Below are 122,136 nucleotides of genomic sequence, written 5' to 3'. Positions count from 1 at the left end.
AAATGCCCCCCATGTGAGGGGCTGCAGGTGGATTGAAGTGCCACTTCGTTCGTGCGGTAGTGAATTCCTCTGCACATTCACTTCCTATTGCTTGCAGCCTTCCGACGAATTCTTTACTGGCAGCCTTAAGGTTGGTACCGTTGTCGGAAAAATATTCCGCTGCGGGACCCCGCCGACAGATGAAGCGCCGAATCGCCATCGTACATGATTGTGCGGTAAGATTATAGGCCACTTCGAGGTGGACAGCCCGAACTACCAGGCAAGTAAATAATACTATCCACCTTTTTTCTGCACGTCGGCCTACTGAAACTTCAACTGGCCCAAGGTAGTCGATCCCGACAAAGGTAAAGGGTCGCTTGTAGGGCGTTAGGCGTTGTACTGGAATGGAGGCCATCCTGGGAATTCTTGGCGAGTTCTTGTTCACCTTGCACCAAGTACAGCTTCGCTCGATTTTGGCCACCACTGTGTTCAAATTGATGATGAGAAAGCGCTGTTTGATCTCATTTTTAACAGTTTCCCTGAAAGCGTGACCGTACGTTTCGTGATAGTGGCGTACTAGAAGTTCGGTCACTGGTCCATCGCGTGGAAGAATGACAGGAAACCGCATGTCGAATGGCAGGTTTTCAGCCTTATCACAGCGTCCTTCCATTCTTAATACCTTTTCGCTGTCTAAGAGTGGTGTGAACTTGTAAAGTGAGCTGCCTTTTTCCAGGTTTATCCACTTGGATGGTTCAAGGTCTTGATTTTTAAGAAGCGTTTTTATTTCATCACCAAAAGCGTCGTACTGCGCTGATCTGAACAGTAAAGTTTCAGCTCGTTGATATTCGCTGTTTCAATGGTGTTCGAGCCGCTCGCATCTCGACTACTATATTTGATCTTTGGTTCACCGTCGGTTTGAGTGTTTCGATGGGTTCTCCTCGCAATTTTCGCCGACAATTTGAAACAAAACGTAGCACGCTTGCTAACGTTCTGACGAGAACATTCCACTTGGAAAACTTGGCAGCATCGATCAACTTATCCGGCAATATTACGTCGTGGAATAAGTGCACAGCTCGTAATTCAATCCTTGTATTCATCGGAGGCAGTTGCTGACGTGGCCACATTTCTGGAATTTGATACAGGAAGCTCGGTCCACTAAACCACTCCGGATCCAGATCCCATTCACCCTTCCATTTCGTAAGACAACCCGCTATGTTCAGCTTCGAAGGTATCCATCTCCACTCCGACAACTTCGTCAGACTTAAGATTTCTCCAATCCTAAAGCTAACGAATTGTTTATAACGCTTCTGATTCGAAGCTATCCAGGACATAACTGTTCGGGAATCAGTCCAGAAAAAGGTTTGATGTAGTTGAAGCGACAAATTTTGCTTGATTTGGTGCGACATCCTTGCACCTAATACAGCCGCTTGTAGTTCCAGGCGGGGGATCGTAAGTTGTTTCAGAGGAGCTACTTTCGATCGTGCCATTGCCAAAGAGCACTTAACTACTCCATCGACAACAATCCGTAGATATCCAGCACACCCGAAGGCATTTTCTCCAGCATCGGTAAATATGTGCAGTTGGATGTGGCCGAAGTCCTTTGACTGCACCATACCAAAGTAACTGCGAGGGATTTCCAAGTCGGCGATTTTAGGTAAAACGCTTACCCATGATCTCCACTTTTTATACGAATCGTCGTCAATGACTTGATCCCAGTCACATCCGGACCTCCAAAGATCTTGGATTAGCATTTTTCCCTGGGTGGTAAATGGCGCTAGTAGACCTAACGGGTCGAATAGGGACATAACCGAACTAAGAACGATCCTTTTTGTAGTCTTGCCAGAGTGATCCAACGAAATTTCCGCTCCAGATGGGACAGCGAATGACAGAGTGTCCAAGCGTGGATTCCAGATAATGCCCAATACTCTTTCGTTCTCGGTTGCTTTATCTTGATGAAAATGTACCAATCCGCTTGATTTTTCTTCGCCCAGTCCGCAAAGTACTAACGACGAATTTGAAGACCAGTTTCTGACTTCAAACCCCGCTTTGGCGTTGATGAATTTCACCTCCTTAGCTCGGCGTAGGGCCTCTTCTTCGGAGTCAAGACTATCAAAATAGTCGTCCACATACGTCCGATCCACGATTGCCAATGCTGCTTCAGGGTACTGTTCCGAGTGTTCAAGAGCGTTTCGGTTTTTAATATATTGTGCCGAACATGGGGAGCATGTAGCCCCAAAAGTAGCTACGTCCATGATATAAATACCAGGTGGTTCTGATGAATTGAACCGAAATAAGAAGCGCTGTGCTTGCTTATCTGAGTCCCTGATGCGCAACTGGTGGTACATTTCGCGTATATCGCCACCAATTGCTACCGGTCGTTCGCGAAACTTGCTGATAACCGATGGTAGAGACGTGAGCAGGTCTGGGCCTTTCAACAGTTTAGAATTTAGAGAAACACCTCCGACAGTCGCTGCTGCATCCCATACCAGGCGCACTTTATTTGGCTTTTTTGGATTAAGAACCACACTTAGCGGAAGATACCAGATGTTAGAGCTGCACACACCATTCAATTCCTCTTTAGTTGCAAGATGTGCGCACCCCTTTTAAACGTATGCATTGATCTGTTGATGAACTTCAGTTTGGAGTCGAGGTTCCTTGGCGAGTCGTCGTTCAAGTGCCGTCATCCGTTTCAACGCCATCGGGTAGCTGTCTGGGAAAGTTACGTTGTCGTGTTTCCATATCAACCCCGTTTCAAACCGGTCTCCAATGCGTTTAGTCGTTTTTTCTAAAATAGTTCTGGCTCGCACGATTTCTTCGGTTTCTGGTATTGCCTCGGTTTGCTCATACGGGTCCTCTAGGGTGTACTGCGCCCTAAGCAGATCGTGCAGGTGCTGATTAGTTATTGGCTCTATCGAGTGGTAGTGCACGTACGCTTTCGGTGAAGTCCGCTGTTGATTTGGGCCGTAAATGCACCACCCCAGTATAGAACGAACTGCTATAGGTTCGCCGATATCTCCCAACTTGGATTCCAGAGGGGCGAAGAGATGTAGATTATCTAAGCCGATTAATATGCGAGGAACTTCCACACCGTAATCGGTGATTGGTATTCCCTCTAGATGACGATATCGGCTGACCATCTCCTCGAAGTTTACTTCCTGTTTTGGCAGCACTAATTCATTTACAGTACGTGCCTCCTTCAGCTCGTACCGTTTCGAAGATTCGCGTCCTGAGATTTGAAGATCGATTCTCCGTGACCCTTCTTCATACCGCTTCATATTTGCTGTCCAAATGACTTCCAACGGCTCTGGAATACCGTCCGCATTCAGCTTATCAGCAATCGAGTCTTCGACCAGTGTTGTTGACGCGCCTTCGTCGAGGAAAGCTGATGTTTTTACAGCACGACCTCTGCAGTACAGCGTAATAGGTACGATGCGAAAAATCACCGACCGAAACGACTGGAAATGTGTATTGCTTTGAGCTACAGAAAGTTGGATGCTTTCTACCGCGCGATGCAGTAGAGAATGGTGGAGTTTGTTACAACTTGGCACATTACAACGGCCTTTGAATGTGCATTGTGCTTTACCATGGTCATTTAGACACAACTGGCAAAGTTTGAATTTGTCGACGATTTTCAAGCGTTCAACGATGCTTAGTTTGGAAAAGTCATCACAATATCGCACCTTATGGTCGTTTCGCTTACAGACGACGCACGGCTTTCTCGGTTTCGGTTGCATTTCCGAATACGGTCCACCAGACCGGCTCGAATTAGTATTGTGCGTATTGACGAACTCCTTCTTCTTCGGCTTATTCTTCCACGGTTGTCCAGTCACTCCTTGTTCCGCTCCTGTAAAGTCGGCTACCTCCGACACCTCCGACACTATCTCGTTGATGAAGTCGGTAAAGTTCCTCAACGGTGTTCCTGGCTTACCGCGTTTGAACCGGACCCAGTCTAATTTATATTCTGGTGGTAATTTGTTAACAAGCTCCTGCACGAGCATTGGATTACTCAGATGATCGTGCAAACCGGCTGCCTCGAGATGGTCACACAGTTGTTTAACTGTGATTCCGAAGTATAGAAACGTCTCAAGTCGATCCAATCGTGGAGCTTGCGCCTGTCGCACTTTCGTTACCAGAGTTTTCAGTAACTTTTCTGGGTTACCGAAGAGTTTTCGCAGATCCTCTATCACTTCTGGAACTGAATCTGGTATCAGGAGGCGACTCTGCACTGCTTCCTTCGCAAGTCCCTGTAGACTGTCTTGTAGTCTTTTCAAATTGTCCGTGTTCGTAAAGCCGCACGCTGCCGTGGTATACTCGTAACAGCTTATGAAAAGCGGCCAAACCTCAGGTTCCCCACGAAATACAGGTAGATGCTTGGATACAGCTTGTCTAGCCGCCAACTGTTCCGGCGTAGGTCCTCGATTTACAAAGCTGCCTTGAACATTACCTCCTGGTCTTCTGCGGCTCATAATGTTTCTGATGACGTCTTCTTCTTCTGCGGTCAGGTCCGATCGTTGCAGTAGTTCACGCCATTCCCGTGATGCATTATCTGCTGCCAATTGATTTGGCAGTGGATGTTCAATGAAGTTGGGAGCTTGCTTCAACCACGGCTCGTTTAGCATCGTGGGTCCTGGAAATTGTTCCGGCTGCGAACGCTCGACGAAACTTGCAGCTTGTTTCGACCCCGGCTCATTTGGCATCGTGATGCCTTGAAATTGGTTCGGCAGCGAACGTTCGACGAAGCTGCCAGCATGTTTCAACCCCGGCTCGTTCTGCATCGTGGGTCCTGGGAATTCCAGGTGTTGGCTTTGCTTCCTGGTACCAGCTAACTGGCTCACTTGTGAGCTTTGGAAACCTGTTTCATGTGGTCCGCCTTTCTTTGGATATGCTCCTCGGGGATCTTCTTTGGTTGTTTGCAACCAACTTTTCGCTTTTTCCGCTCCATTCGCTCCGTCTTCATCATCATCTGAGTCGTCGGGTTCCTCGTAACGCTGAGAGAGGTCCAACTTGATTTGTTGAAACCGGTTGCGAAGATCCTGGCGGCGTTGAAGAAATTCTTGCTCATCTCGTAGCTGTTGTTCCAGGATTTCTTGTTCCTGTGCCAGCTCTTTCTCCATCATTTGCCTCTTCTGCAAGCGCTTTCGCTCCAGAATTTCCCGCTCCATCTGCAAACGCTTTTCATGCAGAACCTTTTCCTCGTCGAGATGTTTTGTTTTCGCACTTCTTTCTTGCTGCAACTGCGCCAGTGACTCCTCAAAACTAGCTACAATAGCATCTACTTTTCCGGAATCGGATCCGGTATCGCTCTTATTGCTACCTTTCTTACCAGTCTTCTTGGAGGTAACCTTCTTGGTGTTCTTCGGCACCTGCAGAGTGTTCGTACACTTCGGGCACACCCACTGTGACTCCTTCACGGCTTCGGTGACGCCCGCACAACTATAGTGAGTCCAGAGGTCGCAGTTGTCACATTGGACCATGTCATCTACGCTATCGTGATCCTCGCAAAGCGTACAGTTGCGATCGCCGCTTCCCGATGTTTCGTTCTCCTCCGGCATTTCGAGGTTATCCGAGAGTTGTTCTTCAAGAATGTTCGGATAGAACTACAAACAGTCCTCAGAGCAGTCTCGTTGTTGACAGCTTGAAGCTATAATTAGATTTATTTTAGTCATTTTTACCAAATTAAGAATTCATTTAAACTTACAACAAGTTTTTCTTCTTTCTCAGGCAGCCAAAAGGTTAATTCTTTGTACAGGAGGGAACGGTCGTCTGATTGACCTTAAGATTGAATGATTGGCTAGATCAGTTTATACGTTAATAATATATGCATTGTTAACTTACTCTGCTTTTCAGGATCTTGTTTTTTAGATAACTAAATCGTATAACTTTTAACAGTGTGGATACCCGAATAAATATGAACCGTATCAGTACTGTTTCTCATACCTTGCTAAACCATTTCCAACAGTAGCTGAACCATTTTGTATAGTATGCTGAATAACAATATATCCACCCTTCGGCAAACGGTTTTAACAATTCGGCAAACAGTAAATAGGAAAATAACAATGTGGGAAATAGGCGGTTAAGTTATGTAACCATTTAGAATCATCGATTTTCTCGAACAAAATTTGTGATCAATAGTTTGCCGAAAGGTAGACATATTATCCATTTTTCGCTAAATTTATTATACGACAAACAGTTGCGAAACAGTTGAACCATAAACTTTTGAAAAAATAAATAACGTATGTGTAATTGTTTGGTTACGGTTGTTTAGTGTATTTTAACCCAATACTGTATTGTCATGTGAGATTTTATTATATGAAATTGAATAAATAAGAAAATAAAATGAAACAAGGAAATATGTATTCACAATACAAACACATTTTTCCTTGTTTCATTGTGTCTTATAAGGGATACAATTAAAAAAAAAAACTTTGTTTAATTTGATTATTTCCATTCTCTTCCTACAGCTGGTTTTTATTTGGATTCTTCGGAAATTGTTTTAAGGCTAATCATTATTTTTTGTATTTTGCTTCTCACTTTAACGATCAACGCTCCGTCATCGTAATCATTGTCATCATCGAAACTTGAAAAGCAGATTTTCTGTTCAAAACTAAAAATTATTCGATGAAATTGTGTTCACTGTGTTTCGGTAGGGGAACAGAATACAGTAAACACATTTTCCTGTAAATTTTCTTGATTTTGAAAGAAAAAACTGCTTTTGAAAATTCCGAAATCAATGACGGATCCTGCCCCCTTAAGCATTTAAAATAAATCATTTATCATTTGTATCATTTATTTCCTCATTACGAGTTATTACATTATAATATTCATACTATACCTCTTTTCCTTCTAATGATACACCGGTAAACCGTTCGCTATCTTTCGGTCGACTAGTGGTTCATTCACTTCGGAGGCTTCGAAGTAATCCACTTTCTTTTAACCGGGATTCCAACGGAGATCATCTGCCGCACTTTACCGCTAGAAAACATCTACTACTGGATGCCACCCGACCAGCATGTGGAATTTGTTGGTAATGAAACATCCAGTTGTTGGTCATTACGGGAAAATCCTGGTGGCGCTTCCGGACCAACATTGAGAAGGAGCAAAGTTTGAAAGCAAGCCGTAACTTACGACACAGGAGTAATTTTAGGAATCATCTGCCGGAGGGCTTACACGGAGAAAACATAGTACTCAAAAATAAGTTTTTTTATACTCAAAAATGAGTAAAGGCAGTCGAACTGACGAAATGGGTGATTTTCATTCTGTCAAATACGTCAATTTAACCCAAACTTTGAGTTGTTTAACGGAAACTCAAATTTGAGTAAAAAAATACTTGTTCAATTTATTATCCCCAAACAATTTTAATATTTGAACTGATGTAATTTCTTTTTTTAACATAATAATAAACTATTTTGTTTGAACTACTGCAGGTATTCATCGAGTTAATAATTGCCCCAAAATAGCAGTCCAATCCTCGGTCCAATCGATTAATCACACAAGTTAGCAAAACTATCAACAACAAACACATTTAAAACACTTGTTTTAATTATGAATCGTGGTTTACGGCCAACCAGCCGAGTGGAAGTTTAACAACTACCGAAAAGCTAAACATTACATATAATTTGCAATTGGATTAGATGGACAAATTGATGTGAAGATTTGCGAAAAAGTTACACGTCTTCTCAGTGAGAATCGAACTCACGACTCCCCGATCTCTAGTTGGGGCGCGTTAACCACTACGCCATGAGAGGACTCATGAACGCAGAAGTTAACCTGAATTCGATTTCAGCTCAATAATCACGTGGTCCTCTTTCGCAAAGTGCACCTCTTTCGGAAGAATTAGACGCGCCCCAACTAGAGATCGGGGAGTCGTGAGTTCGATTCTCACTGAGAAGACGTGTAACTTTTTCGCAAATCTTCACATCAATTTGTCCATCTAATCCAATTGCAAATTATATGTAATGTTTAGCTTTTCGGTAGTTGTTAAACTTCCACTCGGCTGGTTGGCCGTAAACCACGATTCATAATTAAAACAAGTATTTATCGAGCAACGGACTCATGTTCCGTAACCGGTCGTTTGAGAACGTCGCGACCCATTGGAAGCCCACACAATAGAAACCTCAGCCAGCGCAGTTGCTGGCTAGTGTAGTGTGCTATTCCTATATCTAAAAAACAATGCGCTCTCGGGCTAGGCATTGGATATATATAGAAAGCGTTGTGTTTGGATGGGCATCTAATTCTTCCGAAAGAGGTGCACTTTGCGAAAGAGGACCACGTGATTATTGAGCTGAAATCGAATTCAGGTTAACTTCTGCGTTCATGAGTCCTCTCATGGCGTAGTGGTTAACGCGCCCCAACTAGAGATCGGGGAGTCGTGAGTTCGATTCTCACTGAGAAGACGTGTAACTTTTTCGCAAATCTTCACATTTAAAACGCAAAGTTGAATATAAATAACTCAACGTATGGCATTTGCGCTGTGTACTAGCCGTTGAGTAGTTTAAACTCAATTTTTTTTTTTTTTTTTTTTTTTTTTTTTTTTTTAAAAAGACAATTTACACCGTCTTCAGCCATAGGCTGCACAGACTGAACGATCACTAACATTAGGCAACGGACAACACGGAACACCCAGTAGCCCAGTGATGAATTTTCCGTTTGACGAAAAGTTTCCATCGAATGGAGCGGGAATCGAACCCACACCTCGTGGCACAATACGCCTGAACGACTGACGCCGCTAACCGCACGGCCACGAAGCCCACAATTTTGGATGAAAAAACGCATCAGCCATTTTGAAATGTCAACGCTGATCATTTCAAAACATTCACCGTCAGAGTAAGTCGGGTTAGTGGAAACACCGTATTTTTCTTTAAAATTAAATCCGGAAATGTTTAAAATTATGTTTGACATACATTATTAAGTGCTACATCAATGTTCCTGAATGTTTCATATAAAGCTCCGGCAGCTGAACAGCAAATATTCTGGATTTACTAGAGGTAAAAGTCCACCAAAGAGCTAAGTGTGCTGAAAAATAATGTAAATTTTCTCTTTCTTTTTCAGATGTCAAAGATTGTCAGAATGAAGAAGTGGCTTTTCCCGAATCCTCACGCCTCATTTCAACTTCTGTTTGCCGTTCCTGTACCCACCATGCAGATTTCCGGAACCAATAATAAGCTGCTTCCAAAAGAGTTACCGCGACGCCGTTCCAACTGTTGTTGCTGCTGTGCTAGCCACCCATCCGGTTCGTTTGTTGGCGTTCCCGGAAAAAGATTGCCAGAACCGTCGCGCTGATTGATGTGAATGTGATTTAACAGTGATGAAATGAGTAAAATGAAATGTAATATTAATGTCGTAAAATAAATGTTGAATGTTGGCCGTCTCCACTAATTATAAAAATATAACTTGAACGTTTTTGACTATTAAATATTTTGTTTGTTTGCATTTCGTCTTGATTAAAAACTACCTATTTTTGAGTTTTTTCACTCGAGTTGACGTTGGGTAAATACTACCCACTAGTGTATTTTAATGCAGTTACTCAAATTTGAGTACTAGGCTATTTACTCAAATTTGGGGTAACGCACAAACGTGCCGAGTTGGGTCAAATGAACCCAAATTTGAGTACTTCGTTTTCTCCGTGTAGAGGTGCTGCTGGCATGTTTCCGTTATGCAGTAGGTTAATCCATCTGTCTCCGTAAACCTTTTCTAAAATAAACTTAAACTTTTTTCACTTCCACTCTAATCCTGAATCAACTTCACTTTGGTAACGAAAACAAAACAAAACAAAAAATAAACTGACGAAAATATTACACGCTCCAAAAATTGCTCACAGATACCGAAGCATGTAACTATTCGCCAAATTGTTGAGCATTGGTAAAATAAAGTAAAATGCAGATGTGTTAGTGTGATGCACAAATTTAAACAAAACTCATTTGCCAAAAGGTGGCGAAATATTTTCACCATATCTTTTAAAATGTCATCTTCATATTATTTAACGATATCTCAACAGTATATTATTCTGTTACTGTTCGGTATGGATTATTTGAACAGTTTTGAATAGTAATGTGTTTTGAGATCCATATTGTATTATATCAAAACAACTGTTTGTGGTACATTGACCATTTCAGTTAGAAGAAGTGTACTGTGCTCAATATAAGACGAACTGTTTTTTGCTATGCGGGTAGGTATCAAATATAAAACTATTAGCACTCTCTAAGAATATCAAATATATATGAAAATAAACGAATTATACTTTAGAATTCAATAGTTCAATCGCATCACTTATGAAAAACGTGATTCTTCAATAATCCAGGCTTTTTAATTGTTCCTTCTCATCATCTCTTATCATATTAGTATTGGTAATTCTGCTGACGACTCAACTGACAGACGTTTCTCTCATCGTTGGTCGCAATTCGTCATACCTTCAACAGGGGGTTCAGTATACTCGGCGGTACAGGCTTGTCCCGATATTCCGAACACTACAGTTTGTAAGCTTTTTCTCACCAGAAACTCAAAGTACAATAGGACGTTGAGCACATCAGTAACATTACACAATAAAATATTAGTATCTAATGCAGTTAATCGATCGCCGTTTCCAGACATATCCTTAGCCTGTCCAAAATACATAATTTACCCTACCAACAACTTTAAGTTAAAATTTAGTATACAAATTCATAACATGTTTTTGGAAAACTACATAGGAAGTAAGAATAATTCTTTGTCTTTCGAATGCGGCTTAGAGAGTTTCAATTGGACGTGTTATCCCAGAGATATGGACTGAACTCTTGTGTATGTTTTTTAAGGGGTGAACCCAAACTTATGCACGGGAGTGTATAATGTGATTATAGGGAGCCGGATCCTATTCTTGGCACTTTTGATTCACTTCGGCAGTGGGGTTTTTTGAGAGCTACTCTGCCGGAAATCGCAAGTCAGTCCCATCTGCAAAAAGTAGGCATTGAAATAATGGCCTTTGAAGTTTCCAAATTTGATTTCCATACAAATATTTAAAATATTCCAGAGGATTGGAGCATGTTCATATCTTAATGAAACTTTCACAATTTGCTTTTCACTACGATATTTTTCCGAGAAAAATATAAAGATGATCAATACACGGTTCCTTTTTTTGGTACACGATGCGGAAATCTGTAGTGGGACTGACATGCGGTTACTTTTCATTATGGGACAATTTGACTTGCTGTTTTTTCCTTATTATTCCGAACAAATCATAGTATCTTATTAGTGCAACTGAAAGAGCATTGGAAGATATGGTAAAAACTGAACTCAACTCAATTTTGACGAAAATGCAGATGGGACTGACTTGCGATTCACGGCAGTAACTGATCTCATAGTTTTTTTTGAGTGACCCTCCGCTCTCCCCCATACCAAAAAGCTCATGACGAGCCCCCTTGTAATGGACAATCAATTCTCAGCCACAACCAACACAAAATAAGGAAAAAAATATTTATAAGAGGCTGAGAATAATCAAAAATGACAACAACAGGGAGTTTGAAACAAAAATAACTAAGCTGGGTGCTTCTAGTGATTCTAGTGATTGTAAATCCTTTTAAAGAAGCACATATGAAAAAGAAAATTTTACACTACAAACAAAGTTTTATGTTAAATACGAATTACACCCGATTCTGTTTTTGCACGGGGGATGCGTACCGTGCAAAAAAAGTTTTCAGTTCAAAATTTCAAAAACCGTGTAAAAAAAGTAACACCATTTCTCGACGTTTCATGCAAAAATAAAGTTTTGGCGGAAAAAAATGTATGGAAACTTTTTTTGCACGGCCGTGTAAAAAAAATCCGTGCAAAAACAGAATCGGGTGTATTATTATTATACAGTTAAACCTGGGAGGGAGGCACCGATACTACACACGAAATATAGAACAATGTTTGTTTGAACTGCAAGATAACTCCAGCTTGCCAACAACAATCAAGGCAGGCTTGGTGAAAATCGCTAGTTTTCTTTTGTTGTGTACTTTCGATTTTTCCTGTCAAACATAGAAAAAGGGCCACAGTTTTCTATACGCTAAATATTCATTTTTATTGGAAAAAGTAAAACGATGCGTTTTGCAATGCTTTATATTCAATCCGATTGAAAGGTGCTCACGTGACATTACTTGCATTGTGTGCATGAATTGATTTTCATTCGATTTTTGTCACTTTTGATGAAATGCGAAAATGTGTTTTAATCAGTTACGCGCATTTTCCATGTTAGTCCAATGTTTGAGATCTGGGCTCACAGCGACAGTTCGTGACAGCGAAATCCCGGCTCACTATGACGTACAGAAATTTTGTATTGGTTTCTCCCTCCCAGAGTTAAACTAATTGTTTGGAGACATAGTTTCAATTCAAATAAGTAAATGTGAAATTCTTTAAGGTTAGTTGTGAAGGACAAGCTGTTAGTAATTTGTCGGAAATTTCTAGGTAAGACGTTATATTTCGAAACACCAAGGAAGGAAAAACGTTTTTGACCAAAATTGGAATGCGCTCTAGATCGAGAAAGAGTATAGAATTGTCTAGTATTATGAATACGAGGGGCAATTTTGAGGGTTATGTTATGATGTAATATCGGATTGTGGAGAACATTATGAACCATTTGCAGCGTTTGCTGTTCGCAGATTCCTAAAATTGGTAAAGCGCGATGGGGTAGCTCAGTATATAAACGGACAGTTGAAAACAGGATTGGTAAATTGAAGATAACTCTGAGGCAGCGGTTTGAAGTTTTTTGAGCTTAGATTTGCATGCTCTACCCCATGAAAGAGTAAGATAATTCAGATGAGAATGAATATGGGCATAATAAAACAGGATAGGATACTACTCGTTTAAGGACTCCACACATTGCTGAAATTTTATTGCAGACCGTTTTAATATGTTGATCCCAAGATAATGTGCAATCAAGGGTAAGACCCAAATATTTAAAGGAATCAACTTTTTCGATAGTATCAGTAGCAATAATGAGGCTAGGTGTATTCGGTTGAGCTTTTCTTGGTGATCTGAAAATCATATAATTTGTTTTTTTTTTTTCAGGTTCAAAGGAGATTGCAGGCAAAATAACTTTGAAGTAAACGCAGATCTTTACACATATTTGTTGTTATTAGTTCGGGATTTATATTAGGGTAAAATAATGCCGTATCGTCAGCAAATAGCCTCGGAGTACCTTTCAGATTAATTTTACAAATATCATTTATGTAAATTAGAAAAAGAAGAGGCCCAATGTTGCTCCCTTGTGGAACTCCGGTAGATATTTCTTTTAGAGAACTGTTCACCCCATCAACTGATACCAACTGTTTTCTATTGTTCAAGTAGCTACGAATAATATTATTAGCGACCCCTCTTATTCCATACAGATCTAGCTATAGTATTGTGCATCCAGATCAACTTTAGACCGAAGTTCATTAGAGAAATGAAATATCACCGACAAAAGTTCGCCGAAGTTCGGCGTCGGCATTCTACCGAAGTACTACGCCGACAAAGGCAATCCTTATGCGTCGGCGAAGCACCAAATTAGAATGCCGACGCCGAACTTCGCCGAAGTTTTGACTGCCGAACTTCTAATTGTCACTCGAATTGTCAATAATATGTTGTGGTCCAAAGTATCAAATGCCTTTTTCAAGTCAAAAAACAGAGCACCGATAGTTGGCCACAATATGCGTCGCATTGAAATGCTTCTTATTGCAAAATTTCAGACAATTCGGCCGAGAAAAAAACCCGATGCCAAAGTGAATCATGTAAGTCCCCAAGTAGCTCTGCATCCTAATTAGCTATGTACGTATAAATTGGATGTCTGAGGCCCCTCAGCTTGGTCTTACTGCTGAAAAACGGCACGTTTACTACTATGACTATCTGAGCCTCCCAATCATTCGACGAGTCACAATTCATGTATTTTACCTAAATTTGAAAAAACGTTTTATCCCTTACGAATAAGAACTTTTGATCGCAATCGTAATTTCAGGAAGCAGCTCGAGTAGAGCCCCAGAAAATCCTCCAGGATTTCCTACAAGAAACCTTCACAGACTTCTAAAATGTCCGCTCACTACTGTTCAAGAAGGGTGACTGATTACGGGGGTATTCTTCCGGAGGGTGACTTGAAAAAGAACAACTTGTGTTCAGATTAACTTCACGATCAGAACTGATCTTTCGATCTCTTTATTGACATCAGAACAGCTAGCAAGTAGCTGGCAGTGTTGCGCGTAATGCTTTCTTTTCTTAACATGATTGCTGAATATGCATACGCACGTATAAATGTTTTCAGTCAAATGTTATTTCAATATACAATAGTCCTTTCCCCTTTGGAAAGTTTGAAGGAAATACAATTCTAGTGATATAATCTTGGATTTAATAATATTCGAATTCACTGTCTAATCTCGATCTCTTAATTCTACTTGAACGTCTCGGTAGGCCAGTAAGCTCTGCCGGTTCGATAAGTTTTCTTTTCCTGGCTCTTCTTGTTGTACTAACTTCTGTTGCATCGTCACTCAGATCAGGTAACTGCCTGACAGTAATCTCGTCGTTCTCGATGGGCATCTCGGATTCTGGGGCATCAGTCGGAAGTTGCCGACCAGTCTGTACCACACGCATCGACGTCCTGTTCTGGTCAGATGCTCCACGTCCATTCTTAACGACTCGAATCTGCGTTGGATGGGCGGTTGTTGTTGCCCCGCTTCCAACCATGATCTGTAAAAGATTTTTCGAAAGTCTTTTTAGGAATGATGCTTTTATCCATTTTTCATGCATGTGTGGAACGTTGTGCTTGTACCACAGCACGTCCCCAGGTATTAGTGCGTCCAACGGATCTAATTGTATATTAGTATGATTTGAAACAGTTACAGACTCAACATCGGGGGTTATTGGTACCAGCATCTGCCTATAGTGTTTCTTTGGGTTAACCAAATCGATCAACATCTTTGGTGTATAAGCAAAAACCTTTTCAGAAGGGAAACTGCCTTCCATCGTCAAATTGTTATTTCTATAGTTAAATAAAAAAAGATTTATCTGGTCTTCCAAACTCAATTTTAGCATTTCTGGTTCTAGTAGGAATTTCTTAAGCACGTCCTTCACCGTTCTTACGAGTCTTTCCGCCTGGCCATTACTAGCAGGATTGTAAGGAGGACTGTTCAATACATTTATACCTTGCTTTTGAAGGAAACTTTTAAACGAAAACGAGTTAAAAGGAGGACCATTGTCCGACACTACAACGTCTGGCAATCCAAAACGAGCAAAATATTCAATAAGTTTCGTTAAAACTTCTGAACATTTAGTACCTTTGTTCATCACTTCTACCTCCACCCATTTGGAGAAACTATCTACCAATAATAAGAAGGTACGATGCTCAAAATAAAAAAAAATCTATATGAATCCTACTAAAAGGTCTTGAAGTGGGTGTCCATTTTGTAGTAATATTTTGTTTCGGGACGCTTGCCATACTTGAACAGACATCACAAGCAGCAGCAAATTCTTCAATATGTGCGTTTATTCCAAACCAGTATACCGATCTCCTAGCCAATCTTTTCATTTTGACGACGCCTGCATGGTTACTGTGTAAAAGTTTCAAAATCCTGTTTTGTAGCACCTGTGGTATGACAACCCTATCTTGAAACAACAAGCACTCATTGATAATCTCTAAATCATGCTGACTTGCAAAAATAATTGCAAAACGTTTAGGTACCCTTTTTGGCCAACCCTGGCACATGAAATTCATAATTTCTTGTAGAAACGAATCTTGTTTTGTCTCTTTCGCAATAAGCAGAAAATCAATGGGCAAGGTATCTCCAAAATTAATACTTTTTACAAACTCTTGGTCATATTCAATTGGCACCGCCTCTTCTAATGGAAACCGCGAACAAAAATCCGCATTCCCCATTTTTGTAGACGGTCTGTACTGTATTTCAAAATCATATATGGATAATTCTAATATATATCGTCGAATTCTTGTTACAAATATTGAGTGTTTGCCCTCTTTACCAAAAATATTTATGAAATTTTTTTATAGTGCATACGAGCGCAAGGGCCTCTAAATGTAAAATAAGGTATTTTTTCTGTGCTGCATTCAACGAAAAGGATGTGAACGATATCGGTTTCTCAATTTCATCAACAACATGAGCAATCACCCCGCCTAAACCATAGCCAGAAGCATCTGTGACTACAATGATTGGTTTTTCTGGATCATAAAACTCCAAAAATTCAGTTTCTAGCAATAAGTTTTTAGAATTTTTAAAAGCTTCATCACAATTACTATCCCACTCCCATTTAACGTTGTTCTTCAACAAATTATACAGATAATATAATTTAGAAGATAAATTGGGGATAAATTTGTTATAGTAATTGATAAGGCCCAAATATGATTTGAGTTCAGTGACATTTGTAGGAATCTTAGCTTCCCTTATTGTTGCAATTTTGCTAGAACATGGTGTTAGGCCCTTTCCACTGATTATATGACCAAGATATTCCAATTCAGTCACAAAGAATTTGCATTTGTCCCAATTTATTTTGATATTTACTTTAGACAACCTATCCAAAACGATAAAAAGTTTTTCCTTACAGTTCTCAACATCTTTTCCTGCAATCAAAACATCGTCCAAATAGACGCAAACGTTTTCAATACCATGTAACACCTGATCCATAATTTGCTGGAAAATAGATGCACTAGAGGAAGCCCCCTGTGGCAATCTATTATAGGTAAACAGTCCTTTAATTGTGTTAATTACCATAAACTTTCTTGATCGTTTCGATAATGAGAGCTGGGTATAAGCGCCCTCTAAATCCAATGCACAAAAAACAGTACATCCAGCCAATTTAGCGAAAAGATCTTGAGGAACAGGTAATGGGTAAGTGTTTGGAATAATGAACTTATTAATAGAAACCTTGCAGTCAATTACAAGCCTTATATCATTATTTTTCTTCGTGACTACAATTATAGGCGAAGCCCACTCACTGGTTTGAATAGGGGTTATAACTTTTTCCGCTTCCAACTTGTCCAAATATCTTAAAACTTTCTCCCTTAAACGGTAGGGAACGTCATACGCTTTTTTAAAAATTGGAACGTCACTTTTCAAAACCAAATCTGCCTCATAATGTTTTATGGGTGTAGAAAAATTCTTAACAAAAGCGTCAGAAAATTTTCTTTTAACTTCGTCAATGAGTGCGTCTGATTGATTTTCTAAAATATTGTTAACTTGAACAGAATTTCCAAAAAAATGTCTCCAGTTGGGAAAGAATTCATCCAACCACGGTCTACCAAGCAATGGGATGAACTGGTAATCGCAATCCAGCACCAACATATTTAATTTTATCTTTCTACCATTGCACTCAACATTAACTTCGACTTTACCTGACACTTTCAATTTAGACCCATTTATCACAATTAGCTGTTTGGAGCTGTTAGATAGAGCAAGGTTGAATTTTGAAGCAAACATATGTTTTCCCATTACAGATACAGAAGAACCACTGTCTATCTCCATCTGTATGGGAATTTTCTCAATGAGAACATTTAACAAACAGGGATCACTAATCTTATTGATAGAACCAACATGCATACATTGTAATTCACCTGAATCATCGTCGTCCGAATCCCAATTCCCGGTTCTCAGCATGGTCAGTCGCTCCGTCAAACTATCTGTTTCGTTGGCAACTGCCTGAGCGTTGATGTGGTTGACACCTTCGTTCCGATCATTTTTCAATTTGTAACACTTCCTTCGCACGTGTCCATAGCGCTGACAGAAATCGCAATAACGTTGATCTAATGGCCATTGTCCTTCGTCCTTCCGAAATCGGTTATAAGATGGACCAGCGGATGAATCACGATATCTGGAATGCTGCGACTTGAAGTGTACACGTGAACTATGCGGACGATCTTCTGCCGGTCGAACACCTAGCCGGCTTTTTACAGGGCCACGGAAACCCTGGGATACTTCCCTCATCCTTTGGATAACTGCTCCTCTACCACCAGTCAGTGGGTTCCTAGTATTCAACGAAGCCACCAAGCCAACATCCTCATTGTTTGTCAAAGCCTTTGTATGAGCCGCCGCCATTTCCCAAGTCGCGATAATCTTTTCGGCTTGATCCAGGGTCAATTTTGTGCTATCTTCCGTGAAAAGGCGATGTTTGAGTGACCCATCAGCCAAACCAACGAGAATACGGTCAAGTATAAGGCGGTTCTTTTGGTCACCGAATTCACAGTGTTCCGCAAGAAGCTTTAAAGAAAAAATAAAGTCGCTCGCTGACTCGCCAGCTTGCTGAACTTTGGTACTAAAATTGTATCTCTGAAGCAAGACAGAATCCGTCTTGTCCAGGACTTCTTTGAGCTTCTGGGTAAGTACCTCATAGGTCACTTCCTCTAACAGCGCTTCCGTAGGATAAATTTTCTCGGCAACGCTGAATAAATAGTCGCCTCCCAAGAGGAACATCTGGTCCTTCCTTTGACCATCGTCGACCTTATTAACTCGGAAGTGAAAAGCAAGTCGCCGTATCCACGTAGCGAAAGACTGTCCCTTACGGTAGGGCTCAATGTTGGGAGCCACCACATAAGATGACATATTAGCGAATATCTACACGAAACACAGATAATAAATTTATGAATGGATGCACAACAATAATTGGCAATTGTTCGTTGAATAGTGCAATTTTAATCTAATATCTTTTTATCCCTTTTTTCGAGCAAAAAAAAAAACTCAAAATGGAAGAGGCACAATTTATGCAACTCCGTTTCAACCACAAGGTTAAAATGTCAAATGTTTCAAAACTCACCTGAACAGATTATCCCCAAACCAAGATGCTAAGAAGGTACCAGAAATCCACCGGATGAAACGTAGTAGATCCTTAACGGCAAGGGCAAGGTCCGCCGCAAGATGTTACGATGTATAACCTCTCAAAAATAAAGGAAAAAGACACTCTTAATAACTGATATTTAACTCTTCAATATGTTTAAAAGAATTCATAGTAAGCAGAAACGTAGTCCTACTCCAAAATCTCAGTTCTAATAAACTATTCTTTTGTTCACAATGAAACGACGCCACGCCACCAACGAACGCAAATGGCGTTCCAATTAACAAAGGCGCTTTATTTCCTTTTGTTACCACCGAAAAACCACGCCAGCTGTTCACCTTCAAACAATAGCTGCGGTTTCACCACTTTTTCCACTATTACCTTCTACCTTAAACCGGATTGTCACCAGCTAATTTTCGCTGCCTACTCCAGCTCGTTCTACGGAAAGGGAAAATCCGTTCTTCGAAATGGTCGTGCCAGATTCCGCCGCTTCCAAATTCTCTCGTCGCCACTAAAATGTCCGCTCACTACTGTTCAAGAAGGGTGACTGATTACGGGGGTATTCTTCCGGAGGGTGACTTGAAAAAGAACATCTTGTGTTCAGATTAACTTCACGATCAGAACTGATCTTTCGATCTCTTTATTGACATCAGAACAGCTAGCAAGTAGCTGGCAGTGTTGCGCGTAATGCTTTCTTTTCTTAACATGATTGCTGAATATGCATATGCACGTATAAATGTTTTCAGTCAAATGTTATTTCAATATACAATAACTTCGTAATGCCTGAAAAAAGCCTTGGAGACAGCTCTGCAAGAATCCCTGTAGAGATTTATCTGGTGGAATCATTGAAGAAGACTCTGGAAGAATTTCTGTAGGAATCTCTATATTGCTTTAGAAGAGGAGAAATCACTTGAAGAATCCCTGGAATAATTCCTGAAGGTATTCCACTGCCCATGTTTGCAAGGTTGACGTGACCACCAGTACTATGATTGCTGGACAAATGTATTTTTGTGTTCTCTGCTGCATTTTTGCATCTGTTAACAATGTCGGTTAAATGATCTGTACATTTTCTAAAGATTGAAATTCATAGATTAAAAGTCATAAAAATAAAATAGTAATAAGAAAATCAAAAACATGAAATATGTCTTCCTGTGTTGTATGTTGGAATATAACATAAAGAATGTCATCAATACAGAAATAAAAGGCGTATACATCACTTGGTATTGTTTTATTATGCATGTTATCTTTTGCCCGGGTAAATTTTTATGGTTGGAATAAATATACATATGGACTAATAAATTAAATAGATGTTGCAACCCCCTCTCATTTTCTAGATGAACGAAATATTAGAAAAGAGCTAATACGTTAATAACTCGCGCAAAAGCATTTAGAAGCTTCGACCAAATAGTACGTAACCGATCCGATTTTTTCAGAAGAAATCGCCACATGCACCCGACCAATATCAGTTTGAAAAACTGATGTAGAATATACAATCTACAAAAAGTATGAGAAATGTTTTATTATCGGATTATTGATTATGAGAACACAGTATACTTACTTGTACATATTATTTCTACATTTTTCTAGAGACTGAGGATTTTGTTTGAACAAGAATTCGCGAAAGCCTAGTACGTATCTTTCGATGTACTCGTGCCAATCAATAGTACCGACATCAAATTGGAATGTATTTCTATCATCGGAGCTGAGATGAGTCAGCAAATGTTTAACGTTATCATTGCGGAAGCGCCACTGAGCATTGGTAAAATATTGCAGACATGTCGCGGCTTTGCCCAACTTCATTTGAACGATCTTCATTCTAGAATTAGGAAAAGGCATTAATGGATAAGGTTACCGTGGCAGAAAAAGCTTTCAACTCTTACATTGGTTTTCGTCCAGTTGCGATGGAAACTAAATCTAGGAAAATTGCAGGAATGAAGTGTACTAGAAATCCATGGATAAGATTCAAAGCCTTGTTGGTTCGCAGGTTCCCCGTTGGAAACCACAAAACACCCTCTAAAAGAGAAATACAGGGATTAATAAGTTTAAAGTATAACGTGCAAAAGTGCACTTGAAGAATAATACTCACCGACAGGGTGTTTTCTCATATTATCTATGCACATTCGAACAAAAGATCCCCATGTTATAGGATTATCAATGCCACTTGTGCAGTTATAGACTGTGATATTGTTTGCACCTTTACGAGACGCTGTATACCAAGCCGTAACAATCATGAGATTTATAACCAAATCAACCGGTATAAGATCCGCCACGCAGGATTCCTCACACAAGATGGTTCTGAACAGTCCTTTACTGACTGCAGACACAATTCCGGTTGGACCGTTGAAATTATCTACCCAACCGCTGACAGGTTCCTTGAAGCTGGACAAGACTAGAATGGGCAATTGGGAGATAATTATAGGTTTAGTTGCTAGCGAAAAAACTACAGAGAAGCGAAGGATGACAATACAATGGGATGGTTTATGGAAATACGGATGCTGAATGTAGCCCTCGCGACCCATAAATGCGGCTCGTGGAGTATTTTAGAAATTACACACATAGGTAAGCTGCTCATCATATGTATTTGATTGAAGATTCAATTATGTAGAAGCAGTTGACTACCTCGATAAATGTTATAATCTAACCTTAAGTATTTTAATGTTAACCTTCCAGTCGTCGCGCAGTTGGCCAACGTCAGAACCACCTTAAACTCTGTTGGGACCCCGCATCTTGCAGGATCACGTAACGAAACTTCAAGAACTCTCGAAGTCTAGGATTCATCAGTTTCGCTAGGAATCAATATGCCCCTTCTAAGAACATTGGAGTTCTCGCAGGGCATTCTCAGAATAAAGCTAACAATTTGCAGATTCTGCTCAAAATCATCAAGGCTCCTAATGTATCTTAATATGAATTCTCATATAATCTCTGTTCAGAATTTAAAAAAATCTATTGAAATGATTCTTAAAGTCGACAAAATTCCATTGGAAATCGTCATACCCATGGTTGATTTATCCATTTTGGAATTCCAAGGATATTGCAAGAAACTTTCAATATTCCTCAAATAATCCTCTGGATCACGTCAAGAATCACTAGGCAGAATTTCCTTGGGAAATTGCTTATAACTTAACAAATAAATGACTTGTAAGAGTTTGACCTTCATATTCAGCCTCAGAAATCATGATTTTAGTAAGCTATGATATTTTCAATATTTTCTGAAAGTTGTTTTCATGGGTGATCATTAGGGAACCTCAGGATTCCACTGAAATTTTGAAAGATTTTATAAAGAATGCCAGGAATCTGCTAAAGTTTGAAAGTCATGCCAATAGGGTTTTTAGGAGTGTTTGAACATACAGTCAACTCTCCCTTACTCGATACAGTCGAGTCTCCACATCTCGAAATCGAAGGAACCATCGAGATAGGGAGAAATCGAGAGAGGGAAAAAATCCTGATGGTAATTCTTGGGAAATTCTTATCAAGAGAAATTCTTTACACAGTTTCACCTAGGATACCTTCAAATGTTTCTTTTGATAAGAATTTTCCAAGAATTACTATTAGGATTTGTTTAGAGTTTCTTCTTGAATTACTTTGAGATTTATTACGCTATTTTTTCAGGAATTTCTCTAGAAAACTTAAAAAATGGCTGGTAGAATTTTTTAAAATTATTTCCCGAATGTCTTCAGTATTTATTGCAAAATGCTTCAAATGATGAGTTACCCTGAGAGTACTTTTATTATTAGTATTAGTCATTACAGTCGACTCTCCATAACTCGATAGTCAAGGGACCATCGACTTATAGAATTATCGAGTTACAGAATATACCGACGCAAAAATCCAAAAATCGAAGCAACAAATTTATGTATGTACAACAAATATGTCAAATGCAAGCTTTCAATCCATATTATGTGTGTAAAATATCAAAACTGAGCTAAAACCATTTTTTCGCTTTGAAAATCCCGTTGGTCAATATAGGCCAACGGAACCAGTTTCGGCCAGAGATTTAACTTCGGTTCCTAAATTGGCCAATCGCATTGATTTCTCATGAGAGTGGCCAAATGAGGAGTGCCCTGGCCAAATAAGGTGTATGGGAGTTTAAATTATAAGAAAAATGAATTGTTTTTCTTAAGTTTTGAGTCAATTTGGACGAGTAAATGAATGTAGCACTATCATGTGAATGTGATCTACTGAACACAAAAGGTTTCATGCTGATTGGCTATGTAAAATTGTGTATATTCCCCTGTGGCTACAACTGCCATATGGCCAAAACCGGTGCTTCTACCCTATACGGTATCAAGGAAGCGTTCGCTCTTAACCCTCTAATACCCAACCCCGCCTTTAGACGGGGTACACTTTAGAATTTTGTGTATTTTTTCGTAGCTCTGAAATCAAAATGATTCTATTTTTAGCTTAAACCTTGACTCATAACACGCATATAAGAAAAGTTTTTTATTACTTTTGAAACTTTTTTGTATTTTTGAAAATTGTTTGAAAAATTGTATTCTTATATAATCTACAAATGCCTGGGTTTAAGTTAACGTGTAATATAAAAAATCGTTACTTTTATATTTTTCTACGATCAACCTATCGCAGAAGAAAAGTTTGGTGGTATTAAAATAATTTCAAACCAGTTTTTCCGTTAATTACACGGAAAATAAAAATAATTCCTGAAAAAAATTAAAAATTTTATATTTTTAAAAGTTCCGTTAAAACTTGAATTTTCATTAAGGTACAGTGGGGGAAGTGTATCAGTGGGGTAAGTGGATCATTTGTCTATATTAATCATAATTACTTGAATATGTTGAATGTTTTTGCACCATTGCTTCGTTTTAGGTTATATTCTTAGGTCCACACTGATACTATTGCAAAACTGGTACTACGCGTATAACACGTACACAATAAAACTTTTCAGCTGCAAAAATAAATTAATTTGAAAATTGTTTTTCATCAGTAAAAATCATTGCATCTCTGTCTACAATCGAATATAGTAGTTTTTTCAACACGTGGTGAGCATTTCAGTTCTAATTGAATGAATCACAATAAAAAATATGTGATTTTTATAAATAAATACAGATATAATGGACATGGTACACTTACCCCTACTTTTTAATGGGATGGGGTAAGTGGATCAATTATTATTATCATTTATTGGCAGACTGCTTACGAGAATTTGAATTAGTTTTAATATCCGCATATGTTGTTTTCCTTCCACTTTTTTCATTTCTAGCTTAAATTTGTCAAATTAACCATAGAAAGTTTGAATGAATCCACCTTAAAGTTTTTTTTTTATCTTTCTGGTATAAAAATATATAAAAGAATGAATATTGTAAAATTCAAACGAAACTTTTCGTGGTTTATCTAAGCTGAGTTGCAAAAGAGCAAAATATACAAATTTTCCAATTCAAAGCATATTATCGTACCTTATGTGACCATAAAAATTGTTCTAGACAGATGATACAAATATAATCAGAAATAGAATAAAATAATTTCGGTTTGTATAAAATGTAAATGTAACAAATATTTTCAAACAACGAATATTTAATGGAAAACATCGTTAGGAATAATCCTACAATACTTCTATAAAACTTTTATGTATAAATGGATGAATTTTCTCCAAATTATTCTAGTTATAATGCTCTTTTCTGTTCGAATTAGTGTGAACGCATGTATAAACATATTTCATAAAATTTTGATAAAATAAAGTTATTTTTTAATTTTTATAGTATCAAAATGCAACAAAACTAGCACTAAAAATATGAACGAGAGTAATATAATTCTTACTATACATAATTACACCACATTTGTTATCAGAATAGATTTTTTTATTGGTGATCCACTTACCCCACCATGGTGGGGCAAGTGGATCATTTGGCGCAAATTTTCAAGTTTCTTATACTCAATACATAAGAATCCGAAAAATCGAAATATGTGACGATTTGAAGTATATTAGTCCCTCATTTGTTATCCATATAAAAAAGTTTGAATTACATTATTCACGTTAGCTGTACATAACAATGAAGTTGGCTATTGATTTTTCTGTATCCACTTACCCCACGGTACCTTATTTCTAAAAATCAGTAACTAGAAGAGGCTTCAAGAAAAAATGGATGTTCGAAAATAAAAATTATAAAAATCAAAAACCAAAATTCATAGATTTGCGAATAAAAATAAATCATTGCCCAAAACGTGTTTAGAACGATTTTAGATAACTAAAAATGATATTTAGATCGAAAATAAAAAATTGGGTATTAGAGGGTTAAGCAATCTTGCTTGAGATGCAATGAGCTGCATTATTTTTGTTGATGATATGTACTGCCCATACTCGCATAACAGTCCCATTTATATAGGGAATCCTATAGAAAATGGGACTGTTATGCGAGTATGGGCAGTGTATGCTATCTGAAAAGTGGTTGAATGTATAACACTTACCAATAGAAGGCCTAACAATCGACACAGGTAAGCCCTTTGCTTCTTTCAGGAGCATATGTTCCGCCATGGCTTTCGTAAATGTATAGCTGTTTGGTCTGTTACCAATCAGTGATGGAGTTAACTGGAAAGTATGAAACAATTCCGTTAAAAAATAATGTCGAGGTTATTTTAATGAATTACACTTTACACATACCTTTTCCAAAATATCCTCGGGGAACCATCGCACCAATTGGATAATATCGTCTGGGTTGTACGGTGGCGGGTAAATAATTTCGGTTACCTCTTTTTTATCGCAATTACAGTACGCTGTAGAAACATGCACTAGAGCCTGAAATGCAGTAATTAGTAGTCGATGATAATCACTAAATGAAAAGCCTTGTACTCACGTCCAAACAGAGCATTCTGTGACACAGTTCCACCAACTGTTTTGTGCCTAGCATATTGATCGTGACGGATTGCTTGATTTTTTCATCAAATTTCACGGTAGCTGCAGAATGGAACACTATGGACACCTCTTGGCATATCGTGATCTGGGCAAAAATGTATGAGATTAGTTAAAATATTCTTTTTGCGGGCATGGATGGTTGATTACCTGATCAATTTCCGATATTCCAAGCTCGTTTAACGTAATATCGCCATTTATTGGAATGACCTTTTTCAGATTGCCCGGATTTTCGTTCCGTATTCTGTCGAATAGCTATAGTTAAAAAGAAAAAAAAACATGAGTAGAACATTAACACTATATACTCTATGGCTATAGGGTGCAGAGTAGGGCAGTTCAAAATTTAAAAAAAGTTTGGAATTCCAATCTCCCATGTCTTCCTTACTATCCTTACCGTAAAAATAGTGTTCTGTGAATTTTTCAGCTTTCTAGGTAGTGATTCAAAGGTGGCCCAAAGACGATATAGGTTTATATGGAAATTATTATGGAGAAATTTTGAAAAATGTCCCAAATACGTTAGAACTGTAATGTAAGTACAAACTTATCATCTCATAGCGAAAACTCATTCTTCAAACCTTAATGAAGGACTTTGAGCTAATTTTGTTTGGGATTTTTGAAGATGTTTGCAGGACTATAATCTCATAAGAAGCTAAATAATAGCAAAGTAACTCTCGGCCTTCCTTAGCCGAGTGGTTAGAGTCCGCTGCTACTAAGCAAAGCCATGCTGAAGATCCCGATCGGTCCAGGATCTTTTCGTAATGGAAATTACCTTGACTTCCCTGGGCATAAAGTATCATCGTACCTGTCATATGATATACGAATGCGAAAATGGCAACTTTGCCAAAAAAAGCTCTCGGTTAATAACTGTGGAAGTGCTCATAAGAACACTAAGCTGAGAAGCAGGCTCTGTCCCAGTGAGGACGTAATGCCAAGAAGAATAAGAAGCAGAAACTCTCGGCCGACACGAGCGTCGAAATTTTCATAAGTTTGTTTAATAATCTTACCTAATGCATTATGATCATGTTTGGGCAATTTCACATTGCCTAGTATAGGCGATATTTTTCTTAAGCATTAGGAATGTTAAGCAAAATAAACGAATCGCTTTAAAGAATGCAGAAATTTCAAGGAAATTGTAAATCGGTTAGGGTGTCCATTCAAAATCAGCTTTCCTATTCCCGGATTTTTCCCGGATGCATAAAACTTCAATGATAATGATACTATGATTCTTTGACTTGAAATTTTCCAGATGTTTAACTTTTTAACCATCGAAAATTTTAATGTTGATTTATTACATGATAGATTGTCAAATTTTGGAAGTTGTTAGCAAATAGAGTGAAGGATTCGACAGGTGTTTGAATCCAATCACTAAAGGGGTTTATTCAGCAGCCGCATAGTGCTTGGTCAGGGTGTCTACTCATTTACAGAAATGAAATTCCCTGAGATTTCCAGGTTTTAAAAATAATTCCAAGATGAGCAAATCTCTCAAAATGTACAAAAATAGTCAATTTTAGATGGCTAAAAACTTTTTTTAAATGAAAGGTATCCTTGAAAATAAATTTATTTAATAACTAGTGGTCCCGGCAAACTTCGTTTTGCCATCAAGTAGGCCGTTGAAAAACGCATTGAAAAGTACAAATACATACAAAATTAAAGTCCCGTCCAATCTCGTTTTTCCGAATTTCCAGATAAAAATCCTTGACTTTTCATACATAGAAACACGTCGGAACACTTCAGGAACATACCTATGAAAGAATTTCCAAAATCCGATAGCCCGTTCTGAAGCCATTTCGTGACATACAAACACCATTCCATTTTTATTTATATAGATAGAAGATATAGATAAACTTTAAAGTATTTTCGCTTCATTAAAAAACAATAGGGGCCCAGATAGCCGTAGCGGTAAACGCGCAGCTATTCAGCAGAACCATTCTGAGGGTCGTGGGTTCGAATCCCGCTGGTCGACGATCTTTTCTCGGGCATTAGAGTAGGCAATAAGGGCAATAATGGCATAAGAGTATCTTCGTACCTGCCACACGATATACACATGCAACAATGGTCAATCGGCAAAGAAAGCTCTTAGTTAATAACTGTGGAAGTGCTCATTAGAACACTAATCTGAGAAGCAGGCTTTGTCCCAGTTGGGACGTAACGCCAGAAAGAAGAAGAAAAACTATTATCTGTATATAAAGTAAACATAGCAAAAAAAAGATGATTTTTTTTTAACTGCTGCGAAAATTAAGAATGTTTATCGAATGATCTGGAAGTGCCTTAAATCATCAAAGTCAGATTTGAAAAAATAGACTATTCGATCTTAAGGAGAAATATCCTTTCCCTCAAAATGGGATTCAGGATTTCTGAAGAGCGTTTCGGATTTTTTTTCTTTGGGGAAATCGGGGTTGGTAGTACGACCGTATTAGAAATAAAAGCTTTATAGACCTGAGGCCCTTTTTGGAATTTCTTATGACATTACGACAAGTATAATAGCTCGATTTACTATAGATTTCTTTCACATATTACTCCGCAGATCTCTTGAGGAGTTTGTTTTTAGATTTGTCATGAACTTTCTAAGTAATTCTTCCATGATTTTATTTTTTTTTTGAATCATTTCTAAAAGAGGTCTCAAAATATTTTTTTTATCTGTAACATTTCTTTAAGAAGTCTTCAAATATTTTTTCATCCAGCGAAACATCTAGAAAATGGTTTTAGATGTTTTGGAGAAAAAAAATGCGGTGAATTTCGAAAGAAATTCCTAGAGTAACCTCAGATGAAGCTTATGTGAGTTCTAAGTACTCCTTGAAGAATCCCTACGGAGATCTCTGAAAGAGCTCCTAAATTTTTGATAAAATTCTTCCTAAAATATTTAAAACATAAATTAGAATCTTCAAATAATGTCCTACAAGACGATTTGAAGAAATTACTTGGATCAATTTGGATTGAATCCCTGAATTTTGACTAGAGTTTTGAATAATCCATGGATATTTTATTTGAAAACTCATTAGAGAAGTGTTTGGACTACAGCAACAATATTTTGATGATATGCTGGAGATCTTCCAAGATAAGTTTCTGGAGCAACTTAATGAGGAATCTTATGTCAAATTTATCGAGGAATTCTTTGAGAAGTTAATAATAGATATCATCTAATAATGCCTGATGGACTTTTGGAGCAATTCCTGAGAGTAATAGTGGATGAATATTTGAAAAAATCCTTAAGACGATATAGGTTTATATGGAAATTATTATGGAGAAATTTTGAAAAATGTCCCAAATACGTTAGAACTGTAATGTAAGTACAAACTTATCATCTCATAGCGAAAACTCATTCTTCAAACCTTAATGAAGGACTTTGAGCTAATTTTGTTTGGGATTTTTGAAGATGTTTGCAGGACTATAATCTCATAAGAAGCTAAATAATAGCAAAGTAACTCTCGGCCTTCCTTAGCCGAGTGGTTAGAGTCCGCTGCTACTAAGCAAAGCCATGCTGAAGATCCCGATCGGTCCAGGATCTTTTCGTAATGGAAATTACCTTGACTTCCCTGGGCATAAAGTATCATCGTACCTGTCATATGATATACGAATGCGAAAATGGCAACTTTGCCAAAAAAAGCTCTCGGTTAATAACTGTGGAAGTGCTCATAAGAACACTAAGCTGAGAAGCAGGCTCTGTCCCAGTGAGGACGTAATGCCAAGAAGAATAAGAAGCAGAAACTCTCGGCCGACACGAGCGTCGAAATTTTCATAAGTTTGTTTAATAATCTTACCTAATGCATTATGATCATGTTTGGGCAATTTCACATTGCCTAGTATAGGCGATATTTTTCTTAAGCATTAGGAATGTTAAGCAAAATAAACGAATCGCTTTAAAGAATGCAGAAATTTCAAGGAAATTGTAAATCGGTTAGGGTGTCCATTCAAAATCAGCTTTCCTATTCCCGGATTTTTCCCGGATGCATAAAACTTCAATGATAATGATACTATGATTCTTTGACTTGAAATTTTCCAGATGTTTAACTTTTTAACCATCGAAAATTTTAATGTTGATTTATTACATGATAGATTGTCAAATTTTGGAAGTTGTTAGCAAATAGAGTGAAGGATTCGACAGGTGTTTGAATCCAATCACTAAAGGGGTTTATTCAGCAGCCGCATAGTGCTTGGTCAGGGTGTCTACTCATTTACAGAAATGAAATTCCCTGAGATTTCCAGGTTTTAAAAATAATTCCAAGATGAGCAAATCTCTCAAAATGTACAAAAATAGTCAATTTTAGATGGCTAAAAACTTTTTTTAAATGAAAGGTATCCTTGAAAATAAATTTATTTAATAACTAGTGGTCCCGGCAAACTTCGTTTTGCCATCAAGTAGGCCGTTGAAAAACGCATTGAAAAGTACAAATACATACAAAATTAAAGTCCCGTCCAATCTCGTTTTTCCGAATTTCCAGATAAAAATCCTTGACTTTTCATACATAGAAACACGTCGGAACACTTCAGGAACATACCTATGAAAGAATTTCCAAAATCCGATAGCCCGTTCTGAAGCCATTTCGTGACATACAAACACCATTCCATTTTTATTTATATAGATAGAAGATATAGATAAACTTTAAAGTATTTTCGCTTCATTAAAAAACAATAGGGGCCCAGATAGCCGTAGCGGTAAACGCGCAGCTATTCAGCAGAACCATTCTGAGGGTCGTGGGTTCGAATCCCGCTGGTCGACGATCTTTTCTCGGGCATTAGAGTAGGCAATAAGGGCAATAATGGCATAAGAGTATCTTCGTACCTGCCACACGATATACACATGCAACAATGGTCAATCGGCAAAGAAAGCTCTTAGTTAATAACTGTGGAAGTGCTCATTAGAACACTAATCTGAGAAGCAGGCTTTGTCCCAGTTGGGACGTAACGCCAGAAAGAAGAAGAAAAACTATTATCTGTATATAAAGTAAACATAGCAAAAAAAAGATGATTTTTTTTTAACTGCTGCGAAAATTAAGAATGTTTATCGAATGATCTGGAAGTGCCTTAAATCATCAAAGTCAGATTTGAAAAAATAGACTATTCGATCTTAAGGAGAAATATCCTTTCCCTCAAAATGGGATTCAGGATTTCTGAAGAGCGTTTCGGATTTTTTTTCTTTGGGGAAATCGGGGTTGGTAGTACGACCGTATTAGAAATAAAAGCTTTATAGACCTGAGGCCCTTTTTGGAATTTCTTATGACATTACGACAAGTATAATAGCTCGATTTACTATAGATTTCTTTCACATATTACTCCGCAGATCTCTTGAGGAGTTTGTTTTTAGATTTGTCATGAACTTTCTAAGTAATTCTTCCATGATTTTATTTTTTTTTTGAATCATTTCTAAAAGAGGTCTCAAAATATTTTTTTTATCTGTAACATTTCTTTAAGAAGTCTTCAAATATTTTTTCATCCAGCGAAACATCTAGAAAATGGTTTTAGATGTTTTGGAGAAAAAAAATGCGGTGAATTTCGAAAGAAATTCCTAGAGTAACCTCAGATGAAGCTTATGTGAGTTCTAAGTACTCCTTGAAGAATCCCTACGGAGATCTCTGAAAGAGCTCCTAAATTTTTGATAAAATTCTTCCTAAAATATTTAAAACATAAATTAGAATCTTCAAATAATGTCCTACAAGACGATTTGAAGAAATTACTTGGATCAATTTGGATTGAATCCCTGAATTTTGACTAGAGTTTTGAATAATCCATGGATATTTTATTTGAAAACTCATTAGAGAAGTGTTTGGACTACAGCAACAATATTTTGATGATATGCTGGAGATCTTCCAAGATAAGTTTCTGGAGCAACTTAATGAGGAATCTTATGTCAAATTTATCGAGGAATTCTTTGAGAAGTTAATAATAGATATCATCTAATAATGCCTGATGGACTTTTGGAGCAATTCCTGAGAGTAATAGTGGATGAATATTTGAAAAAATCCTTATGAAAATGCCTGAAATAAATGAAAAAATCGGCTAAGGAATTATTTTAGGATTTTGTAGGAAAATGTCGAAACATTTTTTCCCAAAAACTCTGGAATAAACTTTGAGGCAGCGTTGGAATGCTCTAGGATTATTGGACCAAATTCTGAAGAAATGCCTCTAAGCATCCATTGAAATCGCTGATAGTATCTGGGGAGACATTTCTGAAAGTATTCAAGAAGAAATCACTGGAGAAATTACTTGAATGACTGAAGCATTCCTCGCGAGATCTAAGAAATATCATTAAGAACTTGTGGAAGAGTCGCCTAAGAACTTGTGGAATAGTATGTTTAAAGCCTAAAAAGCAGATTAAAAAAGGGACTTTAGAGCCTTTACAAATTTGGAAATCTTAAGTGTCCTTGTCTAAACATGTTTTATGCTGATTAATTAAAAATCGTTGTCAACTAGCGTTTCGATAGCGGCGCAGCCGAAAATGTTTTTAATTGAGGAGATTTTTTGTCACAAAAACGACATATTATACCATCTGTTTCAAAATAATTTCCCTGAGTGGAGCCGAAATTCCCTGAGAATTCCAGGTTTTTCCAGGTAGAATAAAATTCCCTGATAATTCCAGTTTTTTTTTTTTCAGGTAGTAGACACCCTGTTGGTTCTGTCTTAAATTATTGAGTAGTACAGAATTATTCAAAACATTCGCAACTTAATCGTTTTATCCATAAAGCATGTTCGAATTCGGAGAACTTGATCTAAGTTATGTATGAATTAATATAGATGTTTATTTTGAAATATTGCAGGTGCCAAATGTTAACGGTTCGAATTTTAAAAGAGGAAAGGATTACTGGGAAATCAACAAAGATCTCTTGAACGTTTTGTATAAAATGTCAAAACTGAAAGTTTGCTTCAATTACCTTTAGAACAGGATTTTTACCTTGAATTATTATTTATTCCAAATTATTTGTCGAAAAAAACTTATATTTTTCGAAACAGTTGAAAAAAAATGGCAGCTGTTCTATAAATACATTAGAAACACTGCGTCAATATAACCCTACTAGTCCCTAGAAGAAATCTTGATCTAGTGAAACTTTCCTTGAATTCAGAGCGAATGAGGGATGAGCTTTGTTGACAGAAACGATATATCGTTAAAAAATTATTTAATTATTTTTCTGTGAAACCTGCTAGAAAAATGACATACATCCAAAACAGCATCTTCCCAGAAATCCATCGAAAATTTTTCAAAAATCTTTTTAAGAATTAAACGAAAATCTGCACAAGAATACCTAAATGATCTCGCCATGGATTCATTAACGATATCAAAACAAATTAATAAAAAATGGCCGGAAGAAATGTGCACAAATCTGTACAAAATCTTTTCAAGGATTTTCATAGATTAAGAGGACTAATCAAGCTAGTATTCCTAACAAATCTTCACCAAATATCACAATGAATCCTCCGAACAGGAACACTTGATAAATCTGCCTAGGATTCTTTCCACCAACCACTAGAAATCTACTTAGAATGTCAAGAAAACCCGACCAAGGGTCTTTCATACAATTAACTGAATTATTTATTAGCAATCCTCTAATAATAAGTTTTTTAGAGATTTTTTCAAACATATTTAAAGTAACTCGTCAATTATTGCCTAGATTTCCGTTAGGATTTCTGCGAAAAAAAAAATTCTATGCATCTTGAAAGAAAGCTATCAAGCATCGCCAAAAATTTAATTGGGAGTCCCTAAGTACTCTTTCAGAAATGCTTCAAGCATTTCAATCATGTTTCATAAGATTTTTTTCGAATTTGCTGCATATCTTTCCAGAAATATACACAGCATACATTAATGAATGTTTGCCCTTTACTGGCATATACCAGATTTGCTAGTATGTCCGAAACATAGTTTTTGGGAACTTGAAATCAGAAGACACAGTGTGTTTGTTTGACAAATTGAGACATGAATTTGCGAAAAAATACGCGTTCTAGTGGGACTCGAACTCACGACTCCGTGTACGCTAGACCGGCGCTTTAACCAACTAAGCTACAGAACACCTTATGATTCTGCGGAATAGAAAGCCAAACTGAATCCGAGTACTAACTATGAACACATCTCTTTTCGCAAATCCATGTCTCTTTCGGGCTTAGATGCCAAACCCCCACCACGCTCACGTTTGTATCTCCCGATCGCAAGTGAGAGCGAATTGTTTATGGATGCTGAGTTCTTACGCTCTACAGCCGCATACCTATAAGCCGAACACTTGCCAGCACGAAATTCAGTATGCGTTGAGCTCTCAGTGCGGTCGCACGCTCTACGACCAACTGCGCCAGGACGCAACTCGGGATACATTAATGAATGTTTGCCCACTAGAACGCGTATTTTTTCGCAAATTCATGTCTCAATTTGTCAAACAAACACACTGTGTCTTCTGATTTCAAGTTCCCAACTATGTTTCGGACATACTAGCAAATCTGGTATATGCCAGTAAAGGGCAAACATTCTTTAATTTATCCCGAGTTGCGTCCTCCTGGCGCAGTTGGTCGTAGAGCGTGCGACCGCACTGAGAGCTCAACGCATACTGAATTTCGTGCTGGCAAGTGTTCGGCTTATAGGTATGCGGCTGTAGAGCGTAAGAACTCAGCATCCATAAACAATTCGCTCTCACTTGCGATCGGGAGATACAAACGTGAGCGTGGTGGGGGTTTGGCATCTAAGTCCGAAAGAGACATGGATTTGCGAAAAGAGATGTGTTCATAGTTAGTACTCGGATTCAGTTTGGCTTTCTATTCCGCAGAATCATAAGGTGTTCTGTAGCTTAGTTGGTTAAAGCGCCGGTCTAGCGTACACGGAGTCGTGAGTTCGAGTCTCACTAGAACGCGTATTTTTTCGCAAATTCATGTCTCAATTTGTCAAACAAACACACTGTGTCTTCTGATTTCAAGTTCCCAAAAACTATACACAGCATCTTATAAGAAATCTGTTGTAAGAAAAAAATACTGAAGATCTTTGCATGAAACCAATGATTTTGAAGGACTAAAGAAATAAAAAAAACTAGAAAATATTAACTATCCCTTTAACATCTTACCAACAGTTAGAATGCGTTGTTCGAATTATAAGGCAGGCATCCACACAAACGTTTTGTGTTTCGTCCATAGTAATTAAAATTGAAAGTATTTTCCCGGTGTGTTCTACAATTTCCCGGGGTTTTCCCGTATTTTCCCGGTCATTTGGAATTCCCGGGTTTTTCCCGCTTTTCCCGGATTTCCCGGATGGATGGACACCCTGGGTTTTATATCCAGAGGCTATGAATTCTGTTGATAATAGTCTTTTGAATAATTCCAACCATACTTTATGTGGGTAATCAGTGTTACCCAAAATCAGCAAAATTTGAAATCAATCATATTTTTTGAAACATGCTTCCAACTACCAGAAAACAAAATATAATATATAGTCATGAGTTTTTGATGCCAGTATTTGTAACATTTGTTTAGAAAAATATAAGATCAAAGTAGACCCGGAGTCCAGTAAATGCTAACATTATAATCTGCTATTTCACACACACACACACACCAGTAGAGCCCATGTTCGATACATATGAGACCTGTCCCGCTCTCCCTGCGAGTGCTATACGTACCATTAGACTGGTACAAATTTTGATTTTTTTGGTTGTTGATTTTTGAATTATGTGAATACAAATTTGGCTAAGCCTACACCATTTAAAGTTTGCATGGACATTATTTAGGTTTAAAGTTCAACCTTATGTGTTCAGCCCTTTAGCTTATTATTATAATATTCCACGAAGTTAGCAGTTACCACTTTGTTGAAGAACACATCGTGATTGGACGTCTGGATAATAATTTATTGTTGAGGTCAACGTCTATAGCAGTTTGATATGATTTTTCAATATCTCTCAAAGCAACATTTTGATTTGATTTGATCCAGTCAAAATTTGATCGTCAGCAAATTGGCATGATGGCCGAATAGAAAGGTAGACTTTTTCCATACAAACTTCGAAATGCGTGGCATATAATTGAAATCGTTTAAGCATAGGGAAGCTAAACTTCAAAATTTGCATCAGTCTTGAGTATTATGATACGAAAAAAACTAAGTGTATTAAAAAGAGATCTAGTAAAACTTACCGGACTGTTCAAAATTTCCGTCAATCTGGCGGATATGTCTTGTCCTCGTTTCGGACGAATCAGAATAAAAATATTCTTTATTCCTGGACAAGAACGTAGCAGCTTTTCAATGAGAACCTGAATATGAAAATGGAATTAGTATTTTGAACGGTTCATATTTCGCAAAAAAAAAAAGAAACTTACCTTGCCCATGAAACCAGTGCCTCCGGTTATGAAGATGCTCCTACCATGGTAAAACTCGGCAACGGATATATATTTTTTGTCCTTCGCTGAATTTTCGTTGGCTCTGCCTTCCGCGCTCATTTTGGAAGCCATGATTTATTACACTATTTTCGCCAATTTCATCAAATGCAGATTGGATATTTGATGACTGAGTTACGAGGAATTGCTTCCTGTCTGGAGAAAACGAAAAACAAAATAATTTGCTAGGTTAGCAGCACTTCTTACTCCACGGGTTTGCAAAGTTAATATAACGCAGGCGACCAAATGCGAATTGAAACTAACCAACTCCTGATGAATGAAAAGAGCGACAAGGTAGAAACCTCTGAATAGGGATAATTGCTCCAAATGTGTCTGGATATAATAATGTTATTGGGTAGCTGAGGTAGTTTATACGTTAAATGAGCGAAGTTTTGAGCTTCCCATCATATGGTTGGCAATTCGCATGACACGTAAGTTTTACCTGGAAGTTCATCTGAACGATGAAGATACAAAAATCCAATAAGAATCACATACTGTCGATATTCGCATATCAGTCTCAATTGACTTTGGCACCCTTGGTTTCTATTCTTCTTCTTCTTTCTGGCATTACGTCCCAACTGGGACAAAGCCTGCTTCTCAGCTTAGTGTTCTTATAAGCACTTCCACAGTTATTAACTGAGAGCTTTCTTTGCCGATTGACCATTTTTTGCATGCGTATATCGTGTGGCAGGTACGAAGATACTCTATGCCCTGGGAATCGAGAAAATTTCCTTTACGAAAAGGTCCTCGATCAGCGGGATTCGAACCCACGACCCTCAGCATGGTCATGCTGAATAGCGGCGCGTTTACCGCTACGGCTATCTGGGCCCCTTGGTTTCTATTGTTAGCAACAAAATTGTAGTTTCTGAAAGGAAAACATGTTACAAGCTAGATGCGTTCGAACTAAAGTTGTTAAAAACAGTCTATTTTTTTAAATATCAGAAAAGTTTTTGGTAGAAAATCAATAGTAATTAATATTCAATTCAAATATTAACAAATGGTTATACTGCCCATACTCGCATAACAGTCCCATTTATATAGGGAATCCTATAGAAAATGGGACTGTTATGCGAGTATGGGCAGTATACTATTGTGCCAATTCACTAAGTAATAGATCAAAAGCCACAATAATGGTAAAGTGTCGCAAATAAAATAAATGATAATAAACTAAGTAATAGACTTCAACCAATTCTAAATATACAGAAATTAATTAAATCTTTTTTGATTTGTGTTTCAAACGCCACATGAGCACCATAAGAATTTCGTTTTAGTTCAACGTTGCAGACGATGCTAAAACATATTTGTGCATCTAGTAAGAGACTTTCATTTGTAAGTTTCAATTCACCAAACTGTTTAAGGTGAAACAATTTGTAATCTAAATTTGATATTGTACCAAATCTTCAATGGCACGAATGCCCTATGTCCCTATCAGGGTGGTTCGAAAAATCGGTTTTGTTCAACACTGCTCGTTCGATTCAAATTCTTAGTGTCCTCCGAACATTTGAGCACATTTGAATGAAAACTGAGACAGCACAAGCCGTTCAAAGTTTATAAGAGAATTACTATGCGAAACCCAAGAAATTCATTCAATCGGTCATAATGTTTGCATATGAGCCCTTGGGAGTTAGCATTAAGTTTGAACTGTTAGATACATTTGTCAGCTACAACTTTGCCGAAGACCGTGTTCAAATTAGGCGTCTCAATAATTGTTGGTTTGACTTATATCCAATCGGAAAATTCTTCAACAATGCTCATTAACTTTCTGAATTTACAACATTGCTGCATTTGGCGCGAAAAACAGCACATACAAATCATGGTTACTAGGTGTTGCAGTATCCACACTGTGACGATTATTGGGACCCCTACGGTACGGCGTCGCCGCACGGTGTATTGTCATCTTTTGGCAGCCCACGTCAATCGAGAAGAAAAGTGAAAAGTCATTGTAAACATATTGAACTAGTTGGAGATTAGTAGAATTTGTAATTATTTACTATATTAGTTGCTGTTGGCATATAAAACAAACAGTTTAGCATTATTTTTGCTTTACGGACCTGTAAGTTTGCCAGTACATGAATTACAATGTTATTATTACTATTATTACTATTATTATGTACTCACATGCTACAAACTTTGATTACAGGTTTAGTTAATTTGTAGAATTAGCCAGTACCTATTGCTAGCGAGTGAATTTGAGAATTACACGGTTAACTAAGTAATATGTAGGTATTCATGTGAATTTATAGCTGGGCGATAATAATATGAATTTTACCATCGCTAGCTCCCTAACCTCATTCGAATTTGTGGGATTCTTAGGTGTAGAATCAAATGAGTTGCGAAAACTAATTTGTAAGTATTTTGTTATACGTCAGTTACCATTTCTTCACAATAAAACTATATTTCAGTTGAGTCTCTCTCACACCACGAAAGGACTGCGAAAAGTTTCTTTACAAACTCAAAAATTCATGTGAATTTATAGCTGGGCGATAATAATATGAATTTTACCATCGCTAGCTCCCTAACCTCATTCGAATTTGTGGGATTCTTAGGTGTAGAATCAAATGAGTTGCGAAAACTAATTTGTAAGTATTTTGTTATACGTCAGTTACCATTTCTTCACAATAAAACTATATTTCAGTTGAGTCTCTCTCACACCACGAAAGGACTGCGAAAAGTTTCTTTACAAACTCAAAAATTACGATGAGCACCTCGAATCCCACAAGACAAGATGCCCTATCCACATCGTTGGCTGCGTGCATTGGTTGCAAGATATTGGATTCCAATCAGAAGACCGTTGCCTGCAGCAAGTGCTATGCATTATGGCATTGTAGCTGTGCTGGTATTCCTGACGGTTTCGACGGACCATGGCGATGCAATCATTGTTCTACGTTCTGTGGTTCCGTAGCGGGTTCAATATCGTCGACGAAGTCTACATCCAGTGCTCGACTGAGACTCAAACAGCTTCAAGAGCTTAAAGCTTTGGAAGATAAGATTCAGCTCGAGAGAGCTGAGAGAGAGCGCAGATTCCTATTGGAAAAGCACAGTTTAGAAGCCGAAGCTGAAGCCGAACAGACGGGATGCGGCAGTATCAGGAGCAGCGTCAGTCGTCTCCGAAATCGTCAACGTGATGTGAATACATGGGTTGAAGCCACGAACATTGTGAAACAAAGTCTGCAACAAACGGAGGGTTTTGAGCAACCACCGGTGGGTGTCCACACATCTACACCAGTGAGCGGTGCTGGAGCAGTTCCCAAAACTCATCCTGTGGATACGAGAGTGGATGATAAACAGCAGCAGCAGGTCGACCAAGGTCAGCAAAATCAGCTCAACGTGTTAAATACGCCCCTCGGATTGCCGAAGCACATGCTCCCCCCGAAGAAACCTTCGGGCATACTGGAGCCAACGCTTCCCGCCATCCCATCGGCGAACGCTCAGCTTGATGCGTATGCTAGTCAGAACGTCGGTCATTATACCTCTCAGCCATCAACACATGCTATTCCGGGGTCAGTTTTTCCATCGGGAATTGACACTCAATGTAAAGTGACGTTTCCATCAGCGACTGCCACTGATTTCCAATCATCTCAACCAACCCTGCCTGGATTACTAACGCAGCAACCACAGAGCAACGTTATTCGGTCTTCTATACAACTGCCTCATCCAACTACAACTGTTCAGTCGCAGTATCGATACGTCCCACCTTCATCGATTCCAGGGGCTATACCTGCGACAACAACCTCGATGTTCCCGAGTTTACGTCCGTGGAATCAATCAGAGTATGTACCATGGAATCAGCAGGCTAGTATGCAGTATATGCCTAATTTGGTACCCGAACATTCGTCCCAGTCAACTGGTGGACTCATCAGCGCACAGCAGTTAGCAGCAAGACAGGTTGTATCGAAAGAACTCCCAAAGTTCTCTGGAGATCCACTTGAGTGGCCAATGTTCTTGAGTGCCTTCGAGTCCACGACAGCAATTTGCGGAATTCAACCCGACGAAAATCTGGCTCGGCTCCAAAGAAGCCTGGTAGGGAAAGCTAGAGAAATGGTACAAAGTATACTCACCCTACCATCAGCGATTCCAGAAATTATAGCTACGCTGCGCGATGAATGCGGCCGCCCAGAACAATTGGTACACTGTTTGTTATCTAAGGTCAGGAATGCGCCTCCACCCAATGTTAATAAACTGGAAACAATAGTCACGTTCGGTCGAGAAGTTCGTAATCTCGTGACGTACATCGAAGCTGCAAATCTGCAAATGCATTTAGCGAACCCTATGCTGCTTTCAGAGCTCGTCGCCAAGCTGCCACCGAGTATGCGCCTGGATTGGGGCTTGCACTCCCAGCGCACGCAGGACGCTTCAATAAGGGCTTTCAGTGATTATGTGTCGTCTCTGAAGACAGCAGCATGTCACGTTAGTCTGCCATCAGAATCAATTCATGCGGATGATCCCCGAAGGACAAAGAAAGAGAAGAGTGGTTTTGTTAACGCTCACGCATTGGAGCAAGAACCAAATAATTCTGTCAGCAGATGGAAGGAGAAGTTAGAGGCTAAGCCATGTCTTGGGTGCCATCAAACTGATCACAAAGTACGATTTTGCAACAAATTCAAAAGTCTCTCCATTGCCGAACGGTGGACCTTTGTTGAGAAAAATGGAATGTGTCAGCGATGCCTGGTTGCGCATGGCAAATGGCCGTGCCGTACAAAGCAGCCTTGTGGGATTGACGATTGCAAGGATTTGCATCACAAGATGCTGCATCCCGGCAAAAATACGCAAGCCATCATCACCACTCCTCCCTCGCCTGCCTTGGTCACCATACATAGTCAAAAACAATCTTCCACACTTTTCAAAGTTCTACCTGTAAGGCTCTTTGGAAAGAACAAATCGTTGAATGTATTTGCGTTCCTCGACGACGGCTCAAATAAAACACTACTGGAGAATTGCATTGCCAACGAGTTAGGACTCGACGGCGAGAAACAGTCTCTCGTGCTTCAATGGACCTCAAACGTTACTCGGAGAGAAGCAGCGTCGAAAAGAGTAGAACTGGACATCGCTGGGATTGGGAATGCTCATAGATACCACCTCACGGATGTGTGCACCGTGGAAGAACTTGGACTACCACGGCAGAGTTTAGACTACCCGGAACTTTCCAAACACTTCCCTTATCTTCAAGGTCTGCCGGTCAGTAGCTATCAAGAAGCGAAGCCACAAATACTCATCGGACTAGCGGATGCCAGGTTGAAATTGGCTTTAAAATCAAGAGAGCGTCGAGATGGAGAGCCTATCGCCTCAAAGACTCGGTTAGGATGGACGGTATTCGGTGGGCGACGGTCAGTTCCAGAAAGTGTGCAAGTTATGGTTCACGAAATCACCGAACCAGATGAAATCATTCATGATGTTATCAAAGAATATTTCGACAGTGAGAATTTTGGAATAATCGGAGCACGTCCTCCAGAGTCTCCTGAGGATCAGCGTGCACGCAAAATCCTTCAGAGCACCACAAAACGAACGGCCACTGGAAGGTACGAGACTGGTTTATTATGGAAAACCGACAATGTTGAATTTCCAAACAGTTTCTCAATGGCTGAGCGACGAATGAAGTGCCTGGAACGTCGTTTAGAAAAGGATCCGGATTTGAAGAAAATTGTAAACGATCAACTGCTGGAATACTTAGAGCGCGGGTATGCCCATATAGCTACGGATGACGAAATTCAAAGCGCAGACCCGCGACGCGTTTGGTATTTGCCGTTGGGAATCGTTCGCAACCCACGCAAACCAGGCAAGGTACGAGTTGTTTGGGATGCGGCGGCAAAAGTAAAAGATGTCTCGCTAAACTCCATGCTCCTGAAGGGACCAGACCTACTGGTTTCCCTTCCTTCAGTAATCTGCAGATTTCGCCAGAGAAAATTCGCCGTTGCAGGAGACGTTAAGCAGATGTTTCATCAGCTTCAGATAAGGAAGGAAGATCGGCATTCGCAAAGGTTCCTTTATCGAGCAGATCCAGCAGATCCTCCAGCTATTTATATAATGGATGTTGCTACATTTGGGGCTGCGTGCTCCCCCTGCTCAGCGCAGTACGCGAAGAATTTAAATGCAACGGAATACCAAAATACATTTCCGGAAGCCGCCACAGCGATCATCGAAAATACGTATGTGGATGACTTCCTTGACAGCCGCGATACTGCAGATGAAGCCGCCCAATTGGTAATCGATGTTCGAGAAGTCTTCAGCAAAGCGTGCTTCGAAATCCGAAACTGGCAGTCCAACTCTGAAGAAGTTTTAAGTCGCGTTGGGGAAGGAAACCCTGAAACCGTCAAAAGATTTTCCGTGGACAAAACCATGGATTCCGAACGCGTATTGGGAATAAGCTGGATTCCCGAGTCAGATGTATTCGTTTTCAACTTGCAAGTGCGTGATGATCTCAAGCATTTGTTACACGGTGAAATAATACCGACCAAGCGGGAGGTGCTCAGGGTGGTAATGAGTGTCTTCGACCCACTCGGATTCATTGCCACCTACACAATCCATGGCAAGATCCTCATCCAAGACATTTGGCGGTCTGGCATTGGATGGGATGAACGAATCTCGCCGAGGGACTTCGCCAACTGGCAGCGATGGATCAAACTATCTTCAGAGCTGAGCAAGGTGAGCATTTCGAGGTGTTACTTTCCCAATTATGCTCCGGAGAGTCTCGAATCAACAGAGTTAGTTGTGTTCACCGATGCCAGTGAGATGGCTTACTGTTGCGTCGCTTATTTTCGCATAATGGATCGAGGAGTTCTGAGATGTGCGTTGGTGTCTGCGAAATCAAAAGTAACCCCTTTGAAGCCGCAGTCAATTCCACGGAATGAACTAAATGCTGCTGTGATGGGAGTACGGTTGGCGAATGTTATAAATGAGAGTCACACTTTACCAATTACAAAACGAACATTTCTGACCGATTCCAAATGTGTAATATCTTGGTTGAGATCTGATCCGCGAAAATATCGGCAATATGTATCATTCCGCGTCGCAGAAATTCTTGATACTAGTCGACCTTCAGAATGGAAATGGATACCAACTCAAGTGAACGTGGCAGATAAAGGCACAAAATGGGGCAAATGCGGACCGTCACTCGACCCTAGTAGCGAATGGTTCACCGCTCCTGAATTTTTATTCCAACCATCGAGTAGTTGGCCAACAAAATACCCGGATTCAGACGAAAATGATGAGGAACTGAGGGCAGTTTTCGCTTATCATGGCACAACTGACGATTGCATTGTTAAGTTCGAAAACTTTTCAACATTTCAAGGCTTACTTAAAAGAATTGCTATGGTATATCATTTCATTCATGGATGCCGCCATCGTGTACGTGAACGTACATCATCGTCCACCGCGCCGTTAACACAAGAGGATTACATGGCTGCGGAGAACGGTCTTTGGCGAATTATCCAGTCGGAAAAATTTGCCGATGAAAAAGTTACCCTTCAAGCGAATCCTGGACGTCCATCAAACAACCAGTACAAACTAGGAAAAAACAGTTGGATGTTCAAATTTTCACCATTTCTCGACGACAATGGGATCGTTAGGATGGATAGTCGAATCGATCCCGAGGCCGCTTATTTTGCGTATGACTTTCGTAATCCTATTATTGTTCCAAGAGAACACTACGTCACCAACCTGTTGATCAGTCACTTTCATCAACGTTACGGGCATGCCAACACAGAGACTGTGCTTAATGAACTGCGACTGAAGTATTACATCCCCAAGATGCGATCAACGGTGAAGAAGGTAGTCAACCGATGTCAATGGTGCCGTGTGTATCGTGCTAAGCCAGCACCCCCAAGAATGGCACCGTTACCTCAGCCAAGGGTAAGTCCCTACATACGTCCTTTTACCTTTGTGGGCCTTGATTATTTTGGACCGATGATCGTAATGCGTGGTCGAACTAACATCAAACGTTGGGTTGCACTTTTTACGTGCTTAACTGTGAGGGCGTTGCATCTAGAAGTGGTGCATACTTTGTCGGCGGAGTCGTGCAAAATGGCTATTCGGCGCTTTTTGGCACGACGCGGTGCACCACAAAAGATTTATAGCGACAACGGCACCAACTTTCGCGGAGCTGCCAAAGAACTTTCAGATGAGATAAACGCTATCAACCGAGAGATTTCAGGAACGTTCACGAATGCTGACACTGAATGGCACTTTAACCCTCCGGCGGCCCCACATATGGGCGGAGTGTGGGAGAGGAAAGTTCGTTCTGTGAAGGAGGGATTGAAAGTGCTTTCGCATAAAAGGCATTTGGACGATGAAGGCTTCATAACACTGCTGGCAGAGATAGAAATGATTGTTAATTCGCATCCTTTAACGTTCGTGCCTCTGGAGTCACCAGGACAACCCGTTCTGACTCCAAATCATTTCTTAATGATGAGTTCCAGTGGAGTTAATGCCGAACCTAGAATCCCGATACAAGAGTCCACTGCTTTGAGAACGAATTGGAAGCTAATGCTGCATTTAACAGACCAGTTCTGGAAACGGTGGATCAAAGCTTATCTACCCACGATCGCCAGGAGAACGAAGTGGTTTGCAGGGGTGCGTCCATTAAAAGAAGGAGATCTTGTAATCATTGTGGACGAGTCCGTGCGAAATGGGTGGCAACGTGGTCGTATTTTGCGGGCTCATTTAGCCCCGGATGGACAGGTACGAAAAGTAGATGTTCAAACGGAATCTGGAGTTGTAAGGCGTCCGGCTATAAAGGTAGCTCTTCTTGAGATATTGGAGGAAGGTAAGACCACCTAACCTGGTGGCATTACGGGCCGGGGTGTGACGATTATTGGGACCCCTACGGTACGGCGTCGCCGCACGGTGTATTGTCATCTTTTGGCAGCCCACGTCAATCGAGAAGAAAAGTGAAAAGTCATTGTAAACATATTGAACTAGTTGGAGATTAGTAGAATTTGTAATTATTTACTATATTAGTTGCTGTTGGCATATAAAACAAACAGTTTAGCATTATTTTTGCTTTACGGACCTGTAAGTTTGCCAGTACATGAATTACAATGTTATTATTACTATTATTACTATTATTATGTACTCACATGCTACAAACTTTGATTACAGGTTTAGTTAATTTGTAGAATTAGCCAGTACCTATTGCTAGCGAGTGAATTTGAGAATTACACGGTTAACTAAGTAATATGTAGGTATTCATGTGAATTTATAGCTGGGCGATAATAATATGAATTTTACCATCGCTAGCTCCCTAACCTCATTCGAATTTGTGGGATTCTTAGGTGTAGAATCAAATGAGTTGCGAAAACTAATTTGTAAGTATTTTGTTATACGTCAGTTACCATTTCTTCACAATAAAACTATATTTCAGTTGAGTCTCTCTCACACCACGAAAGGACTGCGAAAAGTTTCTTTACACACACTATGACCGATTGAATGAATTGCTTGCTTTTCCCATATAAACTTTGAAGTTTTATCCTAATAGGCTCAAATTTTGGGAGAACACTCAGAATTTGATCTATAATCGAATAAGCGGTGTGGAGCAAAAACGGTTTTTTGAACAAACCTAATGCCTAATGCCTATATTAGCCGTATAATAGTCCTATAAGCTCGAAAAGGTGAAATACCCGCCTAGTAATTAAATGGGTCACTACCAGAAAGTTAATAATAAGAACATCAGATTTGTTGGTTTGCTATTTCTTTAATTCACCAGAGACATAGATAACTTTCTGCTGGCCGTATTTCTTTGTCAATTTGTGACCGATTAAAATTTCTAATAATATGTAAATTCACTTAGCGGTGAAAGTCACATTCTTGTGTTTTCATTATCATGCGTTACGATAGTTCTTTCATTATCATAATAAGGGTGAACAATCGATAACGTTGAAAACTTGACCGATTAGTTACCATCAGTTAGTATCCAACAGAACAAATTTACATGCGTAATCAGATAAGGCCAATATTTCAGGTATGGCTTCGATTCATCTTCACATTGTTATGTTATGCACATTCATGTTGCAATTTATGTTAATTGTGGCGCCATGGGCGAAAGTCACTATAATAAAGACAATAATATGATAATAATAATAATTCAGACACTCGAAACTGGACAACTGTTCTCACGTTTTACAATTCGTCATAATGTCCAAAAAATGAACGTTGTCATATTTGTCCACTTTCTATCAGATTTACGAGGAAAGTTGCATTTAGAGCTTTTAAAGTGGTTTTAAAACAAATCATTAGTTGACAACTTTTTTCTACAAAATTGTATCACTCATGCACTGCATTTCATTACAGGTTCATAAATGTTACATAAAGTTATAATTAATTGTAGAGAAATATAATTGCAATAAATAAATAAATTGGGAATAATTTCACAAGTAGAATTTATGTTTAAATACTGCAGAAATCATGAAAAATATCAAACGTCTGAATTTACACAACAGTCAGGTCTTTTTATGCGTTTTTACGCGGTCCAGCTTAAAGAAATCTAAAAGTCTTAGTTCATGATTTGTTGAGAACCACACCATTTTTTTACGCGATTGAACAGATTCTTGAATTTACGCAGTATGTATCCCCCGCATAAAGAAGAACCGAGAGCAATTTTAGATGTTACTTCAAGAAAATTTCAAAATGTTGTAAACGAAGTGAAATGTTCAAAAGCAGAACCTTCGAGAAATGTCTGAGGTATCAAAATTTCCCTACCAAACAAAGACACTTCCTTTAATTTTGAGATATCAAACACATAAAAAAAACTGCAATAAAAACCTGAATGCTTCCAATAAGCAGAGCAAGAGTTTCGAAAATCTATTCCTCTGTTTTCCTCCTCTGTTTGGTAGTTCCTGATCTCCATTGTCTCCATTGATTTCGATGAACTTGAGACAAGCCGAATCAGATGAATATTAACTAAGCTAATCAATTGTTAATAGAATATGATGCCATACTCATAAGATTAATTTAAAGTGAACTAACTGTTTCAATAGTAAAACTATTGGCAAACAACAGCTTACTATTGAACAATAACTAAAAAAATCGATTTCGAAAAATTAAGATAATTTGTGACGTAGTAAGTAGTCCATCATTTGTTTTGGCAGCCATTCTGGAATTAAAGCTCGCAATTTCAAAGTAATAAAACTCAGTTCTCATAGTTGATATTGCTTCGATAAAGTATCAATGTATGCGCTTGCATGCATAAATTATGCTGATACTTTTTCAGTTATTTCTGTGTGAAACCAACTTATTTTTATTATTTCGCAAGCATGGGATAAATTAGCAACAATCATCAACAATGCTAACAAATTTCAATGACGGCCTACTACGTCTTAAAGCACTTTTTATAAAAACTTTTTTTCGTCGTCAATTGAATGACATGGTTAACCCCTCTAGTAGCAGCATCATTTTCTCACTACAAAAAATATTTTAATCGCAACAACTTTTTTTGTTTTTTGATATTTTTGCATCACTTGAACACTTTAAGGTGAAACATCTCGGAATCTAAAGATGGCCGTCACAATGGCCGACTTGTGACCCTACTCGCGTTTTCAAAGACACAAAACTGGAGAAATAGAAGGCAATCGTTCCTGATTTTCTTATTTTAAGGTTTCTGCTTGTGCACAAAGCCAAAATAAAAAGTTCACTCTTGTTGGATGCTTCCTTTGCGAGATTAGTGCCTTTGAAGTTTCAGTGCAATCTTAGAAGTTGATTCCAAACTGTTTCACCTTAAGTGTGGGAGCTAAGTGGTGGATACAACTACACAGTACGAGGAAAGGAACGGAGCTGGGATATAACACTTGACTTTCTGTTTATGAAGCAAAAGTTGTAGCCATTAAACGAGTAAGATCGACAGGACAGAAGGTCGAAAGATAAAATGTCGATAAGCAAGCAAGAAGGGACTAGAGTGTCCATTTTCCGGCCGTTTTGCTTGTCCCGGGATTCGAGATAAAAAATGTTGCTTGGCCCGGGAAATCCTCAGATTTTCAATAAAACCAGTATTTTTTGTTTTTATCGAAGTATAATATAAACAGTACAATATTTCTACAATAAAATAGGATGATAAAGTAATTTTTAAAGACAAAAAGTAAGTTGTAGATAAAAAGATAAAAAGTAAGTTAAAGATAAATAGTAAGTTGTAGTTCATATATAACTTCATCAGGTAATAAAAAAAAACAAAGGCTTACTTTGACTAATTATGGGTTTGCTGTTTTTTTTCAAATTCTTTATTGTTTATATAAAGTATCGTGAATATCTAAGTTATAATATAAAAAAAACTAGGGGTGTTCAACGAATTTTGCATTCATTTCGGGAATCTCGGAATTCCCTGGAAGGCAGAACATATATCCCGGGTAACGGGAAATCCCGAAATTTATCAAATCCCGGGATTTTTTGTCCTGGGAGGGACACTCTAGAATGGTCGAAAACCTCATTTCAAATAAGAAAAAAAACCCACCGAGCAAATCATTTTTGTGGTGCTTTTTTTATTTCGACCTTTCGTCTTTCAACCTTTTATCATTTCGACATTTTGTCTTTCGACCTTTTGTCCTTAAGCCTCATAAGACCACCAATCCCGTCTTAAACACTTTTATTCCATATTCTAAGGACAAAAAAGTTTTTTTATACGTATGCCATAATATCAATCAAATGTAGCACATTTCGGCTTATTAATATAATTAGGGGTAGGCGGGGCATAGTGAGCATGTATGATTTGTAATTAAGTAAGTAGTATTAATGTAGTTTTCATCCTACGCTTCCTGTATGAAAATGATAATCAACTGTTGAGTACTACGAATGAAATGGTAAAAAAAGGTTGACATTGTGAAATCTCACATTTGTCGAAACATGTCTTATCCCTAAACAAAGATTGTAGGCGGGGCAAAGATAATGTCGCAGTGGGGCATAATGAACAAGTATTCTACCTTATGATTATAGTACCTTTTATTTGTTCATACTTACAGGATATCTGTATTAAAAATACTGGATGCCGTAAGAACAGAAGGGAGACTTCCCGGACTGCGGACTGATAAACATACTATTTTAATCTTTATTTGCAATTTAAATATAAAAAAATATGTCCAACGAAAACTTTTTCAACTTTTTTTGCGAAGTATAATATTACAACAGAATGGGAACAGATGTTGTTCCGGAATTATAATAACATTTGTCACTTTCTGCGCATGAAATAAAACTGGTCATGTATAAGCAATTGTTCTCAAATTCTTTATAACAAATTGTTTTAATTGAAACAAATTTAAAACTGATTTTTGTTTAATCATGTTATAATTTCCTCCACCAGATCAAAGTACTTCGTACTATTTGTAAACTAAGATATAACGTACAGAATTCGTGATGTAACAATTCTGAAATTATCTCGTGAAAGCCACATTTCTAACATTTTTAGCAAACGTTCGAGACCACATGTAAAACAAAAAAAGTTGTTATGTGAAATAACTATCTTAGATATCACCCTAATGTTAATACATACATGCCCACGGATAAATGCCAAAAAATATTACCGAACAATTAAAAAACTATAACAATTTAAAACAAAACCGTACCAACACCAGAGCACAAAGCTGGTTTAGTTAGCAATATGAAAACACTTATCTTGAAGAGAATTGAAGATCCTTTCACGCGTATCACTTTTTCATTCACTCTTGGGAATAAATTGAGCGCCGACAGAACAGGAACAACTAACTCTTTCAGATAATTTGGCGGGAAACTATTATAGTAATGCAAAAAAATAACAATTTATGACCCGCCTCTAGCATGGTACTATATTTTTGAGTTTTGCTTCAAGATTCTGTTTTTTTCAACCGTATGCATACAAGTTCTAAAAAGCACTAACGCTAAAGTGTGATTTAAAAGTCCATCTCTGATTCGCAACCTGTGCATTTGTATGTCTATGTCACGACTAAAGTATCACACTAGTCGAACTAGTTTCGTCTGCGTATGGACTGAAATATTAGCCGCACTTGAATTGGCCATGCGTTGCTTGAGCTGACAGGCCAAACTAAGAATGTACGCCGTGCAACATTGACAGGAAGCTGTTAATTACCATAATTTAGATTTTGCGACAGTCAGACACTCAGTCCGGTTGGTTGGTCTTGCAGTAGGAGCAAAGCATAAACTTGGCAATGCGATTTGTCAACCCGAACACTTTTACTATCATACACGTTGATAGTTGTTTGGTATGCGATTACGCCACAGCCAATTTATGTTTAAACAGCGGCATTACTGTGGGCAACGGTTACCAAATGGGGAATTGCGACTCACCCTGAAGATTATCTTCGGTCGGCAGGCTGTACGTCGTGGGGATTTTTCATTGAACATTTTATTTCAAGTTGCAAAAGCACGAGACGAATTGGCTTTTTACACCAGTTTGTTGTACATATTGGAGTATCATATTTTATTTGATGAAAAATTTGAAGATTGACGGATCCTTAACGAATCTACAGAAGATTCAAAATATTAATCAGTAGGTTTTTTTTACAATTTATCATCACAGTAGGCTTCCATCACGGAGATGGGTTATGAAATGGCCTACTTTCTCACACTGCGTCATGTAATGTCCTATGAGTTCCTTACGCAACATTTTTGTGTTGCGTATTCTGCACATAAAAGCATAACTGTCCCATAACGTAGGCATTGTGGAAATAGCACTCAAAGTTTTAACTTTGTCTTCTCATCCAAATGTACACAATTTTCTAGTACCTTTCCGCAGGCCATAAACATTTAGCACCACCGCAATCATTTTGTTTCTATTGATCAGTAAAATACATAAACTTGACCATAACTCACGTTTTGCAGTTACTGTGGGCATTGCAAGTTCATATTGAGACTGTTATGACTTTATTTTTAAATATGAGACTTTACCAACTTCATATTTTCCACAACATCTTCAAACAAAGTATGTAAATTTGTATATGCATAGTAAAGTATGTATTGAAACATGAGTGTTGCGACGAAAATAGGTGTTGGTTCGAAAATCCGTGTGGGACAGTTATACTTTTATGGGCAGTATTGACTCATTACGTAATGTTAGCGTTAGCGCAATTCAAATAAGTTGAGTAATGATTTACTAGGAAAAGCTTTTCATAAATGGCGACTAGGCGTTTAAACGTTTAGCGAGTGCCCCACACTTCGGGTTCGATTCCTGCGCTTGACGAAGGAAGCTTTTCATCAAACGGAAAATTCTGCCCTGGTTGTGACTTTAACGTATCAGTCGATAAATATCTACACTGAGCCAATTAATCTGATTATCCTTGTCTGAAAAATCATATACTTGCTTCGGAATTCAGATTTGATAGGTTTTATTAATGTCCAATGACGGTTATATGAAGATCCAATTGAGTTTAAATAATAACAATATGGAAGCAATTTAAATTCTACATAAAACTCATTGGACGCCATTATCCATTCAGTCATTACAAAATCATATACATGGTATCTGATTGTGTAATGTGAAAAACATCGGTTCTCATTTAGCTACACGATGGCACGGCAACTGCACAATTTGCTGTTTTTTTCTGTTTCTAGACGATTAGTTGGAAAATTTTCAAAGATCTTATCAAAGGTAAGCTGTAGAAATCAGCTCTTTTTGATTATACTGCTATTTTTTTAATATATTTCAGAATATGGTACCTCTCTTCGTGAGCCTTTGTCTTGGTCGTTGAAGTGTTCTGCTTCAAATTCCATGCAACTATGAACCTTCGATGTTCTGCTTGACGTTATCGAAGTAAGTTATTTTATTTGTTAATTAGTTTTGGGCATAAAATTCAGGGAGGGAGATATTCCATCATTTCAGAAATTGTTCACCAAACATGCTGCAACAAAATTCCCTCTGAATTGTTGAAACAGACGTAGAACTATGAGATGATAATCTTCAATATGTGCGAACACCCGAATAATGTAATGTTTGATAAACGGCGAAGTATTAGGTCTCTCCCAAATCAAGGAAATCTATTTTATGAATTTCGCTCACTTTGTATTGAAGAAATGTTAAATAAACAATTTTAAATTTATTTGAACAATTTTATTATTTTTGAAATTTTATTTTGGATAATCAAATATAGAAAATGCAAATTGAAAACCCATTAATTGTTATTAAAGAAACAATTACAATTTAGTTTCACACGAAAGTTATATGATTTTGTATATGACACCAACCTACATTGGATTTTTATATCCATAGTCTTTTTGTTTGAATGTTATATGATTTTCGTAATAAACTCTATCTGTATGAATTCCAAATAAGAGTTATATGAAAATCATTATGGAAAAAATCTATATGTTTATTGTAATGATTCGAACATGACAAATTTTTGGAGTGTAATCCTTGCGTCATTAAGGTGTCCCAGAAAAAAAATCTGTGTTCCTAGAATGGAAGATGTGCTAATTTATAGCATTCTTTAGAGCATATGAACTTTCTAAAAATCTTTTAAAAAAGTTTCGTAGGTAAAAACAATGTCAGTTTATTAGATTTAGACAATAATACCACACGAATGACAAATAGCTTATAGAAAAATAATAAAAAAACAATATTGTAAAAATATCTACTAGGATTTGGAAAATTCGGCACAAAAGGTCAAAATACGGTATTTTTCATAAATCGATATGGCGGAACCTTTAAGGCACTGTTTCCCAAACTTTTTTGACTTTCGCCCCCTTGAGGCCAATATATTTTTGGAATCGCCCCCCTGATATGTTTTTGAAAATTCAGTTCAATATATTACCATAAGTAATCGAAGATTGGTTAAGTTATCAAGTTTACTGATGTAAAAATGTTAAGGCGAAGTAGTTCGTAATCAAAATTTGTACACGTCGTTAATGATTGTTGCTAATTCACCTCACGATTACAAACTTACTTTTATTACTTTGAAATATTGAGCTGCAAAGTCAACATGGCTGCTAAAACGAATGACGGGGTACTTAGCCTTAAACATATGTGGTTTTGAAGCATATTATGCACTTAAATTAATCATATTGTATTAAAATATTAATTTTTTTAAATGATGTTATTTATGAAAATGTGAAAACAAATTTTAGAACGCTAAAACTAAGAAAGCACAGGTAAATAAAAAAAAAAGTCCACGGCCTTGTTAACTGCAATGTAAACAAGTGTTTTCTTAAATCCTGGAGGTTTTGATCCGAAAACTCTTCAAATTTATTTTAAAGTTGCATGATTCGTTAATCATCTTCGGTAAATATTAGTTTCAACGTTGATACCTGATTTTTGCTTACAAACTTTTCTGCACTTTTTCAAATAGTTTGTGCTATAAGTAGGTAATAAGTTTTGTCGAAAACTTAGCAAAGCATTTTTTTTTGGTCGCAGTACGCAATTGAAAAGAAATGTCAATCCAAATGGAACTCACCGTAGAAAATATCTTGACCATATCTTCCGCAGAAATTTTTTACTTGTCTTGCATACCTAGCGTCAATTATTTCCGTCGAATATGACATAGATCAAATGGTCTAACCAAAATACAACAATCTGGAAGCTTTTATGAAACAGAAGCGTTGCTTAATAGTTATTTATGTAACAAGTCCAACTAGAAGTCCAACTAGAAAATGTTGCTTCGTCGTATTTATCCAACTCGGCAAGCCTCGTTGGATAAATGTACAACTCGTGCTGAAAAAATCATCATTTTGCAACGCGTTGCATACAACATTTTTTGCAATTACGAAAAATGCCGTTCTAGTTGGATTATTTCTAGAAATAGAAGGCAACCCTCATGGACAAACATCCACGTGTAGTATCGACTCATAGTTTTCAATCACGTAAGCTATGATACTGTTCGCACAGGAGTGTCACAAATTTTCACTCTCCCATCGGTATCACATTTGAGCTACACTCGGAACAGGTAAGACGCCGAATTCACATGCAATTTTCAGCCATATTTAACCCACAGTTGGCAGATGAGGCCCGCACGAGCCGCCGTAGGGAGATATGGATTTTTTGTGAGCTTGACTTGCCAACTTTACTACATCTTCTACGTCCGCTAGACGATCCGAATCTTATTTAGAATAGCTCTCCTGAGTCTGATTTGGTTCGCCCAATAGATGTGGAATAAGAAACTAGCTGAATGAGTTTTTAATAATTCAGAGCAATTAGAGAAGAGACGTGTGATAAGATTTATTCAATAGTTGACGACACCAAAACAGTGCTGAAAAGTGCTACTTTTCAGCACCATTAACGGTACTGAAAAGTAGAACTTTTCAGCACTGTTTCATCTGGTAGGAAAAGTAGGCCATTATATTGTTCATTTCTCAGATGAAAAGTAGGCTCATATAGTACGGAATTGCAAAAATATGTTTAAAAGACTCCGTTACGTTCATGAACAAATTGAAATTAATAATTTCATGCAACGTATTCGATATCTTTTGGTAAAACGATAATCATTTAAAACCAGTTATTGACTAGAGAAAATGTTGCTTCAAATTTGATAGTCCGATGTACCTTTAGTATACAGTCCCCTATAGTCGTACTAGCGTACAGGGCGTTTTGCTGAGAATCATCGCAAAATATTTTTGACATGAAGGTCAGGAGCTATTTATCTAAGAACCATTGATTCACAGCTCGATGTTGCTCAAAAAATGATTGAAATAAATAGTTTTGATTAAAATTTAAGCTCCCTTGCACCTACAGTAGACCTATTGTTCCTATAGTAGCACTACTGAGAGAAACTATTTTTTTTATTAACCTTTCAGTCGTCGCGCGGTTTGTCACCGTCAAATCCACCACGCTAATGCTGTGTACGACAAGCGAGGTTTTTCCACCAGTGTTGTATCAGATCAGGTATCAGAATTTGGGCTCAGGCGGCACGTTCCCCTACAAATGGGAGATTTGTGCCTCGCACGTCATAGCCATTCATCACTTACCCGATGGGAAAAGGACTAGGAAAACAAGGAGAAAGAAAAGGAAACTTGTAAGGGATGATAAGATTCATACAAACACCCTGGAAGGATGCTTGTAAGAATTGATGAGCATCAAATTTCACTTCTGCACCCCCGGAGGGATACTGAAAATGATTTCTAAACAAATTCTCACACTCTATGATGACGTTACATAATCTACCACAGCAGAAGATGCTTTGCCCTTTAGAGTACGAGAACCTGTATTATTTCAGAGAACACGACAAGAAACTATATGAAAACCCGTAGTTTATCAAAAAGTTTCGTCCTTAAAGGAGGATTGAATAACAATTACAAATACTGAAAAAGAACGGAGCTGTCCTTTTCAGTATATGTGTCTTTTTAATCCTTCTGAAGTTTCCAAAACAGCTTAATTATGAGAAACCATACGATTAGACACCGTTTTGATTTAAATCTTCAACAGCATTCCGGGAAATGCAGCAAATACTGCACTGGTGAAGATTATAAATTTATTAATGAATTTGTAATCAAATGACACCTATTCATTTATTATTAGCAAACTTCATTTGAGCCAGTCTTGGGTTTCCTGGTTTCCAGTTGAAACCAGATTTTCCAAGTCTGAGCTTAAAATCGAAGAATGATAAGATTAATGAAATAGGTGCCGTATGATATTGCAGGACGTTTAAATCCTTCATCAGTTCATCATTCATCGCATTCATAAAATATGCCTTTTAAGCCTTATTTGCAAACGCAATGAAGTTCTTGAACTGCTAGTTTTCCCAAAGAGAGATTATACCGGTCAAAGCAGCTTTGCGGTATTTATCTCTCTGGGTTTTCGCATAGTTTTTGCCTTTGGCGGCTAAACTAAGATCACCACTATTCATGGCCAGGGGCTTCACACATTGTAGTTCTTTTCCAACATGCAGTATTTCTCCTTTAGCACGTCCAGTAAAAGCTTTAGAAGAACTCACTGAATGCTGCACGGAACTACTAAAGGATTTAGCTAAAAGCTCAGCTATTATACCAAAACTAATATAATCGCAAAGTCAAAATAATCAAACGTCCAGAGTCAGAAAAAAATGCCTACTTCTGATCGTCTAATTATAATTGTTGTTGAACCAACAAACAAACTGTTGGCGAAAAATTGAACGCCAAAAGCTATAGAAAAGAGTCTATACAAAATCATAAACGAATTGCACTACAGGGATAAAGTCAAGGCGCACATTTTGCCATACACCTTTAAATACCCCACGTAGTACAAGAAGCTCAAAAATTATAATGCACTCTTATACTCTCATGTAGAGAAAAAATTAGTTTGTAATACATGCAATAAATCATAACGCTGTATTCCAACCAAACGACGAACATTTACTGTCATACGTTACCCATGAACATATACAGCTTTATGTTATTTTAGTGGAAATACCAAATAGTGAACAATTTGTAATTCAGGGATATTTTACCGACGCACATAATGTCATGCACCCGAAAGATACCCCATTCAAACAAGTGATCATACAAATAATTCCACTCTTCCACTCTCAAAAAGAGGCTAATCAATCAACAATACTTTCGTTCGCACGGTTATATTGATATACCATTAGGGCGATTCAAATTTTAAAAATGTTTGAAAATCCAATCTCCCATATGCTCCTTACCACCCTTACTATAAAAATAGTGTTCTGTGAAATTTTCAGCTTTCTAGGTGGTGATTTAAAGGTGGCCCAAAGACAATGTAGGTTTATATGGAAATTACTATGGAGAAATTTTGAGAAATGTTCCAAACTCGCTAGTATTGTAATGTAAGTAGAAACTTATCATCTCATATCGAAAACTCATTGTTCAAACCTTAATGAAAGATGTTGCTGAAGAAACAAATCCCTTTTGAGCTAATTTTGTTTGGGATTTTTGTACATGTTTGCAGGGCTGTAATCCCAAATTAAGCTAAATAATAGCAAATAAACTCAAGTATAGCTTTTCTGCTATCTGTCGGATGGAATTTCTCTCTTCAGTAAATCTCTTTATTATGGTTTGAAGAATGAGTTTTTACTACGGGATAATAAGTTTTTATCTACATTACAGTACTAGCGTATTTGGAACATTTCTCAAAATTTCTTCATAGTAATTTCCATATAAACCTACATTGTCTTTGGGCCACCTTTAAATCACCAGCTAGAAAGCTGAAAATTTCACAGAACACTCTTATTATAATAAGGATGGTAAGGGACATATGGGAGATTGGATTCTCAAACATTTTTAAATTGTGAACCGCCCTAATATACCATATACCCCCACAGATGCACGCTACCCTGTAGGTAGGTAGTGTCAATAGGAGATACATTAGTCCAGTTGTTAATTACACCTATCGTTTGTCTGGTGAGTTGCACGCTTACTGTCAATGATGATGTCACGCTACACGATGGGCCGTATGAATAAAATGTAGTAAAGTTGAGTTTACTACATTCTCGGTAGTAAACGCTATATGTGGAACACGAGTGGAACATTTTTGTGTCATTTTCCTTTCTACACCTTTCGAACATACTACAAACAACGCATTGCTATGAATAAAGGTAGCATTTACTACAAAGCTACTGGTAGTTAGCTTAAGACGTTGCTTCACATGCTTTGAGATTGCGGAATTGAATGGAGTAATTTACTTTTGAGTAAAAATCATGGGAAAACGATATGAGTTTTGATATTTCGGAAGGTATTTTGAGTTTTGCTTAGGAATTTTGAGGTTACGAAAACATTCAACCCGCCAATTCTGAAATTCCGGTAAGATTACCGGCAGTAGCAATTTGTAATATCCGTGTGAATTCTGGCATTACGATAATTATGTTATTTTCTAGGAATTTTAGGAATTTTACGTGTAAATTCTGACACCTCAGATTTCCTTTTGAATTCCGGAATTCCTGTAGGAACTTTGAGATTCCGATAGGGATGTCGGATTTTTTATGATAATTCTGAAAATTTAAATACAATTCTAGGAATATTGCGGAAATATTAGGAATCTGGTAAAAACTCTAGAATTGGGGTGGGAATGGGATTCCGAATATTAATCTCTTGGAATTCTGTGGGTATCTTTGAGACGGTATTTCTGTAAGAATCTATGAGATTGCGGTGGGATTCCTGCGAATTATTGTGTGAATATTTCTCGAAAACTTATTCATACAGACTCAAGTCAAAAAAGTATACAAACTTACTTTATTGATCCTACGTGTTAAGCAAGCGGAATTCTACACGTACCGCTCTATACCAACTCAACTTTTCACTTTTAGAACGTTTAATTTCCGGATTTACAAAACGACGAAAGTAAGATTTTCAACTTTCGCAACCTAACCACTACTTTCGCCACCCCGCTGTATGGAGAGACAAAGTGACTTAACCACGAATCAAAACAAAACACTACTTGAGCCGATTTTACACTAGTAGAAAAACGTCGAAAGTAACTGAATGAAAAGGCTTATCATTTTCTTATAATTATTTTTGTGGGAAATAATAGAAACTACCTAGTTTTTTAACGTGAACTGAGTGTATGCAAAATTTGAGCGAAGTACACGGCAAAAAAATGTTAAAAAGGTGATTCATTTTAAAACAGTTTTAGAAGATAGATTGTGATTTTTCCTTATTAATGTTCTCAAAACCGTATAAAAGTTACTTACGTCGATTTGAATAAGTAATCGAGATTTGTAATTCCGAAAATCAATCTTTGTAATTATTTTAAACACCTTTAAGATTCCGTTGATCTCCAGTTCCGTTGGAATTTCAAAGTAAAGCTTCAATATAAACGTTTTGAATGTCGGTAAATATTTTATAGATTTCAATGGAATTTTTTGTGGAATCGTTAAGAATTTTAATAATTTCAAAGCGAACCCTGGTGTTTTAGGGGAGATCCTCATTGAATTCTAACGACTACCAATGGAATCACTACAATTCTCATAAAAATCTATACATTCTAAGTTCTAGACATTCCAAGGATACTATCAGAAACCCCACCAAAATAACGAGAATATCACAGAAACACTTAGAACATCGGAATTCAACATGCTGTTAAGAAAACACACGGGGAGCATCAAAATTCTACCGCTATTTCACCAGAATCTCAGTACTGGTGCTAGAAAATATGTGGTTCCAAATTTGATAACTGTAATCTCAAGATCTCTTCATAAATGTTAAGCTAGTATTTAAAAAATCATCGGCGTTGGCGAAGCATAGCATAGCATAGCATAGACTGACTGTACATGTCAATGGTTGCTACTCCGTGATTGCTCGGAACTGGTAAGAATTGCACTGGGATCCAAATGAATAAGGGATGGGAGTTTCCGCTTACTCTCGAAGTGCAATTTTAGCAGATCTAATATTATTGATCAATAACGGCGCCGGCCAAGTCCTTACAGTCAGTTGGGATGGGGAAGGAATGTTAGGGTGTAATGATTGTTGCTTCTAGAGACCGAGAATACCTCTGCATCTCCACAATCACCACGGGAAGGGTGTTTATTAGTGGGGGAGGAAAAGATCTGGGAGTCACCTTTGGTCGGTGATGCGATCCATGGACAAGGGGAAAATATACGACTTACATTTAAAACTAGTTTTGTATTTTTGTCTCGAGAAGTTTTTAGTAGTAGATTCAAAAAAAACGTCAACATCTATAATATCGAACAATTCAAAAGAAGTTTTTATTAATAGCGAAAACTGAGAATTACATTATATATTTTAAATCATATGAAACAGCAATAATGCCGACACTTTTAGTGACGAACCATACATAGTTTGTTTGAACATTACATATGAGTATTACTGTGCATTTTTGTCTCGAGATGGTAGAATTTTTAAAAAATACGTCAACATTCACAATGTCGAACATTTCAAAAGATATTTTTAATAATGTAAAAAAGAGAAAAATATATGTATATTGAAATTGTGTAAAACAAGCATAATGCCGACACTTATAGTGCCGAACCAAACAAAGTTTGTTTTAATATTACACAAAAGTTACACTTTCAAGAAAAAATGTGTTATCATAAGCATGAAACGAACTCACCAGTTGGTAATCCATCCTCGACTGAACACAAATATCTCTTCGCAACACAGTGCGAACAGAAAAACTTCTTGGCGTCCCGAAAACAAACCGTTTTCACGAAGCACTATCCAGCAAGACGCGCGAAAACAGGGAAAAAAGAAGTTCTCCGACGACGAAAACACGCGCGAAACCGAGAACAAAACCTATCCGTCGACGCAACAACGATCCATCCTGCTTGGGCTTCACGGAGCACTACTCAGCAAGACGATTGAAAACAGGGGAAACAATTTTCTCCGACGACGAAAACACGCGCAAAACCGAGAACAAAACCTATCCGACGACGCAACAACGATCCATCCTGCTTGGGCTTCACGAAGCACTACCCAGCAAGACGCTTGAAAACAGGGGAAAAAATTTTCTCCATCGACGAAAACACGCGCGAAACCGAGAACAAAACCTATCCGACGACGCAACAACGATCCATCCTGCTTGGGCTTCACGAAGCACTACCCAGCAAGACGCTTGAAAACAGGGGAAAAATTTTTCTCAGACGACGATGAAAACACGCGCGAAACCGAGAACAAAACCTATCCGACGACGCAACAACGATCCATCCTGCTTGGGCTTCACGAAGCACTACCCAGCAAGACGCTTGAAAACAGGGGAAAAAATTTTCTCCATCGACGAAAACACGCGCGAAACCGAGAACAAAACCTATCCGACGACGCAACAACGATCCATCCTGCTTGGGCTTCACGGAGCACTACTCAGCAAGACGATTGAAAACAGGGGAAACAATTTTCTCCGACGACGAAAACACGCGCAAAACCGAGAACAAAACCTATCCGACGACGCAACAACGATCCATCCTGCTTGGGCTTCACGGAGCACTACTCAGCAAGACGATTGAAAACAGGGGAAACAATTTTCTCCGACGACGAAAACACGCGCAAAACCGAGAACAAAACCTATCCGACGACGCAACAACGATCCATCCTGCTTGGGCTTCACGAAGCACTACCCAGCAAGACGCTTGAAAACAGGGGAAAAATTTTTCTCAGACGACGATGAAAACACGCGCGAAACCGAGAACAAAACCTATCCGACGACGCAACAACGATCCATCCTGCTTGGGCTTCACGAAGCACTACCCAGCAAGACGCTTGAAAACAGGGGAAAAAATTTTCTCCATCGACGAAAACACGCGCGAAACCGAGAACAAAACCTATCCGACGACGCAACAACGATCCATCCTGCTTGGGCTTCACGAAGCACTACCTTAAAAAATCATCGGCGTTGGCGAAGGCCGAAAACCACCCAGAAAATTCTTTGATGTACCATCATCATAAAATCATAGACATAGAGAGAATACCAGACTAATCGCAAAATTACACTACAAATCTTTTCAAATAACAGCACCTTCATGATTTGTGCAAATTGTAGCGTAATCGATTAGATTCAATGCATTTTCTTCATATGCATGATTGTATTAACCCGTATAGGCCTGAGTGAAAGCAAAAATTCTAAAACCCTAACCGCTCAGCGAATTCTTAATGGATTCAAATGTTTTTTTGTCAGTGTACTGGCACACATATCTAGTTTCTAGAAAGGGACAGAGGAACGCGGAAATATTCTTGTGGCCGGAGTTATTCCGGTGGATCACTGGGTCAGGTCGGGTGAGAAGGGTACTGTGCGTTTGTGCCCCTCAAGGTAGGCAAATTTCAAGTCACATATAATTTCCGGAATCGGCTATAATGTGGCCACTACATGACGGAATTTTAAGAAAATTGCATCAGTGTAAATTTTTTGGGAAACGATTAAATTGGATAACTATGAGTTCTCCATTTGACTAATTCTATAAATGATCATTTTCGAGTCCCGGGACGCCTCAAACTTATGATAAAGTGGCCAATTTGTATCTGAACATCTGTGCCAAGCTTATGGGAACGCATTTTAGTGCAAAATTATGTTTGATTTCTACTTTTCGAGATTTGAAACGGTTAAGTAGCCAACAAATCTACAGCCGGTTCTTCTGGGCATTACGGCCGAATGGCCACATCCGGTATATTTTAAACGGTGCAAAACTCTTCATTTATAATGTTGAATATCAGATCTTAATGGTTTATGCAAATTAAAATGATTGTCATTGCAAATAAATAAAGGTAACTTGGCATGTCTCAAAAAAATAGCCCTTTTTACCCGACTTGACCCAGTAACCCACCGCAATTACTCTGGCCACAGCAATATTTCCGAGCTTCTCTGGCCACTTCTAGAAACTAGATATGTGGGCCAGTACACTGACAAAAAATCATTTGAATCCGTTAAGAATTCGCTGAGCGGTGACGGTTTAAGTATTTTTGCTTTCACTCAGGCCTATACGGGTTAATTTTAAGCGTCACTCTGAATAGATTATTCTTTACGTGCAGAATCACTCTGCACTCTGAATGGAAATTTCTTAACGTGCAGCTTCAGTCACTGCTCATGTTCGAAAGTAGTAAGTACTACATGTTCGAAAAGTTTTTTATTCATACCAAAAGTGTAGTAAACTTTGTGGATTTTGTTTTTGAGTAGATGCTACATGTAGTAAAGTTCAAAGTTTTTTATTCATATCACCCGATAAGTGTTCATCTGCAACAACCAGACAGCTCACCAATCCACCGCGAGGTGGATCGTGCTGAGTTGTTGAGTTGAAGGAGAGCGAAAGAAGGAAGGCACAAAAGTCTGTTTGACAGCTCTGCAGAAAGCGCGTGCGCACGGACAGAGCGCGTGCGCACGGAAAGAGCGCGTGCGCACGGAAAGAGCGCCAGTTTGGCTCGATTTGCAATGATCGGTTATTATTATTATTTTTTCGCTATTGGATATTCTATGGTTTGGTTGATCGATGTTAAAGTTTGTTTTAAAAGCAGCTCCACTTATTTTGAAACATATTGCCGTGTACAATAGTAGACAACACAACTAATTTAATTAAAATAATTTGAAATTATAATTAGTACATATACAAAAGGGGAAGAACGTTTAGGCTGGTTGTGCATTACGATAAAATCTCTTAACATAAGCAATGCTTGTTGTTGGTTCTTGTGGAAGGATCAACATGTTCGGCTTAACGAATCTTATTTTAAATATCGAATAACACCACATGCAATTGAACAAAAAGGATGTGATTACAATAGACTTTTGATATTTTCAATTCTGAACCACCGCAAAAAAAAATATTGGGAATCAAAATTCTCCTGAGAGGGATGATGTGGGGGAGGCTCATTCTAATTAATATTGTCGTTCAATTATGGGGATAAATTAAAATTGTTATTGTTCTATACATACTTATTTATTATAATTACCTGTAAATTTTGATACAGCACAATTCAAGTATTTAAATATCAAATAGCAAACATAGATATGGTCGGTGTTCAGACAGACTGAACCAAGTGTTTTTTTCAATCGAGTAAGAAAAATGTACCCCAAACATGTGAAACATCAAAATATTATAGATATTTACTGTAATAATGGAACTTATCTATTTGATGATACATTTGTATCAAAATAACATGGAAGATTTAAAATTGATGGAGTTCTTTACGTATCCTTAGAGCTCCAAAATTCATCTAGTCTGGTCTGTCTAAACACCGACCATATGATTCTCAAAAACTCATGAGAATGGTATTTTACTCTTTGAACTGTTATTTAATTTGGATGTGTTTAAAAGATTTATAAATTTAATTGATTATTGATGTTACGAGCTATGTCTGTAGTTAAACTTAATGCTACACAAGAAATATATTTGAATCAAAGTATTTTTATATAAAAATCATATGAAAAAAAAATGATCCAGAAAGTACTCTAGAATTCTTTGGGAGCGTCTCCCGGGATTCTTCCTTAAATCATTCATGAATCCTTCAAATCCTCTCTGGGATTGTTCTGCTGAAAATCTTGAGATTATTTCTGAATTTTCTTTCAGATATCGCTTTGGGATTCATCCAAAAAAAAAAACGTTACCATTCCGGTATTACTTCTGAGATTCTTTCGGATATCCCATTGCGATTATTCTGGACATCTTTTTGGATTTTTTTGCAGAACTCTGTATGTGATTTTGCGTGTATATCCTCAAGGATTACTTTTGAAATCCAGGAAATTTATTTTTTTTGAAATTCTTGAAAATTGTTTTCGAAATACTATGGAAGATTTTAACATAAATCCTGATGCAATCCATTTGGATATTTAAAGAGGATTTTATCAAAAAATGTACGACTCTACTAGAAATTCTTCGAGAATTCCTCCGAAAATAACTCTAGATTTTTATCCGGAAATACTTCTGGTATTCTTATGAGAATGCCTCTGGTATTCTTCCAAAAATGACTTGAGATGCTTTCGGAAATCTTTCTGAAATTCTTCAAGAAATTCCACTGAGATTTTTACGCCAATATCTTTGAAATACTCCTGGGACTCTTACAAAAATCCTGTTGGAGTTTTTTTTTCGGATATCTTTCTATTCTAAATTTTTCAATAAATTTTGCTGGGATTGTGCTGTAAAACCTGCTAAGATTCATCCAAAAATACGACTGTCATTCTTCCAGATATCATTCAAGAATTCCACTGGAAGTTTTCGTGAGATTCAACCGTAAATCGTTCTGGTATTTTTCAGAAATTCCATTGAGATTCTTAAAAATATTCTTCTGAAAAATTTGCTGAGAATTGTTTTGGGATTATAGAAGGATTTCCAGAAGAATTCCAAGGCGATTCACAGAAACATCACTTCTGTATGAAGGATTATCGTTAATATCTGAAATAATCCCATGAGAATTCTAAATCCAAATTACAGTGATATTCAAAAGAATCCCAGAAGTTATTTCGCCAGAATCCCTGAAAGATTTAAAGGATATTCACAGACATCCAGAAGATTTCATGAATATTTTCCAGAATAATTCCGATGTCCAGATGAACTGCAGAAAGATTCATGGAATAATTTCAAACGGGATTTTCGGAATCATTTGAAAGTAACTTTTAGAAGTTCCTCAGAAAAAGAAATCAGTAATCAAAGTAATCGAAAAAATCTCATTATTTCAAGCAATGCTCGTTGGTTCATGTCGAAGGATCAACATGTTCGGCTTAACGAATCTTATTTTAAATATTGAATGACACCACATACAATTAAACTAGTATGTGATTACAATTCTGAATCACCGCAAAAAAAAATATTTAGAATCACAATCCTTCTGAGAGGGATGTGGTGGATGCACATTCTAATTAAAATTGTCGTTCAATTATGGCGATAAATTAAAATTGTTATTGTTCCATAAATACTTGTTTATTATAATTACTTGTAAATATTGATACAGCATATAAAAAGACATTGGTCCAGAAATTACTCCAGAATTCTATGGAATTTCCCTCCTGGGATTCTTCCTTAAATCACTTATGAATCCTTCAAAACCTCTCTGGGATTGTTCTGGAAATCTAAAGATTATTTCTGATTTTTCTCTAAGTTCTTCTGGAAATCACAGAATACTTACAGATATCGCTTTTGAACTCATCTAAAAAACATCGTTAGCATTCCGGTACTATATCTGAGATTCTTTCCGATATCCTTTGTGATTCTTCTGGAAATCTTATTGGAATATTTGCATAAATCTGTATGTGAGTTTGCGTTTATCTCCTTAAGGATTACTTTTGAAATCCTGGAAATCAAATTCGAATCGAAATTCTCGAAGATTCTTTCGGAAATTCAATGGAAGATTCTAACAAAAATCCTGATGCAATTCTTCTGGATATTTTTAGAGGATTTTGCCAAAAAATGTACTACGACTGTACTACAAATTCGTCGAGAATTCCTCCGAAAATAACTCTGGCCTTTTTCCGGAAATACTTCTGGGATTATTATGAGAATACCTCTGGTATTCTTCCGGAAATCACCTGAGATGCTTTCGGAATCCCTTTAGAATACTTTCGAGGATGCTTCCGAAAATCTTTCTGAAATTATTCTAGAAATGCCACTGAGATTTTTACGTCCATATTCTTGAAATTTGTCTGGGACTCTTCCAAAAATCCTGTAGGAAATCTTCCAGATATCTTTCTAAAATTCTTTCGGGAAGCCTTCTGGGATACTTTCGAAAATCTTTCTGAGGATCCTTCAAATCCTTCTGTTAAGGATTCTTGCAGTAATTCTTCCCGAATTACCTCTAGACTCTGGGAGTTTCCTGAATTTTTCAAGAAAACTGTTATTATTTCGACTATCTCTCTAGGATTCTTTCGGAAATTCTTCTACAATACCCCCAGATTTCTTTCTGTTATCCTGCTGGAGGACTTCAAAACATCTTTCAAAGATTCTTCCAGAAATTTTACTGGAATTTTTCAAGAAATTCTGCTGGGATTCTTCCGTAAAACCTGCCGAAATTCATCCGGAAATACGACTGGAATTCTGCTTGAATGATAAGCATTCAAGAATTCCACCGGAAGTTTTTGTGGGATTCAACCGTAAATTGTCCTGGTATTTTGTTTAAATACATTGAGATTCTTAGGTAAAAATATACAGGATTCTTAAAAATATCCTTCTGAAAATTCTTCTGGAAATTGCTTTGGAATTAAAGGAGGATTTCCGGAATAAAAGAAATCAGTAATCAAAGAATCTCATAGGTATTTTTTAAAGTCCCAGTGACTGTCCGGTAGTTTTCTTGGAGGATTTCCATTTGAAGTCAAGAGGGATTTTCAGAAAATTCTGCCAAGGATTTAAGAAAATTTTCAAGGAAAATCAATGATAAATCACGAAAAAAAAATCAAAAACACTTCCTTATGAATTTCCAGAAGAATCACAGAGTTTTTTTTTCTCAAAAAATCTTAGAAAAAAATTCTAAAGAATCACGAAGGAATTTTCGGAATAATTCTGGATATACAAAATTATCTCAGGCAGAAACAATAAAATCAATAGCAATAAATCTGTAAGATTATAAGAAGGATTTCTGTAAGAATATAAGGAGGATTTACAAACAATTACAGAGGAATTTTTGGATGATTTCCATAAATAAAGATTTAAAAAAATCCCCGTCATCTGGAAGATTCTTAGCAGGATTTTCGGAAGTATTCCACAGGGATTTCTGGGAGAATTCCATTGGGATTTACAAAAGAATTCCAGAGGAATTTCCGAAAGAATCCCAAGAATTTGCACGGAAGAAAGTGAAGTGAAATAATAGATTTTTTTGATTATAGTCTCAGGCGTCTTTCCGAGAGTATTCTAGAATAAAAGGTATAATCTAAGACATTTTTCGGAAATAATCTCAAAGGGATTTTGAAGAACTTTCAAAGAGTTTCACGGAAGAAATACTGAAGAATTACGAGGAAAATATCAGAATTTAAATAATAATTTCGATTGGATTTCCAGAAGAAATCCCGAGAAATTTTGTGAGAATCCCCGAACCCAGATTTTTAAAATAGATTCTATTACACTGGAAAGCAATCATTAAATCATTTTCGGCAGAATTCCAGAATTTTACGGCAGAATTCCAGAATTTTACAGCAGAATCCTGAAAGGATTTCCATAATAACCCAAGATGGGTTTCTGGGATAGTCCAATAGGAAGTCCCAAGGAGGTTATTGGAAAAATCAGAGCGATCAAAGAAATAACTACATATAATAATTTCAGAAGGGTTTCTGAAAGATTCTCAGTGAATTTTCAAGATGTCCTCTAGCAACACAACTAATATATACTAATATTTACAACTCAATACTTAATTATAAATTGCGTTAAGGTGATTATAGAACAAAGCCACACCTCAAATTTTCAAAAGCACAAGACTTGAGAACCAAACAGCTCTCACCGTTGAAAATTTATCCCATTAGTCACCACCAGCAAGCAAGCAGATTGATTGGTTTTCAACGCAAACTGTTGTCAGATTCTCCAGTCTTGTGCCCTTGTTTGGCTTCGTTTTATAATCACCTTAAGCTGAGTGTACGCCATCCAGTTTGGGGCGGATTGACGGTATCGAAGTGGATTAAAAACAATTATAGGAGAACGTGTGGAAAATACATATGAACTGCGCAGAATACATCAGACCGATTTAGCATTGCTGCGCACTTCTAAAAGCATTTTATTTTTATTAAAATGTTTTTTTTTGTTTTTTACAAGGGGGAAATCTGCAAACAGATCCCCTGAGAAGATAACTCAGGGAATGCGGGGATGACGCACCAACGACGACCCGCTAAAACCAGCCTATGCACTGTGCATGAGCAATTCATTTAGAATTACTCAAGTGGTGAACAGTGCATCGACATGACCCTTGGACTCAGACCCTCATCTCCCCGGAACCACCTTACGGTATTTCTTCGGGAAGGGACCAGTGCATATAGCACAACACGTTTAGCAGAAGTAGCCTAGGCAAACTGCTTCTCCTAGCCGACTTAAACAATGTTACAAAAATGTTTGATAATAGTAGAACGACAATGATCATCAGTTGATTTTCCGCTACTGTTTTTTTTAAATCACAATTGTTATTTCTTTCCGTGCATGCGCTCGGGAAATGAATCTGGCCATGGTGCAACAACCGCGCTACATTCGATGAATCCTATGCGACAAAAATTGTCGGCGCTATCCGTCAAATTCGCTCACCAAAGCTATTTTGGTGACTTTAACATCACAGCTATTGTTGAGCGCATAGTTTTGTACTTCAGTTGTCCCATCACAGCCAGCTGCGTACAGAACTATATTGCGCTATCGGGCTGTAGTTTTTACACACGGCTATAACAGAGCCCGAAAGAAATGAGTTACACTAGCACATTGAAGATAACTCAGGTCAAGCTAACTACCCTTATAAGTGAGAACACTATATGGAAGATGAGATGTTCTCATATACAAGTAAGGTGCCGCACTTTCTACGTGTGAGGTAGAAATTAACTATTGCACTAAATGACGAAGTTGCGCTTCACAAACTAGAAATATTGCTTTCACTATATTTCTATTTAGACGGGTCAGAGACACTTCAATTTTCTTCACCCGTTAACACGGTGGTAATACATTTTTTAGAACTCATTGCCTGAAGGGCAATTGAAGGATGACACCAAAATAATATTAATTAAACTGGTACCTCATACAGCAAGCGTCCACTACCCAACGGCATCACACCATGAATTAGGGGTCACCTGTTAGGTGGACTTTTACCACCGGAACAGGTAATCCGTAGTGTTAATTCTTAGCCAGTTGAAACAACCGCTACCGACACTACGCGGCTATCTAGGCTGCTCGGGAAAAGGAGGTTAATATTGATGATTAACTCCTGACGTACCCAAGCAGCCGGCATTTGAGCTACACTCGGAACAGGTAAGACGCCGAATTCACATGCAATTTTCAGCCATATTTAACCCACAGTTGGCAGATGAGGCCCGCACGAGCCGCCGTAGGGAGATATGGATTTTTTGTGAGCTTGACTTGCCAACTTTACTACATCTTCTACGTCCGCTAGACGATCCGAATCTTATTTAGAATAGCTCTCCTGAGTCTGATTTGGTTCGCCCAATAGATGTGGAATAAGAAACTAGCTGAATGAGTTTTTAATAATTCAGAGCAATTAGAGAAGAGACGTGTGATAAGATTTATTCAATAGTTGACGACACCAAAACAGTGCTGAAAAGTGCTACTTTTCAGCACCATTAACGGTACTGAAAAGTAGAACTTTTCAGCACTGTTTCATCTGGTAGGAAAAGTAGGCCATTATATTGTTCATTTCTCAGATGAAAAGTAGGCTCATATAGTACGGAATTGCAAAAATATGTTTAAAAGACTATAAGTCCGTTACGTTCATGAACAAATTGAAATTAATAATTTCATGCAACGTATTCGATATCTTTTGGTAAAACGATAATCATTTAAAACCAGTTATTGACTAGAGAAAATGTTGCTTCAAATTTGATAGTCCGATGTACCTTTAGTATACAGTCCCCTATAGTCGTACTAGCGTACAGGGCGTTTTGCTGAGAATCATCGCAAAATATTTTTGACATGAAGGTCAGGAGCTATTTATCTAAGAACCATTGATTCACAGCTCGATGTTGCTCAAAAAATGATTGAAATAAATAGTTTTGATTAAAATTTAAGCTCCCTTGCACCTACAGTAGACCTATTGTTCCTATAGTAGCACTACTGAGAGAAACTATTTTTTTTATTAACCTTTCAGTCGTCGCGCGGTTTGTCACCGTCAAATCCACCACGCTAATGCTGTGTACGACAAGCGAGGTTTTTCCACCAGTGTTGTACAAAATACAACAGCGCGACGACTGAAGTGTTAAACAAAAAAAAAAGATGAATGGAGACCTTTTTTACACCGGTCGAAAGCTTTTGACCCCTTCTTTCAACGAAAAATATAAAAGTTTTGTAAAAATACGATTTTAATTGGGGTTTTGCCAACGCCGTGAAGCTGTAGCACTAGCTACAGAAGAAGAAAAGTAATAATGCTACTATAGGCACATATGATCCTATAGTGGCACAAGCGATATTCAATACAAAAATATTAGTTTTCATAGTCTCCATATTTATTTCACAAAACCAAGATAGAAGCTTTCAGATGACGTAAAAATAGTGCTACTGGCTTTTTTTTCGATTTTATGCGAATATTTGTTCATACAGCAACCCTGCTAATAAAAAGTTAGAAAACTGGTAGGCCTTGGAAACATCTGCACAATATATCAAATTATGCTGATTTTCATAAAAAAAAATACCATTTTTCATAAATCTATCTGGCAAAAGAACCTCTAGACCAGGCCTGCCCAACCTTTTTGGCTCTTTTTCGACATAAATGGTTAGTGCGTTCGCAAGAATAGACCGATTTGAACAAAATTAGTCTCAAATGAATGCTTGGTAGTATATTTGTCTAATCCATGCTGCAAATTTTTAATTTATATCAACCTCTTTGCTACCGATGTAATTAAGTTCAAAAAATGGATTGATTTTTACCTTTGCTTACATCGCTAGCGAAGAGTTTCATATAAACTTAAAATTTTCAGCATGGATTAGACAGATATACTGTCAAGCTTGCATTTGAGACTAATTTTGTTCATATCAGTCTATTCTTGCGAAAGCACCAACCATTTATGTCGAAAAAGAGCCAAAAAGGTTGGGCAGGCCTGCTCTAGACGTTTATTAACAGAGTTGAATGGTTCTATAAAACTGACATAAATAAGCATAACTTTCGCCCTAGGGTTTAGTACCATGACTTTTCGGACAATGCTTTTTATGGGACACCATATTGTGTCATTCAAATACATAAAAAAAATCTCTGTAAAAAAACCCTTGCACCAATGATTAATAAGACCAAACAAAGTACCATTTTTTTTTTGCACATACAGAAGGGTAACTCTCCTATGGGATTATTGGATTCGTTCGCGTTTCCTACCTGGGATTTGCAGTGTTTGAAGTGCTAAAGATAACGAGAGACATATGTCTTGGCAATTATCACATAGTACCAAATTACCGGAAGAATAAGTAGATAGAAAGCTGATAAGAATGTGTTCGATAAGTTATCGAATTGTTGAAGTACTGTCCAAGCTGATGATACAGTCACAGTAGCCCTGACGTAATTTCGCAATATGCTTTTTTATCAAAACATCTTTTTTCGTAATCTATAACCGAAAAGCACGTTTTGAACAACTGTTCACCATTGATTGCATGTATTTTGGTTTTTGTTTTAGTTCGAGTAGGTTCATCTTTATTATTTTTAACTCATTCCTAGAATAATAAGATGTTATACCAATTTTACTTTCGATGTAAAAAAAAACAAAAAAAAAGTGTAAATTCAACTCCATCAGCTAAGGTTGATGAAAGTATATACGCTTTTTTGTTTTACTCATCAAATGAGACCGGAGACCGTACTTAAACTTAATAAAAAAAAACAATTCATGACTAGTAGCAACTGAAACGTTCAAAAATAAGAAATTTTAAAGATCACATGCCTGAAAAAGGAAACCAAACAGGAGTCAAGAACTACTGTAAGATTTTCTATAAGGATTTCTCATAGAGTTAATCCATATTTTCTAAGAATTTCTTAAGGAATTTCTTTTATCATTACGCCAGACATTACTCTATGTGTTTTTCATGACTTTCTCCAGAAATTGAATCTGAAATTAGTTCAGACATTTGCTCAAAATGTCTGTAATTTCTCATCGTAATAGGCTGTTTTTTCATCATACTAATACGTCATGAAACGGCGTACTTTCCTGCACTGAAGTATGCTATGTCGTAATAATCATTACGCAACGTTTTTTTCATTACGCAACCACCTATTGTTTAATAAGCAACCGCCAATTTCCAGAAATAATGGCATAATAATGGTGATTGTATCCTGATATTTTTTTTCTTTTGCGTTTATTAGAGAGGTTTTAAACCAGAAGGGTTCATTCGCCTCTTAAAATATCCTGATATGATTTCTAATACCCTTCTACGAAATTGCAAGGAAATTTTGTAAGCAACTTGTTGCAGAATTTGATTTTTACAGAACTCGTCGTAATTAACCAACTCGACAAGCCTCGTTGGAGAAATGTACGACACGTGCTGTAAAAATCATCATTCTGCAACCTGTTGCGTAAACTACTATTCTTGAACATTTCTTGCAAGAAGTTCCCGCGCATCTAGGTAGGCGATTACTTTTCTTTTCAGGTGCATAGTCCCCATTATTTAGGAAATCCTGGGGACTTTCGGAATAATCGCTGTGAAATCACTAAAGCTGTCAGCGTTGGACTTCTAAAGGGTTTCCTGGAGGAAATTGAAGAGGGATTCCTTCAAGCATCTCTTGAGAATACACTTGATAATTTTCTGGACATATCCCCGGGAAAATTGGTGGAAGAATTTCAAGAGGTATGTATGAAGAGATAGTGCTATTGAAGACAAGCGGGAGAACTCTGGGCCATAACGGTAAACGCGCAGCTATTCAGCAAGACTAAGCTGAGGGTCGTGGGTTCGTATCTCACCGATCGAGGACCTATTAATAAAGGAAATTTTCTCGACTTCCCAGGGCATAGAGTATCTTTGTACCTGCCCCATACGATAAACACATGCAAAAATTATCAATTGAGACGTAATGCCAGACATAAGAAAAAGAAGAAGGGGGTCCTTAATTGTATTCCTTAATGTAAATAGTGGCGAGGTGAAGCCAAAAATACTTTATTGAACTGTTAACCTTCAGGCTGTCGCGCTCTTGTACTTTGAACAACAGTTGTGATTTATATGCTATAATTTTGCAACAAAGATATCTATTGACACTAAACCAATATGTATGCCTCAAGAATCGTCAAACACAATACTCGACAGTTTTTGCTTACAGTATGACCCTTTATAATGCGGTAAAATAAAAAATGTACATAGAAGTCGCATAATAATGAACGCACTATATACGGTTCAAGCAGACCGCCATTTGAAAACGGTATATCTCAAAATCCAGATAACTTCGAAACTTGGGGTCTTCAGTTCAGCTGTTCTGGAGGTAGAGCGCTATCTGATGGTACCTAATTTAATTCGGAATTCGACCGCTAGGTGGCACTAGTTAGCATGAAACTTTTACTTCTGTTGTGCAGATATCTCAGGAGCTTGTTTATTGAGAATGTTGGTGTCTTCGGCAAAGTTGTTCAATACCTCAAGGGCTATCATTTTAAACCATGAAAATCGAGATTTCGACACCAGGCTGCGCTAGTGAGCATGAAGCTTTCGTAAAACAAATCTTTCATGCTCGCTGGCGTCACTTGGTGGCAACATTTTGAATTGAATAGCTCGAACAATGATAGCCTTTGAGCTACTGAACAACTTTGCCAAAGACGTCATCTTTCTAAGTGGTCAGGATACTGAGATATCCGCAAAACAAAATTTTCATGCCCACTAGACGTCATCTTTCTAAGTGGCCAGGCTTCTGAGATATCTGCAAAACGAAACTTTCATGCTCACTAGCGCCGCCTGGTGGTACAATTTTGAATCAACTAGCTCGTACAATGATAGCCTTTGAGCTACTGAACAACTCTGCTGAAGACGCCATCTTTCTAAGTGGTCAGGCATCAGAGATATTTACAAAGCAAAACTTTCATGCACACTAGCGCCATCTCATGTCAGCCTTTGATCTCCTTAACAATTTTGCCGAAGATGATATTTCTATATTTAAACTAGATCACGATATATTTCATGTTGAACATCGAAAACCAAGGGTGCTGTAAAAAGTACAACGCGCGACTACTCGAGTTACAAACATTCGCGCGACAACTGAAAGGTTAAACCTGGGTCATTTTGAGCAAAACAGGAATCAGTTGCCACTTTACATCAATGTGTGTGCATTGTACTTTGTTGCCAGAGTAGTGAACGCGCCCTTGCTTTACATATTACCTCTGATATTTTTGAAGGAATCTCTGGAGTAATCACAGTAAGAAATCCTTAAGCTCTCTTTCGTGGAATTTATGATGGAAATCACGGAATTTGGAATATCTGAAGGAATTTCTAAAAGCTCTTGGATTTACACTACTAGGATTCTAAATAAGGATTCTTCCACGAATTCTTTTTGAAATTCTGTCTTGATAATTCAAGGGATCTTTTTCAGCGATTTACATAGAATTCTTTTGGAGTTTCTCCAAGATTTCACACAGCAATTTCGCTTATGATGTTTCGCGTAACTTCATCGATTCATCCAGAGATTAGTTAAGGAAAACATCCCCGGATTCCATATAAAATCGACAAGATATTTCTATTTGGATTTTGTTTATTTTTCTTGCAGGGATCATTTCGTTAATGTATCTAGAATTGTTTTCTAGAGCATTCGGTCATGATTTATGTCAAGAATATCTTTCATAAATAGTAGGAGAATAAGTATTTTCTCTTTATCCAGCCAGTAACTTTGAGCTTATTATATGAGTGAAGTGAAGTGAGAAAACTCGGACTCGTGTGGCGTAGTGACAATACTCGTCACGAATAATGTGAGTCCCCGTTTGACTAACACGGCGAGTCACTTTAGTACACTGCTTCGCGTTGAAAAATGGGTTTACCAACGTGCGAAATTTGATTTTTGACCAACTCGATTCTCAATAGTGCGCATGATGCACACGGCGGAGGGCATAGATGCGCACTATAGCTAAGCGACTCGCGACGCGGCGAAGTTGGTCAAAAATCGTACTTTGCACGTTGGTTCACCCATTTTTAGTCGCGAAGCAATATATTGTCACCTCGATATACGTGACCTGGATCTATCATCTTAATCTACTCGTAGAATAAACCCCAAGAAAAGGTTAGTTTATTTTCTCTAGCAAGCTAATTTTTCTAAATAGGACACAATTTTATTACGCTTCAATATCTTATTATTGATATTATGCATAATTGAAAAAGATTTAAATATGTAGCACACTGACACTTCGATTCACATAATGACAGAGCTAAAATAGTAAAATTTGCAAAGGGGTGATTCAAAATTGGTTTTACTAATAACTTCATTTGTGTTTTACATATAGTTTTAAGGAGCACCAACAACTTTGGAATTTTGGATTCTGGTTTATTTTTTACGTAACCTCAGAAAACGTAAAAAACTACGTACAACCCGGGTAAACCAATTTGAACATGCAGCTCTTTTTTTAGTGGGGGAAGATCCCCCAGTACCGGACACTTAAGCCACTAAATACATAATTCGAAAAATATTGATTTGATGGGCTCGTGTTACCCATTTATGATAAATATTATCATTTTTATAGTGTAAAAAAATAAATTTGAAAATTTAAATATGAATTTTGACATTGAGTTTTGATGATGTATTTTAGTACTAAATTGATCGATCTTGAAAGGTGGCACCCAATACCGGACACGATCTCGAATTCTGTAAATTTGAACATCATTGAATGTGTACACTATAGAAATCGTTTATAATTACCAATTCAATGCAATTGCAACATTTACAAAAATAATTTGAGTTTTTCTTAGTTTGCAAGATGCCTATCAAAAACCTCTTTCATATATGATGAAAAATAGCACATTTTACGATGTTGTTATGAATGTTCATTCTTCTTAATTTTATTGCATGTTTGATACCATGGTCGACGGAACCCATGAAAAATGAAAGTGTTTTGAGACACTGATGCAATAATTGCAAAGATATCATATAACAAATCAAGCTGTCCGAAACTGAGGGACAGGAGGTGCTTAACCAAAATTGTAATTTGTCCATATTTACTTCAATTATGGTACAAAATACATTCATACTATCAAATTAGGATTGTGTTCGATCATGCTTGCGGGATCCAAAGTATTTTTTTCATATTCAAAATAATTACTAAATAGGCTCAAAATTAAGAAGATACGTCAATTTTTTAAAGATTTTCAAACTTTTCTCCTTTTTTTCAAAAGGGATGCATATTTCAAGGATGTGTTATTCTACGCAAACATTAGTCTACACAATAGCTTTCTTTTCTACTAATACACCATCTTGATTGGACCATGATTTCTCAATGTTTCGACTTTGTCCGGTATTGGGTGCTGTCCGGCACTGGGGGATCTCCCCCTATGCATCTAGTTCATCTCAAGGACTTTCTAGTCAGTTAGATTATCATCACAAAATTATCGCAGCAAAATGCAATAACAATAACAATTTTGGTGAGATAAAAAGCTAAAATTCGAAATTTTACCTCACTTGCACAAATCTATTGAAGTACAAAATACAGAGAGCTTCTGATAAATCGATCTTATTTATTTGGCGTCTCGAGGATTAATAACTGTCATACATCGAAATGATCCTTAAAAGCCTACTATGACCTCCCTAATGATTATATTGCCTACTTCAATCTCAATGATGACGTATTTGATTATAGCTCCATCCGTAAGGTCTACCATTCTTGCTTTGGCCACGATGTCATACACAAAGTTTTCATAAGTTTCATCTGCATGCTTGAACCGTCTGTTGAGAGCACTATGGATATCCACTTCGTCGATTCTTGATGGAAATGCTTTTGCTATTCTTTGCTTGAAATCATTCCAACCGCACACGACTTCATCAACGCCTTCAAACCAAATCTTAGGTACCGTACCCAACCGCATTGTTGCGTAGTGAAGAGCCATCCGTTCTTCCCAGTTATAAACGTTCTCCAAATTGTCGATTTTTCTTAACCATTTTTCCACAGCAATCTTCCCAGGAACGAATTCAGGAATCAGGCTACGAACGTCCTCAGGGTGTAAGAACATTTGAAAGGTGTTTTGAATCCCCGTCCCCTCGATCTGCTGCAATCCAGTATTGTTCCTAGCTTCATTCTGTTCCATGTCGCTTCTAACACCAACCGTTACATCTCCGCGTTCTCCAACAACCATTGAACTGGTTTCGGGTCGCGTTCCGTCTCCTGCTCCACTAACGTTCATGTTTCTGGCTTGGTTTCTATATTCTGTGTTTTCATTCGATTCGCCCTCGTTATTTGAAAAATTGTCAGCACCAGCTCTTCGTCTTGGGATGTCGCGTAGAATCATGATCCCACTTCTGAATTGAAGTACAAAATACAGAGAGCTTCTGATAAATCGATCTTATTTATTTGGCGTCTCGAGGATTAATAACTGTCATACATCGAAATGATCCTTAAAAGCCTACTATGACCTCCCTAATGATTATATTGCCTACTTCAATCTCCTACACTATGACAAAAAATCGAAAGACTTCGTTGAAAGCACAGAAGATTGGAAAGACAAAATATGGAGAGATAAAGGGTTGAAACGACAAAAGATCTAAGAGAAACAAAGAAAGGCGAAACGAAAAGTCAAAACATTTTGAATAGGAAAATTGCCCTCCACGCGAACCAATTTTGACTTTATGGTCTTTGAACATTTCGCCCAATGGTCAGGCACACTGTACCCGTGATGTGACAAACAAAACATAAAAATCAAACCTTGAAAAATCCTTGACCGAGCTCTTCTTCGAAGTCGAACAACGCAACCATCGTCGCTATTTGTTCACGCATAACCATTGCGTCGAGACAGACGTAATGGGATGCAGCATGCCACAAAATACAAGCTGAATTTCCTAACTCAGGTCAACAACTAATACTATAAAAAACGGTGGTGAACACGCCTACGGCACAAACCACTTTTTGCGAAATAAAATCGATCAATAAGACTCCGAAAGCGCTAATCTTTTGGATACATAAATGAACCGTTAATTGAATGATCACCTGTTGTCGGCAGATATTCGATTAGCGTTGTATCTGGTTCGTTACCCCCATGCTCTTGAAAATATGATGTCATATGACGTATATCTTCATCATAACCGTTCTATGCCAAAAAATGCTTGAAACGTCATTCACATAGACAACCGTTCGTTGTTTTAACCGTTTCCTTGGAAACAAAACGCGTCGATACCCGAGCAGAAGGAAAGTGCTACTGAATACCAAACTAAGGTATTCCATACCAGATAATTTCTAATACTTATAACCTGAATGAGGTATGAATGAGCCCTGCATAAGAAATAAAATACCTCATATAATATCTCATGCATATTCTACTAACACCAAACTGATAACTAGATCAGGTATTGAAATACCATAATAATACATGATGGATTTTCATATAAAAGTAAAATTTTTCAATAGTAGTTCAATACCTCTAGCAGTCCTCAATAGCTATCGAATACCAAAATGAAGTATTTTAAATTGTTTAAAAAAAATTACAATACCATTATAATACCAAAATGTGGTATTGACTACTGGACAATACCTAATTTTGGTATGATACCAAAATATGGTATGGGTAGATTATTGCAAGTTATTTATTCCTCCTCGGGTGACGCAGCATTTCCTAAATACTAATTTCAGTGTTCAATACTTTTGAACTTAATATTCAATTATTGAATATTCAGTTCAAAATTATTAAGTTATAAAAAAAAACTTGAAAGTATTAAGTTATAAAGTAGTTCAATTCAAATTTTCAAGCAATGAACAAACCTTATTTTTTGCAAAGGATTATGCAAGTATGTACACCTGATAAAAATTGAAAATAGTCGGCAAGTGAGTTGGTATGTTTTGTTATTGTACGGTCGTCCCTTAATTATGGGTAGCACACAGATATAGATCAGAGCTGGATTAAACGGAGAATATCACATTAAACAGAGTAGAAATTACGCAGAACACATTTTACCTACGTTAACCATAAATCTGTACAGCATCGCAGCTCAAGCATATTTTTTTTGTCCATATGAAGCCAGGAAGTATGGATCATTCTTGAAAATAACTATATTCTGGTGTATTCTTGACAACAACTATATTCTGTAGTATCAGAGAGATAATATTGTTTTGTACAGCGTCACCTTAACTTTTAATCATAGAGTAAGGTGGGGCAAAGTGAAGCGACCTTAGTGGTATAATCAAAGTTTCCAGGAAAACAATAGCAGTTGAAACAAAACAAATACCATACAGTGAACCTTCAACATATTGGCTATCATTTTGCTGAACAAACTTGTGTCAAAATATTTACCCATTTTTAGTTATAACAGTTTCAAAATTGATTGTCTTAAACAAACTTTTGCAAAAGTTCGCTGGCTAAAACACAAAATATGGATACTTTTATGACAGGCATACTTTACACCAGCCGTAAACTTAAGTTTGCCGAAAAATACACACTAAATTTTCATCAAAAAATTGCCCAAAACAGGGTTAATTGTAATATACTCAAAAATAGCAGTTTTTCGCAAAACTAAGTGGAAATGTAAAATTTTGGTGACATTTTTCGCACGATCAGACAAATTTTGATAAATTTGAAGATAATATGTGGATTTTAGGCAGTTTGCAAATTTTTCCGTGAGTTTATACATGGGTCGAACTTTTGCCCCGCTGGTTCGAACTTTTGCCCCACTATGGGCTAAAAATTGTTTCCAAGCATTTATGCAAAAACTAATACACCTCAAAGCATCCTTATGATTTGGCCTAGAAACGCCTTTACATAAAATATTGAAAAAGATTTTATCTTCCATGCAACGGAAGTTTGACCAAAAATTACAATATTCACGTCGAAAAACAACAAATAGCCATAACTTTTCCAAATCTCAATCGGTTTCTATGATAATTGGAGTGAAAGTCTCTTACTTGAATAGCATTCGAGCCACCATGACATTTATAAGTTTTGTTTTGAATCGAAATCTTAAAAAGAAACTCTTGCCCCACTTTACTCTATATTATTCTGATAAATGATCCTTAGTTGATCCATAACTGTGGGGTGACTGTATTTAACACTAGGCGACAAAATCAAAACTTTTTTAAACACTGACCATTACCAATGGGTTCAGCAGATTTTAGCCTGAAAAATGGGTAAATTTTCATGTAAATTTAACTTTTTTGTTCCACAACACTGCATATACAGTTAACTCTTTCTCACTCGATGATTCAGTCGCAAAACCCGGCAAAAACTTGTGAAACCCGAATGTTGTTGTTTACGTTAGAAAGGATTACTATAATTTTACCAGACTAACAAGAAATTATTGCCGTGTGTGAGTAAACTGTGGAAATACGAGACAATGAGTCAAAACGGTGAGCCAACTCTTCCATGATTTTTTGACTGCTGAGTTGCGTGTTCGACAACTCACGCATGAAAAATCTCAATGAGTTTTTCACAACACTGACTACACATATCAATGGTTGCTTGACCGAAGTCAGTGAAGATCAAGTAGAAGTTCGGCTGGGATTGGCCATAATTTTCTTCAGTGTGCATAATTCAGTGTCTCTATTTATACAGGGTCAATAACGGCACCGGCCACGATCTTGCAGTCAGGTGGGATTGGAGGAAGGAATGTTAGTGTGTAACCTTTGCAATTTGGAGACCGTGTGTACCTCTGCATTTCAACAGAGGTTACTGAGATGGATTTTTGTTAATGTGAAGGATCGTTGGGTCAGAAGATTCACTTTGATAAGCGGTTAGACCATAATAAACAATTATTTGTGAGATACAAACATGCCTTTAAATTTAATAATTTCAATTGATGCCGTAAAATGGGGTGTTAAGGACTCGTGGGGTTTTAAGGGATTGAACTTCTCAATTAAGTTTGACAAGTCACAAAAACGTCTACAATCGATATATCAGTTATCTGAAATGCTTGATTTGTTCGGAGGATTGTGAGCTGCATTATGTGATAGGGGATGTCTATTGAAATAAAGTATTGTGGAATCTAGATATTGAAAACCCTTCAAAACATTTTTGTTCGAATTTTATAGGCTAAATACATTTAACTACAAAACTATGAAACAATATTAAGAAAAACATGTGAGTAACTTAGAAGGTAGGTACAGTGACCCCACGCAGTTGAATCACCCACAATTTATGAATCAGCTGATTTCAAAAGACAAAATTATTATCAAACTTGTCACAAATATCACAGAATTATTTTTACACATAACTTCTTATCAGTAAAAATAATTCTGTGATGTTTTGTGACAAGTTTGATAATAATTTTGTCTTTTGAAATCAGCTGATTCATAAATTGTGGGTGATTCAACTGCGTGGGGTGACTGTATATTTAATTAAGATCATAACGCAGTCAAAAAATTTTGAAAATTTCTTCTAGATTTTGACTTTTGATCATTTTTATGGAAAAAGTCTCTTTTTTTAAATAAGAGGGGTGTTAAGGGATTATCTTTTCTACTTTTTACAAAATGCTAAACTCATTCGATTTATGCCGTAATATATTCCAACATACTTTTGGCTTGTTCCGTGAAGTAAATTTTTTTAATGGGTTTGTAAAAGTTGAGGGGTCTATTTTAAATATCACCAAAAATGTCTAATCTCGACAATCGATAAAACTGATAAGAAAATCTTGATAACAACGTATCAAAGTGAATATAGGATTTCTCTCGATACCGTTACAACACCTGTTCAATCACACTGGTAAAAGGTTTGGAAACATGAATGATTCTTTTTTCTTAGGAATGGTTTTGAAGCCATTGATCCGTTAAGTTGTAATCCTATGGTGTGGTATACAATAATAGTATTTTGTCATTATTAAGCTCTTTTTGAGAAACTGTGCGGCCTCGACGGGCACTAAACCCATTGTGCTATAAAGTGTGCGTTAAATTTCCGCTCCATACTGGAATACTTTTCTTCAGTATTTTTCCGACTATGTTACTGGGTGTTGCATGCAAATACGTTGTTTAGTATAGTGCTTTATTTACAGGGCAAATTGGCCATTTCCCCAATTAAACTAAAAGCTTGTTGAAATTATACTTATATGATAGGTTTTTCACGAAGTTGCTCTGCAGAGCTTCTAGGATTCGTAAACTGCAAAAATATAGGCTATGATCCTGTTGTACATAAGTACACCCAATTTTGATTTTGCACGGAAGATGCGTACCGTGCAAAAAATGATTTCAGTTCAAAATTTCAAAAACCGTGCAAAAAAAGTAACACCATGTCTCGACGTTTCATGCAAAAATAAGGTTTTGGCGAAAAAAATGCATGGAAACTTTATTTGCACGGCCGTGCAAACACAGAGTCATGTGTACAAAATTCATTTCAAGATAATTTTACGATGTATTGATAGTTCTCATATAGGATTGGCAAATTGGATTAAAAACTATGAAAGATTTAGCAGTTAAAATAAAATGGTTTGCGCTTGGAGGAGTTCCAAGTTCAATAATATTGATGTATCTAATTAAGGTTGAACATAACCTATAAAATTGAATGAAAACATGGAACTTATTTGACCAAAAATATTTTGTTTTGTTGTTGGTAAAATATGGTTTTATTCACGAAACTCAGATTCCTTAACACCCCATTTTGCAATTCCGCCAAAAATCGCACATATTCATGATTATCTCAGAAATCTGTCAACTGCTCATTGTATTTGACTTCTGATATACACGACGAGAGAATGGTAGGGCTGTTCTTCCTTCTTCTTTCTGGCGTTACGTCCCCACTGGGACAGAGCATGCTTCTCAGCTTAGTGTTCTTATGAGCACTTCCACAGTTATTAACTGAGAGCTTACTATGCCAATGACCATTTTTGCATGCGTATATCGTGTGGCAGGTACGAAGATACTCTATGCCCTGGGAGGTCGAGAAAATTTCCAACCCGAAAAGATCCTCGACCGGTGGGATTCGAACCCACGACCCTCAGCCCGGTCTTGCTGAATAGCTGCGCGTTTACCGCTACGGCTATCTGGGCATGGTAGGGCTGTCTTTTGTTCAATTATTGACATACTGAAAGTTGCTTGAAATTTGAGTTGATTTTTTTTTCATCCCTTAACACCCCATTTTACGGTATACAAAAATTATGTAGAAGAAAGTAATGTCGACACTTAAAGTAACGAGCCATTCAAAATTAGAACAAATAGCTAAACGCAACATTCCTACAGCTGTCAGGACGAAAGCATGTGTTATCATGGCCATCACAGAACACTCTTATACCGGCATTCACAGTGGCGAACCATTCAAAGTTTGTTGAATGAAAAGAACCTTTTGCAGATCTACCCTTATAGTGTCGAACCATTCAAAGTTTTGTTTTCAATTGCAAAAATAAAAGTAATTTGAAAAAAAAAATGCGAAACAATAAATAATTTATGTTTCAGAGTGTATGACACAGTGACGAACTATTCATAGTTTGTTGAAAAATCATATTTACATCCCACCGTTGTAACGATTTAATATGCAGCCATACATATTTTACAGATTTGAAATAAAAGCATGACAAAATTAATATGTAGTCATACATATTTTACAGATTTGAAATAAAAGCATGAAACGAGCTCACCAGTTGATCCTTCATCCTTGATTGAGCAGCCACAATCCACTTTCAGCTTCACTTAACGCATACAGACTAACTGAGAAAGAAATCACTCTGGAGGCTCGAGAAAAATAACACTTTTGCTTTTCATGCCAAAACATCGCTCTGATGGCACAAAACAAAATCACGAATGCTTGGGCTTCCACGAAGCACTTCACACAGCCCAGCAAAATGCGAAAAATGAACAAACATTTACTCCGTGCGGTGAAAAAACGAAACCGTTTGCTTGGGATTCCGGAGCGCACTCTAAGTCAATAGCGGTATTTCGGCACTTGAGACAAAAACGTGTTCTGCAGTGTAATTGATTGTTTTGAATTATTGTTAAGACGTAGGTAACGGAAAGTTTCAAAATACTTCTTACTTTTATGGGCAGCGTAATGATTTCAAAATTGTTAGCTCCCTGAAACTCTGAAACGCCCCGTGGGTACTCATTTAATGGACACATAGGGTAATAAGGTGGATCAAAATATCGTTTTTACTCCACATCGCTTATCCGATTCTAATCCAGATTTCACTACGGTCTTCGCAAAGTAGTAGCTGATGAATATATCTAACAGCAAGCTTGGTGAAATATTACTCTAGAGCAGCGTGCAGCCTTTGCCTTTTTGCAAGGGAGTGAAAAAGTACTGAGCAAAGAGGCGACGAAAAATGAGCGAGGAAGAGCACAACTCCGCGAGGGCTGTTTTGTTCGGGCGGGATACTTAAGAGTGCTTCTAATGTTTGAGTAAAGGTCTATGCTCACCAACAAGAGAGAAAGCGTCCCAGAAAAAAAGCCTCGCAATTTTTTGCACTTTAACTCGAATCGTTTGAGGATCTGTGTTGAAAACTTTGATTTGATTGATTTTTGATTGATAATTTTTGCATCGCATAGAAGTTTCTGTCAAGCGTGTCTAACAGTATCAGCTCAATACCAATTGTAACGAGCACATGAACAAACAATAAGACCGTTTGAATGAATTGTTTGCTTTTTCCATAGTAATTTCTATACAAACTTTAGAGGTCTTGTGCAGTCTCAGTTTTAACTCTAACAAGCTCATATTTTGGGAGGACACTCAGAATCTGAATTAGAATCGGATAAGCAGTGTGAAGCAAAAACGATATTTTGAAGCGCCCTAACAGTGTAGCCAATATAATATAGACGCCTATATATTTTGGACTTTCCGAGCCAATACCAACTATGTTCGGATGTCATTTGGATAGATAAGTCTGTTATACTCTTACATTAACCATTTGTGCATAGACAATTATCTTTATTTTGACTGAAATTAACTAAATTTAATAAATTCAATAGGCAACACGTCACACACAGAGATTGAAGCGTTTTTTTTTTTGTTTTCCGAATGTAAACTTTGACAGGTACTGGCACCGTTGTTTTCAGATTCCCCGAAAGAGTGAAGAAAAGCGATTTTCTTATCACTTCACCGTGCAATGGGCAATTGAGGTGTCCAAAATAAAGGGCCATCCATTGATTACATAAGGGACTATGGGCGGAGGGGGTTTGAGATTTTTTACGCGCCATGCAATTTATTTTTTATTTTCATACAGAAAGTCTTACCATGGGAAGAGGAGGAGTTTGGAGTTTCAAAAATTCAAAAAATAATTAATAAACAGTCCCTAATGACAAACATAGCATCACAATTGCATTATTTTCGACGCATTCTGGACTATAATGACCACTTTTATGTCATGGACTTGTTTCTCTACATTTTGGCATGTTCATTGACGTGGCTACACTGTGCGAAAAATAAATTGAGACAAAAAAAAACACAAAATCATTAAAGGGTGCAAAATACGACCGTTACCATATTGCTTCACAATAATTTATCTGGTTGTGGTCAAAATTCACTGCGAATTTTAAGTTTTCCAGGTGTTAGGCACACTGCTAAAATCTATTGAATTCATTCAAAATGGCCAAAGTCTGAATCAGTGTTGCCTAGTGTAATCAATAATTCATATGACACACAATTTAAACTAATTAGGCTGAAGTGTGAAAACCACAAAAAACACGTTGTAAGGATTACGCACATGTTCAACACAGCTTCATTTGCCACCCGTCCGAAGATTGAGAATCACTGCTGTTGAGGCGCTCACATACTCACACTGTTGCAAGTTGAAGCGTAGCCGAGGAGCTTGCGCTTAATGTGGCGTTATAATTTGATTGCTCAACACAGAAATATATAATAAGATGAAATTATGGAACGGTACCTATTTCGAAACACATTTAGCCAATGGCTCACTTGGAAGAGGTGCTTACTTCTGAATGAATCGAGGTTGAGATATATTCACGTTCAATAAATCATTTATCATTATTGATAGTGAAAGCGAAAATAAGTGGTACAAGTCACTTCAGGTCGATGGTACGCAGACTCCAAGTGCACATGTATTCACAATGCATTGACAGCTTGCCAAAGGGACTGTTTTGTTAAATTGATCTTAAATTGAAGGATCAACTGAAACACACCTTTCGTGTATCAAGAAAATTTTTTAGGCAATGGAAAAATATATAAAATCACTACAAATTTCTCTTGCTTTTGCATCACTTTTGACCTAGTTTTAGACGAGAGACACACTACCATAATATTATGGGGAAGCTGCTAATATTAGTGTAATATAACTATTATCCACTCAATAAGCACTATTGGATATCGAACTGATCAAAAATATTGTAGAAAGTAACATGATTTGTACATATCAAAGGTAGTTCTCAAATCAAATAGTCGCCATGCTAGTTTTATCCTAATTATTTACTTACCACGTCACATACTATTATACAGTTTAATAGATTCACGAAACAGGTGCAGCAGCTCGATTAGTGCAATAATCTAATCATATGCGAAATTGAGCAAAACTTCCAACGAAAATATTTCACTGATATTGGGTCACCTTCATACCAGATAATCCTACTTAAAAACTATGCGAATGTTACATTTTAACTGTTGGATCCACTTTTACTTAAATACATTATGTAGGACATGAAATGATAAAACAATTATATTTTACACAAGACTTCTTATCCAAAAAACATCAAACCATCCATTCCAAAATTTGCACTGGACTGGATCTGTCATAGTCAAGACAGTGACCAGCAGCGTTGCCAACCTTCCAGATTTGTCTGGAATATTCCAGATTTTCGAGGCCCCATTTTACAAAAATCTGGAAGATCCAGATAAAATGTGTAAGGGATTTGTAAGGTTTTGTAAATAATTTGTAAGGTTCTCCATGTACGATATAGAAAATCCAGACTTTTCCAGACATTTTTTTTAAATCTTCCAGATTTTTGAAAAATTGACTTGGCATCCCTGGTGACCAGCAAGGTTAGCGAGCAGAGCCTGTACACGTTTATCTGAACTGACGTAACCGCCAAGTTGTACACAAATTGGTGGTTTAAACCCAATTATGGGTGTTTTCAAATAATCGATATTTCTTATGTCTCGATTTATGGAAAGGTATTTATTAAATTAGGTATTTAGATTTTTCATGTCAAAATGAACTTCTGGTCAAAATTTCAGTCAATTTGGAGAAAATTTAGATGTGCTTCAAATCAATTATGTGTTTTTGGACTATTTTCAAGCTTTGAAAATTCGAAACTACTGAACGGAACATTGAAAATTATCGGAAATACCTCTACATAGTAATAGTTTATTCAATTCTACAAACTTTTGTCGAACACGGTTTTATGATTGGAGCAAGTTTAAACATAGTTTGGTTGAGGTTTGTGCTTCAAGGTTCTAAAAATCACTATTTTCGGGGAGTGTTCTCCCTGATAAACATATTGTCGCGCGCCCACCAAATCGGAACGCGCGTGTGGGACACGCGACGTGTGACTCGTTCCCGACATAACTGTCATAATGACATGTGCGGCGCTGCATTCTTACGATGTTTATGAACACAGCGCACTATTCAAATATTAGTCGCGACGCTTGAAGATTAAGAAAATAATATATTTAAAAAAAATGTTTGTCCTTATTTCTGTTGGATCCATAATACCTGTATGAAAATTTTGGATTTTGAATTTCCAGAACATAATGACTATGCCTTTCTAAAACTATATTCTATTCAAAGATACCTCTTATCTTACGAAAATAAATTGTAAAAATAGGTTATCAGGAAGCACATTCGTAAATCCGCTGTGGGTGTGCCAAGAACACCACCATGAGCTTCAAGGAATGAAAAAAATGAACACGTTAGCACTGCTTTTTCTCAGTCGATGATAATGATTGTTTTCAAATCGTTCTGAATAGTCAGTGAAATACGATCAAAACAATCATCACTCGGGAAGAAAAAGCAATGCTAACTTCTCGCGTAACTTTTCAAAACGTCCTAAGTAACAAATGTAAACAAATCGAGATTATCATTGCAAATCATTTGCGTTGCACCACTTAGCAGCACACTAGAACACTCGTTCTGATATATTAACAACAAATTAATCTATTCAAAGCTTAACAAAATGACCAATGTTCAAAACTGCATCGCTTTTAATCAATTGTTACATTGGACCTTTGATCAGAGAACCAACCACATGTCCTATGTAACATTTATGAATAAACACGATTCTAATGTTACATTGGACATTCCTGAATAAAGCTTTGGAATGGTGTTTAAAAGGTAAAATGATTTGTAGAAGCGTGTCTGAGACACTACTTAGATGCATAGAATGCCATAATAACTGCTTCTCAATCATTTCAGTCGATATTTTCAGAGTCGCCTTGCCTCGCAAAATTGAAAAAGCTCAAGTGACAAAAAGAGAATGAGTTACACAAAACTGTATTTTGGTCTTTTTGCCAAACCATGTTTTACCGTTTCGCTGGATTGGATCAGCTGCAACATCTCTTTTCATATTATTAGCGCATTGCGTGCATATAGGGGAATGATATTGAGCACAAGATTGAGCATCATGATGTCATTGTATCAATCTGATTCAGATGCATGGTCGATCAAGCATATAAATATGCTTCTCGGCAGCAACACGAGCAACGTACATGCGCGACTTGCTCACACATATTTGCAGATCGATAAATCACCGAAGAGAGGAGAAGCTGTATGTATTTGTTAGACGTGGGCTCCTTTCTCGAGTTCCTACAACAAGATGGACGGCGTCGTCATCGTCATAATTCCCCACCGCAATTTCTTGTTTCAACCGACGGCTGGTGCTGATTGCAACACAGCCGTCACCACCACCACGTCATGCAGTGGGAAACTCTCACATGATCATGTGGGCGAAACCGTCATAAAAACGGGGGGAAAATTGAGGGAGAATCAGTGAGAGAGCAAAATGTCCTACATACAGCTCAACGTTTCCCCTCCTTCTGTTGTTACATAGGACAAATAGACGGATGGGAAGAAGTGACGTCGTGGGATTGAATGAATCAAAACAAACGACCTATGTGATTTATCCTATGTACATATTTTTGGTCAAAACGTCCTATCTGATGTTTTTATAGATTTCAGTGTAATTTCCAAATAAATTGACAAAATTTCATTTCATACGTTGAACTCTATTACACTGCTTCCCTCTATAAGCAACACAGTGGGGAAAAATTGTTTCATTTTGATACAGTTTCAAAATATATTTTCACAACCTTCAAGCTCGATTTACTCGAAATGTGTGAATTGTTAGATAGGCCGTTTTGAAAAGTTACGCGAGTCTTGTTCAATTCATTCATTCGACGGTACATGCGTCATGCACAATTTGATTATCATCAGCTAGGGATGGGTTGTTCGATTTTCGGGCATTTTTAGTAATTTATTTCCTAAAGCAACATGTAAGCTGGTAATGGTTAATGATTTCATAGATTTATTATGTTTGTTTCCTGTTGTCTAGGACCTGGAACAATAATGCCAATGTGTGTTTTTTATAGCATACATATTCAGAAAACCATGATTTCTAGGTACCGTGGAGAACAAATCTCGATCAAACAATGTTTAATCTTAATTTAATCTTATTGGCGTGTTCGACAAACTTTACCAGAATAGAATTAGCTTTCAATAGGTGGTAATAGCAAGTGATTTTGATTTATGAGTATTGAGTTATGATTTTTCAAACCTAAAAATGAGCCTAAAAACACATTTTCAACTTGAACCATAGCGTAATCTCTATCAAATGAGCTGAAAATTTAACCAGACATTGGGTGGTATGAATAAAAAACTTTGAACTTTACTACATGTAGCATCTACTCAAAAACAAAATCCACAAAGTTTACTACACTTGGTATGAATAAAAAACTTTTCGAACATGTAGTACTTATTACCCCAGTACGGCAGGTTAGGCTAACTATAGTCTAAATTTAGTCTAATTCGTTAGATTGTTAGCCTAAATTTTTTTCTAACGTTAGGCTAAATTTAGTCTAAAATTAGACAGATCTGACACAGTTTTGTTAGATATGCTGCAAGTTCGAAACGATCAGTTAGACTAAATTTAGACTAACGTTAGCCTAACGTTAGACAAAATTATGTATGGGCTGTTAGATGGATTTTATGCTGCTTGTGCATATCCCAGCTGTCATCCCAGCATGAAGTGTGATTGTAGTAGTGAACTTTTTCGATGTTCACTACCACTACAATCTCACTTCTGCTCAGCATGGAATGATAGCTATACTCCACTGCACTGTGACGTCACGCCTTCATTTTGACAGGTAGTGGTCCTGTTGTTTACGTTTTGTACTTAGACGATTTCTAGAATTCTCGGAGCGATATTCCTATAAATAATTAAAATGCCGTGGAAGTGCTGTGTGTGGAAGTGCAAATCCACTGTTAAATCTCCCGGTATTCGATTCTTCCGTTTTCCCACAGTCGGAAAATGTTTGAAAAAGTTAGCTGAAGAAAGATGCGAAGCCTGGGTAAGTGCTCTCGGTTACGGAGACAAGTTTTCTCCTAATGGCAAACGAATTTGCAGCCAGCATTTCCGAAGCGGTAAGTGAAGATAAAATAATTAGTTCGTGCGTTATTAATATTATGTTTGCGCAGGAAAACCAGCGCGACTCACGGATACGCATGATGCAGATTGGGTGCCATCACTATGTTTGCTGAGGCCGTCTAGATTCTCGCCACGATCATCACCGGTGAATCAGAAAACTATCGATGTTCCGGAAACATGCAGTATCACTCGAAGCGGTAATGTATTATTATTATTTTATATTTATACACAATCATAAAGTATGTTTTTAGATTCCACAGACTCATTGAAATCGAGCTCGTCCTCATCGTCACAGAGTGGCAAATCCTCCCGAATATTATCCCGTGCGTCACCATCTTCGTCAACATCAATCGCATCAACAGTCTCTTCCCGGGGAACGAAAAGGAGCGCCAGTTCAAGTCCTGTAAGGAACGCTTATCGGAGTCCAGGAAGAAGCACAAGTTCAGAACATAATAATACCACGTCCCGTTCCCCATCAATCGCTTCGATAGCGTCCCGTAGAAGTGGAAGTGACGCCAGTTTGTCCCCTGCTAGTGAAACCAAATCATCTCGTTCACCATCATCCAGTTCAACAGTGTCCTCCCGTAAGAGCGGAAGGAATGTCAGTATTACTCCTGTACCGAAAGCATATTATTCTTATTCGAGTAGCTGTTCACCAGAGCGATCAAACAGAGGTAAAGTTCTAATTAATATTTAGTTTGATATCCAAATACCCCACGTGAACAATTTAGTTAAACGGTACAGTGGTCAACTATTATGGGTCACCCACTATTAAAAGTCATTTCCATTTGAATTGCATGTGGAAGAAAGTGACTAATAATCGTGACTAGGCGACCCATTATAATGTGACCATTGTACAAATTGTTCTTGATCTACTCAACTTTTTGAAATTGCTTACTATTAGTTGCCCAATAGCGAAGATGAAAGTTTAAAATAACATAACATAGAATACAGCCAATTCTCATACAAAATGCTCAACCTTGACATGCTGTAATTTTGTTTCCCTATGAGCCATCGACATGAAATTTTGGCAGAAAACTACAAATATCCCCTATTTTTATCACAAAATTTGATTTTTTTTTAATTACCTCTCGTTTGAAAAGTTTAGCACCAGGTGAAATCGCTTAAAAAATATTAGTTTTAATGTTTCATTTTTTTTTTGAAATTTTGCCCAGACGACCAGCATAGCTATAGAAAACAGTTGGTGACCACAGATTTAAGATTTTTCCTGATAATAACGGTCAGGGGAGCACCGTGGCTGTAACTATTCATTCTACATTTTACATCATCCCCCAAACGGTTTTTTAGCGAGAGTAGCTGAATAAAAGCATCATTATGATGAACTTAAACCAATATCAATGGAATTTTGAGTCAAGATCTTTTTTATTTGCTTTTGCTAATTGACCCTTTTGGAACGAATTCTATTGCGAAATCAATTGAGGTACCTTCATAACCAAGCTTGGATTCTATCCTTTTTTATGAAAATTTCCATAGAACTATTCAGTAAAAGCAGGGTTGCTACGGGAAGTATGAAACATTTTTCGGTTCTAAAACATTCCCCAGAATTCCGTTCCCCAGAATTCTATTTCCCAGAATGTACAATTCCCCAGAATTCCATTCCCCGGAATGTACCATTCCCCAGAAAGCTGCATGTTTATACTTTTTTATTTTTCTTTTACTCATGATTATTTTGCATATTATAATGATACACCCTTCTTTCAGTAAATTATAATTTAAGTTAATGAATTTGACCGAATGATTCTTTATTAAATTAAAGGGTCGTTAATAAAATTAAAAAAAAAGTAAATTCTCATAAATGATATAGGCAAAATATATCGATGAAGAGCCTATATGACATAAACCTATTCGACATAAAATGAGTTGGTATAAAGCCAATATGGCCGTCAATATGACAAGATCGAAAGTACACAATATGTTATGCAGAATTAAACAAGTCATTTGTACATTTTTTAGATTTGACGTAAAGAAGGGTGTATCATTTAAATGTGCAGAAAAGTAATGAATACTTATTTATTGTTGAATTTCAATAATATAGCTAATCAGCTCGGAGATGCATAACATAATACCTACTAAGAAAGGCTTTGTTGTATTTGAAAACGACTTTTGGGGGTATGGGGGTTCAAATACATATTTTAAACTAGATTTTTTTTTTAAACTTTGAAATAGGTTTATAGTGTTCTTGGGAATGGTTCATTCTGGGGATTGGTTTTCTGGGGAATGGTTTGTTCTGGGGAATGAAATTCAGGGGAATGGTACATTCTGGGAAATGAGATTCTAGGGAACGGTTTTCGGGGGAATGTTATAGAATCCATTGTTGGCATCAAATTCGCGCCGAATGATATGCAATTTGCGCCAAATATTTAACCACTCTAACTTCAGCATTTTTACTTAGAGAAAAACATTAATCTGCATAAGGTACCTTGGGGCAAGTGGGTATGGAAAATCGTAAAGTTAAGGTTCTCGACATCCAAAATACTTAAATTCAAAAAGAATAAAGTTGGGTAAATATTTAAGAATGTCTAAAACTAAATCTAAGCGCTACCCCTTATTTGATTTTTATGCGAAACTCCAGGAAATAATAACGAAAATATTTTGAAAAACGTATCTTCCAGTTTCACTTGCCCCACTAATGCAGCATGTAAAAATAATGTCATTTTAAATGACAAATTAACACAAACAAAATGATGAAATTGAAACGATAAAATTTTAATTCTTGCTGATTCAATTTTCTTTTGTTAGGTCATTATTGTTCGAATAAATCGACAACATGATAATTACATCTTCAAAATTTATTTCTTTTACCATGAGACAGCGTTTACGTTTCTGTTTTGAAATTTGTTTAGTATTTTTTTTTTCTTGATGAAGTTGGATGTGAAATAGGAAAAATCCACGAGAGCAATAACTTTTTGGAACGAAATCCGTTGATTAAGTATTTATTGAGTGGCTAAGCCAAACCCCCATTTTTTATATTTGCAGTTAGCTTTGCACATGCATTCCACAATGTTTCCCTGAATTTCCTTAGATTGAAACTTCCCCATCCAAGTCTTCCTTTGAATGCACTGTTCGAAGTAGATACAGAAATATCGTAATGTATGTAAATTATAAATTGTTTTTTGAATATTCAGTACGTTCTGTTAATTTGTGATAATTGCAAAACTTGCTTACTGATGGTTACTTGAAGAAAAAACACAAATTCCATTTATAATAAGACATATTTCATTTGTCCCATGTGGTTTAAAACTGATTAAGTTTTAGTTTAGCTATTTTACAATTCACATCGAATAAATTTTAAAATTGGGTTTATCAGTTTAAACTTATACGCGGTATTAAAAATATATACGCCGCTTTTTTACACCGAAAATATTGAAACTACACGCCTTTACCTACACTACGCAGTGTATGTTGACAGCTTTATAATCTTTTGCTCTATTATGCAATAATGATTGCATAATTGCATGTATATTCCTCCTGTCGTAAGTTTATGAATGGCCTTAAAAGTTTACGCTAAGTTTTGGAAGATAAGTTTAAATATTCACTAAAATCCACATGATACCCCATTTACCCACTTACCACGCTGTAGCTTAACTCTCTCGAATTTTTTCATGATTTTCTCCAGGATGTCATACAACATCAGATCAGGATTTTTTTCTAGTTTCCTTCATGTTTTCATCCATCAATTCTTTTACTGATTTCTCAATGTTTTTTGTTCAGGATCCTTCAAGAATTAAAGCAGTAATTTCTCTCATGTTATCTCCAGAAATTACTCCAGCAATTCCTCCACGGTTTTTTGTTTCAGAGATTTCATAAATAAAATCTCAAAAAAAAAATCATCCTAGATTTTTTCTATCAATCCGGGGATCATTGATATCTCCAAAAAAATCTAGAAAACTCTAGAGATTTTTCCAGATGTTCATCAAGGTATTTCTAGGTCATTTTTTCCAGTAATTCTTCTTGCAAACAAATTTCAATTCATGCAAAAATCAGCTACTAATTCTTGAGGAATATTTTGTAGAAAAAAAAACCTTACCATAAAGCCTGGAACAAAGCTGTGTGGGCTCTCTCCTGAAGAATTTTTTAAAGGTATTTTTGATATTTTTAATTATAAAATTTTCCTGGACTAACAATTAAAGAAATCACAATAATAATTATTCGAAAAGTCCCTGCAAAAAATCTTGGGATTTTTTTTATAATAATCCTTGTGGGAATTACTGATAGCAGGGCTGGTAGTGAGTCACTTTTTAGTGACTTGGTCACTTTTTTCGACCTGGTCACTGAAAAGTTACTATTTGCAACAAAAAGTCACTATTATTTTGCTGTCTCACTGCTACCAGCCCTGTGATAGTAGCTTTATTCTCCTGAAGGATTCTGAAAGAATTCCTTCAACCGTTAAATCGTCAAAGAAGTTTTTGTAAGGATACCTGTAAGAATTACAGGAGAAATCCATAGAGAAAATGTCTATCCATCTGGAAATGACATTGGAAAAATTCCTTTAGTTTTGATCGAGAAATCCACAAAAGAATTTTTTAAGAACTTGTGTAGGATATGTCTGAAAATGAATATAAAAATCTTTTGACCCTCAAGCATTTACATTGACGGTGAATATTACTTATTTATTTTTGCAAAAACTCCATCTTGATTACTCAAAATCCTGACCACTTTTCGGCAAAATTATTCTAGCTATCTTCTATGGACACCAAGAAACATTTTGTCACATACCACTTCTTGAAGAGACATACTCTACTCACTACTGAACTTCACTTCGCTAGCCATAATTTCTGTTTAATTTAAGATCAATTAAAAAAAGCTATTAACATGTATATTTAGAACTAACACGAAATTGTTAGATTCCAGGAAAAATTCCGAGATTGAAGATTCACGGAGCGAAAATTCATCGAAGTTGCCTTTGTCCCAAGAATCGACTGCGCCAACAAACATCATTGAGTCCTCCCGTGAGTGCAACCGGAAAGAGGATACATGCTCAAGATCACCAGAGCGTGGTGAGCCACAGAATGATGTTAAAGTAAGATCATTTTCGCGTCCAAATGTAACTCCCTTAATGTTGTACGATTATAAGGATGACAAGCCCAAGATGAAGAATGTTTCTACAATGACGGAAGCCTCTTGCGACCCAAGCACATCGAATAAGATGATAGATCAGTATAGGCGCGAACTACAACGGCTTCAGACAAAGATCAATATCATTGAGAACAAGGCTTATTTTTGTGAACGTGGGTTTGAATTCATCTCAGTAACCAATGAGAAATGCCTGTATTATACTGGCATATCAAATGTTTCTACTGTAAAGAAACTGTATGAATATCTCAAACCACATTTAGATTCACCGTTCTGTAACTTCTCCATAGAACAAATGTTTGTTATGACACTGACAAAACTACGGTTAAACCCTCAGTTCCAAACTCTTGCATATGACTATAACGTGTGCTTGAATACTATTTCAAAATATTTTCACCGTACGCTGCAAATAATGGACACATGTCTCAGTTACGCCATAGAGGTGCCATCTAAAGACATTCTTTTAAAACACACTCCGAAAAGGGTCAAGGAGAAGTTTGGAGATAAGAGAATTTTTGTCATTGACTGCTTTGAGATCCGTTCGGAGACACCCGAAGATCTGAAAGCAGCAGCCTCACACTACAGCAATTATAAAAAATCTGAAACCACAAAATTTCTCATCGCTGTTTGTCCGGATGGGAATATTTGTTTTATTTCTCCCGGATATGGAGGCAGATGCTCTGACAAAATGATTGTGAAAGATTGTGGGTTTCTAGATATTTTGGAAGCAGGAGACGTAGTGTTAGCTGATAAAGGATTTGATATCAAAGACTTGGTTCAAGGCAAAGGGGCTTCACTCAATATTCCAACTTTTTTAAGAGATAAAACGCAGTTTCATCCATCAGACATCGAAAGGGACAGACAAATAACGAGCGTGCGCATCCACGTGGAAAGGTGCATTGGTGTTTTGAAGGCCAAGTATTTAGTTATGTCTCAAGTAGTGAGTGTAACATCACTCTCTCGATTCGAAAACGGCCGTAACGTAATAGATTTAATTGCCAGGGTTTGTGCTATGTTATATAATTTTAATCCTAGTATTATTCCTGATTAAAATGCTTGTATAGTTGTAAGTTTGTTATAAGAGGACCTTTCAATAAAATGAATTATTTATTGAAATAAAATGTGTTTTATTACATGCTTGAGTCAAGATGGACAAGTTAACGCGTTCTCCAATGTAACAATGAAATGGAATTGGAGTAGTAGTTTCCAAGAAGCTCTGGACAAATGATTCTACGAAAATATTGTTCACATTTTAACATACATCGCAACCAAACTGAAACATCCTTTTGTACAATGATGTGAACTTGCTCGTTTCTACTCCACACAACAAACAAACCGAAATCAGAATTTGTTACAAATATTTGCGTTTGTAACTGATAGTAGTAACTATGCGATCTAACTAGTACGAATGCATCACCTTCTACTTTTATAAACGGGTCTCTTGTACCAGCTAGTTCCATTAAGGAAAGCTGCTTATTTAAATCACTTTTTCTTAGCCTAAACGGACACTTGATTTCAACAGTTATTCGTCCGCAGCAGTCACATGTTACAATCATGTCTGGCGATGCTGCTACAAACGGTTTTTCGCTGTTCAGGAATATGCCACATTCTAGGAATTCTACATTAATATGATCCTTGTATACATTTTTTACGTATTCTTTTCCTTTAGTCTCATTGCTGCGACCGTAGGAAAGCGCAGGCGTGTCGAAGTTGCACAAGTACGGATGACATATTTTTTTTAATAAGGAAAGTTTTGGAGGAGGAGATTCGATAGAAGCATTTACAAACTCTTTCATGATAGACGCAGTCACTCGACCGATTCGTACATAATGCCAGAACGGGTTGAAACTTTGGTCACGTGTTAATTTCTCAACAGATTCAATTTCCGATGGGCTGAATACTATTCTCCTTCCGATTTCCCTCAATTCCTCCAAGCTTGCACCCTCGTAATGTGGTTTAAATATTCCTTGAATGAGGATGTTCTGATTTAAGAATATGTTATCAGGTACATGATTTTCTTCGCATTGATTACACATAAACCCATGATGGTCACAAAACTTTCGCAGGACAGCAGCATTTGATCCCTCTTGTTTCAACTCTTGAAGTAGCTTGAGAAAATCAGCCCGTGTAGGTCCTTCCGAAATTGAATCGTTGAACCGTTTAATTTGTCGTCCATAATTAATATCACTGACTTTGTGGAACAAATCGTCTTTTATATTTTTAGAGGGTCTGATCCAATATGCCGGAACTTCCGTCGGAGTTATCTATATAAGAGGAAATAAATAATATAAACAACATTATGCATTACAGTTGAAGTGATAATATAGTTCATAACAACAGTAGAACTAGAGGTTTTTTTTTTAATTTTGAAAAAAATAAGCAGACGGTTTCGGATTCCAAATAATAAATATTTTAATATTTGAAAGAAAACCTTAATGAGGCTGACATACAATACTTGCCAAAAAATTAATCACAATGCCATAATTACAGGCGATTGACTTTGTAGGTCAAACCTCTTTAAATATAATTTGAAAAAGACCAAGCAGGAATCCAGCAAACGAAACGAACCCTAACAGGGATTAGGAGATAAATGTATCATTCAGGAATGAATCCAGATATTCATCCTAAGATTCCTTTAGAAATTCCTGCAGTTATTCTTTCAAATATTTTCCAATGTAGTCTTCAAAGATTTTTTCAGCCATTTTCCCCGTTTTTCTTTCCAGGCATGTCTCCAGAGAAATAACAAGCAAATTTATGAAAAGTTTTAGGAGATTTTATGAAATAATAACCCATGAGGCAATTAAAAAAAGTCTAAACATTTGGAGAATCTTATTAAAGTAATGAATTCATTGTTGACAAATAAGAATTTCTGAAAAAAATCATGGGTTTTATGAGAAAGTTTTAGAAGATTTCCTAGATAACTGTCGGTTTTCATTAAAATTAACTTAAAAATATTTCGCTTAACTGCTCAAAGATTTATTATCTGAATAACATGCTAAGCAAATTGAAAGAAGAAACAATCGAATATCTGGATTATATCCCATACAATTTTCTGAAGGAAATGCTTGAAATACATCGGACAAAACATAATCTGAAATATCTTAGCAAATATCTGGAAAATTTCAATATCTCATATTCTTGTTCACCATATTAGTTGTTATTTATAAGTAGTGTCAAGCTTGAATGCAGGCCTTAAAATTATGTAATGTCAAAATTTTTTTGAACATTTCCAAATGCATTTCTTATAAACGTATTTAATACCATATTTGGAAGATTTTTTCATGTCAAATTACGAGAATTATCTAAAAATAAACTTGGACTTATGCGATTTGACAAATTCTCACGCCCGACGAGGGTAGTGTTTTTAAGTGTGCAACTTTAAATAACCTTTTGAAGATTACATGGAGATTTTGAAGAGAATATCATTGAGACATTTTTAGATGAACTACAGGATAAAAGACTGGAGAATTTCCAAGCAAAACAAATCTTTTAGTCCCCAATGATGAATCATATGAGAAACTTTTTGAGTAATTCATGGGAGCAACTGTGCATGAAAAAACGATTAGTGGAAAAATATCTTGAGGATCCACTAATCAACACACCCTTCAAACTAATTATCCAGTTGATACTCTTGTAAAAGATTTTCTAAAAAATATTAAGAGTTTATAAGAGTTTATGCCACAGTTTTTGAAAAAAATCGTTCAGGGGATTTTTTTCCAAAATCCAATAGATCTTGGAAAAAAAAATCAAAGTAATTCCTTAGGAAATTATTGGAGGTAGAAGCATTGGAGTGCTCAAGAAATTCCTGTAACAAATTCTAGTTCATGGTATCCCTCATAATATGAAAGATAATCATATCCCTCATGGAGTTAACACCACGTTTATTAAGGACCCCCAAAACAGCTCACTTGCATAACATCTTACGCAGAGGCGCGTCCACGTTCTGAGCCATGGGTAGGACAAACTTTAACAAATATTTTGTGCACAGTGAAACAAAGAAAAATGTTAACCCTATGGAATCTTAGGCTGGAAATTGAAAATTACTCTATTCAGGGGTTTAGACGCAAATAGTGTCAGTCATTACTTTAAGACGAAGAAAGTATTTCGTCTTTACATGGTTGGTAGCTATTGAGGACCTTAAAAATAGAAAATTATAGACCTTTAGTCTGAAAAAATGAGACCTAAAGGGAATCAAATAGAGGTAAAAAAAAAAGACCGAACAGGAATCAAGAAAACAAAACGAAACCTTATAGGAGCCATGAGATAAAAGTTTGATTCTCCATACCATCAGAGCACATATTTATTTAAGATCTAACACTATTTTCTTAAGAATTCCTCGTTACATTACTTCAAGTATTACTGCTCGTGTTGTGTATGTGTTTTTTTATCTTCTCTAAGAATTTCATCAAAAATCATTTCAGGTATGTTCAGATATTACTCCGGAAATGTATAAAGGCGTACATTTAGTAACTATTTCTCAAGGAATTTCTCCAAGAATTCAACCTGGATTTTCCCAAGGAGTACCACAGAAAAGAAATTTCTCCTAAAATTAAATTCTTTAAGTTTTGTTTAAAAAAGTTTTTAACCCCGCCATGATTCTATCTAGTGATTCATACATCGTTTTCTCTGAGACATTCGAAGATTCCTGGGCAAAACATCTTCTAAAATTCAATCAAAATTTATCTTCCTCAGAAACACATCCAAAAATTTCAAGGGATTTCTTATGATTTGATCTAGCCAAGATGCCGTCTGCAATTTCTTTAGAGATGTCTTCTACACTAAGATTTTCTAAAGTAAGTTTTAAAACTTTATTTTAAAGGAATTCTTCCAGGAATTTCTCCAGGAAAATGCCAAGAAATTTGTTCAGAAATATGAATCCGTAGAGAATTTCTAAAGAAAATCTTAAAGTAACCTCTGATAAAACCTGTGCATGTTTTAAAGTCATCCTTATTCAGCAAGGATCTCTGTAAGAAATACTGGATTTATGACGAAGTTTTAGTAGAATTTGTGCAGGAAATGATTGGAGGAACTATTGGAAAAAAATCTGTAATATTTTCTGGTGTAAAAACTTAAATAAACTTTTGAAGAATGCTTGGGATTTTCTTTTAAGTTTTGAAGAAATTTTTGGAAAAGCTGCAGGAGTAATACTTGAATGGAATGCTGGAGAAATTCCTAGAAAAAAAATTGTTTGAAGAACTCCGCAAAGAGTTTTGGATTTCTGGGAGGAAATGTGGATCAATAATTGAAGGAAACCATATGAACTATTTTTTTAACTTTGAAAAAAGGTTGATTTTTGGATTTCCGCGGATGAAATTATGTAGAAATCTATGGAAGATCTCCTAGAGTAATAACTGGAGAATTAGGTTAAAGGAATAGTGAAAAAATATCAGTAGGAAATTCTAGGATAGTTTGGGAAAAAATCAAAATAATACCTGAGGAAATTACTGGAAAAAGTAGCTTTGGAGTTCTCATGGATTTCCTAGAACAATTTCTGGAGAAATTCTCCTAAGCATCCTTTGAAAAATCGCTGGTAGTATTTCTGGAAGAATTGGTAGAGAAATCTTAAAAAAAAGAGGATTGGATTCCTCTGAAAGACCTTGAAAATATTTTAAATAAAATCACTATGACAATTCCTGAAGCTTGTACAGTTTTGCATGAGAACAGCAAAAGTTCTGTTAATTTGTGTTGCAATGCTTTGATAGACTTTATCAAGAGTGACAGCCCATTTAGAAATCGCTAACACCATCACTGCGACTGGTCTTTAATTCAGTACTTCTTCCAAATATTCTTCAAGAGTCTTTTGAAAATTCTCTATGAATATTCCAGAAACTTCTCAAGAATTACTTCCAGGAATGCTGACGGAAATTTGTCCCAGAACATATGCAGGGTTGGGCGTAGATTTTTTTGGGAAACCATCTATTGATTGTCTCAGAAATACCGGAGAGGATTGCTTCATCAATTTGTCTAATAGTCAAAGAAATTTCTTGTAACAATTCCTACAGTTAGTTTCCCATGATTTTCACTATAGATATTCTCAAACGTTCTTCACACGAGCCAGCAATTTTTGGGGGTCATGCACAAGCCATGTCACGCTTCACTAAATATGAGAAAACAATTAAAATCCATATAATGTCTTCCATTTTCAATCAGAATTAGTACGATGTTGATATATTGAACAGATGATAAAGATTTTAATTTATTTCTCAAACTTTCTGTTGATCTTTTTTTTTTGTTGAATCGTGGGTAGGACAATCTATAGGCTGTCCTACCCAGGTATTTTTGTGCGTAGTACATGTCCTACACACTTCCCGCGCCACTGATCCTACGTATTCTGTACAACTTTTTTTAAAACAATACTTTGGTTTTAGATTATATAGCAAATATATCGTTAATGTGAAAATTTTCCATATATACCATGAAAACTTCTAATTGTTTATCCCAAATTTGTATATGTTTCAATATGCATACAATTGGATGATTTTTAAATTCTGAATTCTCTTGGAATTTATGAATTTATCCAGATATTACTCCTCAAATTCCATCAGCAGTTTTGAAAGCATAGGTTGTCTTAGTATGGACATAATTTCACCATTTTGACATTTGCAGATCAAAATCTGATTTTAGCTCCCTAGATTCTTGTACAGAATAAATTTTGATAATAATAGATATTCGAGCTGTTTAGTGGAAAACAAGTCGAGTCTAGTGCACGATACTGAAGACGGCCTTACAGTTGAGGTTGAGATACGCGTATCTGTCAAAGGATACAAAATCCTAGTGGAATTAAATGGTAAAGTACTAAATTCGGTTTTTCATTTACTTATAAATTTTGAATATTCATTTAAATTTGTACCTGTCGTTATATTTATTAGTTATCATTACAGTTTTGCAAAGAAATCCGTTATTTCCGAGTGATTTATTTGTTATATTAAATTAATGCTAAATCAGAAGATACGTATTAAATAAATCTAAAAAAAATGTATTTATTAGCGTTGATACGAATATTGATCAGACTATCATGTACTTTATTGGAAATTATAAATTCAAGTGCAAAAAATTTGAATGAGAACAAAAAATCATATTTCAGCTGTGGTTGATTTAAAAACGGTCAAAAATACACCCTAATATTTATGTTAAAAGCAAATTATGTTGCCTACCCTAAAGAATAATGATATTTGAAGTTTGGTTATTTTATTTCTCTTGAAAATACCCGAAAAGTTATAATTTTGTGGTGTTATCTTATGTAGAGAGAAAAACTACTGATTTTCAAGAATTACAATTTTGGCAAATCTTATATACAATCTTATATACAATTTTTTAATAGTTATATTTCAACAAAAAATAAATAAATAAAGGTTTTGATCGGCAGAAGAAATTATCTTCTTAGAGCACAATGTTCGATGTTAAATGTTATTCGACCAAATAAAATTATCTCAGTTAGCTTTTTAAGTACGTTATGGGAAAATAAAAAGAACATATTATTATTTTTGTGTTTGAAAAATACTATGATTTCCGTTATCAAAATTATTCCCATACTTTCTGATACATCCTTTAGGAATATCACCGAAAATTGAGACAGGTAGTTCCAGTAATTTATATTACTTTTGTTAATACTAAAGGGTATCCCAGAAAGTATGGGCACGACTTTGGTAACGACAATTTTTTCAAACATACGAATATTTTTATATTTTTATTTGGGGCATTTTAAATGCTGCCTGTGTTAATCTTGTTTGATAGAAAAATGGTCATTGGCATAGAAAGCTCTCAGTTAATAACTGTGGAAGTGCTCATAAGAACTCTAAGCTGAGAAGCAGGCTCTGTCCCAATGGGGACGTAATGCCAGAAAAAAGAAGATGGTAAATGTATTTTTTTCAGATTTTTATTGTAATTACTTTATGGTCTTGCACAAATTTCCTACAACTAAACCGCTCAAATAAAATGCGATTTATGAAAGAATGATAAGAGGAGCTTCCAGAAATATAATACCATTATCAAACAGGTAACGAAGAAAAGCTTAAAATTCAAAATCTGCTCAGATTTCTATCTGCACAATTCTCAAAATGGCAGTATGGTTAAGTCGTGCCCATACCTTCTGGGACACCTAATATCATAAAATTAATTACTTTTTTGTAAATGTTATCTAGATTTCCATGCCTTTTATAATCTTCGCCTATAATTGCAAATTCCTCCTAAGTATGGTAATCCTAACAAGATGGCTTGAAGGAAAGGATATGCCAATTATCTCTATATTGAGCTCACCTTTTGATTAATTGCAATAGAATGCAAATTGGCCAACGCGTATAATACAGCTGCCACGTGAGAACAAGACTCGGTAACTCCTACAGGGCATTTACAGTGTGCGGATTTGATGGAACCCAGAGTGGATCTAGATAAGAGTGGCGTCAATGTCAAAATTGGAACAGCGGCGAACTGTCATTTCCATACAAATCCGCGTTCCAATCGAGCAGGAGACCTGTCAAAACTGGAACATGACGTCACTCTTGTTTACAGGCACTCTAATGGAACCATGTTTCTCGACGATGATCCAGGGAGTGTGTGGTGGCTTTGAGAGATTCATAGATCGTTGGACCTGCAGACAGTTGTGATGTTAGAACGGAATAGTTTTTTTTGTTCAACTTTTGAATTCATTTGTAGTATGCCACTTCGTAGTTAGCTGAAACCAAAACTTACCTTCCCACGAACGACATATAAATTATTAATGCAGCAGCCTTCAACGGAAGTAACAAAACCAGATTCAAATTTATTGTACGCATGAAAACTTTTTTCAGATTGAATCAAGTTTCCCGAAAACGGCGATTTGTGATTGAGTAGATAGTCCACGACGTGTCCGGTTGTTACGGTTGTTGGAATTTCCACACCATTTGTTCGGGCACAGTAAGGATCGATAGAATTGATCACACTTATTTTCTCTAAATATCGGTTCTTTACGACACCCGACAACTCCTGTATTGCAAGGGATAGCCGGAAAAACGAACAACTAGGAGCCTGCTCCATGTTCACTAGACGATCACCAACAAGCAGGAACCGCAAGACGAATACGAATGAAGAAAAATGGCTAAGTCCAAAACGTAAACGGTGATGGCAGCTGACAAAACGACGCGGAACTTTTATTTCTCTGACCGACGCACGCGACTTTTTTTTTACAAACTGATGCGGCAAAGATAGCTGCAGGTTTTGTCCGCACTGTTTTCTCAACCGTCAACAATGTGCGAAAAAATCGAACATGCAGCATAAATTCGGGTTTATGATTTATGCTCTTCGATTTTTTTAGGTGGGCAACATATCTAACAAATGTCTAACAATGGCAACCGCCTAACTTCTTCCGTCCTGGGATGGCAGATGGCTAAAAGTTCAGTCACCGCGCAAAGTATAGGCCTATTCACATGACGTTTCAAATCAGCTGATCGGGAAGCACGTTGACAGTTCTTCTATGAAAATGACAGGCCCGTGTTAGCTACGGTCCTCCACCGATGTAAACAAATGCATAGACGGATCTGTCACATGGAAAAACCTATTCCGGTGGCGTTCCCGCCACTGAGGGTCTTTGTAAAAGCAAAAGGGTATATCACAATAGTTCTAAAAAAATGGACGCAGTGATCTCACACCCGACAGAAGGAGGATGGTCCACTTCACAGCATCATCATCTCGTTAGCGTGTTGCAAGAAATACTATTTCATGCAACAAGACCTGCAGATGGCGGTAGTGTGAAACGTCAAACACGAAGAAAAACGATGCGTGGTTGTGAGGTTGGGAACATTAGCGAATTTGAAATGAATGTTAAAGGAGTGGTCGATGGAAATTTCTTTGGTGTTACGTCTGTTTTTGCAGTATTTAGTTTAGTTCTACCGACAAATCCAGGATCAATTTCATTTGATATTTTTATTTAACCTTCCAGTCGTCGCGCGGTTTGCCACCGTCAGAACCACCACGCTGCTGTTGTGAACGAAAAGCGAGGTTTTTTCAACACTGTTGTACAAAATGGGCTTCGTGGCCGTGCGGTTAGTGTTACCAAGCATTTAGCCGCATCGTGTCAAGGAGTGTGGGTTCGATTCTTGCTTCAGTCCGGAAAACTTTTCGTCAGAAACGTTTTCCGATTGTGCCACTGGGCGTTGCATGCTAGTCCGTTGTCTAGTGTGGTGCTTCCTTCAAAGGACATAACCGTCCACTGGAAGCATTAACGTGTAGGTGTCTTTAAAAAAAAAAAAAAAAGAAAATACAACAGCGCGACGACTGAAATGTTAACGAGTATATAACGAATGAAAAAATGTGTTCCCAAAATATGTGTATAAAAGCCATATTCAGATGCAGGATCATTTTCAGAATGAATCTAATGAATATATTCAGAGCATTGGTTTTCAATCAGTGATTAGCAATATTTCAATTTCGAAGAAAAGAAGTGATTCCAAAATATTCAAACAAGAATCTGCTAATCTGCTAAGGGCTCATTCATTTATTTCATAACGCCAAAAATGCCCATTTTTGACACCCACCCACCTACGTGTAACGCTTTTTGTATGAAAATTTAACAAATTTAGTGTGAGCCGTAACATCATGAGGACACCCACCCACCCCCTAAACTGTTATGAAATTTGTGAATAAGCCCTAATATCAACGCACCCCCTAGCCATGGCCAATCTGCGTTGTTTACACAAACATCCCTATAAACCCCACGCTGGGAAATACGTTTACCGAAAAAGGCGTTATGAGGTTCTGCACTGCATTCTTGTATTGGATTTACTTTAATGGCATTGTTGTTAGCAATTCACAAAAAGTGAAAGAGAAAGAAAACATGATTTGTGCAGGCAGAGCCCCATAGGCTATGCTATACCAGTTAGCACGCCCGACGCCCACCGATGACAGAGTGGGTAGGCTCGCACCATCGTCCCGCCCTTCTACCTATTTTTGAGATAGGCAGTTCTGTCAGGGTGTAAATAGTTATTATTATCCATGTTATCAAAATGTAATCAAAAAATCAAAATGTTCTCCACAATGGCTTGGAGGTTTCCTTCTTCATTTTGGTTGTTCTGGAAAGATAAGAAAACAAGGAAAGGAAGGGGCCACACCACTCCACAGAATGGCGGCCCATCTGATATTAGTTTTGTGTTAAATAATTATTGTTGTGAGTAGAGATCCTGAAAGGGAGAAATGCGAGTAGGCGGTAAGCCGCCAATCGAACCGTCAAAATCCCCATTAGCTTTCGCCACCGCTGTGGTAGATGTTGTATTTGAAAGCGGTGTTAGCGACGGGGTCTACCGCTCTGAATTCACGTTCTCCAGATCTTAGCCAACGCACTTCCTGAATAGCAGCCACGCACACGCCAACTTTTCGCAATTCACGAGCCAAAAGGCTCACTCGTCCAGGTTCATTTAAGGTCCTGACGTTCCAGGTATCGAGTTTCCAATCATAGTCCTTATTTCGCTGCCAGGTCGGTTGCCGAAAATAACGTTCGTTTCTTCTTCTTTCTCCATTTTTCGTGGTGGATAATGAATTCGGTATGCTACCTTACCGGGGTCGCGCTACCTACATCACGTTGATGGGACTGCCATCTTAAGTGTAGCTGACGTGATACAGCGTTTCGTACTCAGCCGCTGGATACCAGAACAGACGCTGTTTGAGCCGCACCTCCTGGTGTACAGACGCTCAAAACGCACCTCCTCACTCTAGCTGATGTCAGAAGGACAACAGTGCCCAGGCTGCACTACCAGCTAAGTACGCAACCCTTAGCTGGCGGTCTTTGTCATCATTTGACCCGTGGAAGCGCGAGGTAGGAACTTGTGAGGACCAGAGCTGTGTTGGACGCTCCTTCCTTCCTGATTGTCGACTCACCATTTTGCGGCCCATTCCAAAATATTCAAACAAGAATCAGAAGAAATGAAATTAGCCATTTTTTTCTGGCATAAATAGCCCTTAAACAAAGGGCCTTCCTTAGCCGAGTGGTAAGAGTCCGCAGCTACAAAGCATGCTGAAGATGTCTGGGTTCGATTCTCGGTCGGTCCAGGATCTTTTCGTATTGAAAATTTCCTTGACCTCCCTGGGCATTAGGGCGATTCAAAATATAAAAATGTTTTAAAAGTCAATCTCCCATATGTTTCTTACCATCCTAACCATAAAAATAGTGTTCTGTGAAATTTTCAGCTTTTTTGGTGGTGATTTAAAGGTGGCCCAAAGACAAAGTAGGTTTATATGGAAATTACTATGGAGAAATTGTGAGTTTTTTTTAAACACGCTAGTACTGTAATTTAGGTACAAACTTATTATCCCATAATGAAAACTCATTCTTTAAACCTTAATGAAGGATGTTGCTGAAGAAACAAATGCTTTTTGAGCTAGTTTTTTTTGGGATTTCCATGGGTGTTTGCAGGGCTATAATCCCATATGAAGCTAAATAATAGCAAACAAACTCATGAATATCTCTTCTCCTATCCATTAGTCTTCACTATGGGATAACAAGTTTGTAATTACATTACAGTACTAACGTGTGTGGAACATTTTCCAAAATTTCTTCATAGTAATTTCCATATAAACCAACATCGTCTTTGGGCCACCTTTAAATAACCACCTAGAAAGCTGAAAATTACACAGAACACTACTTTTATGGTAAGGATGGTGAGAAAGATATGGGAGAATGGATTTTCAAATATTTTCAAATTGTGAACCGCCTTACTGGGCATATTCCCTGAGTATAATCGTACCTGCCACGCGATATACAAATGCGAGACTTGCAAATTTGGCAAAGAAAGCTCACAGTTAATACACTGATAGGCAAAATAAAGTGCCCACCTAACCAGTTTTCGAATTTCTCCCATTGATTTGGTTCAAATTAAAGTTAACACACTTAAATCTTTTTTGATATTTTATTTTTGATATTCTTTTAAAGTTGCACTTGCGAAATTTTGATAAAAAAAAATTTACTCAAAGAAAAATAAAATCAAATTGTATTGAAAAAAAATAGTGACAAAAATAAGTGCCCACTTCCTTCTTGGCCCCAGAAAAGACGATTTAAGAAAAATAAGAAGCAATTTAATAGTTAATGTGTCCTCCTTTGGCCTTAAGGACTTGCTGGAGCCGCTTCGGCATGCTTTTCACCAGGTTGTGTAGGTGTTGTGGATCTAGTTCTTCCCATACGCGCTCCTAAGCTTCAAAATAATTATTTTTGTTGGTAACACCAGTTTTGTCAACCCTGACATCGAGAATCGCCCACAAATTCTCGATGGGGTAGAGGTCTGGGCTTTGTGGAGGCCATTCCAGCGGTTTAATCCGACAAGACCGGAAGAAAGACTTGGTCTTCTTGCCAGCATGCTTTGGGTCATTGTTCTAGAGAAATATGAATTTCTTTTCAAGGCCCGTCTGGATCAGCGAAACCTCCAGATTTTCCCGCAAGATTTTAATGTAGGAATCTGCCGTCATTATTCCGTCGATACCCAAACTTTTGCACGATACACCATACTGAGGGGTGAACCCAAACTTTTGCACGATGACTTGATTGATTGTTTCATTGATTTTGAATACCTTCCAGATTTTTCCGCCAAAATTTCGTGGGGTCTCTTCAAAGAATATAAAATTACGATTCTAATGACACTTTGATTTAAAATTTTGGTAGATCCAATGCTGAGGAAATAAGATATGATTTTTCAGTGTGTTTTTTTGAAAAATGTCACAACTTCAAGTAAAAATTTAGTATACAAAGTTCAAAGAATGTTTTTGGAAAAATACATACGAAGTAAGAATAACTCTTTGTCTTTCGAATGCGGCTTAGAGAGTTTCAATTGGACGTGTAATCACAGAGATATGGACTGAACACTTTTGCTTGTTTTTGAGGGGGTGAACCTAATTATGCACGGGAGTGTATATTTAAACGTTATGGAAATATAAATTCTTAAGCTAAGTATGCTGTTCCGCTTAAGAGAAGTAAAAATTTCTGCGGAAGAAATGGTCAAGAAATTTTCTACAGAGAGCAATTTGAAATAACATTTTTTTCCACTGCATACAGTGATAAAAGAAAAATGTTTTTGTTGTCAATTTCTTGCTATAGATTTCCCACGCATCGAGATAAGCAATTACCGTTTGTCTCAAATTCCGAACACTTGATTTTTATAGCATTTTTTTTCAAGAGAACCGCTCAAATTTCTTCACAAGATAATCAATATTGCTATGATTCATCTGCATTTCAAAGTTATGAAAATATCAATTCTAGCTTTTAAAACGCCGCTGTTTGGAATATGAGTCAATTTCTGAATTTAAGACAAAACGGTACTTTTCGATTCGGGTGCATAGTCCCCATTACCTTCAAGATCGCAACGGTATCAAGATAATAAAATTTATTCAGATTTGCATAACCAGTTTGCTGATACATAATAGTATTACAGTCAAACCTCCATGAGTCGATATCTAAAGGGACCATCGACGAATGTAAATATCATGGGGGTTCCACTGTACTTGATCCACTTGCCCATTCGGATAAAAAGTACGGTCTACCGTTAAGTCACCAGTCACCGTGCGGCCTCCATTCACCGTGCACATATACATATTCCTACAGAATATTCATACAATTTTCAAAAATTATTCTTTTGTCAGCAAAATAAGATAACTGATGAAATGAAGTAGTTCTTGCCACAAAACATTTTGAAAAACATAGTTTATGTAGTCAAAATCATATGAATTCTGTTTAATAATAGGATTTTCTAATACTCTTAGTAGGAACGCCAAAATTTCACATTTTTCATTTTAACGTTAGAGCAGTGGTCCTCAGCCTAACTGGTTGTGCGGGCCACCACTTTGCTCTTAAAACACGTCGCGGGCCACAAGATTTAAATAATATCTATTTTATTTGTCCGATCAAAACGACTTGATTAGAATTTCTGTCAAACAAAAAATACGTTTGGCACGATTCATTATGTCGAATTTTTCAACATTTGTTACTCAACTTGGTAGCTATTGGCGTTGACCTGAAACGAGACTCGACAATACGTATACAAATATCGTGCCAAAATTAACCAGTTTTTGGTTGGTCCGCCAGACAGCGTTACAGCAATGATTATTGTACGGTAACTTCAGCACCTTCTGTCCTCAGCTTTTTTCTCTCTCCTTTCCAATTTTCAATGATGTGTACCAGTTTTCTGGCAACACAAGGATCCTACAAAAATAGAAGAAAACTAGTACGAAGCCAGGTGTCACATCTTGTCTTAGGAATCGACAAGTGATTTCTGGAGTAGGCATGCCTATAAGCCATTTTACGAGACGGTCGGATGACGTTATTGTTTAAAAAAACTATCATGATTTGTAAATGGCGCTAGTAACAATTTTGTTGATGATGACGTTTTCGTCTCTTTCTTGATATTTTTCCTACCCGGTTACATGTTTGATGATTCCAGTAGATAAAAGAAATTCTTCTCTGCATGCTAATTTTAATTTTACTGGGGAAGATTGAAAAGCTCTTTGCACGCCATTATTGAATGGGCTCCTCAAAAATGTGGCGCTAGAAGAACAAACAAAAACAAATGATTCGAAACGTCTCATAAAATGGCTTATTGTGTCTGACAGTTACTAGCGGTTTCAAAAATCTTTCCAAATAACACTGATGTCCCTGGATTCTCAAGAGTTTATCCTTCGTGCAAAGGTAAACGTCAAAAAATTATAGGACTTCCGAAAGTGAAACATCATGATCATAATCAATTCAATACTGATTCAAGAGAAGCGGATGGATTTTTTGAAGAAACGATCATCAGACTTGAAGAAACTTTGGGTTATCGAACAAACTCCAGAAATAAGAAATTATCCAGCTTTTTACGCTAGCTTGCCATAAATTTTGAATCACCCCTTTTTGACATTTCTTGCCTATACTATAATTGTTTATAGTTCAATCAAAGCAAGCTATTTGTTGAAACAATTTTTCAATGTTGACAAAGTTGTGTCACAACTTTTCACTCTTGGTTCACAGGGAATCAAATTTACAATACGATTTCTCATCTTTTTAATACTTATTCTATCTTTTTAGGTGAACAAGCTGCGCTGCATAAGAGCTCATAGATAATTATAGTAGCAACATTCTGAGATACTTTTTGACTGGAATAATTTTGAACAAAAAACTACCACTTGGAAGTAGCACGTCAAACACCGCTCAACACTCATGCTTGTTACAGAAAATAGTTATGCCAAATTGTGATTTTCAAATTCATGATCCTACTCAAAATGTGAATGGTTCACTATAAATGTGGTGTCTATAAATCTTTTATTAAGTGTCCTCTGTAGAAAATGTTCCCAAAATCCGATTTCAAATATGGTTTTGGTTTATTGTTGTATTTGAAGTAATCACAGGTCAAACACCCCAGGTTCTCCAGGCATTATTACGGTAATATTTTGATGTCGGTTCAATTCTAATTGGTTTGAAACCTAAGTAATAACTCCACATGGATTGGTAAGAGGTTTGCCAAACTCTTGATTGGCTTTGGAATTTGTCTTATTAAATGCTGCTTACCCCGTAGCTTACCCTACACAAGGTGAATAATGAGTGTCAAATAGACAGTCCCTTGGATGTTTTCTAATCGATGGATAGTGTCAAATCTGCCATTATCTTAATCAATACATCCATAATTAAATGCACATTGACTAAAAGTAAAACCAGAAAGCAAATATTCTTCTAACGCTGCTTAGACAACAATTCTCAAGTGAATCTTCTCCATTGGTCTGGCATGAAGCAACGGCTACACAGTGAAGGGTTTGAATATAAATCGATGCTCATCGGTAACATGCAACAGTGTTTTAATTCCGTGGATTTCCGAAACAAATGCTTATTTAATTTACTTCAAGTCGAACACCTAGAATCGTAGAAAAGTATTAAAGTTTATGAAATAAATTTGGTAAATGTAAAATAATATGAATACTACGTAATGAACAACAAATCTGGTGAAAATTTTTGACAGTTCAATCAACAAATTCAAATCAGCGCCTACTAAGACTTAGCTATAAAACCTATAGGCAACAAATGTCAAAATCGAATCACCCTCTGTTATTTTATAGCTAGCGTAAAAAGCTGGATATCAATTTGCCTTCGTTTCTTGATAACCATTCCACTTCTTAACGTATGAGAAAGAGAAAATCTTTAAAATTAACGAATGGCTACAGCTAAACGTTTGCCAGATATTACAGATGATAACTTTTAAACTTTTGAAATAACAAGATGCGGGCCGCACTACTCCAATATTCAAAATCACTCCGCGGGCCGCACAAAACCTTGCTGAGGGCCGCAGTTTGGTGACCACTGCGTTAGAGTATCAATTTTTTCTTAATTCCAACAAGATTTCGCTGTATATACTTCTAGTAAGAGGTATTTCATCGTATGAACCATGAGATTTTATGATAATAAGATTTTTTTATTTTGTTTCAGTTGAAACGCAAATGCACGGTGAATGGATCCTTTTAAATGTTTATGGTTCCTATTACCGTGCATTAGTGTAATAGGCTTGAAATTATTGGGTAGTTTGAGTTATTGTTATGTCGTGATTTAACTACTTCATATTTAGTTTTTCAACGAATATGAAATGGTTTTGACAATACAGTCAAACTTTCTATAACGAGTTCGATGAAAAGATAATGATTTAGCCATTTTTTCAAATTTCAATGGTTTTTACTGTAAAATAAGAATTGAATACCCTTAAAAATGAGTGCGCACACTACTAGCAACATATTTGTTCAACCCACAACGTTTCTTCAAGATACAAAATTAAATCATGCCGAAAACTATATACGCACGGTAAATGGTGCACCATCGTGCACGGTGAATGGTGACATAGAACGGTGCGAGGCGACCTTAACATGATACTTGTAAACAGAATTTTTGAGTAATTTTTTGTTATGCATCACTGATTTTATATTTTTCCCTGAATTATGTCATAATTGCACGCTTCGTAGTTGTATTCTATTTCGCTTCAAATGATTTGGAAAAATTATATAATTTTTTGAAGTGCAGATTTTTCTTCAATGCACGGTGAATGGTAGCTTCACGGTATGTCCAATATATTTGTATTTATTTAAAAAAAATCACATTTTTCTCTGTGGTTCATTTAAATCAAATTCGAATGTATACAATGAGATAACAAAAATTAATACAGTCAACTCTCCCTAACTCGATATTCAAGGGATTATCGAGTTAGAGAGGTATCGAGTTACAGAACACAAAATCAGTGCAAATGCGTTCCAAGGGACCATAGGGGTAGCCATAAAAACCAACTTTCACTATGGTTCTCTAACTCGATATCGAGATACCGAATATCGAGTAAGGGAGAGCTAACTGTAGTATTTAAATTTAGTCAGAGATTTTTGATCTATAGAAAACAATGTTGGAACAAATTTATTTTTGTAGTTTAAAAATTTGATTGTGTTAGGGCACGCGTAGTACTAATTTTGCAGTAGTATTAGTGTGGACGTGAGAATTTAAGTTAATACGAAGCAATGGTGCGAAAATAATACAAATATTTGAGTATTTATACTTAACATGGTCAAATATTCAGGGCTGGTAATGTCTGAGTGCCTTTAAAATAGAAACTTTAGAGACCTTAGAGACACAGAAACTTTAGAGACCTTAGAGACACAAATTACAGATAGCATTTACTGAAAATTGCATAACTTAAAAAAAAAACATTCAAATAATTTAAAATACCACGTAAAAATGTTAGCTTTTATTTTCAACAATTTAAAGCTCAGTATTAAAATATAAGGATTCATTGATCACAGACAAACAGACGTAACACTCTAATTATTTTCATCGTTCAGCAGAATAGCGCTCAATTCTAATATTTGGTAGGCCGACGGGCCACTCGTGGCGCTCGCATCACTTTTGTTAGAGTTTGACGTTTGCTCACTACCTCCACCTAGTTCACGGTTGGCCGAATGAAGTATTTTTAGCATTGGGCGTAAATGTTCACGTGACAATGTTTTAAATTGATAATTGTTCTAGCTGTTACGTCTGTTTGTCTGTGCATTGATTATTCTTATGATTTCCGTAGCACCTTTCTTTCAATTAAATTCATTAAAAGTAGAAAACATATAAACTGTTGTATCATCTATGACGATGTTTTACAATTCCATGTTCTTGCCAATTGTTCTAATAAATGCGAAACTACGAATCATTTTTATTTTTTGAAAAGAAGCTGTCAATATTTTAAAACGAATTTAATTAAAATTCTACTAAACATAGAAGTAATGTTGTTTAAACACCCTGATATAGATGTGAGAGCTAAAATGTTAATATAATACACAATCATATTAAATTCAAAATTATATAAAATACACGTTGAATGATTTTTGTACAATTAAACTTTTACAAAGAAATAAAAGCATTTTTTTGTGTTGTGCTCAGCTGGAGCTGCATGACAGCTTCGTTGTCTGTGCTGGACCCCGTAGTGCAAATTTTTACCTCTCCTTTGCCAATATTTAGACGGAATAGGCTATGTTGCCCGTTTTAACACTATTTTGTTTGAATATTGTGCAGAAGTAGTTTTATTAAATTGGGATGGGAGGACAAAATCCAATAGCCCATATGATGGAAACCAAAGGCGTAACCTGTAGTGGTGGTATCACATTTTGGCATTTTTTTGCTTAAAGCCGCGTCATAATTCATATGGCATAGACGCAATAATATCTCGGATGTGATCCAACGGACATTCTGCGTCATTGATAGAATTGATGCCCATTTCAAATAATTAATCTATTCGAAGTGGACATTAATACTATTGGTGACGATCAGTTTGCCTTTTGCTAACCAGAATGATCCGTAGCCACTCTTACTATAAGCTAGCTAGACACATCGTTATCATGTACGACGTAGGGAATATAACTGAGGAAAATGTCTAGTAGATTCACCGAGTAGAAATAAGTGGCGACAATCTTATTTTAATATGGTTTTCACATTGCCATAAAAAGAAATACCTCTTTTGTAACAACGGTATAAATAATCTAATTCCAGCTTCATTCTCGCAAAATTTACAAGTAGAAAGTAGGCGTTGTGAAGCATTGCATTTGCCAAATATTTTTAACAATAAAAAATGAAATTAACTAGAACTACTATTAAACAGGCTAATTTTGTTAAGACTTCACGACAATTGACATTCAAGCCTCTAATCTTACGTAAAAGACAGGAGTAATCAGAATAGCACTTAAATGACAAATTATACAAAACTATTTTGACCTGAGAGAGAGGAGACAGCTGGCTTATGTCGTTTGCGTTTTTAGGAACTGGGTCGGTGATCAACACATAAACAAACAAACGTCAAGCAAATTGTAATTCGGTCGAACCTGAATCGGGTTGGGGTTGAAACTGTGATTCAGAACGGGTTGCGCCAGTTCCAACCTAGGTTTAAAAACGAATTTGACATTAGATTGCGAGCTCCGAAAAGTCAAGGGAACCTGTCATCAACTGTCACTGGAAAACCGCACATTCGAAAGGCAGAGCGTGAAAAACCGTCAAAATTTGGTCAAACTTAAACTGGATGTGATTGAATATTCAGGTTGTTTTTCTGTGCTCTCGCATATAAAATCATTGATCATTTAAATATTGTCGATTGGACTCAAATTGCTATTGAAATTGTTTAGTTTTATGATCTTTTTGATAACAAATAGGATATGAAAATGGTTTTGGCCCAGTTTGTGCTCTCCGAACCATTGTGCGCAATCCAAACATGAGAAGAAGAAATCAAAGAAGCCAAGAAAACAAGTCAGTTGTCAGTGAGCTGTTTCCTCTCTCTCAGATTTTGACTAGACAGTATTAGTAATGACACTACTACACTACTATTTCAAACAAATTCTGATGGAGCTGCTGATTTTCAAAATGCTTCATTTTCTCACAAGCAAGGGAATATGGGTATTTTTCAAAAACTAGCACGTCACAATACTATTTTATTACTATTTTAACAGTGTTCATGTGGGCACCTAGTCCGTCTGAGTATTGGTCCTGGTAGAGGGGAAACTTGGCAAAAGCCAGACCGAGGGTTCAGCCTTTACAAGTTAAGCTGTCAGGCAGCTCCAACTTTTTTTATTATGATTCTGTTTTTCATTATGATTGTGATGAGAAAAGCATACAAATTAACATTTGTGTCACATTCTACTCGATGGATCTTTAATCATTCTCCTCATTAGTCAATATTATAACCATTTAAACAAAATCTTACCTATCTGCATCAAAGCGTGGCTACGGCTCCTGTTACCCCGATGTCTGGTAACAGGATAACCGTTGGATCACATCCGTAAGATTGATGCATCTATGCCAGATGAGTGATGACGCGGCATTAAACAAATATTTCCTGATGTGATACCACCACGACTGGACATGTCTTTAGTTCCCATATAAGTGCTAATGGGGTAAGCCCACCCATCGCGGCAAGATTACACGTCCTAGGGGAGGGACAAAGAAATAAAAGCATTTTTTGTTATTTTAATAAACAAAATTACATCCGAATTCGGGAGTAAAAACGATTGGCAAATGAATAAGCATCATTAAAAAGCAGTTAATTTAATACAAAGAAAGTTCAAAATTGTTTAAGAAAAAGGTTGCTTGCATACAGAGATAGTCGTCAAAAAAGATATTTTCTACTTCAATTTTTAAAACTCCAGATTTCATAAAATAGTATATCTACAAAACCGAATTTGAAATAATGAGTGTATGTTACTCCTTACGGCATCTATGCACCCAAAAAGAAACAAAAATCGCACATCTCGATGATTGGAAAATCAATTTTCGGAAATGGTAAAGTAAGGTTTTGATCATCATTTTTATTATTGCGATTCGTATGTATTCCAGCGAGTGCAAAATCATTTGTAATCTATCCTAAAAATCTGATATTGAGATTTTTATGAATGTGTTTATGCACTAAGAAACGATTGAACGAAATAACTATTTAACCACAGACAAACAGAGTAACACTCTAATTATTTTCATCGTTCAGCAGCATAGCGCTCAATTCTAATATTTGGTAGTTGGCCGACGGGCCACTCGTGGCGCTCGCATCACTTTTGTTAGAGTTTGACGTTTGCTCACTACCGCCACCTAGTTCACGGTTGGCCGAATGAAGTATTTTTAGCATTGGGCGTAAATGTTCACGTGACAATGTTTTGAATTGATAATTGTTCTAGCTGTTACGTCTGTTTGTCTGTGATTAAACTTAACTATTAAAGTCCGTTGGAAAAGCATCAAACTCATAAAAGTGAGGTATAACTCATGAAAATTGGATATTTTTCTAACACAATTTGCTTCATTTTTAGTGGAATCCATCCATAAGTTTTTTTTTTTTTTAGGCACTCCGTGCGCTTGGCCACTACTATGCCGATTATCATATTTTACAGAATCTATTTATATCCTTATTGCTATCTCTCTCATACCGAGCAGGTAGAGGAGAGAGCTGCCATTGGTCCAATCCATATCCATATAGCCGTAGTCCATTGGTGTGCGGTGGTTCATTTTGCCATGTTTCCGTGTCCGTGTGAGGCAACAGCCTACAAAGAGGGTCAGTTTGTCTCAGTCACCATCTGATACTGACGGAGGATGGATGTGTTTCCCCAATACACAGTCCTTCGTGCGGCGTCTTCTGGTGACTGGACGGAGTTTTTTATGAGGGAGGATTGGGAATCGAACCCATGACCTTCTGCTTACGAAGCGAAAGCGTAACCTCGAGGCTACGGCACCCCCGTATCCATAAGTTAACGATTGCTAATGTCCTCAACTATGTTCATCGTTGCCCTCTTAGCGTTATTGCACAAAATTGATTCTCTTTACGTAACATTTTTTGTGCTGTAGGATGAAGAATCACTATATCTTGCTTCATTAACACGAAATATTACAGATTTATCTAATTTAGCGAAGGAGAGAATTGATAAAGAGAAATCGCTCATGTTAGTTAGGCCCTAATGAAATAACAGCACAGAATTCTAGTTTTACCTCAACAAAAACACTGTATGGTCTAATCCACCGGTGTACTAAATTCACTCGGTCTGAGAATTGTGACACTTGAGCGGGGCACGCTCCCGTATGATCCCCACGTGATCTGGACCCGCTCTAGTGTCAAAATTCTTCGACCGAGTCAGTTTAGTACACCAGTGGATAAGACCATTGTAGTAAATCGATAACTTGTTTGAAGAAAATTCAAAAATTTTGCTTCATGAAGAGTACGTAGTTTTTAGTTCGCTAGCTAAAATATGATAAATTTCAATAATATATAACTTGTAGCCTAAGGGTTCATTCAAATATTACGTAACGCAAATTTTTTTTTTCAATTTTAGACCTCCTCCCTCCCCCACGTAACAGCTTTTGTATGGACAATTTTAAATTTTTGTATGGACCGTAACACCACAGACAAACAGACGTAACACTTAGAACAAATCACGATCAAAATCATAGTCACGAGGACATGTACGCCCAATGCTAAAATAGGTGTGTTTGGCCGATGGACCAACAGATGGCGGTAGTGTGTAAACGTCAAACGCGAACGAAAACTTTTTTTTTTTTTTTAAATCTTTATTTGAGTGTATTTTAACGCACGAGGGCTAGTTCTACACTTACAGCGAACGAAAACGATGCGAGCGCAGCGGGTGGTGGATTCGCCACCTACCATATATTTGAATCGGCCGTTGAAAAGGTAGTCGATGGACATCGGTGAGAGTGTGACGTCTGTTTGTCTGTGGTAACACTACACGGAGAAATATTTTTACCTAATTTTTGAGTTTACTTTACCCAAAATTAGGTATATCGATTATAGTTACAACCTAAAATCTCTCGGTTTTCTCGTTCTCCCACACGAATGTTGTCAAAAATAGAGAGAGCTGCATCTACCCAATGGGGGTACTTTGGCCCAATAAGCCAAATTTGGGTAAATGCAGCTTTTCTTATGTTTGGGTGGAAATAACTAAATTTTGCGTTAAATCAACCCAAAATTGAGTATATTTTCCTAATGGAATTAAAGCCAAACTACCTAGTGGGGACCTTGGAAATTTAGCCAAAATTGAGTTATTGGGCTCAACTACGGAATTGCGTTGAAACAACCCAAAATTGAGTTGAATTCCGTCTCCGTGTATGTAAGACCCCCTCCCTCCCCCTGTTGCGTTACGTAACATTTAAACAATCCCTAAAGTTTCGGAACCGAATAAAGACGGAATAGGTTTGCGATACTAATTCAAGGTTAAAACACGTTAAAATGTCGACCAAATCATATTACCATCCTTAAAAGGGCGTAACTCGAAATTTCGTCTAAGATTTGTTTTAAAAATCTGCTCAGAGGTGTCGAATAGGTACATGAACCATCTCGTGTTCAAAGTTTTGATGACTATTTTTGTTCGATAATAACGGTAAATGAAGCACCGTGTACTAACGAACGCATGTGCTACCTAAAAAATAGGTACTATGATCGAAACAGGTGCGGGTACCCTACCTAATCACAAAGGCGGAAATGATTCAAAGATAAACTTACTTACCTGAACGCCATTCGGAAGTCATCGACAGCTTGCCTGTTAACAGCTTCAAATGCACACTAGTTACGATCATATTCGGAACGATAGAAATCAATATTTTAGCTAATACATTCTGCGTTGTAAACTAAGTTACGTAATAACAAACTAACTTTACAGATTATTTATTTGGAATAAAAACCAAACAAACCAAAATCACGAATTCGAACTTTCACGCGCCGCGTCTCTCACCACTCACCAGAGTAACTGCTTTGATCTTTGATCAAACCCTAGGACAGGACGTGACAGCTCAACTAAAACTGCCCCGTTGTTTTCAGTCGATAACCTTGACGATACAGAAGCCAGTGTTACCAGTATCCTTTGAATGCAAATCTTGTGAACAAATTTAAATATCAAGGGTCAAAATTTGATAGCTTCCTGCACGTTTCATTGATTTAGTGCATTAGAGGATGCTATATCTAAAAAAAATCAGGTTGTTATTCAAAACCGACAGTATTTTTTGCGAGAATGGACAGATTTTCCATTGAATTTGTCTCAATAAGGAATTTTAAATTTAATTTAGCATTGTAGGAGCACATGTTTTGAGCTTAACATCAAATATAAACAGATTTGAAACGAAAAGATTTCATGAAAAATTATCGAAATTTTGATAAAAACTCTAATCTATGAACTAGCAACACGGCCGGGCTAGCAACAAAGTGCCCTGTTGCAATCCAACTCAACGATGTGAAAGTAGGCCTTTGCCAAAACGACCAATGGGCAGTGGTCTTTTTTGACAGGCAATTGGTTTCATTTTTGTACTTTGACCTGTCACGTCTTGTCTTAGATCAAACCCACCAATTCACCTCATCATCGTCACTCACGCCGGCGGCACTCAGCGAAAGTGGTGAAAACGATCCGAACGAACGATAAAAACACGTACAGTAAAACAAACTCACACAACATTTGGTTCGTTCAACACCCAAACATGACTGAAGGCTGAAACGCAATGATGGCGGAACGGCAACGGAAAGTGGAACCGATTCGGCCGGAATAGATTGTTGCACACTTGACATAACCTCGAAACGGCATATAAAAAAATGTCAACAACTCCAGCAGTGCATGTCAACTCTATACTCCACTGCACTGTGACGTCACGCATCAATTTTGACAGGTACTGGTCCTATTGTTTACAGTTTGTACTTTTTTCGAATCATTCTTAATTTCGTGAAAGTTTGCTGCGAGGAGAGGTCAAATCCACTGCAGATACCCACGGATCGTATTATTCTTTCCTTCTACCGTGGAAAATCGTTATCATCAGCATGCTGGTGATAGAAATGCGAAGATGAAAAAATGATGGAAAAAACGAAGTCCGAAACGTAAACAACAGGACCAGCAGCTGTCAAATAAGTGAGGTTAGGCTCGTCATATGCAGCGCTCTATATAAAAAAATAATATCAATAGGGTAACGACTGTTTATTTCGTTCATAACCGCTAACAGTTGGCGCCAGCGGCAAAAAGTACATACAACAACCTTTCGAACATTCAGTTTCTTCCACTGGCCGCCGTGCGACGACACTGTTGTTTGTATCCCTCTCACTGATCGCGCTACGCTGGATTCTCAAATTTCTCAAACTTTCAACACAAGCGCATGGAAGAATGGTAGTCGGAGAACTGTCAAAACGTATGGAAAATAATGAAAATCGTAAATTGCTTGCAATTAGGAAACTTAATCAAAAAAGTAGTGATTAGCAATCAAGTGTAAAGTGAATACATAACTTTTTGTGTTTAGTTCATCTTCCGTGGTGCTTTCTTTGCTTTAGGATTTCGTTTTTACTACCACTGAAAAAGAGCCATCTATTGCCTTTTCAGTTTTGAATATCACCCTATTCCAGCAGTGAATGTCAAAGAGCAGGACAGTCAATTTAGCGTGATGAAAGAGAGACAGAGGAGGAGAATTTTTCGTGACATCACCATGCACTCTTCCATCAAGGCGGCTTCACTTCACTTTTCGCCAGTTCCAACCTAGGGTTCAATGACGAATTCGACAAGCATGTTTTAGTTCTGGTTTATTACTTCTATCCTTGAGACCCCAAGGGCTGAATTGGGTTGTTTAGTGATGAAAAATTCACAGTTCTTTGTAGCTTGGTCGAAAGAATACATTATTCTAAGC

General features: G+C 37.1%; 2 protein-coding genes and 1 long non-coding RNA gene across 6 annotated transcripts; 1 reads left to right on the top strand and 2 right to left on the bottom strand.

Moving 5' to 3' along the window:
- Positions 1–19,942: 19,942 nt before the first annotated feature.
- Positions 19,943–86,588, bottom strand: LOC5569013 (putative fatty acyl-CoA reductase CG5065). 3 transcript variants are annotated; one of them, XM_001652617.2, is made up of 11 exons: positions 86,265–86,588; positions 35,858–36,070; positions 35,675–35,791; positions 25,742–25,846; positions 25,536–25,679; positions 25,343–25,477; positions 25,150–25,270; positions 20,816–21,118; positions 20,610–20,742; positions 20,288–20,545; positions 19,943–20,223 (listed from the first exon to the last, which is right to left on the bottom strand). In XM_001652617.2, the coding sequence occupies exons 2-11, from the start codon at positions 35,987–35,989 to the stop codon at positions 20,076–20,078; spliced, it is 1,596 nt and encodes a 531-aa protein (XP_001652667.1). In that variant the 5' UTR covers positions 35,990–36,070; positions 86,265–86,588; the 3' UTR covers positions 19,943–20,075. The 3 variants fall into 3 exon arrangements, with proteins under 3 accessions (XP_001652667.1, XP_021710091.1, XP_021710092.1); XM_021854399.1 differs by lacking the exon at positions 86,265–86,588 and adding an exon at positions 49,499–49,729 and having other exon boundaries at positions 19,951–20,223; XM_021854400.1 differs by lacking the exon at positions 86,265–86,588 and adding an exon at positions 48,848–48,911 and having other exon boundaries at positions 19,951–20,223.
- A 3,178-nt stretch (positions 86,589–89,766) lies between these two features.
- Positions 89,767–96,635, top strand: LOC110678567. 2 transcript variants are annotated; one of them, XM_021851592.1, is made up of 4 exons: positions 89,767–90,421; positions 90,476–90,622; positions 90,686–91,099; positions 95,291–96,635. In XM_021851592.1, the coding sequence occupies exons 1-4, from the start codon at positions 90,223–90,225 to the stop codon at positions 96,568–96,570; spliced, it is 2,040 nt and encodes a 679-aa protein (XP_021707284.1). In that variant the 5' UTR covers positions 89,767–90,222; the 3' UTR covers positions 96,571–96,635. The 2 variants fall into 2 exon arrangements, with proteins under 2 accessions (XP_021707284.1, XP_021707283.1); XM_021851591.1 differs by having other exon boundaries at positions 90,677–91,099.
- Positions 96,591–120,219, bottom strand: LOC110678568. Its single transcript, XR_002501744.1, has 2 exons — positions 119,991–120,219; positions 96,591–97,783 (listed from the first exon to the last, which is right to left on the bottom strand). It is a non-coding gene; the product is annotated as an uncharacterized LOC110678568 (long non-coding RNA).
- Between the last annotated feature and the right edge of the window lie 1,917 nt (positions 120,220–122,136).

Source organism: Aedes aegypti, chromosome 3, assembly GCF_002204515.2.
Source record: "Aedes aegypti strain LVP_AGWG chromosome 3, AaegL5.0 Primary Assembly, whole genome shotgun sequence".
Classification (NCBI taxonomy): Eukaryota; Metazoa; Arthropoda; class Insecta; order Diptera; family Culicidae; genus Aedes; species Aedes aegypti.
The sequence above is the reverse complement of the archived record's forward strand: the minus strand, read 5'-3'. Positions and strand labels throughout refer to the sequence as shown.

Excerpts from the sequence above, each read along its gene's own strand:
- LOC5569013 (XM_001652617.2), bottom strand. The coding sequence starts at position 35,989 with ATGGCTTCCAAAATGAGCGCGGAAGGCAGAGCCAACGAAAATTCAGCG. Across the intron at positions 25,847-35,674 it reads CGGAAATTTTGAACAGTCCG|CTATTCGACAGAATACGGAA; the intron begins GTAAGTTTTACT and ends TTTTAACTATAG. Across the intron at positions 25,478-25,535 it reads ACAGAATGCTCTGTTTGGAC|GCTCTAGTGCATGTTTCTAC; the intron begins GTGAGTACAAGG and ends ACTGCATTTCAG.
- LOC110678567 (XM_021851591.1), top strand. The coding sequence starts at position 90,223 with ATGCCGTGGAAGTGCTGTGTGTGGAAGTGCAAATCCACTGTTAAATCT. Across the intron at positions 90,422-90,475 it reads CAGCCAGCATTTCCGAAGCG|GAAAACCAGCGCGACTCACG; the intron begins GTAAGTGAAGAT and ends ATGTTTGCGCAG. Across the intron at positions 90,623-90,676 it reads ATGCAGTATCACTCGAAGCG|ATTCCACAGACTCATTGAAA; the intron begins GTAATGTATTAT and ends GTATGTTTTTAG.